We start from the raw sequence: 135,631 nt of genomic DNA on the forward strand, positions 1-135,631 counted from the left end.
GCAAGAAGCGACGCGATGCGTGGCGGCGGCAGCAGCCTAGATCCTGAGCGCCGTACCGTAGACATCATCTAGGTACCACTCCAGTATTTCTGCAGAGCCAGCATCTTAGCCACGTCACTTCAGCCTCGTCGTATGCGTAACTGTGAGTAATGACAATATGACACTCTCTCTTGTTAACGTCCAGTGTCTTACGTCCCAAAAGGGCCCCGTAGTGAAGCAACTGTCAGTGATGTCCATCATTGGCGGTGAAGAAACCAGGACTTATGAATACATCATTAAACCTCCATGCGTCTGGTCGGAATTGGACAGATTCTCTCAACGCGAGAACCGACGTCTGACCTATGAAGTGAACGGACTCTCTTGGAATGAAGGTGATGTGGACTATGGACAAGTGAACTCCGTGCTACGTGATCTCGTCGAGCCGGAAGACGACGTTGTTTACGTCCGTGGTAATGAACAGAAACGTATTGTGAGTAATTTGTGTAGTGTCAAAGTAATTGATCTTCGTAAACAAGGCAACTGTCCTGGCTTCAACACACTGTTAAAGAGGTACGGAAACCAAATTGAAAAGTGTGATAAATTCTATAATGGTTTCCACTGTGCACATTGTAATAGTCAGGTACTGAAGCTGTGGCTCTATGAGCATCCTTATTACTACAGTGATGTTTGAATTTCTATTCTTTTTGCAATTGTAAATATTGTTTCCAATGTCATCTACTGATGAAATTATGTAAATAAAATATATATAAACCAATGTATTTGTCTGTTTTCTTTTCACCTTTATTTCATTGGAGACTGTTTTTTTTGTGTGATGTAAAGTATATTAATTATACTCTTTCGAAAAAAAATTAAAAATATAATAATCATTTTACATTATTTTCAGCAATATAACTCAAAGCATACATTATATAAAAAATTGGCAATTTAAAAAAACAAGGGTATTAGTATTATAGAAATAAAACTCAAAGGTCAAAAATTTTACAGATATATGTATAAATATTCGTTAACATATACAATTGAATATATCCATATTTTATTTGACATGTGTGAGAGTGTAGATGCGCAGGTCTCCTCCTCTCTCTCTCTCCCAGCAGCCCCATGCTCGTCCCGCCATCTCTCCATCTCACCAGCTCTCTCCTGCTCACGTCGAACTCTCTCCATCTCAGCAACTGCTCACCTGCTAAACTACTTAAATAAAATATTAGTCACTCAAACAAAAAGCTTGCATCGCAGCTCTCTGTGTTTGGAACGGGCTGGAGACCGACACCGCTAAACAGGCTGGTCACGCACAAGCCCCTTGCCTCCATATGCAATATACGTCACATATGTAGTCAAGTACTTATGAACAACGTCTCTATTTAGCCGTGGCCCATTACAACGATGCAAGCCTACCAGAAATAACTAGCATATGATACATTGACACAAAGCACGTGCTTAAATTATCATATGTCACATACAAACGCTGAAATTGACCAGTAACAACGAAGTATCAACGCCGAAATCTTGCATGCCAACGACTGTGGAACCCAGCGGCGTAACAGTCCAGCGTTGACACACAACGCCGAAATCCTGCATGTCATCGACTGCGGAACCCAGCGGCGTAACAGTCCAGCGTTGACACCATCGACGTAAGGAGCCCAACGTATTGACTCCATCGATGATAGGAGCCCACCGTAGTGACCCCATCATTATGACACCATCGATGTTAGGAGCCCATCGTCTTGACACCAACGACGTAAGGAGCCCAACGATGCATAAAAAAACGCATAAAAAATCGCATAAAACGCAAAAAAACGCATACATACGTAATATACATACGCATAAAACGCAAAAATAAAAACGCATGAGCGTAAAAAAAATATGTATTGCACCAAAAACTACGTAGGTGCAAAACACCACCACTGCCATCCCAACCAACCAACCAAAAAATGTAGCATCGCAAACAACGAGGATGCAAAACACCACCACTTCCATCCCAACCAACCAACCAAAAAACGTAGCATCGTAAACAACGAGGATGCAAAACACCACCACTTCCATCCCAACCAACCAACCAACCAAAAAACGTAGCACCGCAAACAACGAGGATGCAAAACCACCACTTCCATCCCAACCAACCAACCAAAAAATGTAGCATCGCAAACAACGAGGATGCAAAACACCACCACTTCCATCCCAACCAACCAAAAAATGTAGCATCGCAAACAACGAGGATGCAAAACACCACCACCTCCATCCCAACCAACCAACCAAAAAACGTAGCACCACAAATCAACGTAGGTGCATAAAACCACCACGTCCATCCCAACCAACCAACCAAAAAATGTAGCATCGCAAACAACGAGGATGCAAAACACCACCACGTCCATCCCAACCAACCATCCAAAAAATGTAGCATCGCAAACAACGAGGATGCAAAACACCACCACTTCCATCCCAACCAACCAACCAAAAAAAAGGAGCATCGCAAACAACGAGGATGCAAAACACCACCACTTCCATCCCAACCAACCAACCAAAAAACGTAGCATCACAAACAACGAGGATGCAAAACACCACCACTTCCATCCCAACCATCCAACCAAATAAGCACCACGAATATTGTGGGTGCAAAAAAATTAAGGTAAAATAGCACCAGAAAACCATAAAAATGTAGGAGCAAAAAAAATCAATGAAAAAGATAGCACCACGAAACAGTGTGTGTGGGTGCATGAACAAAACAAGGAAAAATAGCACCAGAAAACCATAAAAATGTAGGAGCAAAAAAAATCAATGAAAGATGGCACCACGAAACAGTGTGTGTGGGTGCATGAACAAAACAAGGAAAAATAGCACCAGAAAACCAAAAAATCTAGGTGCAAAAAAATAAACAAAAAAAAGAGCACCACGAAACAGTGTGGGTGCAATATAATTACAACGAGCGGACTCAGGAAACCAACGATGAAAAATCCAACGGTGAAGGCTATGTACAACATCATCAACAGGTACATGAGTGGCTAGCAAGTGGCAAACACCGGCTCTGTGCTCGCACATTCTGGTTCAGATTCTCGTCAAGGTCTTTTTCTCGGCTACCACAACAGAAGCCTGGAACCCCGACAGAGAATCCTGCGCGAAACGAACGAGCACAGACGCAAGTTTCAACATTTCATTTTATAAGGTTTTTTATGTGAAGAAAAAAACTCATTAAAAACCATTCAGTCTTTATAGCATTCTCTTTCTTTCACGTATGTATATATTTCTATTCAGTCCATATATCCGTACGGTAATGTATGAATTCCATCTTCGCAAATAATTATTTTGTCATCATGCCTTGTTAGTGCTAATTTATTAATACATTCTGTATATAATATCATATTATGTGAACGTATGGACCGGACGTCTGCGCGCTTCTCCGTGTGCTGCTCCAGGACCTCGAGAAAATCTTAAAACGATATTTTATTTTTCACCACGCACTTCTGTATACCTTTTGCTCTTTTTGTTATATTATTATTGTATTTGTAGGTGTAGAACTTTGCCCTTAGGCCGACGAACTCCTCCATTGCCACTCCACTGCACTCGTCTTTGAACTTGCCCACCACCTTTTTATTGGCGGGCGAGTAGCAGGGGTGGTCAATGGGATAGCTGCTGGTGTCGAACTCGTCCAGGAGCGCAGCGTCGTCGGCCAGGTCCTGGTCGAAGTCACGCGTCTTGATCTCGTATATGAAGCTGTCCGTGTCCATGTACGCCAGCGTGATGTCATCCTTATATTTTTCTTTCATTGTGTCATAATGGAACCCATACATTAACGTCTTGGACAAGTCCAGGACCGCGAACCCCGCATATATTGGGCGGTCAAGAAAGATTGTTTCTTGCTGTAGTCTCACCAGCGTCAGAGACTCATCAAGGATGGTTCGGTCCTGGAACGCTGGCTTTGCCACAACTTTACGTAGCCTGCCTTCACTACATACAAGTTCCATACGCTGCCGACGAAATTTGTTCTCACAGAGTTTTCCAAAAGAAGAGTTGTTGGCAAGCTTAAAGAACTCCTTTTCAAAATCATTTGTAGCTGCATGTCGTTTCAACGTATTTTTCGTAATAAATGGCTCCATCCAGGCACGCTGCTCGAATTCCATGACTCTATGAATTTTCTTGATTCTCAGTCCGTGCTGGATGGCCTGTTTCAGGTTTCTATAGTGAACTATATAATTTTCTTTCGATTCCAGTGTTGTGATTAATTTCGACTGACGTCATCCGGGTGGGCACTGGCTGACAGGCAGGAACGGCAGATCTTTGTGGTCCTCGTGGAGGGCAGACGGATACTCCACATCGACTTCAAGGATGTAGCCCGTCTGCCCCTCGTCAGGTATCGTCATCACGTCGATATCAGCGCCCACCCACTTGAAGCCGCTGACTGGAAGAGGCAACGACATGGCCCACCCATACAGATTGTTGGCGTCCAGGTACGCAACATGAGTTGATGGTTGGCTGGGATCGTAGGTTTGGGGCAGGCAGATGTTGTTCGCCTTGCAGTGCTTCTTTATCACTTGCGCGACCCCACCCCTGATCCCAGCTTCGACGAACATGTACATATCGTAATCGCTCATCAACTCAAGTCGTACCCCCGTCTGCCTCAACATTGCGTCGAACGCGAACCCTGGTGCGCTGACGTAATGGCTGCAGTCAAGGCCGTACGTCTGCAGGCACAGCTGACGAAAGCTCTCAAACACGTCAGTCAGAAGCAGCACGTCCGTCTTGAGGTAGACGTCGCTGTAGTCGCCCAGGGTCACGCAGCCGAATGTTTCCCACACTGCCTTTGCATGTTCGTAGTCATTATTTGATATGTGCGAGTCATTCAATATATTATAAAAGTTATCTTGTGGTGGCAGTTGCGGCTCGTCCAGTTTCTCCCAGCTGGAAACATAGTCACACGGAAACACACCCTTCCTCGTGACGAGGGCCATTTCGTCACGAGTAAAAAATTTAATGGTGTCCGTGAATTGGTCGGCCGGCAGGTACGAGACAAGGGACGCCAAACTGTGAGCCATGAACCTGAAACTATCGACAAACTGCACTGAAAACTTGTCGCCCAGCTTCTTCGAGAAAGTAATCATTTTTTTCTGCGTGTGGGGGATGATGAATATTTCTTTATTGTCGTAGCCCAGTTTCTTGATGATGAACTTCTCATCGTAGGCCAGATTGTGGAAGTAAACCACGAGTTTCTTGGGCCGCCTGCGCAGAAGATTTCAGCTGTTACAGGCGGCGCCAAGGTACTTCCCACTGAAGTGGTCGTGGTCTCTGACCTTGTAATTATCCATGGTAAATACCGCATTGCAGTAGCAGCACTGATGGGCTGCGACGAAGCTGACATACTCTTGAGCCGTCAGCGACATCATCGGCAGGCTCGTCTCGTATATATCCATCATCTTTTTACCGATGTCAACAATGGTCTCCACGAATTTTGCCTCAGCATCGGGACCCCTATATAGAATCGGCTCCTTTGGCAGTGAGGAAGTGAGCGTGGCTGGGATCACGCTATTGTCGGCCTTTACATAGATACAATAGCTGTATGCTTCATGTTTTTGGTACGCATGAGTGCTAGATTGCTGGGGGTCTGGCTGGCATGTCTGTACGGGCACGAGCATGGCCTCAAAGTCTGCATATGCAACAATGGGCATCTTGGACATGTGGTGGTGATTTTTGAACTCCATGACAGGTGGCTTGCCGTTCTTGTCAGCTTTAGGCATCTCGACACGCACGGGAGCATAGGTGTTGCAGAATTTCTTGTGCGCGTCGAGATGCTGCTGCCCTGACAGTCCTGAAACTCGGTGCTGGTCATCGTAGTACGTGAAGCACCTCTTGCATACATGTATTTTCTCTTTGTGGGCTGTGATCTGAGGCCGGACGAGTCTTGAAAAGTTTTTTTATATAGCAGAAATGAGAGTTACTATCTTCGGACGTTAGCAACAGGAGGTCGAAATGATGACGTTTTTCTTCCTTCCCCACACGCACCGGCGCGATCTTGTTGTCCTCGTCGATGGAGTAGACGTTGACAGACACTTCTTTGTTGTTTCGCTCAAACACTATGATTTGGTGGAGGGGGGTAGGGAACTCGAGTCCTGAAAAATCAAATTTTCCCTCCAGGTCGTGGTACATCTTGTCAACTCGGTTGACATGTTCCCCCTCCACATATCGCACCAGTATGGCCCACTTGAAGCACTCGTTGTCTTCCAGGTTCATGGGGTTTATGCATGCTTTCCTGTTCTTGATGGCGGCAGGCAGGTCAATGTAGGAGGAGACTCGAAGAGGGACAAGCTTGTTGAAGCGGAGCTGGATTCGCTTCACGACAGACAAGGTCCACCCGGATCCCTTGTTGACGTAGTCCTCCTCCTCCTTGCATATTTTCAGGATACTGTCATCAATGGCTTCCTCGATTTCGCTCACCTCATATACGGGAATATTGTTTGTTTTGAACGCTCTTTTGTCAATCCCTTCATCAAAGGGAGCAGGCTTTGCATAGTCGCACTCGAGCCAGATATTGAATTTTACCGGTCCGTTTTCTTGAACTTCATTGGTTATCTGATTTATTAGGTTATTTTTCATTTGGGCCATGTAAGTACAAATATATTTTGTTGTACCATTGTTTTCTGCGACATACGTCTTCAGGTTGCGACGGAACGCAGTCTCCGCCTCAACAAACCCGGAACCGCCTGCCTCCAAGTCTACTTGTGCCTGGTCAGGCGCCTGCGCCCCCAAGACTGCCTGAGCCTGGTCGGGCACACTCGCCACGTATTGCGGACGAGTGCTGGGGCCGGGCTGTTGCAGGCCAGAGGTCGCGTCTATGCACCGTCTCTTGAGAGCCAGGCCGTTACAAGTCTTGCCGTGTGTCATCAGCATGTCTTTGCGGGTAAACTCGCCCTGGCATGTAGTGCATGTAAATGTAATGCGGACGGGATTGAACAGGCACTGGCTCTTCTCGTGGCGTCTGGCATGGTGACTTTGTTCAAATTGCTGCCCGCAGTGAATGCACCTCGAGCCTGAGCTGTGCTCGACGGTGCCCTCACAAGTTCGCATATGGCGGGTCAAACTGTCTTTACGACTAACTATCTTGCCGCAAGTATGACATTGGTTGGTAAATTTGCGAGCAGGATTAGATTCACAGATGCGCTCGTGCCGTCTGGCATTACGAGTAGCAGTAAAAACTTTGCCACAGAAAGCACACCCAAGCCCTGGTGGTGTTGGTGCACATACCTGTGGCGCAGCTGCAGGGCTGCTGGTCCCCGATGTCGAGGGCTCGGCCACGGGAACACCAGACGATGTCCTCTTCATGATGAAGTCTGTAACACGAGCGAAAACAATAAAGTACCACAATAACAACATAATTATCACACACACACACACCAACACACACACATACACATACAAACACACACCAACGCGCACACACAATTTCAAGCATAAATGCACACACACACACACGCACGCACACACACGCAAACACATGCGCGCACAAAAACACATGCGCACAAACATGTACGAGCATACACACGAACATGTTCACAAGCACACATACATGTATACAAGCAAAAGTTGAAATTAAATAAAACTTACCAGACGAAAACTGAGTGCACTGCACGCACACACGAGGACCACCTGGCTTAGCACTCGAAATTTTTTTTTTTCAAGACAGCGCAAAGACACTGATGTCAATATTTATGTTTTATGTACTGACCGGAAATGTGGCAGAACCGCACGGAACTCCAGAGGGCAGACAGGCGTTCTCCAAGCGGATCACACTGGAGAGTAGCTCGACGCAAGGAGAAGCACTGAATACCTGCAACACATACAATATTTTTACGTAAATGTACTACAATAGTAATTTACTCTTTTTTTTTTGTATATTTTTTTAGTAATTTTTTTTAATAAAGTTTTAATTTTTTTCTATTTTTTTTATGAAACAAAATATTTTTTTTTCTATTTGATTATTAACAGCAAGTTCGCGTGCACCTGTTATTTATTTATTTGGGCCAAGCAAGGGGGCAGGCGGGCGACTTGGGCGCCCCATGCGGCGGTGCGCGGTAACTAGCCAGACGTAAGCTGCACGGCGCGGCGGAAACATCGCTCCGTGCACGGGTCGGTCAGGAAGCGCGGGGGTCGGTAGGGTCCGCACGCGTCGTTGATGAGGGGTGGCAGTCCATCCTGGTAGAGGGAGGGGAGCGCTCCGCGCACCACGGGTGGAGTGGGGAAGCAGGGAGGGGGGAGGGCACGCTCTGCGCGCTGCCCCGTCGGTAGGACACGGGTGTGCACGGCATCCATCTTGTTGCAAGCTAAGTCGTTCATGCATGAATAATATCTAACATGTATGCCAGGGAAAAATATTATTTCAAGATGAAATATACTGCAACTGATGACTCTAATAATTTCGACTAGAAAAAAAATTGTAATAATCACTACTGTAAAATATTAATACTGAACCTAACGCAGACGTAACATCTAAAACAGCTCCACTCGCACACATCATCTAGGCAGTACCAATCTTAGACGTGAAAAAAGAATAAACACACTCAAAATTTACGAGACGGAAATTGTAATAATTTCTGAAAAATTTTTGGAAAACAGACGGTTACTACTCCTCGTGCGTACGCCTTGCTTCTTTTTTTATTATTATTATTATTTCTACTCTCACTCTCTGCCGGCCGGCTGGCCGGGGAGCCGGCGGGCGTCGTGTCAGCCGTGCGCGCTCGCTCGGGTGTTATCACCACGTCACGTACTAGCTGGCTCAGCAGCGGCCTTCACCCAGTGGCCAGCTGTTAGGCTTGCAAACTGAGTGAAGGACGCAGCGGAGGCATACACACACGCGAGACCGTAATGTTAAAATAAAAAAAATTATAGTTCAAAAAAACATTTCAGAGTTGAAAACGTTCGGAAAATTTTCAAAGTTGAAAACGTTCGGAAAAATTTCAAAGTTGAAAACGTCCGGAAAAATTTCAAAGTTAAAATTTACGAAAAAATTCCAAAGTTAAAATTTACGAAAAAATTTCAAAGTTGAAAATTTACGGAAATAGTTAAAGTTGTACAGTAAATTTTATGTACTTACCAGACAGCTGGAGTTGTAGAGGCGGAAAGAGACGCAACGAAACTCAAACAGGAACATGCGGTGACGGCGGCAAGACCAAAAGTGAAGCCCCCGACGTCTCACACGGTATTTTATAGGCAAATCCCCCCCCCCCTTGTCAAAGGCCCCAGCCAATCAGGGTGCGTGGGAGCCGCTGCTATGTCAGGGCGATTTTTTTGCAATCAGGGGAAGGGACGAGGGGGGAGAATCGAGGGGAAAAGTGGGAAGGGATTTGCGTGCAATGATTAGTGCGATTTGAAATTTACGGGAGGGGGACAGAAGGGAAAAATTGGGTGGGATGTAGGGGAAATCGGGAGGGAGGCTGACAATCCCCGCCTAGGGCCGACGGCACGGTGGGGATATTCACTAGCCAATCAGATTCACTCAGCTCCTGGCAGCTGTAAGATTCACCATGATACTCACTTTGCTCCAAAGGAATAAATTATTAATTTATTGAAAAATATATAAATTACGTTAATTTATACGAATTTTTTTTTCAACACTTTCATATTTAAATAACCGGCCGTAAAATATAAATTGTTTTTAGTTTTATGATTACCTTTTCAATCCCACATTAGTATTTTTTAAACGGAAGGGGAAATAAATAAAAAGTCATTACAATAGTTTTACATTTTTTTTTTATTACTTCAAAACATCTAACAAGGCAGAGAGTACAGAACACAGGGCGCTACGAATGGGTTTTACAGAATCAAATTCGTAAGAGTCCGTAGCATTATCACTGTAGATCTGCGGCGTATCGACGCTCAATCCACGTTTCTTGATGCTGCGGCGACGGGTTGCCGGTTCGAGTCTGGGAGAGGGTCGACGTCGAGTCCTAGTCTTGAGTTCAGGTCTGGACAGGTCGCTGCGCTTCGAAACCTCGAGTTTGGACTGCTCACTGCAGCCCAGGGTGCCGGGGTCGATACCGCTACAGTCTTCTGGCGTGCGGTCGGATGCGTGTAGAGTTGTACCGAGAATTTCTTCCTTGGTGCATGGAAACACGGTTGTTGGTCTGAGGTTAAACACGACGCACTTTTCCGCCCCGCAACAGTTTATTTGTTGTTGGAATGGCTCATAACTGCGTGGCGAATGAGCCTTTAGGAAATGTAATACTCTGCCGTAACATATTTCCGTATAAGTGCGTAAATTTTCTTCTTCGTCCAGAAAACTGTATTAAATACAGCTGTAGTCTGGTTTAGCACTCAGGTACTCGGTTTCCGGCTGGAATGGCGTCATCGTGTCCGAACGTCAACTGATTGATAGAGCTCAATTTTCGAACTATTTATACCAAAAAAAAAAAAATAAAATTCAGGTGGGCCACTATTAGACAAATAAAAAAAATTGGGTTTGCCAATATTTAAAAAACAAATTATTCCTGCTGTGCGTGCCATTTCTGCATTAGCTGCGAGTTTGTGCAGGCACAGACACGTTCAAACTTGTCGTTTGGATGCTTAGCTTCGTACATTGAACAGAGTTTGCGCAGGAAGGACAGCCGTAGTCGGTCTGTATATCTACGATTTCAGCTGCTCCGTCGTCACACAGTTCTCGTAGCCATTTCTTCTGTTCAGGTCCGGCAACGTATATTATACCACGTGGATTTTGCAGTAGTAAATCTTGAAGTGTGTTTTTCACTTGGTGGTACGGAATTTTTCCTTCGTCCCACTCTAGGCCATGGTAGTATTTACATAACCATTTGTTCGACCGTTTGCTTTTTTCGTCAAGTAGTTTCCACGGATACGGGGGTCGGAAGCTGCGGGTTCGAGTCCAGCCGTCATGAGTGATGGCAATTTCCTTGAGCACGAATCCATTTTGGCTCTGGAACCCCTGCAGGTTGCAGTACATCCTGAGACCAACTGATGATGTAATGATACATGCAGTCGTATTTATATGTTTTTTTATCTAGTTCAATATTTTCACGAGGCCTGAAAACGCATCGTAATTAATTACTCTGTCGTGTAGGATTAGACAGAACGCCGTTGTGAGTGGCGGTACGTCATCTTTCGTGGAAATTTCCAATCGACAATCAATCATAGAACTGCGAATCGATTCGTCTTGTTTGCTCACGTCAAATACGATTAGCGGAGCCACTGATTTGTATGTGTCTGGACTCAGGATCGGGTGCGATTCTCGTCCGTGGTACGAAGATTGGAACTGCGTGTACATGTGATACGGCAAGGAAATACCGCCATTTTCAAAATCAATGTTCATGTCCACGTACGGGCAACTTTCACTGTTTAAAAATAATTTTACATTTTCCATAAAACAGTGGTCAAAAACCTATCTGTCAGTCTTGATGTTCATTTGTCTGTCTGTCTGCAAAGCTAATATTATATATATAGGTTTTTCTGTACTGCTCGACGTCTTGACGACCCAGTGATTGCGTCTATTCTGGGTCAGTAAGGGGCGCGTTATGAGATTCCAGCTCCTGAACGCAATTTCGACCGTCTTGTCCTTTTTGACGTAACTTAAAAGTCTGACTCCTTCCTTCGTGCTGACGGTTATGTGCGGAACAATCCAATCGGTGCTCGTGACGGTGACTGCGACCGGCTGGGGGACGTTTCTGGGTGCTCCCACGACAGCATTCAGGTGCGTTGTCGCTAGAATTAACACGAGTTCTTGGCGGGCTTGAATTAATATTTTCTTGTAATCCTCCTCGAAGCCAAGAAGCATCGAAAGCGGTATGCTAACTTCGAATTTTCCAGATTCGTAGATGGGAATTTTGAAATCGGGTTCCATTCCAAAACCCGCGATTTTGGTCGCGCTCAGTTCGTTCGGTGTTAGAGACAGGTAATTTTTCATCGTGGCGGTAATGCCCAAGTCCCACGATTCATCGATCGCAATATTATTCAATTCGAAAATAACTCGTTCGAATAAATGCAATATTCCGTTTCGTCCGAAATACGCAGTTGTGGGATGTGTTCCGTCCGCCTTTGTCAGCGTGCCTCTTATATGAATAAACGACTGGCAGGGTAGAGTATAAACGTCTTGTTTCTGTACCGGGATGCGTATTTCCCTACCGGGCATATACAGCCCTTGGAGGTAGGGTGCGTAGCAGTGATATTCAAATTTATTTACATCGTCGCTAAACTGAGCTTTTTCTGACACGCTTAAATAATCTTCCATGCTTGTGAACTTTGTAGCCTAAACTGCGGAGATACTTAACGTTAAGAGGTGTTAACGCGCCGTGACCTCGCAACAGACTGGTCCTGGGTTCGTGTCGCTTATTTGATTTATAGGTCTTGAAAATCAGTCCCATCGCTTCAAGTGTAAACGTAGTGTAATTTCTTCATTTCTAAAATTTACTAGTTTATCGTTTTGATCGACAATGTCGACTACCGCTTCGTGTACTGTTTTGGCGAGCACAGGGGCGTAAATGATACTTTGCGGTACTTCGACCAGTTTATATCCGGGCGGAACCGTTGGCGAAAACTCGTGTAGCATGTTGTTTAGTCTTCCGTTGAGGTACGTTCCACTTGCCAAATTACAGTTTATGCGTATTACATTTGTCGACATGATATTTACAGGTCGCGTGGAGACGTGCAAGGTCTTGGCTGCATATATTTTCGGTTCGAATCCGAGCATGGTACCTATGGTGCCAGGTTTCGTAAAGTCGACATTTTCACTGCAGTAAAGTTCGCACTGTAGCGTGTTTGGATTATCTCGCAATTCGAAAATTGTGTTTGGAGTCAACGCTTGCTTGATGTAATTTGTAATATCGCTCAACTCGTATGCGCCGGTAGGTATGGCAACTTCCCGAGCTGATGTTCCATCACTTTTCAAGAGGCACATTTTGCAGTTTTCTTCGTCAATGTTTGGTATGGCATTATAAGTTTGAAAATCTACGAGTCCGATGATCCATTCTCCGTTCAAGTCCAGCGGCGGGTAGAATGTGGCTCGTAGCTTCGAGCTACGACCTGTCAATATGAGTGTTACGGACATGACTGATTGATTTTCGCTACTGTACGTTTATTTTATATAAGAAAAAATATACTTGTTTTTCATACTTCATATTTGGTCAGAAATCTCAGGCACAAGTGTCCGCAAATTGTTTGATTAGGCCTCTGTTCCGTTTCGTAATTGTAAAAAAATTAATTGTGGTCCGACCCAGGTACTGTCGCAGTTCAGGCGGAGGTCTCAAATTACCGAAACTGTCGTAGTAAGTAGCTTTTTTCCCGTCTTTAATAGGCCACCCAGTGCGTGCCGCGACCCGCCGACGTGTCTAAATTATTTATGGCGCGTTCGTGCGTTTTTGGCTTGCTGGGCAAAGTGTCTCGCATAAACACGCCACGAAAGTTTGGTATTTTAAGTTTGCGTGCGTACTTTATTAAATCTACGTTGGTGAGCGGTCGTTTCGGTAGGGAACTTAGGATTTTCTCTTTACACGTTTCTTTTTCATGCCTCGGCCTGCCTTGTGAGGCCGTAGGTACAGTCCTGCGCCGTTTATTTTTACCGATGGCAATGGCTTCCATGCTTGAATTATGTCTACGTGCTTCCTCCAACTGCTTTCGCTGGTTCTTGCTAGTGTTGACTGCTCTAGCAATATTTGCCGCGGCTGCTGCGATCCCGCCTAGTGCACCTATAGCAGGCACCAGCAGCGGTAAAAATCCGCCCTTTTTCTTATTGGATCTTTGTATCTTGCGCTTCTTGGTCTTGCGAGACCTGGTCCGCCGACGAGCACCTATTCCTAATTTCGTCTTTGCCTTCATGATTTTAGATACGCCCCACGCTGCGATTTTCTCTCCTAGTCCCGCGTCCGGCGATTTGCTTATATCTTCGGCTTCCTGTGCCAATATCTGATCTGCTCTGTGCCTAGATTCCAGATCCTTGCTTAACGAATATGCGATATCGTGCTGCTTGGACTTTTCGTCGAGAGAATTAATGCCCACGTCACCGCGAGCTAACCTTTTCGCTAGTTTTGTGCCGGGGCCGCAAAATCTGTAGCCGGGAATGTGTAGCTCGAATGGTAGATTGTTTATCAGAGAGTTTACGAGTCCCGCGCCGATGTGTTGTTTGTTCCTGCCTCTTCGAGACATTACATGCAACTGACCTAAAATCAATAAATACGATTGCTCTTATAAAATTTTCGTTAGTACGATGGAGGTAGTCAAGCAGGATGTTTGTTTACCAGTGTGCATTACGCAGGACGATGAAACTATCGGTCGTGAATCACGATATAGTATATTATTACCGTCCACCGTATGTTGCATCATAGCAGGACCGTCAAACTGCGGTAAAACGTGTGTTTTACTGAGTTTACTGGAGGAGCCAAACGGTCTTCGGTTCAAGAACGTTTACTTGTATTCCAAGTCGTTGCAACAGCCAAAGTACCAGCGCTTGGCCGCTGTTCTACGCTCGGTGGATGGTCTGGAGTATTTTCCGTCTAGAAATAATACCGATGTGGTGTCTACCGACGAAGCAAAGCCTAATTCCGTGTTTGTGTTCGATGATGTGGCTTGTGAGAAGCAAGGCATAATACAAGAGTACTTTTCCATGGGCAGACACGCCAAGGTAGACTGCGTATACCTGTGTCAGACGTACGGTAGAATACCCAAACATTTGCTGCGAGATAATGTGAATGTCATAGTTTTGTTTCGCATGGACGAACTTAATTTACGCCACGCTTACGACGATCACGTAAACACCGACATGTCGTTTCAGGAATTCAAAGAAATGTGTTCCTTGTGTTGGAAAGACGAACACGGATTCCTAGTCATCGTAAAGGACTGGCCGCTATATAAGGGCAGGTACAGACAGGGTTTCGATCAGTTTATCGTCAAACATGAATCATAGCATTTCTAAATTTGGACGTAGCAGTCGAGCTCCGCGTACCGAACTATGCACCGTGAAACACGGTGCTGAAATACGTAAATACATTTCGCTACTCGGCCAGGAAATAAAACGAGCAAAAGACGAAATAATAGTGTATCTCGTAGCCATAGACCAGCGCGTGGAAGCTTCGGATTCTCGAATTCGTGACATGATCGAAGTTTCGAATGCACAAAGACGCGACGACCTAAAGTCTCTTCTGTCAAAACTTAATTCACGTCTGGTGTCTAAAGGTGCTTCGAGATAAGAAAAAAATTATGGATGTTAACACCGATTTGGCTAAGAAACTGCACGATGTCATCGAGGCCATACGAACAAAGTACTTGGTTGCCAAGCAACACAGATTAAGCGACGAGGTTCGCAGAGAGGAAAAATTGAAGCCCTTGAGTGCCCGTCTCGATAGCTTCATAGCCAGGCTAGGGGGCGTCGAAAACGAGAAACCGACTAAAATCGAAGTAAAAGAAGAGCCGTCAACTACGTCCACGGGCAAACGAAAGCGAAGTCCACAATTAACAGACGATACCAACGTATCTACTAGCGAAGACGAAGTTCGTGTCGGTCGAACTCTTAGGAAGAAACCTCGAAATAAAAAAGGTTTCGAAGTCGGTCCTCTCGCTAGCGAGTACCTGGCCACCTCTGTGCCTCGAAACAGCGACGTGACGTATGGCGTGCATAAACGAGGTAGTAAATGGGTCCTTGGTTTGAAGGAGGTTCATTTCGTGTCCGGCGATAATATTGAATGTGGAAAAGAGGTGATAAAACTTACTCGTGGTTTATGCGAACTTTTGTTTCGTAAAAAACCGCGGCGCTATTCAGAGGTGGATTTGCGTGAATATAAAAAATTGCTAGATGCTTCCAACGCCGTTTAAGCGAAAAATGACCCGAAAACGGGTCGATTCAAAGATTATGAACATGAGAAGTATCCTTTGATAGCTAGTCTTTTTTTAGACATCGAAGGGGCCGGACTTTATAAACTCGACACTGGTAGAAAATTGGACTATGTATATTGGGACGTCCCCAATGAATTAGTTGATCGTCTTAGACTGCTGCAGGCATCACAGAGCGTGGTAAATAATTCGCACACCAACGAAATCCCTTCCATACTTGAGGAATAACGGGAAGCAGGATATATTGAATAGTGATCATGTCAAAGTTTGCCATTGCGGGCGAGTTGCATAAACCCGCAATACGTAACTATCCATGTCGAAAAATCAAAATCAACGGATTGGACGACAATTGGCAGTCTGATCTGCTCGAAATGTGCGAAATTCGCGTGTGAACAAGGGCTACAGGTACATTCTCATAGTCATAGACACCTATTCAAAGTTCCTGTGGGCTAGACCCTTAAAAAGGAAAACCGCTGTGGAAGTTACGAGTGCCATGGCGAATATTTTGAAACATAAACGAAGACCTTCGTTACTGCAGACGGACGACGGGAAAGAATTCTACAATTCATCATTCAAGGCATTGATGAAAAAGTTTGACATTACGCATTATTCTACGTTTAGCTGTGTCAAAGCATCAATGGCGGAACGTGTGATTCGTACGATGAAGAATAAACTGTATAGGAATTTTACAGCGAACGGTAATTACAAGTGGCTGAGTTTACTTCCTAAACTAGTACGAGAATACAATTCTACTGTGCATTCTACAACGAAACTCAAGCCGAAGGACGTAAAGGAAAATCGACTGCTTCGAACTGTGTACTCCAAGACGAATATACTAGATTCGCGAAAGAAAAAAGCGAATATCGACGACATTGTGCGGATTTCGAAAAATCGCGGAATTTTTCACAGACCTTACAAGGGAAATTGGACTGGAGAATTATTTCGTGTATGTAGAATAAAAAATACGTAGCCACGTACTTATTTTCTCGAGGATCTGAAAGGAAAACGTATAACAGGTGCGTTTTATGGAGAAGAGATTATGAAAACTAAATTTCCAGATACTTTTCTCGTTGAAAAAGTGTTACGGCGTAAGAAGGGTAAGGCCTTAATACAATGGTTGCATCATGGACCAGAGTTTGACTCGTGGATTGATGAAAAGGATATTTTAAAACAATGAGTTTGTGTAAAAAAAATTTAAAAGCTTGTGTGTGTAATGCTTATTTTGTATAAATAAATCTTTGTATGTAATAAATTGTATTTTTTTTATTTCTGTACGTGTATATATATGCATCATGCGGGGAGCGTGCAAGAAGCACGGCCGCTCCGTTACGCGGTCGACGGGACAATGAGGCTGCTTTTACCCCCTCCACAGCGCCCTTGGCGGTGGTGAGGGCCTGGCCAAGACTGGTAGAGAAGACTGGTAGAGAAGGAGGTTGGCCCGAGAGGGCCGGTTTGAGTAACGGTACTTCCAAGGGCTGCTCGTGACGTCACTGCGGCGCAGGAACCGGCCAGCTGAGCTCTCAGCTAAGGGCAAAACCTACATCTTTCACTCGTTTTCACGCCGATACAGCTACTGTGTTGGAACATATATCAAACAGTTTCTTTATATCTCACACAGTTATGTGGCTGTCACAATTTGGAGAGGAAAAATAAATAACTTTGTTACGAGTATATATACATAATAACAGTTTCATGCGCATCGTGTTTCATGCTCGTGCAAGCGATTCGTCGGACAAATTCTAATAATACCTACTCGTATTTGTTTTTTTGTTTGCAAGGTAATTATATTATATTATAATTATACTATGTATGTTTGAAACTTATTTTAAGGATACTCCTAAAGTGACTAAGTGAGCATTTCTGAAGACGGTCATACAAATACCAATAATCTAATAATTTACTATATTGTAGACTAAGACGTTCATTTTTAAGTAGTGTAGAAACTACACGCTGTGTTTATTACCAATTCGGCCTTACTGATATGAACACGAGACGGGAGTGCATAAATTGACTAGAAAAAGAAATAAACCATGGCTCGAAAAATGCGCATACCATTGTATATTGCTCATATGCATGCAGTTATAACATTTTGTCACTCAAACAAGCACATTGACGAATATTAATATATCAGTTACCTTAATTTCTGGTTTTCTGAACAAGCTGTGCAAGCTTCTTCTGCATTTTCTTTTCCGTGCTTGCAATTTTTGCTTGACGATTTAAATGCCGAAGTCTAATAAAAGTTCTGGTTCTTGCAAACTTCATTAAAACTTTTTTGTTAACATCTGGAAAATGTTCTACTAGTTTCACGAAAAAGTTTCGCACAACACCTTTTCCGTTCTGTAATCCTAACCCGTGATGTGTTTTAAATATTTCTTCAGCATGCTGTACAGTTTTCACAAATTTTGATGACGGGACAGTCAATTTTCCGCGACTCAGTATTTCTATCCATCCATCTATAAAAATCAAAACACACAATCCTACAGTAAACAGAGAATAAAATAAAATAAATCATAGCAACAAATAAAATTATGATAATTACCTTTGTTTTCTGTTTCTTCAATACTTTTTAGATTAGCGTCCTCGCTTGCATGAATCAAATATCCAGCTACATATCTTAATGCTTCATTCTCTTCCCATGACGTAGTCAAGGGCGTGAACAAATCATCTTGAACCGCCTCGTTTTCTTCGTTCTTGTTTTCTGGAATGTTTAAATTCAATTCGGTGAACATCTGGCTGGTCAGATATGGTTTTTGCTTCAAACTATCGTCTTCAACACATGCGCCTTGTGGCAGAGGAAGTTCAGATCCTAGTAACATTTGTCTGAACCTGTACTTGAAATCTGTTGGTGTAGTGTTATCGTAAGTACCGCCGATGCTTCTGAGGCGCGAAAAAAAACTTTCAAGTAAGTCCTGGTTTAAGCGACAAGTTATGATGTATTTCAGTGAGTTATTTTTCTGAAGATAATTGTGTAGACCAATTACAGATCGCACAGAAATTAATAAACCTTTCTGAAATGGCATCAATGTTTTGTGACCTACGATTCTCATGTTAAGAACCATCGCCTCCATTTCTGTAATTATTGACAATTGTTCTTCAATTCGAAAACCAAAAGCACTGTGCCACGGCTTACATTTATCGTGAATAAATCTTGAATTCATAACATCAAAAAACTTGTCAACTAATTCAAAGAAGTTACAGATTTCTGGATGTTCAGGATATTTCAAGGAAAGCCGTGTCGCTGTGTGATGCGAAAACAGCTGAACAGCAAATTTTACTTTCTGGCGAGTGTTCCCTTTTAGCTGAATATGAAGAGGAGTAAGTTTTGGAGACAATTTCAATTCTGTGTTTTCAATTATGGCTTGCACATGATCTTTCCTAATAACTGTTCCACAAGGGAGCTGTATTCCATAATCCAAAAAATTATTTCTCAACAACTTAATGGCATGTGGCATGTCTGCAAAAACCCACACAGGGTGGCTACTATGGGGATTTTCAAACGTTGTACTAGCTGGTGTTATATTTAGTTCTTTCCACAAGCCTATATTACTTCCGCCCATGTCACTGACCATCGCAACGACACAAAATGACCGTTCCTCGAGCGCTCTTATAACATGGAAAGGAGGTTTTTTTGTTATCTTTCTATCGAAGTCGTAAAATATTGGCTGTTTCCACTTTGAAGCTAGTCCTCGAGCCATTATTACTTGTGCGTTTATATTTGGCCCAAGTATTCTATCGTCACTTTGGTCGTAACATAATCTTGAATCTACGCTCATCTCGTCAAATGACAGAATTGTTATGCGCTCTGTTTCAGTCATGATTTTAGTCGTAGCTTCAAGGACTGCTAACACTTCAGTTTGAATTCCTGGCATACATTTTAAATTCCTTGTCCATTTTCGAAGAGTTGACAATCCCGGAAGTGGCAAGCCTACTTTATTTTTCATGTAAAGATAGGCTTTCCGAGAAATTGATCTTAGAGTAATTGCTGCTGCTATGTCTTCTTTTCCCCAGCAGCATTTCTTTTTGGTTATGAATCTTTCAATTTGTTTTGGCGTGAAAACATTTTTCAAAATATTCCGCAATTCAGTTTTAACTAATTTTGGACATCGCTTATGCAGAATTTTAATTTTCAATAACTGTTGTTTCAACATTTTGTTTTCCATTTCCAAGCGCTTTTCAGATTCTCGCCTCCGTATTATTTCATTTTCCAGGTCAGATACTTTCATTTTTAATATCAATATTTCATTTTCCATGGCTTGCATTTTCGCTGACAAATAAGCCTCTGAGTTCACATCGTCTTCTGCAACTAACTGACAATTCGGAGTTTTTTGTTCATCATGTACAGTGTTACAATGCACCGAATCGTCCGATTTTCGTGCCTTTACAGATTTGTGTAATTCTTCCACAAGCTTCCTCTTCACGCTTCGCGAACGAAGACGTTTTCCTCTATAGTCTGAAGTGCATTCAGTTTTATTAGGTATGTTTGCATGTGGCACAGAACATTTTTTCAAGACTTTTCTTCTCTTCTGACCGGTCAGTTCCGCTTGTAGGTCTCTTTCAAAGTCCTCGGAAACGAAGTGATCCGAACAAATGCTAACATTCCTCGGATTGAACTTGTCTTTTCTCTTGCAAGCTAACACCCACTTTATTGAAATGTCTGGATCTTCAGGAAATCTATAAAAACATAACGCACTGTCACCACGACCTGAAACGTTTCTGCAGGTCGCAACTGCACAAGCGGGCATTTTTATTACACAGTCACATCCACGACGAAGCACGAAAAAAATCCACTACGGCGTGCGACTACTGATCGCAGCAACAAAAAACTCGCAGCTCTCCCGTTTGTGCGGTTGTAATACCATTAAACTCCGAAACATAAGTAGGATAAGGAAACTACTATAAATAAATATAATTTTAAACCACTCCGATCTAACTACGAACTCATGCCGAAGTAAGGCGGGTAAAAATCGCGGTCTGGAACTGGCAATGCGTGGCAGTCAGCCCTAGACTCGGAGAGGGATGCGCCGCGGTGAAGTCACGCGCGACCCTCCGGGGTACCGTTACTCAAAACAGGCGAGACGGCCCAACCTTCTTCTCTACCAGTCTTGGGGCCTGGCGTCCCCTGGCCGCAGCGGTGGTGGCAGGGTGGAGGTGGTGAAGATCTTACTTTGCAAAAATATACCCTTCTCTCCCCTGCTCCATGCAGGTGCATCTTCCCCCTCCATGCCGCTCGCCGAACCGTGGGACACGGCGCTGGGGCACAGACCTGATGTCCCTTCAAGGACACGTGTGCTGTTCGCCACGTGCTAACAATATATTACAAAATTATTTTATAAAGAATAACTTTTAATATTTATTCCAAGTATAAAGTTATAAAGAATTAATTTTCTTTACAAGTATAGTCATAAAGAATGAATTTTTTTACAAGTATAAAGATGTATAATGTTTTTACAAGTATAAAGATGTACTGTTATAAATTTTTTTTCCAAGTATAAAGGTGAACTGCTATGTTTTTTCAAGTAAAATGATGAAATGATATTTTTTTTCCAAGTATAGACATGAAGAGATATTTTTTTAAATTTTTTTTTTTAAATGTTGTGTGTGTATAGTGACTTGGGGGATTTATTATTATGATAAAACACAAACATTAAATTATTTTTATTTTTTTTTCTCTGCGTTTTCATACATACATATATATACATTAGTTTTTTGCCCCAGTTCCCCCTCCCCCCCTTCCGAGTACCTTCTTCGTGCCGAGTAGACGTAGATTTTTTTTTATATTCATTTGTTTAACAAATTTTTTTAAATACATACTTTAACAACGAAAACATTATAAGATTTGTTTAAAATCTAGTTTTGTAGATATATATTTATAAAAAAAATTCTTGATTACAAATTTTTTTACAAAAATACAAAAAACAAAATAATAATAATAATTATAAAGAACATTACTATTTTTTTTTTCGTTCACGTTTTGATTAAAAATATACACTGCATCAACTATACAACATCAAAATAATATTTATAAAGTATATGATGGTTGATTTTTGCATTGCCTATGAATATGCATTGCCGCGTTAAAGTTAGCGTCACACAATAGTTTTGATCTGGCCACGGGGCACAGTTCACGACAGCAAGGTGTCTCAAACTTTGAACAATAACCTAAATCATCGTGGTACATGTACCTACAATGTTTTAGTCCAACGCACTGTTCACTGTAGCGATATTTACGATTACCGATTTTCGATGTCTTTAGTTCATCAATCGAACACGGAAAATACGCTTGCGGATGGCATAGTTTGATTACACAATTTGGGTTCGTACAGTCATATGCAATTATAGGTTTCACGGTACCGAAGGGATCCTTGAAATCCCATTTAAGCCTAAAGTGCGTGTTTTCACGGCACGATTCAAAATACGTAATGTCCGTGGCGAACACGTCGGTAGTGTAACCGTAATAAAACACTTGATATTGAACACACTGCTGTCCTGATCGTACGAAAGAATAGTTTTCTTGACCGATGTCGCACAGGGCACACTTTTCAGTCTCGTGAGGGCGTGGGTCCGGACAGAGGTCCCAGCACCACGTGGTGTCATCTTCGTCATCGTATTCGTCGTCGACGTCGACGTCGCCGACGTGGTCGACAAAGTCTGGGTACCTGATAGAAGATGTCCTCTGGGCGAACCACGTTGACGATCTCCGAGGCAGCTGTCGCGACACGACGGCTGAGACGTCCTCGTTTGGGACGTGCGGCTGCCACGGCCCCTCTGCGAAAAATGTCCAAAACGTGTCGGACGATGGCGACATCGATGGGCTCCGACGACGACCCTCGTCGACGCGGTCACCCACCGCCGCCTCCGTCGTCGACATGTTGATGTTGCTGGATTTGTTACGAGGATGCCGCGACGATGGTGCCTCACTCTTCGATGCCGGAGTCTTGTGCATCTTGCTGCTGCTGCTGCTGCTGGAGCTCTATAGCCGCCTCCACCGTACGTAGGATGCGGTGGTGTAGGTACAGAATGAATTCCTCGCTTCCGGGAAATGCTTCAAGAGTACTTAAGATGGTTGCAGTTAGCGATTGACGAATTTGATCGAACGACATCCCTTCATATCCTGTGATTATTTCAGCAATGAATTCATGCATTTCGGCAAGCGAAACCATGATTATATTTATTACATGAAAAAACAAAAATCCGTCTCCGCGGCACGAAGTAAGTAGGTACTCGGCGTCGACGGAGGAGGAACTGAGGCAAAAAATGACGGCTCCTGGGTCCTGCGGCCGGTATTTATACTTTAAAACAAATTAGGGGTGAGAGGGGTAGGGGTGGGAATGTCGGTAAAGTGAGGGAGGGAAGGGAAAAAAACTAGAGTAGTAGTGGAGGGGTGGTTATTCCGATAAAAATTAAAATAAGGGGGTGGGGCAGGGGTGGATCGTCATGTGCGAAAAAAATAATTTTTTTCTGGAGAGGGGGGGAGGGGGGTGTAAGTTCGTATTGGTACAAGTGGTGGGGGTCAGTCTGCCAGCACCCACCACGGGGGAAGGATCGGTCGCCATTTTTATTTTTTGCCCTCACCGGGTTCGAAACGAGGACTCCGAACTCCGTGTCGTAAATGTTTGTTTTTTAAATATTTTTTATTAAATTTTTATCATTTGAATTTTTTTATAAATTTTTAAAAAAAATTCGTTAAAATCAGATAATAAATAAAAAAGTTAAAGATGGCGGCCGTAACGAAAATTGCAACGTTGACGTCATCATCCAATATGGCGGAAAACACATCACCAGAATTTTCAAGAAAACACAATTACGTCATCCAAAATGGCGTATCCAAGATGGCGGATCCAAAATGGCCGTCGGGGTCAAGGTCAAGGTCAAAGGTCAAGGTCACAACCATCCAAGATGGCCGCCGTGATGTTATAACCCAATATGGCGGTCGGCTCCTCAGGCTCCACACCCAGAACCCTGGCGCAGGAGCCCTTTTTCTATACTACTTGTAGGCCCTGGACTTCCCGTAATTCTTCTCAAATTCAATAACAGACGAAGAACAATAGCACATACTGTAGCCAAATTATAATTATAAAATTTATTTACGAGTACTAAATTATTAACTGAAATGCAAACTGATTTTTTACAACATTGTACAAAAAAACGTTTATGTAACTTTAGTTACAACAGTTTATTACCAATGGTCTTCAAATGCTCTATAAAATATATAGAGATTATATTTTAATACAAATAAACAAATTTGTTTTTTTTAAATATCTGATAATAACTAAACATTTTAATCATTTAATCAGAACAAATAACTTTCTAGATTACCTTTCAATCACTACATGAATATAGTTATTGCAAACAATGAACTTTTTTTTGTATTTAATTGTAAGCATTTTACAAAAAAGGAAAACAATTAATGTTTTATTTTTTGAAGTTGATTCACGTGTCTCTAATTTATTCTCATTTTCACTTTTTATTTCTATAATTAGTTCTTGATAGATTATTCTTGAGTCATTTAAAATTATTTACTCAGTGAGTGGAAGGGAGCTGGTGATAAAGGTAGGAGGTTCGACCATGAGTACATGGGGAGTTAAGGCGAACAGAAAGGACACATTAGTTCCTGGTGATGACAGAGTTGGAGTGGAATGGACTTGAGGTGAAGATATTGGAAGTGAGGGGTGTGAGATTCCTACGTAGAAAGGTTAAGGCTGTGAAAGAAGGAAATAAGGAGGGAGAACTCCTGGTCATCGGGTAGAAGCCCAAAGTCAGGTGTAAATCTAAGCTAAAAATACTCTAAATCAACGTAAGTGCTCTTATTTGAGAGTATTGTTTCTAATACAAGAGTTTTTATTCAAATACACGTGGAAAGATTTTAATTATTTTCTAAACATGTTGAATACGAAAATAATTTTTGATATTTTCTAAATCGTGTCTTGTTAAAGGATAAATGGTTGTGTTGTTCATATTTTATTCTCTAATATTTTAATTTATGTCGTTACTAGGTCGCTACGGTTCATTTTCTGGCAATAATGCAAAACAATAACTGACGTGTATTCAAGTGAAGTGTTACATACGAGAGTGGAAATGGGTGAGAATCTATAGATAAGTACAGGGTGGCCTAGTCAGATTATCGTAATAAAGTGTGCCAACACTTCCTAAGCGCATTTCTGTATTTTATATATGTATCGTTTACTATTGGACATTTAGCTTCTATATTGTAATAATATTGTTGAACATGAAAACACCATTTTTTTTTTCGCGCTAGTTGATTTTAGTATCTTGGTTCATAATCTTAACGTGTACAGATATATTCATCTTGCAGACTGGGTTCTGATGGCTGATGTGAATGCAGACTGAGTATTGGAGTCATCTTGAACGAATTCTCGCTCTTTTTTTTTGTCTCAATGAGTATGTTCGTTGCGTTTTCAACTCAGACATATGGCCTCATTTCAGAAACGAAATCTTTCCTCGGTAGCCGTGAACGCTAAGACTCCGCGCTCATGTGGCGAGGGTCGTGGGTTCGATCCCTGCACTCCGGAATGACAGGAAATGAATGAGCTCTGAATCGGTTCTCAGGTCGTTTGTAGCCGACTACAGTGCCGGAACTCCTGTCACCCGAAGCTTGTGCATGACCATACGACGTTAACATAATAGAAAAAGATACTTTAGAGCAAAAATAAACTCAATAAATACAAAAAGACTAATACTTCAAAATTAATAACGATTTTAAACGTAGTTGTGTTTAGGAGATTTAGATACTATTATTTAAAGGTTTTTGTGAAATAGAAATTAGTTATTTTATTAATAAAAAGAGTTACAAATGTTCTTACATTCTGTAAGATAAGATGCGCCATTTGGTATGAAAAATCATAGGTCATGTACTTATTTACACATGTTATAAGTCATAATTTGTTTTTAATGTATCTTAGGACAATAAAATTTAGTAAAAAAATTAAAGTTAGCGCAGTGTTCGAAAAGCCATAGAGAACACCAAAATGTTAATTTTATTTGACGCCATATTTGTTGCAACAAATTAATAAATTATAGGTATTTGTTTTCAGTTGCAGTGATGTCTTTGTCTTGTAATTTATATTCAAGTAAACAAAGTTTATTTCAGGATTGTTTAATTTGACTCACTTATACTAAAAGTACATCCCCCGGTGTTCACGAAAACGAATAAATATGGGTGCATGCTTCCATATGTGAGTCCACCATTTTGACGACTTCGGTTCATGGCTATAGCAGACACGCGCATGCGCATTAGAATTTTAACCTGTTAAATTTCCGTTGTGTGGTGCGCGCGTATTTTTGTCGAATTTCCATTGCATACTAAAATTTCACCCTCAACGTAACTTAAAAAGTATAACTTCAAAAAGGAGCAATCCATTATGATTCCTGGACACAGACTATATTCAAAAGAAGTCTACACAAGCCTTATTAGGTCATTCAGTGCATTTCTTATGGTACTAGCCATCGTGGACTCATGCGCTGTTAGAAAGTTTCACCTAAATTTACGAAGAACAATAGTTACAAATTATTCAGGTATCTTCATCAATTTACAGCTATCTTCGTAAGTTTACGGTTTAAAATTCACTTAATTTGAACATGATCCCACACTAATAATCTGATATGTAATAGTAATAAAATATTGAAAACTTTTGACGTTCAAGCAAACAACTATTTTTCTCTCCCGTGTGTGTGTTTACCTTGTTTACACCGTAACATGTAACTCGGAAGTCAGGAGTCAGCGTAGTTATACGAAGATCCAATTATTTGATATTATGAAGAATACTTAGTTTATTTCGAGTTAGTTCTTCGTTAAAAATTACTTTAAATGTACTGAAATTTCTAAAATTGTGCCCTTTTCTAAGACCATAGATTCAATCGTCTTAATGGTGTGTCCTAGCTGGTGCAGTTTCACTGACATGTGGTGAGAGGAATTTTGTCTAACAGTGGGTGTTCTTCTTTACCTTTAGAGAGCACCGTGCGGGAAGAGGACGATGACAACAGTGAGTTAACATCTGAACTCCTCCCGGAACAGCCTCCAGAGACACCAGAAGAGCCTCCAGAGACACCGGAAGAGCCTCCAGAGGACTCTCTGCAGCCACCTAGTGAGCGAACCCTCTCAGTTATGTTGTTTTTTCTCTAATAACTATGAGTGGTATACATTGGGGGCTCTTTAGGCAGGTTCCAGGCTGAAGTGTGACGTGGGGTCAACTTGACCATTACCTTTGACCTTGGACTTTGATCTTGTCTTATGACTTTGATCTTGACCTACACTTTGACCTTGATATTTGACCTCTGTCGCAATCTTGAATTTCGCCAACTTGAAATCGGTCATCCCACTCCCCGAACGTTGTACTTTTCGATACGCACACCATATTGGAAATGTATGAGGCCATCTTTGCACTTTTCGTTATGATCGTAACCTTGGATTTTATAACGTTGCAATTTTAGTTACGGCTGCCATCTTGTATTCTATAACTTGGAGTTTTTGTTACGGCCGCCATCTTGTATCTTAGTCAAATTCACTTTCTAGATATAATGTCATGTCCACCATATTTTTGTCGTCTGCTGGAGGCCGCCCTCTTCGATAAATTCACGACCACCAACTTGTTTTTATGTTTCGCTGGAGACCGCTATCTTGGATACCGTCATCTTAGATTCTGCTGTTTGTTCCTTGACAGCTAAACATTGCTCTATCTCAGTCACGTAGGGTCGATGTTACATTACCTGCCAATAATATTGTGGTCCTTATTGACCTTTTTAAATTTAATATTTTTGTACAAAATATATTGGAACTGCGGTGATTCGAACCATGACAGCTCGGATCTCTGGGTTGTATAACAAATGCCTTTGACCTCGTAGCTATCGACGCATTTACCGAACCGAGAATTAATTAAGGTAAATAAAAAGTAACACACACATTCGGACTTGTAAATTTGTTTTTTTATTATTATTATTTGAAGGAATAATAATATCACCCGCTAGAGGGTATTGCCTCCATCTTTATTTTCAATACTCTATACCAGGTGCGCAAGTACACATAACTTACTAGAGGGTACCGCGCCTTTTTGTTTTCAGTAATCGATGACATTAGAATTCAAGATGTTGGCTGTATCGAAAAATACAAAGTTCTAGTATCGAATATGGTGACCGTAACAATAAATGCATCTTTAGAGCCATACATGTCCAATATGTTGGGTGTAACGAAAAGTGCAACGATCGAGGAGTGGGATGTTAGATTTCATTATGGCGAAATTCAATATGGCGACTGAGTCAATGGTCCAGGGAAAGTTCAAGGTCAAATTCAAAGGTCAATGTCAAGGTCAAGATCAAGATAATATGTCAAGGTCAAGGTCATTCAAGATGGCCACCGTGATGTCATGATGGTGGGTCATTGACCCCACCTCACACCTCAGTCTGTAACCTACCGCAGGAGCCCCCAATATATACTACCAATATGCTTCTTTAATTTTGTGTAATTACCCGTTATTTGAATGCAATTTATTACATAACTGTGCTTTGATGTTCGTAAGTAATTTTATCAAGTTAACTAGCTGCCCGACCCGGCTTCGCACGGCTATATTAATGGAAAAAAATTAAGCCACATCTCCCATTTACATTAATGGTAAATTTAAAAAAATCAGTGAAAATTTATTACAATGCTGTATAATGTACCGGAGAGAAAATGAATAGCACCGATGGTTTCCCGACTCGTGCACGCAACGTACAACTGATGTACCCGTACTTCGCTACGGCAGTCTACAGGCAGATCACTCTTGCACCACTCATTATACATGCCCCTCCTTGTGGGTCCGCCACTGCCGCACGATGCCCGTTGCCATGGAGACGCAGAAGGCATGAACAATTCTAAATCCTGTTCTCATGAAGACAAAGTACCTACTGTTGCCTGGTTTTAACCACCCATGGGATCTAATTTTCGGAAAATGTCATCCTGTGTAACATTGGAACATTACTGTGAAGTTTCAAGTCTGTAAAATATATATACTTGGAAAAAAAGACAATTTTTGATATTTAAAGTACCCGCAAAATTTCAACGGTGATGAGGAATGCACTAACAATAAAATAGTCGTTGCCGTAGAGACAAATGAAGCATCAACAAAGCAACAGCCGTTGCCATGGTGATTTCCTACCAAAAACTGGAAATTTTGATATATTACGCCCCCGAAACTCCTCTTGGGATCGGATTTCCGCAGAATCCGTTCTTAGTGAGCGTCTACATCACAAACAGAGTAACTATGCTAAATATCAAGTCAATCGGGTGTATAGTATTAGAGATCTCGTGATGAGTGAGTCAGTGAGTGGTATTTCGCTTATATATATATATATATATATATATATATATATATATATACACACACACATACAAGTCCTTGTCAGAATTGTAACGGGAGAGGAAATTTATTGATGGTCCGAAAAATGAAAACTAATCAAAAATAATAAAAACATTTCTAGTAAAAGAAAAAAAACAAACTAAACACAGAGAGAGGAAAAAATTGTTTAGGTTTGCGATTTAAAGTGATAAAAAGTATTTAAATACGAATTGAACTCTTATGAGGGTACTGATTGCTTCGTTGTTAATATTACACGGGTGTTTTTTACTTGTATGGGAAAATTAAGAATGATAAGGCATCTAGTGCGTGGCAACAATGTTAATAGGCAATAGGAAATAAACTTCTAGCAAACCTGCGGCATTGTCAACACACACTTCGTACGTGTACTGCATGTTGTATCTTACCCCCTCCAATGCATTTGATTCTAAATTGGACTTTTAGTAAGGATCCCTAATGTTATTGATAATATAATATAGCAAATAGCCTTCCTCGATAAATGTACTATCCAACACTGAAAGAAATTTTCAAATCGGACCCATGGTTCCTGAGATTAGCGCGTTCAAACAAACAAACAAACAAACAAACTCTTCAGCTTTATAGTATTAGTATAGATAAGTGTTTATTTAACTTCTTTTAAAAATTTAAAATAAATTTATTTTTCAACCCTACCACGAAGTCAGAGCAGGTACGAGCTATGTGGTTTATATTTTTTGATTAATCTTTGTCCTGAAACTCTTTACTTTCAAATTACCTTCCATAAAATTCTGAAAATAATTCGAAAAATCTGAGTGTTTAGTTATCAAGAAAACCAAATTTTTAGAGAGTTTAGAGGGGTATTCTAAAGTAGAGTTTTATAAAAATATATACATACAGAAGGTTTATTTGAAACTTCAACTCACATAATTGCAGGCTCTCATATATACTAGTATTAAAATACCATTTGGACGGAAAGATACTTAATACCATTAAATAAACACTTATTGGCTTGATAATACTATGCGTTTAAACTACTATCTCTAAATATATTATTGTTTCAATATTAATTTTGACACGGAATCACACAAATCAGATCTACACAAGCTCAATAGATAAGGTGGATCATATCACGGCATGGAGCCTATTATTTTTTGTGGCATGTAAAAAAACACATAAATTAATTTCAAAATTGCAAGAATTATGTCAAAAGAGACTAAAGCTGAATATTTTTTAGGAAGAAAAATGACCATATTATCTTTACCTCGTTAAAAAAAAAAGATTACAAAATAAGCTTATTGAGAAATTTTTATACATATAAGATAGGGGAGTTGGTTCTAAAATACTAAGGAAAAGTTTGTAAATTTTGCAACATATTTCTCTGTTTTGATCACCTTAAAGTGATCTGCAGAAAATTTACACAATTTAACTTGTAATTTTACAAAAAAAAAAATATTTTTAGGCAACTAGTTTCCAAAGCTTAAGTACAACACTTTTGTTGTATCAGAATGACTCGGTTAAGTCCTAAGAGTACATTGCTATCTTCTTTAGCATACCTTTCGCCCGAGTGCACAGGTACCTATATTTTCAGCTACAATCGTGACAAACCAATTTTAAAATCAGGTTTATTAATTTTATGCATCGATAAAGGTAAGATTACATCGTAAATAAAGATATAACTGAAATATCACTAAAATCGAAGTAAATAAACTACGTAACAGATGAGCCAGGGAAAAAAATTAACTTCAAAGTAATTTAATTAATAATTTATTATTACATTAATTTTAAAATTCAGTTAAATAATCTTTACTTTAGGCTTTTATTAAAATCTACACTAATATTATAAAGAGGAAAGATTTGTATTTTTGTGTGTATGTTTGTAATGAATAAACTCAAAAATTACCGTGCTGATTTCTAAATTTTTTTTACCATTATAAAGCTACATTCACCCTGAGTAACATAGGCTATATTTATTGCTAGAAAAGATAAGGAATCCTTTATAAACTTTAGTAACGTAACCCGAGGTGTAAAAATAATGCCATAAAACATCTTACATCGCATGCGCTGCGGAAACTATTGATGATTGAACAAAAGTATTTCCTACAATATTAAAGAACATATCAATAACTACAACAAACTTTGCGATACTGTATGACCAACTATTATCATTATGCCACAATAACCTCTTTTTAAATTTTAAAAGTTGATAGACCATGTTATTCATACTTCTGTTTAAAACGCTTTAATTGTTTTGCCATGGAGGTCGGAATGTCGCCTGGCACAGCCATGCTCGCGACGCGCGCTATGGTTATCTTTGGATGATAGGTTTGTTTACGTTTGACATGGCACGAGGATCTTTCCTCTTTATAATGTACCTACACTACTAGCGGCCCGTCCCGGCTTCGCATGGGTGGACATGATTATTTTTATATTTATACCTTTTATTTATATTTTTTGTTGTTTCATTTCTATATTTTTTAAACACAGTATCACATTATCTATGTATACTTACAATCCGAATTTGTTCATATTTTTTTTATTAAGGTACACATATTCCTTAGTATTTTTTTTATTTACATTTTTACAACATTTTACATTTTTATCTAATCCTACCTAATTAAATTTCCTAGGTTTTTTATTAATATTATTTGTTGTTTTTTAATTATTATTTTTTTGTTGTTTTAGGTGTGTGTATTTATTTTAAAGAGTTTTTCTAAGTCATTGTAATTTTTACATTTTTAATTTAAAGCTTTATTTAATTCTATTGGTTCTTACTTTTATTTCACAAAACTTTAACCTTAAAGCTTCACTGTACACTATGTTGGCAGTGGTATTTGTAGGTGATAACAAAACATATTGATTTTCAGGAGATCCTACTCGAGAAAGGACATCATATAATTGCCCATGAGATAAGCACTCTTTTCTTAGGTCGATGCCAACATTCGAAAAGGTTTGTCCCTGTGATTTATTTATCGTAAGGGCAAACGATATCTTCACATGAAACTGTAACCTTTTAAAGGATATAGGCAAATCTGTCGGAATCATCGGGATTCGCGGAATGTGAGCGAGCTGTCCGGCCGTGGGCCCAGTGATGATTGTTGCTACAATCACATTGTCTCGTAATTCCTTTATCAAAAGTCTTGTGCCATTACACATACTAGGAGGGCTTAAATTTCTCAATAGCATAATGGGAGTACCTCCTTTTAATTTTAGTTCGTGGGGTGGCAAGCCGGCAGAATTAAGGGAATTTAAAAATTCTTGTGGGTAGTGTTGTACACGGTGTTAATAGATTTGTAACATTTAAAATCACCCGGTACTTTTTCCATAATCATTCTATTTATCTCATTTACTGAGTAGTTTCTCGGTGAAACTATCGCCCTCGAACAGAGCCAATTGAAATATCTTTCAGTGAGATTTTCGATGTCGGGATAGATTGTGTCTATCAGAATTTATAGACTGTTAACAGTTTGAGCTAATCCATTGTCCAACAATACTTGGGGCTATGTAAAATATTGAAAAAATGTAAATAAAAAATACTAAGTAATATGTCTCCCTTAAGATTAAATAAGTTACTTTAATAAAAAAAGGTGAACAAATTCGGATTGTTAGTATACATAGATAATGTGATACTGTGTTAAAAAATATAGAAATGAAACAACAACAAAAATATAAATAAAAGGTAAAAATATAAAACAAATCATGTCCACCCGTGCGAAGCCGGGACGGGCCGCTAGTCATAAATATTTCGTAATATATACCAAATTTACTTTTGGTTAAGAATTAAATTAAGTTGATCTATTAAAATTGCAAGGTAATAAAATAGTGTTTTTTTATATTTGTAATTCAGTTAATATCTAACTTCATATAAAAAAACATACAATACAAGAAAATATATAAAAAAAAATGAGTCTATCACCAGTGCATGTTGATTTTTATTTCTTATCAATACTACTGTAGAAATAATACAGTAACAAATATTAAAATTTAAATTTGAAACTAGGACATTACAGAAATAAATTTGAAAAATGCAATCAATCAGATAAATTTTACACTATTAAGTAGGTTAATTAGTTAAATATTGTTATTTCTTTTATCGATACAAATTATATTTGCCACAATGTGAGTAATTACATGTACATATATTTAATGCACGAAACTAGTGACATTTGTGCGACATTCATTAAAATAAAACTATGACTACGAATTATTAAACATTTCACAACTGCTGATGAGTCGTTTCAGCTCATAACTGGGTGTCGTGGGCACAGGTAACACCACGATGATGACTGCCGTGACATCTCCTATAGGCCTACTTTCCAAGGCAGGGTGATTCTACGATGTCTCACCACTGCCTTCCACGGTTTCATATTTAAATTTATCAAAATATAAAACGATAAAATCTTGGTTACATGTATTAATCTTTAAAGATAAACCTCTAACAAAACACATCGAAGTGTTTGCGTCTGTTTGAAAAATGATTGTGGAAGAATGGGTTCAGGTTAAATGGCATAAATATAAAAATTGATGAAAGAGAGTAAAATTGTTGTTAAAATATTAAGTTAAAAGATAAAAACTTAAAATTTGAACAGAAAATCTGTATATTAATTGAAACCGTTACACTCAGTAATTTTCCTAAAATAACTTTTACTCCGACATGTCATATTTTATCTACGTAAAACAAGAATTTTAATACAGTTTAAACACACACTAACGATAAGCTTGAGGCACATATTGACTTTGCCTCAGTACTTCCATAGATGGGATGTAGCTATAACAACGTTTGGCTCAATGCTTTCTTCTTAAATAAATTTCCTGAAATTTTCTTGGATTTTTGTGAAAGTAGTAGCAAATCAGTAGTTAATATTAATTGTGTAAAATTAAGTCTTCAGTTCCCTCCTCTTCCACATGCGATCAGCTCACCCATGCACGACTATCTCGGTTACCTTGTGCCTTGTGTCTTTATGCTTTAGCACCCAACATATTTAGACATTTTGGTCACCCCCAGATGTGACAGCGTGCTAGTCGTATAACCCTGGGGTCGAGGGCTTTATTTACATCAGTAGGATCAGATAGTTTTTAAGCCGTCTGCCTCTAGTTTTGGCACTAAGCAAGGATGTACGTGTATACTAAAATATTAAAATTGTCACGTTCTTTAAATGATTCATGCAATGGTGAATTTAGATTTAAAGCAGTTGCAATGGCGTATATCCAAAAAAATTGTATTAAATCAAAAAAATTATCGGTACTTCATTGAACATGTTTAGACTAAAGCTTCCATAAAGCGAGTCATAAGCAACTGTATATTTTTCACCCATTAAATCCGTGAAATACCATGCATCTAAAAGCAACCTAATTAGTTAGTGTGGTTAGATATAAAATATTTAATTTTGCTGAATTTTTCCTAAATCGGAAAAAGAAACACAACTCTACAATGCAAAAACACTTGAGGAATAGGGAAGTAATCTTTATGTATAAAATACATATTATTAAAGATAATTTAATAATCAATTATTACTTTTAAATATTATATTTTCAATGATTTGACGTTGATAAGCTTAAAATGCAGACTTAATGAGTTTGGAAAACTTTTGCCTCAGTGAAGAAAAGAACATATCACATGATTAGCAAATGAGCAGATAAGCCTGTTTAAATACATAATAACGAAAATGTGACTTCAACCAACTATATTTCTTGTGTCTTAATATATATAAAATATATCAAAAATGTTTTTGACCACCATACGCCCACGCTTGTGCACTCAAAATAACAGTGATATAGTCACTGCAAAATAGCCTTGAACCTTCGTTGCTCTCACTCGCCCATGCACTGTAATTTTTTTTTTGTAAATTGAACTTAAATAATTATGGAAAATTGGAGATATTGTACATTTTCACATTTACACGAAAGCAACTGTAACACTACAAAAAATAATGTTCGCAATAATACCATATTAAGATTCTTACCGGTGCTTTGTGTTGTCCCAGTACTAACATTAGTTAAAATTAATTGAAAAGTTTTCCAGTATATATTGCAAACATTAATAAGAACAATAAAACCAAATAAAGTCCAATAATTTTCAAATATTCAATTATTTTTTCCGCTGTGCTGTTACTATTTTCATAATGCACAGAAAGTTATGACTTATTTTAATGATACTATTATTTATAAAGTCTTATTATTTTGATTGTTATTATTATTATTATGAAATTTTATTATTTAATTTGTATATTGTTCGCCCGCAAAAGTTATTTAAATATATTTTTATTAATTATGTATATCTACGAGAGCTATGCTCTATGACCTGAAATGGACTTATATGGACAGCCAATTGAGTATACCCCTCTAAGGACTAATGAACTTAACGAATAAACGATGATTTTATTCGGGGTATTACTTAAAGAAATTTTCATTGTTGGAAATTTTCGTTTTAAATTTACCGCATTTTTGTGTTTTCAATTGTATTAATAAGTGTTATTTACGGTATTTATATTGTAAATTACGCTAACCGATTTTGGTTTCGGCCAATGAGAGGCCGTGTTTTAGATGTGAGGCGTCTAGAACGTATTAATTAAGAGGTTGGTTGTATGAAGGCGTCTGATGCCGACGCAAAGGCGCGAGGCCTATTTTAAATTTGAAATATAGCTAGCTAGATTATGCCATCCGACACTCAGGATGAGCTTAAACGACGTATAAATAAATAATGTGTAAGATTATAAGGGCATATTCTGACGGATATGTTATTAGGAGTGAAAATCTGTAAGTAAAGATCTTGCATTTTGTATCGCCCATAGACATACCCAGCTGTATGTAATTTCGTCGTAAATAACTCCGATTTGACTACAAACTGATTAGTTTTCACGTAAAAGGTGTCAATTATCCTGAACTACGTCATGAATTATTAGTTCCAAGATTTAAATTATTATTTTATTTTGTGATACCCAGAGGTGAAATGGGAGTACAAGTTTCGTGTCTCTACCATATAAACTGAGTTAAGCCAAGGCAAATACGAACCCAAATATAAACATAAACAGTAATCATACTAATTATTAATTGTGCTATGATTTCAAACATTTTCTGGTATGTAAGAATGCGTCCGTAAAAACATCATTTGATTTATTTTCTGAACATACACTAACGAACTTTTGTGAACGATTCATGTGTGCTACGTATTTTCCTGATGTTTTAATTTACACAAGCGCATATCCACGAGTCATGTTCAGTATCGTTAGGATTGTTTTTCTGTGATTTTTTTTATCTAATTATATTAATATTGATTTTTATCTCTACACATATGTTAGTTGTCCCTGATGAATAGCAATTTTTATTATTAATAAAAACCTGAATTCTATCCCTATGTGTTGATATATGTTACCTAGCTACCTGTGTCCAAGAGTGTGTGTTTTATGATAAATAACATTTTTTTTTGCATGTTTCTAAGGGTCAGAGTACAAGAGCATAACAGTACCATTGACACATATATATATGTCTATATATATATTTTGAAAAATAGTGACAGCCAGTGTATATCGTCCCGACAACACACACACAACAAAAGGGTCTATATATAAATAAACGAGTACTATTAATGGTACTGGCACCAGCAGTAAGAACACACCGAAGAAGTTTAGCAGCAGTATAGTATACCGCTCTAAAAATGAATGCTTGTATCAAATTTTAAATTATAAACCAATTTTCGTAAGCGTGACAAGAAATATTCAGTATTGTATCCAAAATCGTCTTTAATGTCTACAAAAATAATAATAGCAATGAGTTGTACAAATTTATAATGTTTCTTGTAGAATTACAGACTATTTATTGTCAACTTCAAAGGAATCTCTTTTAAAAATAAACCCATCCATTCAGCCGTCAGGCAAGCGGTACTAATGGGTCCGTGTGTTTTCAGATGGAGGGGCGAAATCCAACGCAGACCTGGAAGTTGTGAGGGAGATCGAAACCACCGAGAGTAAGATCGACGATGTGCAAGCACAAATCTCAGATGCGAAGGACTTCATCAAAGAGAAGCGTCAGGTAAGTTGCGCGTTTCTTACATAAATACAAAACATATGTACAAAAGAATACTTCATTCTAGATAAGCATAACAACCATTATAAAACAAACTGTTATTACTGAAGAGAAGTTGAGCAAAACAACTTCCTCTTCAATAAAACACTTGTGATGAACAGTAGACAAAGCAATAGTATTTATCTTAAAAGAACTTCTCACCCCAGTCAACTGCTTATAATAGAGCAGTGGTTTTTGCTTGGAGATAGTAGTAGTATAGGATAGCCGGTCCTGCGGCAGGATGCAGGATGTGGTTGTGGTAGCGGTGTCAGCCATATTTGATTGTGACGTCATGACGGCCATCTTGGATGAGCATAACGGGACACAGCGTAACGGGACAAAACGCAACGGGACACAGCGTAACGGGACACAGCGTAACGGGACATAACGTAACGGGACAAGTAGATCACGGCGGCCATTTTGAATCCACCATCTTGGATCCGCCATTTTGGATGACGTCATTTTGTTTTCTAGAAAATTCCGGCATTGTGTTGTCCGCCATCTTGGATGATGACATCACCGTTGCAATTTCCGTTATGGCCGCCATCTTTAACTTTTATATTTATTATCCGATTTTAATGAAATTTTTTAAATTTATAAAAAAAAATTAATAAAATTTTAATATATTTTTTTTAAAAAACGTACTTTTTAGACACGGAGTTCGGAGTCCTCGGTTCGAACCCGACGAGTACAAAAAAAATTAAAATGACGTCCGATCCTTCCCTCACAGTGGACGCAGGCAGACTGACCCCCACCACTTATGTCAAAGTATACATATCTTCACCTAGTATGACGTCATGTCCGCCATCTTGAAATTTGGACGCCATCTTGAAAATCTTTATTTATTATCCGATTTTAATGAAAAAAATTCCAAAATTCATCAAAAAATTAATGTATTTGAATTCTGTTTGATTATATCTATGTACGTCCTTGGTTCGATTCCCGGCGAGAGTAAACGGTCGATCCTTCCTCAATGAAAGCTACCTAGACTGATCTACCACAAACAATACCAAGGTATATATCATCAACTGGTATGACATCATGTCCGCCATCTTGTCTTCATCCGCTGGAGACCACCATCTTGTTTTCTTCTGCTAGAGTGTGCCGATAACATGTAGTATAATTATCTGGTCACCATACTTTTGTCCTCATCTGTTGACATTGATCATTGACCTTGGCCTTTGACCTTGGCCTTTGACCTTGACCTTGAACTTTGACCTTGGCCTTTGAACTTGACCTTGAACTTTGTCCTTGACCTTGAAATTTGAACTTGACCTTGAAATTTGACCTTGACCTTGAAATTTGACTTTGTCCTTGTCAACCATCATGGATCCGACATTTTATGTTCAGTACATGCTACCAGGAGCGACCACCTACCGGAGTACACCATCTTGTGTGTGTACTTATATTATGGAGTACATTTCCATCTGGTTAATTTTATTCTAACCCACTACAGTGCAGTAATCATTTATTACTGTGACACACGCCATCTTGAAATTTGGACGTCATCTTGAAAATCCGTAATTTTAATGCTAGAGATTCGGGAAAAAGTTCAAAATTCATTAAATAAAACACTCATTAAAGTAATGATTGATTAGATCGATTCCCGTCCTTGGTTCGACCCCTGACCGATACCAAACAACTTTAATTTTAAAAAATACCACAAAAGCGACAGGTTTGAGATAATAAAAACACAGCAAGTTCTTTTAAAAAATACTTTTATTACATACATACTACACTACTACAAGTACATAATAAACACAGACAAAGTACTAAAGTCTTGTGGATTCCTCGATTCAAACAGTCTTCTTATTGTGCGGACTAAGCCTTTTACATGACTTTAAATGTCTATCCGATCCGTTCATCACCGCAGCCAGAGACGAACTGAAGTTCATATCACCAGGGTCCCACTTATATATTCTCATTTGCTGGTACAACACACGAGTCAAAACAATAACCATGTTCATTATACTTCTCGGAACATTTTTTATAATGAAGATGTAAGCTATCAAGACGAAATTAGTTTTTTGCACTTATTGCACTGAAATTGTATTCTTTTAACATTATTAGAACAACTGCTTCTTTCATGTCTGCGAGCATTTGAGGTAATACTAAATGATGCGTCACAGTATTTGCACCGACGCAATGTACGCTTTTCATTAGTGGAAGAATCCATTGCTGACGATGAAACTTCGGATGATGGTGGTATCACATCTGTTGAAATCTCCTCCAATGTTGACGTCGTCGTTGCCAACGGGATCTGCACCTTCTCCATCGTAGCTGTCGTCAAGGTTCCCGTAGACGATGGTACAACCTCAGAGTTCGACGTTAAAGACGGTAAAGATGCCATCGAGGTCTCAAGAACAGCTAATTGACACGACTTATGCACCAGAAGAAACAAACTAGGTGATCCTTACACCGCCGACGTCAGTAACAAACTGAGCGTCCTGCTGTCTAGGACTCGCTTATATACATGCACCGTATGGTATAATACGCTAGTCAAATCAAGAACCATTTACAATAATACTAGAGTCAAATCTACAAATTAAAAAAGAGGATCATTTGATCGAAAAAAAAATTCGATCTCTCCAATATACGCCAGGCTCCAAGAGCTACAATTCACGTCATCAGATCCATCTACATTTTGCTCCTATGCTTCAATTAACCATTAGCTGCAAGTGCTCCAACAGCTCCATCAGCTCCAACACGTAATGTACGCAATGTACGCACAATACATGCAATTTACATGCAATAAATGTAATGATCACTCAGTACACACAGGAAACGGAACGTACACACAGTACACACAGGAAACGAAACGTACACACAGTACACACAGGAAACGAAACGTACACACAGTACACACAGGAAAAGAAACGTACACACAGTACACACAGGAAACGAAACGTACACACAGTACACACAGGAATCGAAACGTACACACAGTACACACAGGAAACGGAACGTATACACACAGTACACACAGGAAACGGAACGTACACACAGTACACACAGGAAAAGGAACGTACACACAGTACACACAGGAAACGGAACGTACACACACAGGAAACGGAACGTATACACACAGTACACACAGGAAACGGAACGTACACACAGGAAACGGAACGTACACACAGTACACACAGGAAACAGAATAAAAACAAAAAAAATTCAAAGATTCTGCTAGCTTGTGAACTTCTCATTGTTGAGCAAAGATAGAGTTCTAGTACAAGCCAGAATGTTTCAATTTTTTTTTTGTTTTTATTTTTAATTTTTTATTCATTATTTTTTTTAGTATTTTTATGATATCAAAGAAAACTTGTGGCGGTTTTCTCCGTGTGCTCCTGATTATTCTTGCCAATATTATGATGGTTTTCTCCGTGTGCTCCTGATTATTCTTATCAATATTTTGATGGTTAATCCGTGTGTTTGCGATCATTCCTGCGGTTTCGGTCAAAGGTCAAGGTCACACCCATCCAAGATGGCCGCAGTGACGTCACAATCCAAGATGGCGGACCGTGAGAAATCTGAGAAGCACTAGCAGGAAGGATGAACTTTTTTTCTCTATGGATACTATCGAAGCCAACCTCCCTTTTGCGATCGATAGTGAGCGTTCCGCATCCCACATTAATGAAATAGATATTATTTACCTGCAAGTAACACGTGGTGACATCTGTTGACGACAGCCAGAACTACTTGCATCAATTTGCTTTGCATTAGATAACTTAACTCTCGCTGATGAAATATTTCAAAAACTCTATTTAAGAAATGGTTCCAATTGGAGAAAACTGACAGTTTGTATCTAATATTAGTCACAGAAGCTACCATGGATCGTGGTTTGTTATCTGCAGCTGAATCGGAAGGAAGCCGCTGTATTTACTGTGGCAAGGATTTTGCCATGAGAAGGAATGCTAGACGTCATGAGAAGAATGATTGTGCTAGAAACCCACTACGCAACATGTTAAGCTGTAATCGTTGTAGCAGGTTGTTAACACGAATTGACAGCTTAAAAAGACATGGTAGAACATGTAAAGTCAAGACTACTTACGGCATAGAGGACACCGATGGATCCACTAGACTAAAGAAGAGTGATCTGCATTACGACAATAATTTTCCTTGTCCTGAGCGTGATAGTATTGGCTCACCCGATCGTGAGGAAGAACATAAATTGAAGGATGCTAATGGCTTCGGGAAGACTGAAACTAATGGAAGTATCAACACCGTGAAAAGTGAGAATACATTCAAGCCTATATTCAGTAGATCCTCCATTCTTTGTAAAAATGATGGACTCCTAAAAAGGAAGCATGAAGACGATGAAGACACTTCGACATCATCGATAGCGAATTCATACGGTAATCTGGGTGAAGAGGATGTCTTCTACAGTGATTGTTACAGTGACTCTGAGGCTGTTGACAAAGGCATAGACTGTGATGAAGCACCTAGAGCTGACAAGATCGAAGAATGTGGCGATGTTCTGAGACCGAAACGATGGAAACGTCGTGTTATAATAAATAAATCTGATAATGCTTATTATGATCACTGGGACGATTGTGATATTAACAGTATTTATAATAAACAAGCAAGTAAGATGTTGGTAGAAGAGATTGATTACACATCATGGAAAGATCCAAACATATTGGTTGATCGGCTAAGACTTCTACATGACTCGCTTTGTGCAGGAAACTATTCGTGCATCAAAGAAATATCCTTCATACTCAAAGAACTGAGGAAAGCTGGCTACATACAATAATGGCTTCTTTTACTTGTATTTGTGTAATGTTGAGAAGTAATTAAATATTGAAAGTAAAAATTTAATGTTTTTATTTCTTGTATTCTGATTTCCAACTAAGCCTGTGTGTTTCCGCTAATGTATGTGTGATCATTCCGTTTTCTGTGTGTACTGTGTGTATACGTTTCGTTTCCTGTGTGTACTGTGTGTACGTATCGTTTCCTGTGTGTACTGTGTGTACGTTCCGTTTCCTGTGTGTACTGTGTGTACGTTTCGTTTCCTGTGTGTACGTTCTGTTTCCTGTGTGTACTGTGTGTACGTTCCGTTTCCTGTGTGTACGTTCCGTTTCCTGTGTGTACTGTGTGTATACTTTCCGTTTTCTGTGTGTGTACGTTCCGTTTCCTGTGTGTTCTGTGTGTACGTTCCTTTTCCTGTGTGTACTGTGTGTACGTTCCGTTTCCTGTGTGTACTGTGTGTATACGTTCCGTTTCCTGTGTGTACTGTGTGTACGTTTCGATTCCTGTGTGTACTGTGTGTACGTTTCGTTTCCTGTGTGTACTGTGTGTACGTTTCTTTTCCTGTGTGTACTGTGTGTACGTTTCGTTTCCTGTGTGTACTGTGTGTACGTTTCGTTTCCTGTGTGTACTGTGTGTACGTTCCGTTTCCTGTGTGTACTGAGTGATCATTACATTTATTGCATGTAAATTGCATGTATTGTGCGTACATTGCGTACATTACGTGTTGGAGCTGATGGAGCTGTTGGAGCACTTGTAGCTAATGGTTAATTGAAGCATAGGAGCAAAATGTAGATGGATCTGATGACGTGAATTGTAGCTCTTGGAGCCTGGCGTATATTGGAGAGATCGAATTTTTTTTTCGATCAAATGATCCTCTTTTTGTAGATTTGACTCTAGTATTATTGTAAATGGTTCTTGATTTGACTAGCGTATTATACCATACGGTGCATGTATATAAGCGAGTCCTAGACAGCAGGACGCTCAGTTTGTTACTGACGTCGGCGGTGTAAGGATCACCTAGTTTGTTTCTTCTGGTGCATAAGTCGTGTCAATTAGCTGTTCTTGAGACCTCGATGGCATCTTTACCGTCTTTAACGTCGAACTCTGAGGTTGTACCATCGTCTACGGGAACCTTGACGACAGCTACGATGGAGAAGGTGCAGATCCCGTTGGCAACGACGACGTCAACATTGGAGGAGATTTCAACAGATGTGATACCACCATCATCCGAAGTTTCATCGTCAGCAATGGATTCTTCCACTAATGAAAAGCGTACATTGCGTCGGTGCAAATACTGTGACGCATCATTTAGTATTACCTCAAATGCTCGCAGACATGAAAGAAGCAGTTGATCTAATAATGTTAAAAGAATACAATTTCAGTGCAATAAGTGCAAAAAACTAATTTCGTCTTGATAGCTTACATCTTCATTATAAAAAATGTTCCGAGAAGTATAATGAACATGGTTATTGTTTTGACTCGTGTGTTGTACCAGCAAATGAGAATATATAAGTGGGACCCTGTTGATATGAACTTCAGTTCGTCTCTGGCTGCGGTGATGAACGGATCGGATAGACATTTAAAGTCATGTAAAAGGCTTAGTCCGTACAATAAGAAGACTGTTTGAATCGAGGAATCCACAAGACTTTAGTACTTTGTCTGTGTTTATTATGTACTTGTAGTAGTGTAGTATGTATGTAATAAAAGTATTTTTTAAAAGAACTTGCTGTGTTTTTATTATCTCAAACCTGTCGCTTTTGTGGTATTTTTTAAAATTAAAGTTGTTTGGTATCGGTCAGGGGTCGAACCAAGGACGGGAATCGATCTAATCAATCATTACTTTAATGAGTGAATTATTTAATGAATTTTGAACTTTTTCCCGAATATCTAGCATTAAAATTACGGATTTTCAAGATGACGTCCAAATTTCAAGATGGCGTGTGTCACAGTAATAAATGATTACTGCACTGTAGTGGGTTAGAATAAAATTAACCAGATGGAAATGTACTCCATAATACAAGTACACACACAAGATGGTGTACTCCGGTAGGTGGTCGCTCCTGGTAGCATGTACTGAACATAAAATGTCGGATCCATGATGGTTGACAAGGACAAAGTCAAATTTCAAGGTCAAGGTCAAATTTCAAGGTCAAGTTCAAATTTCAAGGTCAAGGACAAAGTTCAAGGTCAAGGTCAAAGGCCAAGGTCAAAGGCCAAGGTCAATGATCAATGTCAACAGATGAGGCCAAAAGTATGGTGACCAGATAATTATACTACATGTTATCGGCACACTCTAGCAGAAGAAAACAAGATGGTGGTCTCCAGTGGATGAAGACAAGATGGCGGACATTATGTCATACCAGTTGATGATATATACCTTGGTATTGTTTGTGGTAGATCAGTCTAGGTAGCTTTCATTGAGGAAGGATCGACCGTTTACTCTCGCCGGGAATCGAACCAAGGACGTACATAGATATAATCAAACAGAATTCAAATACATTAATTTTTTGATGAATTTTGGAATTTTTTTCATTAAAATCGGATAATAAATATTTTCAAGATGGCGTCCAAATTTCAAGATGGCGGACATGACGTTATACTAGGTGAAGATATGTATTTTTTGACATAAGTGGTGGGGGTCAGTCTGCCTGCGTCCACTGTGAGGGAAGGATCGGACGTCATTTTAATTTTTTTTGCACTCGTCGTGTTCGAACCGAGGACTCCGAACTCCTTGTCTAAAAAGTACGTTTTTTAAAAAAAATATATTAAAATTTTATTAATTTTTTTTTTATAAATTTAAAAAATTTCATTAAAATCGGATAATAAATATAAAAGTTAAAGATGGCGGCCATAACGGAAATTGCAACGGTGACGTCATCATCCAAGATGGCGGACAACACAATGCCGGAATTTTCTAGAAAACAAAATGACGTCATCCAAAATGGCGGATCCAAGATGGTGGATTCAAAATGGCCGCCGTGATCTACTTGTCCCGTTACGTTATGTCCCGTTACGCTGTGTCCCGTTACGCTGTGTCCCGTTGCGTTTTGTCCCGTTACGCTCATCCAAGATGGCCGTCATGACGTCACAATCAAATATGGCTGACACCGCTACCACAACCACATCCTGCATCCTGCCGCAGGACCGGCTATCCTATACTACTGATAGTATTTGTAATTTTACTGTCAAAGTAATTATTTTAAAAAAATTAATGACTGCGGGCATAGCATACAAATATAGCAGCTCTTTAAATACAAGAATTTTTTAATGAAATATAAATGTAGAAATTGCATGGTCTCTCACATTTATTTATTTTTAGTCACAACTGTTCTAAAATACTCATAACTTTCTTTAGTCCAGCACACGTCTGGCTTACTGATGCTGTGCGTTAAATGCTTCGTGAACTCAAATACGCAGTGTTATTATTTTGAATACATTCTCTTATCTCGCACTCTACAGTATGTCTCACGTTTTTATTGCAATACATTAAAATTGGCTACCTGTTTTTGCCAAAATAATACTATCCAGCTTGTCAATATTCAAAATTTTATTTTGTACATCATCGTTAGCTAAAATTAGTTATAATATAGGTAAATTTTTTATTTTAATATATGTTCATTTTCCTAAGGCACTTGATTATTTTCTATTGTCAGTAACATTATAGAAGTAGAAATTCTGGCAAAAAATAATCCAACGCTAAACACCAATTATTATTTCACATTAGAAAATATTTGTAGCATTCGGTCACTACTGATGATATGATATTCCATAAAATGATGTGCTATGCCAAAAAGAGCAAACTTATTTAATATTAAATAATATACATAAATTGTTGACAAAACCAGTTGAAACCAAGATGCCTTCATTAGTAATAATCAGCTTCTTAGGTAATAAAAACCTGAATATTGTCAGATGATGTTCTTGATAAAATACTAAAAGGAAAAGTATATTTAAAATTATCATTCCAAATTTGATGTTTCAGGCATATTAAAAAAAAAAATGTTCTCTGGATTACACAGTTGTATCTAAGAAATTTGTGCTCTGTAGTGTATATCTGGCAACAGAGCACACCGAAACAAGGAAAGCGCTAATGGCAGAAACCGTGCATTGGAAAGAGGGAGTAAATGCACATTGCAAACTAACGATGAGACACGCTATTGCATCATGCAAGAGTATGTGAATGGGCTGTCACCTTGAAATTAGGACACAAATTGTTGTCAATTTTACACTGAAACATTCCAAAGAAGCTTTGATCATGCTGTGTCACACTATGTAACGTTTATGGTGAAGGAAAAACTAAATAAATATGGCTTCCTGTAAATTGTTATCTCCAAACCACTTGCCACCAAAATATTGTTATATTGTGGCAGGGTATGATATAGCACTATAATATTTAAGTTTACACAAATGTAGGTGTTAAGGTAGAAGCCATATATCTATATATATAAAAGAAAGTCGTGTGTCGTTTTGCGGGAAGCGGGGAAAAGTAAATGAGAGGGGAAGCAGCTGCGCGCGCACATCAGCAGCTATGCGTTTCATAGCAAAAACATCAGGCGCCACGCTCTCAGTCTGAAGTGAATAATGGAGCCCGACGCAGGACATTCAGGATACAATAAAGTAATACATAGTGGGGAGAGGGGAATTATAAGTAGTGTAATCCAGTGTTGTGATGAAGAAGCTGCCAACAAATGTCTGCTAGTACCTCTTGCAAAAGCAACAGAAAGAGCTGCGCGATACACAGGTATAAGCCAAAGATCAGTTTCGCGCATCCGAAAACACAACAGAGAGACGCCAAATAAAAAACAAACAACAACATTATAAGTTTTTCAACGCATTCCCCGTAATTTCACCCGCGGTTTGTTTGTTTTGCATTTGGCAATTTTCCAAACTTTCTGCACCGCTTGTTAGAATATTTGTTTGCTACAAGTGTAGCCGATATTGCTACACATTATATTGCATTATATTACATGATATATTACATTGTATGATATTACATGGTACATTATACATACATATACATTATATATTGCAATATATATTTTATTATATATATATGATTTTATCATATATTAATGTATATTATATTAATACATTATTTATTTACAATTTATATGTTTATATTTACATATATATAACACTCCTTTATTTGACCGTGAAACAGCCTCTCATGTTTAATGATTAATTTCAAGCCAAAAAAAACTGGGAAACATTTGTTGTCAGTTGATGACTTTGATAGAAGAGTGATCAGAGACACTAGCTACGAATTTTATGCAGTAAAAAAGTGGTTTTCACAACAAGGAAACTACTGCCAGTTTTGAAAGAAAAAAATCGGATGGAGTTGGGGAAAGACATCGCTGCGTAAAATACTCAAAGAAATGGGTTTTGTGTGGAGAAGAAGCCAAAATAAGCGAATGCTTCTTCTTGAAAGATCTGACGTGGTTGCTTGGCGATCACGGTACCTAACTCAGATGAAACAGTGCAGGGAGGCTGGGAAGAAGATATTTGACATGGATGAATCCTGGGTTGACACTAATTTAACCTTTCAGAAATGTTGGCAAAAGAAATGTGACGTTGAATGTGTAATGGCAACAGGAAATACAGCGCACAGACTGATAGTTGTAAGCGTTGGTTCTAGGCAGAGCTTCCTTCCCGGAGCCTCTCTTGTTTATAAAGCAAGCACAACAACAGGAGACTATAAAATACGCGAGGATGGTTTGTTATAAATATGGTTTTTGGCCCCCTCGAAATGACTAAAATGGTTCTTTCAGAGTGCTTTTATGGAAAAATTACCAACCCGTGTGTATAAAAGTGGTAAGGTTCTTGAAGTGCGTGAAAGTGTCATGTCGATCGTCTTCACATTTCAGCCAAACCAAATGGAAAAGAAAGCATCAGCGAGGGAGTTACATGCAAGTCTTAATTAATTGTGTTTCCTACAGCATCTCACAATTACAAATTTAGTTCTTAACTTTAAAGAATTGTATAGCTATGTTTAACTATGTTTAACTAAGCTGCCCTGTCGAGCAAATGGTGCACTACCTTTACATAATAAATTACCGTAAAGCATTATCGCACCTTTGTGTCATTAAGATCTGCGCTGTGTTGCACCATATGTGAGATTGTTCTCGACCAATGTTTTCGGAACGGCATGAAGACTTCCAGGCCATTGCTAACTGCGGAGCAGGCAAGGCGGGACGTGTCGATTACAAGGTCGCTGAGCTCTAGGGAGTCGATCCGCCAAGACGTTGCGGCCCTACTATAGTTACACTATTTATAACTCAAGAACGGCTGAACCGATTTGGCTGAAAATGTGTAGGGAGGTAGCTTAGAACCAGGAGACGGACATAGGATACTTTTTATCCTGTTCCCGGGGGGGAAAAATAAAAGTTTAAAAAACTAAAAAACACGCTTTATAAAGAAAACCAAACTAAAAAATAGAAAATCAAGAAAGTATATTGTTCACAATAATCATAACCTACTTTCACTTGTCAATTAATTAAATGCCACTTTTAATTTAATTAAATGTCACAATATTTAGTAGACTTTGTTTATATCGCGCCAAAGACAAACTGAAAGAAAAGAGTTCGCACTTGAGCGAAATGGTTTTATTTACAATGTGCGAACTCATTTCTTTCAGTTTGTCTTTGGTGCGATGTAAACAAAGCCTACTAAATATTGTGAATTTATATAAATTGACGAAAATCTTATTTTGTAAATTTAATAATGGAATAATCTTATCAATGTAGTGTATTGTCATCGGTCCTCGATAAATCTACAAAGTTTTAATGAAATCTGGCCGTTTAAAGTGGGTCAAAATCGCACCCAAAGGAGTCGGTTACAAACATACAAACATACAGGTGAAGCTAATTTAAAGCGTGTAAAAAAAGTGGTATAACAAAACGCAACTGAAAGCAAAACAAAAAATTTATCAGTCAAAACATCAGTAAACATTTGTTAAAAATGGTATGGCAAAATGCAACTGACATGGAATAACAAAACACAACTGACAGCTAAACGTAATGTTATCTATGGTTAAGTATGGTTGAAAATGTGACAATTAACAAAACACAACTGACAGCTGAACGTAATGTTGTCTATGGTTAAGTATGGTTGAAAATTTGACAGTGTACAATTTTAAAGATGACCGGTTGATGTGTTTTTTTCGAGTTTCTATTGGCTTATCGTGCCGATATTATCATTAACAATACCATGCCGCGACCAAGACGATCAAATCTTTCCCGACAAGGCCGTAATGCAACTAGGATTCGAAACATTGCGAATGAAAGGACTGAGGAAGAACAAGAAATTGCACGTGGAGAGCGCCGCGTTAGTATGGCTCGACTTCGTGCTTCTCAATCACAAGAGAAAAGCGATGCAGCCCGTGTAACGGCTCGGTTGGCAATACGAAATCGTCGAGCAAACCTCAGAGATCAACAACGAGATAATTTTCGACGCACAAGAAATTTATCCATAAACCAACCAAAACTGTGCAACGGAACGCGTTACCAAAACTGTGCAACGGAACGCGTTTTGTGGTAAGTAAATTGATGAACAATGTGATTTACGCGACGATACTCAAAGGAAAATTCGAAGGTGAGGAAGTTCTCATACCGAGGATTCCGATGATCCCAACCGATATGCCGTTTAAGTTTAAACGACTTCAATTTCCGATCCGTCTTGCATTCGCCATGACCATTAACAAATCACAAGGCCAATCCTTGAAAGTTTGTGGTCTGAATCTAGAAAATCCATTTTTTTCCCATGGTCAATTATATGTGGCATGTTCACGGGTCGGAAGACCATCTGCGTCATTTGTTCTTGCGCCTGATAATAAACAAAAAATGTCGTATATCACGAGGTGCTTCAATGAAGAGTGCAACCCATACACCAAAATACATGGCCAATAAAGAATCATTAAAATACTTGAATTTTTTTATTTGTATTTATTATCTTAATAAAAAATTGTATTTAATAAAATCCAAAATCTGCTGATTTATTGCCTCTAAGGCGGGACAAAGTTCGCCGGGTCAGCTAGTATATATATAATTTGTGTCTTGGTAAATAATATGCCTCTTTATTTCATTCTTTATCGAAATTCTTATTAATATAAAACACTTGTAAGTATCATTTATACATTTCCGTAGTTTTGTATATTGAGACTATGCTTATATCCTTCTTATTATGTTCATGTATTTTTATTCTGATTTTCATTTTTTTTCTATTATGTCACCACAAAAATGACCAATTACTTTCAATTTTTATATTTGCATCTTTCATGATTAAGTTCTTTGCTGGTGAAATAGTTTATGTTTGCTATGGCTCTAAGGAAACTAAATCATTTTACTTTAGTCAATTTTGCGCGGAATACACTTCGTTAAAATTCTTCGTCTGGGGGCAACATTATAATACATTTTATATTACTCCATCTATATACCTATTACGATATCGCTGCACAATATATCTCGGCATATTTAGATAAAAGTAGCATATTAATTTTCATTTCAATAAACATTATTATAGTGGTTGCGTAATCCAAATGGAAATTAGGAATGTAACACGTATTTTCCTTCAGTAAATAAAAGTAATTTAAGAGATGTCAGCATTAATTTCAAAAGAAAAAGTATGGAATTCACCTATAAATGAAATATGCTTATAAACCACTTAAATCTTGCAAATTGAAAATACAATTTTCGCAAGTATAGTCAGGTGAATAGAACTATAGTTTGAAGTCTCGTTGATATCAGAGGATTAACCCGACGAAATACATTTAACGGAGTTCTGAAACACTTAAAACAAAACCTCACAGTCTCACAGCAGAGTTCTTTGTGCAAACTATGAGCTTTACTCCACCGGGAGTAGATGCCGGCTCGTCTTCTTGGGAGCGAGTGAACTGACTGTATGCTTATATATTTGGCTGTCACAATAAGTTATTGATACGTGTATTCTCTTTCAATGTGCTGAGGCTTCAAGGTATACATCACTCTAACTTCTTTGGTTGTAATCGCTAAGCATATTGGTTCGATCACGATTTCAGTTTGTAAGCACCACGTCGGTTACAGAAAAGTTACCAGAGATGTTCATAGATTCATTCTCGTCGACTTATATTAATTAAATTTATGTTAAATTGTGCAGTAAAAGTTATTTCTAGCACTTTATGACTTTAAAAACTATAGGACATATCTTTGAATACATCTGCTTAAAGTCAGCATACGTGGCCCACTATAACTATTACAGTATATCCAGTTTCCAAAATTAAATATATTATATATTCCATCTCAGAGATTGATTTAACCGTACTCAAGATTATGACTACAAGCAAAAAGCTTTGCAAGATGTTATTTATGATTTGGCATTTGAATAATTGAAAAAAAAATATATCGAAATCAAAATGATCGCAAAATTATTCATAGTAATTATCACATATTCGTTAAAAAAATTATTTACACATTTTTCTATTTGGCTACTTATTTAAAATGATTTTCATGATATTTAGAAACATATATTGAAGCATGTTCTTTTTTTATTAAATAGTGGTCAAGGTTATATTTTTATCATGTTAAGGCCCTAACTAATGGAATATAGCATTAAAATTTTCTAGATTCATCGTATCTAGTAATTTAATTAATAAGAAAAAAAACATATTTGAAAACTCTTATGATTATTTAATGAAGTAGCTAGTAGCAGTGATTTTTAAACTGAAATATTTCAGCTCTATATTACATTTACTCTGTTATACCTTATATTTCTCATAATGTCAATGAATGTAACTTTAACAACTAAATATGAGCAAAATGTGCAATAAACATGTAAATATAGTTATATAGTAAGCCAAAAAGTGGCACCATAAATCACATAACTATTAAGGAACAGGCTGAAAGGTGGAGCTCGTGTGCGTGCGAGCGTGACGTGAACCCCTGGAGGTTTGCGGGGCGCGGGTGTGGGCGCAGGCGCAGGTGATGACGGAGGAGGAGCAGGCCGCGCTGGACGCCAAGTGCACGCTGCTGATGGACCACATGGCGGAGCTGGAGGCGGCCACGGTGCAGCTGGAAGGCCTGGTGGGGCTGGAGGCGGCCCCGGAGGAGCCGCCCTCGCACGAGCTGCTCGCGGCCAGTCCGGGGCCGGCCACGGCGCGGCTCGAGGACCGCCTCCCGCGCGTCATCGTGACGGGACTGAACGACGGGGTGCTGCCCGGCCTCGTGGTGCTGCCGCGCCCCGTCAAGGAGCTGGGCACCACCGTCTCGCCGCAGCCACAGGTGCGTCCCGTACCTAACTACGGAGTGTGATGTGTTTACTACGAAAACAGACGTCTCAAAATCAGCGTTTCGTGCGATAGTTAATTACGTCCATGTATATCATGTAATGTCCGCCCATTGGGTCCAGTGGCTAGCCTGTCTGCCTAGTCGGCCAAAGGCCGAGTTTGATTCCCGACCGAGGAAGGAAGTTATCAAACCTTCTTCTTGGGTTCAGGATTGCGTGTTTGTGATGTTCCTTTTACCTTCATCCCGTGGAAGGCAATGATAAACCTCTGCGGAATCACCCTGACTTGACATGCCTATGGAAGTCACAGATGTCAACACCATGGCGTTGTCTTTGTTCACGACACCCATAAATGGGTTAAAAGCCTTGTTATTATAATCTCTTGCAATAATAAGTTAAATATTTTGTACAGTACTTAACATAAATAGGAACCTTGTACATTAAACGAATATTTTTTAACAAAACTATTAATTGTTTTGCGAATCTTTATTATTTTTAAAATTAGCTACTTGATGGATAGAAGATCTCGTTACTGTACATAAGTGGTCTTAATTATTTTTTAAGGTCGATTATCAGGCGTAAACTTCTCAGCGCTTGTTTAACGCGTGTTGAATTGAATGCATAAATGTTGTTACTGGTGGGAGTGCCTGAAAGTTGGTAGCACTGACGACTACACGCCAGGGATATTGGGGAAGCAATCGTCCATTGCCCGCTGTAAGGCTCCGTCCCAGGTTGGGCAGACTGGGACTCGAGCCCGCATCCTCTGCGGCGTCCCTCTGCACCGCCTCACATCATAATGAATAATTCCTGGTACGGAATTGCGCTGTAGTGAGTTTGACACGAATATTTCCACAGGAACGTGCGGTACATGTATTCATAGTTAGTTCTCACCTAAGCCTTCATTTTCTTTCCATGACTTAGCCTCGTTTCTTCTATACTTTTGAAGTGATTTTTCGTCAAACAATTTTCGCTTAGATTCTTTTTGGTGGCACTAGACCGAAAGTGATTTAACTGACAGGCACTATACCGACATTTCGATCAAAAACTTTCAGTACTCTGGCTGCTAATATTCTTATTATTATTGAAAAAAATTTGAAGCCTAAAAATTATAAATGTTATAAATATCGATTATTTAGATGTTTTTGATACATTATTTTACTATATTCATATTATAGTAAATCGTTCAAATACTTGGAAGTTAGATAGGTTATTAAATACAGATCAAATTAAATATATTTTATTTCGGTTTTCTTGGTGGTATGAATGATTCTATTTATTTTATTTTAAATATTCCCTAGGCAAATTTTAATTCTTTATCACGCAACTTTCATAAAAAAATTATATTGAGAGCATTTTTAGAAACAATAAAATGTGTTACAATTGCATAGTGATCGATCAACTGGAAGGGGTAAAAATATAATAATCTGTTTTATGAAAATAGGAAAGCATAGCATTTTCTTTATGAAATTCATGTTGTACGAGTCACTGTGATGAATGGGCTGCAAACCAGTGACGGAATGAACGAGTGAGCGTGCGGACTGGCGCAGGCGCTGGTGGACCGACTCTCGAGCGAGCTGAGCCTCAGCTACTCCCTCCAGGAGAAGCTCGCCTGCGACAACGAGCACCTGGAGAACGTGAGGTGCGTGACGCACGTGGACCCGCGGTCAGGTAGACGGCGCGCGCGAGCTGCGTGGTTGAACAGTTCGCGGCCCCCCACTATTTGGCACGGTCTTGCGTGGCAGACAGAACTGCCGCATGTGGCTGTTGAGGTTATGGAATCCTCTAACAATACATTCTATATATATATATATATTGCCCCGAAACAACCTACTATGGCATGATATGCAAGTACCCTACATGCCAGATGAAGCTCTGCCACTTTTCTCATTTGTTTGCTTTGGGCTACGAATCCAAAGTTCTGGCACGACAGGACATAAATAATGTATTCCTAAGCTTCTAACTGCTGGAAGAAAATAAGACAAGTGATTATTTCAGAGGGCGAATACAACTGAATGGGTTGTTGTAAACATGTACCTGAGCACAATTCAGGAGGTTGTGATGATAAAATGAGATATGCTGATTTACCAGAAAACAGTTTGGATGAATGTGGGGTATTTAATATCTCACGGTTAAATGGAAAGTCCAAAATTTTGGGAAAAAAAAAAAAAATAAATAAATAAAGCTGATTTAACACATCTATGACATGAATAAAATGAATCATCAAAGCAATGGATTAGATTATTTGTTGTGATCTCTAATGTTATTTAGTTGTAGGGTGTTATGAGGTCCTATCTTATCGTTCTGGAAACCATTCCGAGGGGGAGGGTGTGGTCTGGTGGGGTGGGAGGGTGACCACGCGAGTGACGGGTGACGTCCCGCCCGCAGGTCCGAGCTCGTCGACACCATCGTGCAGAAGGACGCTGAGGTGGAACAGCTGGAGAAGAAGATGCACTGCCTGCAGAGGGACATGTGGATTGTCAGCAACGAGAACGCCAAGCTCAACGAGCAGTTGGCAAACCTGCGGTCGCGGGTGAGTGCGTAACACTTTGACGGGTTCATTCGTGCCGAATCCATGTCTATCCTCTTCAGGTTGGCCAATAGAACTGTCAAAATCAGCTGGCATAAAGACTGACAATTAATTTGGTTAAAATATATAATCTTTGATTAAGGTGTGCCTAAAGTTTTGGCACGACCACTGCATGCCATTTATAATTTAGAGATGGATTTAAATCATTATTTTGGAAATACGCTATTACTATTTTGTAATGTTTGTCATAGAGAAAACAGAAGAATGGGCAAATAAATATGAATACAGAAACACTTCAGAAAACAAGCAATGACGAATGTGACATCTGATGTGATGTGATCGACTGATTTTGGCTTTTTCCATTATTCGGGTTTTCTCTGTGACATATTGTGCAAACTAGCAATGGCATATGTCCACAATAATGAATTTAATCAATATTCCCTATTGCAAGAAATATTCAAAGAACGAACTAGATGATGGTTGCAACAAAACACGCCAAAAAGTCAGGCACACCATCATTATTAAATGGACGTCGCCTTAACACCGAAGCTAAGAAGTTAGTAATGATTTAATGTTGGTTTTTAATATATCAAAGAACATATTCAAATACATTAATAAAGCAACATTGTATACTATTGCTACACTTGAATTCGGATTTAAAAGTGAAAAAAAAGTGAAAAGTGAAAAACCACACCCGAGATACCCCGGACATGGCACTTCTTTCGACAGTTCATTTGGCAAACAAGCTGATTAGTTTTGGGCACAACATATTCTACAGCGCATCTTGCGGGTGCCATCTACATACACAATCTCAATTCTACCCTAGAATTCAGTTAGTAGGAGAGTAAGTATTTACAAACTCATATTAATTTTAATAAGAAAAAGGCCATGATTGTAGGCTGTCAAAGTAAATGAATAGTCATTGAAAATGTCAACTGACTCTAGCAGCAGTCTCACAGCATGCCGAGCGATCATGAATAGAAATTACAAGCAACGAAAAAATTTAAATTTCTCGTTCGCCACGTTTAAATGTGGAGGTATGTTTTGAAAACCACCCCATTGGTCATTCGAAAGCTGTTGAAAACCTACATATTGGCCAATAGTGCCGCGCCAGTCAGGTTCTAGCACTAAATGATTTAAGAAATAATCTGCATAGACGATTATAAGAGGTGGAAGGGGTGGATAATGCATGGACTTACTATCATTTGTAAAGTTATTGTCTTTGTAGATACTGTTTACAAGTTTGGATAGCAAAATGTATAATTTTGGTTCGGCCTGTTTGTTTGGCCAATCGGAGCTGGGCTTCTGTGATTGGCTGGGACTAAGGGCTAATCAGTGGCCTCTTCTCTTCTGGTTTGCTGGGCTGTTTGGCAATCAGATGCGATCTGTCTGTTGTTGGATGCAGAGCTAGGTTTTGAGAATTTCTGAAGAGTGGGTCCCATATTTTGCTTAATTTTTATCCATCCTCTACTTCTCTCTTCAGGCTCAAAGAAAAAATGTGTAAAATGATAATTTGATTCTCAAAATAAGTATATTTATGGTAGAGCAGCCACGTAACATTGTTGACATTTAAAATACTTATAAGCTTAAATATATTAATTTTTAATTAAGAAACTTTAAGCAGCTTATATTTATTCAATTCTGACATACTTTTTCATGAATACATCCATAGATATCAGACCAGTGGTTCCAAAACATTTCTAATGCAAACATTAATAAAGTTGGTACAGGAAATTGCATTGCCTATTAGGCTATAAACACCCCTGCGAGCGTTAGAGACATTGTGGTTGATTTGCCAATATATGAAGCACAGTCGGGCGGAAACCGGTTTTCGGTGGGAGGAGTTCTGGGTCCGAGTCCCGGGTAAAGGCATGGGTGTGAATATCTGTTAATTTGATTAAGTCACAATTCTCGTCACAGTCAGTAATTTTAGAAAAAATAAAGTTTGTCAATTAAGGCGGGATGGTTGGTTTGTTATTAATGGAAAATTATCCAATATTAATTACTTTTAATAAAGATTTATTAAAAAAATTCAGGTATATTGCTTTAAACCCGGATTCCATTCCTGACTGGTCCAGCTCCCCCAATTTTTAAAAGAATGAGCCTGTGAGTTTTCTTCGGGTGCTCCTGTTTTCCGCAACAATTCATTCCGTTAATGGTACACTCTAATCTCATGACACTGAACCCTGCGAAAAGGACTGCAATATCAGTACGGCAGAAAGTCTACACGATGGGCGCCGAACTAAATCTCGGATCCCTCCTGGCCACTGCTGCCATACGACAATCGTTTGACTTTATGGGCCACAAGTTGTTTAACATGCCGGGTTGTGGGCTAGAATGCCACCCACACGAGCTCCCAGGAGCTATAGGGAAATGGTACGCCACTTCATCATGGCTTGGAGGTGTTTGAGGAGGAGCTACAACGAGAGACAGAGGCTACTCATCCTAGCATCATTGTCACCCGCTCCCCCTTTGCCTGATTCGGCTAACCTGTAGTTGACTTAGAGGAACCCCATCCTTAGAGTGTCATATTGTGCCTAACCAAGACTGCCACATCTATGGGACCCCTCAGACAACCCAGAGAGACTGTGATCAGGCTGAAGTGCATCCATGCTGCCAGTAGAAACTGTCAGCAAACCTGCTTGAGGGACCTCGGGAAGTGCACAGTGCACGCCGAGCCCCTCTGCCCTCGAAGGGTCGCGAGCCGGAGCGTCGGGCAAGTGTGTCGTTGTGCCCCGCAGCTGGGGGTGTCGCCGGCGGGGGAGATCCCGGAGCGAGACGGCCCCGCGCGGAGCGACAAGGCGACTCAAGAGATGGCGGCCATGATCAGCCACCACGCCAACCAGACGGCCGCGCTGGTGAGTCCTGCACTGCTCGTGGTAGTGGTGGTGGTGGTGATGAAGAGGCTGAGGATGATTATGTTAGTGATCTATAAGTGCTGATAGATTGTAATTGGAATCATATTGATGAGTGATGGGTGGAATTATCATTCAGACTTATGAAAAAGATAAAAAAAATTAAGTATGATCTGATATTTGGTAATGATTTTATATTGTATATTATGATAATTATTTAGGGGTGGTGATTGACTGTAAGTATGGTAATTGCGTTTAGTGATTGATTTATTTATGCTTTTAGTAATTATTATGTCGATGATGAATATAATGAATTTTGGATGCAGGTTGATAGTGATGATGATGCTGTATGTATTAATGCATTCAGTGGTGATAATTATTTCGGTTGATGAATAAGATTTATGGATGATGGTTGGTGGTAATTATTCTGATGAGGGTGATGAAGATAATTATGATGGATTGATTCATCAATTCAGTGATGATTTATTCATTTGTTGCGGACAACTAATAATAGTTGGGCAATGGTTGAAGAAATTAGAGGCAGGGGTATGCAACAACAGTTTATTAGGGATAAGTACAACATAACAATAAAAATCAATGGGTAGTGCTTCGATAGTTCAGTTTGCGAAATGGCTCCCCAAGGCTTCTGGGTAAGCTTGCACTGCGCACAAACATAACAAGAATTACTGCCACTGCAAATAACATTTTCTGACTTTCTACAAATATACCCTGAACTGTGATTCGTTCTTTTTGTTATGTAAACAACTATAGTTTTCAGTTTGTGAGATTAGAAACAAAATGGAGGTACAAAACATTAAGGTAATAATGAATGATCAACCTTCTCTTAAAAGTCCTTAACCCGCATATGAATATAACAGAAATATGCTTAACTGTAAACAACAGGGGAAACACTAAACAAGAAGAAAATTACAGAGTTTATATATTTAATTACAACTAAGTGTCTCGCTCGGGGTTCACATCGTCTGTATAGCGTTAACCCTCGTATACTGCGCGTTAATCCCGCCCTGTCTCTAGGGCGTAGGGGGTCGAGTCGTCACTCGCTGCTTTTGATAGTCCTGACGTCTTCTACGTCCCAGCGGGAGACCGACGATGAACACCTGGTGGGGCCCCGTCCGCGAACAGCCTCACGGGGTCCTCAGCTGCATGGTGGCGGAACTCGGGCTTCTCCGGGTCGCCGACCATGAAACGTCAGCCATGTCTTCGCGGCTGGAGTCACCGGTTCGGGACCTGGCGCTACTCGTCTGGTGCAACCTCTTCAAGGGGTTGATTCCTCGCTCATCGTAACAAGAGCCAGCCTCGGGACAGCACTCCTTCGTGAAGCCAAGTCCTCTCTCGCGCCGTTTGGGCTGCGGATCCGTGTTAATCCGCCACGGCGTGGACCGGGTCTCCGTTGTGTCATCACACCCCCACGGCTAGAAATCTCGAACTATTTTTACTCGGCTCGCCTAGAACAGGGGTTTCGCAGCCAAGTATGTGCTTCTTCCATTAGGGGCACCAGAATCCATCCTGGTTGCCCTTCCTCGGGGTTGTCCTGCGGGGTGACCAGATGACGAAGTCCTCCGCTACCGACGCGACGGCGTGGCTGGAATTGACTATGTTCGGGTTGTGAAGTCAGCGGGCAGCATGACTGTCCACATCAGCCAATGTTGTCGTAGCCGGGTATGCACTCTCCTGGTACCTCCAACGATGTCCGACGTCTGCCTTGGGGGCTCCATACTGCCCCCTTATAAATGCGTCTCGGGAGTGATTCACTAACTGACGGTCCGTCTGGGCGTTACGACAACCTTCTGGCAAGGAACTGCGCTCTGATTCACTGAGTCTCACGCAAGGTAGCTGTTTTCTTTATTTTTTTATTTTTTAGTTTTTCTTCAACAGAAAAAGTTCTTAGCAATGGTGTATGTCCAAAAACTTACATCAAGTAAAAAAAGTTACCTAGTAGTGACACCAGTAATATATTTATGTTCATTAACAATGTCGATGATGAATATCATGATTTATGAATTATGATTGATGATGATGTTGAATATTCCGATGATATATTGATTCATTAATTAAAATGATAATGTTTTAATTTATCATGATTTATGATTGATGCTGATCAATATGATGATGGTGAATACTTGATAATCGTGTCCAAGCACGATAACACACCTGTAGTTTCATGGTAGTGTGATACTGCGATAATTTCCCATCGCCTTCCGCTGTATCAATGTGAAGGGACAACACGAAACCAGTCATGGATCCAGAAGGAAACTTTTTACAAGCGATGATGTGTGAGGAGATGTGTGTTGCAGTCGAATGATTGTGTGAAGCCAAGTCGGCAATTGAATTTTCCATCTAGTCACACGTTGATGCGGCGTGTTTGGCGTTTGGTAGTGAGCTACAATCTACTTGTACCCGGGCGTGAGCCGACTCCAGGACCCTTGGCTCCCTAGACGGACTATCAGGTTTTTTGAACTACAGGTTAGGTACCTACAATACTCCTGTATTTTGTGCAAGCAAAACCACATGTTCTTTTATATTATTATGCTAACAATAATGTTTTGTATCATTACTTGTTTAATCATAATTTAACTTTAAGTTACACTTTGCGACCATCGAAAGCGAGGTCTTTAAAGACAGTGGCCTTCAACGTCGCCACTCAAAGATATTTGTAAAGGAATCAGCCATGTATTGTGATTAGAAACAATATCAGTATTTGCTTTCCTATAATAATCCAATATGAAGCACATACACACAGTGATCGGAAATTTCCGGGCATAAATTTGTGGCCATGTGCCACTTTTGTTTAAGGTATTTCCATTTTCTTTTATGGTTAGGTTCGTTTAAGTAATTTATGGTAATTTTTGTTAGTTAGGTTTAATTATTTGTTCTTTTAAAGTTTGTATTATTTTTAATTTATTTTAAAAGTTTAGGGAATTTATTGTTGTTCATGGCCAGGTTCGGGATTGCCGAAGGCCTTTCGTTATCCAGAACAATCCAATACATGTGAGATATTTTAATTATTAAGGTTATTTTATGTTAAGATGTTTAATAAGTAATGTATATTTCAAAGGGCAGAGAGACTAATATATTTGTGGGCGAGCCTACGAGTGGGGTTGTTCAAATAAACTTTTGAAGTGACGAACTACTTTCTATGACATCACATTGGCGGTGCCGTACAGCGCCGCACCGTGCGCACAGTTTATCGGCGCGGAAGAAAAAAGGGAGTCGTGAACCGGCCCCGGGGCTGAGAGGTTGTGTTGTGTTTTCCCGTGGGACAAGTATACTAGATGGTGGAACGTAATGTGGAGTGGCCGGGGATCTTTTTTTTAGTTCGATTTAGCCTGAATGTGAGGCTGGTTTTCGAACGGTAAGCGACAAACTGGTGAAGGTTTACCAAGAAGCCTACATCGCTGAAGAATTTACACACCCGTGTTACAAGTGTTGGCTGCTTCGCTGATTTATTCCGCTACAGCTAGTGCTACCATAACGTCAAATTTAAGCAGCGGCCAAAGTCAATGTCCGCTCGCCTGTATGAGGTATTGCGCCTATTGGCTTTAAGGGCGGTCGAGAAGTGCGGCAGGCATCGCGACTAGTAAAATTGTGATGTCGCAATTTTTACCCTCAATCCCCGCCGCAAATCAAGACACCGCAACGTAAGTACTGAATCACCTGATATTCATCGTACCAACTGACTTGTGATTAAGTGGGAAGCTTTTTTGTACAAAAAAACTGTGTTTACGATACTTTTTTTTTACGTTAACGGCGCGGCGAACTCGGTGATAGCACATGCAGTATATCTTTCGTGGGCTGGTGGTGACAATTTATTAAATTCTGAGATTCTAAAAGGAGTTAAACCAGCAAGAGTTAGAATTTTAATTCCTAGTGGGCTGCCCAGATAAACAATACCCGAACTTGAACAACGATACCCCCAGAGACTGTTGGTTGTAATATTTAAAGTATTGTTTTAATTATAGCTTAAGATTATTTGTGTGTTAATTACTATTTTAGACAAAATTTTTGTAAACTCTATTTTTTTTTTAGCTCGGCCGGGTGACGCGCGTATGCTAAAGGAATTGTAATATTATTGGAATGTTGTTTTACCGTTTTATAAATTTATAAATGTATTTACCATTTTAATTGAACTAGTGTACCTACATCATGCTTGTTTCCTTAACTGGTAAAAATATGTACCAAACTGCCAAAATAGTTTTGTTTATTAGTCACCTTTTTTTATCAATGCTGGGTTTTTCCGTTATTGTTTATATTAATTTTTACTATATTATTTGGCTCCACATCTTAAAGATTTTAGGATCGGTTAGATGTGCCTCGAGGAGACCTTGGTTTTGGAGAATGTTTATTTAAACAGTAATGTGGTTTCCGTCTCCGAGGGGCCTGACTGTTCCTGGTGGATGTGGGGGATTGTGGTTGGACTTGGGTGCAAAAACACAGAATGTCACAACTCACAAATTTAATGGGTGGTTGAGAATTCTGAAAAAATAAACTTTTCTTAATGAGTATTTCTAGGAACGCAAATCTGCAAAGTTACAGATACGAACAGTATCAAGAAAATTGTAATTTCGCACGCATCAGGGCCTCACTCGACTGGCTGAGGAAACTCGCGAGCCACCATAGACTAACTATCTGCCAACAGATCTGTCACGTGCAGCTGATTTAAACAAGGCCACGAGGGGTAGTTTGCAAACGATGTCTTGAAATGAGATTCCCATAGCTAATTATAGAACATAATATTGGACTGTAGACAAGAGATATGCTGGTAAGATCTGAGCAATAAGTATAAAGTTTAAGAGGAGTATATTGGCAGTTACGAGGCAAGACAGGATCAGGAATGAGATGGTGCAAGCAAGAGTGTGCATACTGATTTTGAATGAGATCAAGATAAACGTAAGAATGGGATGGTCTAGCCATTTCCATAGTTTAGGAAAAGAAAGGCTTCTTAGTAACATGATGGAGTTGAAGTACACAAGGAATACCAAGGAGGAGGTGGGTAGAGCAGATAGTTAAAAGAGTTACGGATGGCAGAAGAATGGAACAAAGTAAAGGAGGTTAAATAGTGGAGTGACAGAGAAATACGAAGGCATTTTAATTTGCTGCCCCAGCCGCATGATGGAAACAGTTCATGATGATGATGATGATTTTGATGACGATGATGATATTTATGAAGTCTTCAAAACACACACATTTTAGTTTAAAATATATTCAAAGTAGAATTTTAATTTGATAAGGGACATGTTTAAATTCACTAATAAAGAAATGCTGAACACTTACTGCAATAAATATTCGGACAAAAAATTTCAATGAAATTTGTATAACCTCAACAACTCGCCGGCTGTATGCACCTGATAAACGTGTGCAGCAGAGCTGTCAAATAACCCGTTCAATGTTAGGATCATAAAGGCTTTTACTGCGCAGCATGGAGCGCCGTCTACAGCAACCACCAGCAGGGTGTCTTGGAGGTGGTTGGTGTGCAGGAGAGGCAGCTGATTGAAGCTGCAGGTTGACTTGGAGGTGGTTGCTGTGCAGGAGAGGCAGCTGAATGAAGCTGCAGGGTGACTTGGAGGTGGTTGCTGTGCAGGAGAGGCAGCTGAATGAAGCTGCAGGGTGACTTGTAGGTGGTTGCTGTGCAGGAGAGGCAGCTGAACGAGGTGACTGCCGAGCTGAACGTGTTGAAGAAGGAGCTGCAGCAGGTGCAGAAGGAGCGCGAGCAACTGAGTGAAATGCGCAAGCTACTTCAGTGCGCCTCTCCTTCCATCTGCACGCCCGCCACTTGCCCGGCTGTCGTACAGGTACAGCTCGGTTATCTATAAACTTTTGAATAGCTCTCAAACAGTTTTCGTGCTACTTTTGGTTTCTGATCGTGTCATTTTGATGTAAGTTTCGTAAAGATTCATTTGTCTATTGTTGATTTATGAATATGTAAAGTCTTTTAAGCAATTTAATATGTCTTTTGAGAAATTAAATGTTTAGATTTATTTCATACTTAGCCTACGCCTGGATGAGCTATTTCCTAACAGCTTCGGGGTTTTTGTCAAATTGTAATTATTTTAACTGTGTTAAAATCGACGAAATATTACTCTTCAGTACTACTATAGCGAGCATAGTAAAATTACTGTAGAATGTTTCAATGTATGGAATTATGTATCTCATCTCATTTTGTATGCCAATATTTACCGTATTTATGTATTCACTCTTGGTGATATATAATGTAATTATTTAAGTTAGATTTAAATAAATGTTACCTATTGTAGATGTTACCATGGTGAGACTTTCGAAAGTTTATATAGTTTCTCGTTTCATGGTCCATAGACCCCAAAACCATTGTCAACTCAATATTTTAAATATATTTATCACAATTTTGTAGAAATGGTTACCGCCACCATTTTTCACAAATCACTTCCAAACTGATACGTAAAATCTCAGTCGAGTTCGTTAATGTTAATGCCCAAACAAAGGGGTAGAAATGGGAAAGGCTTTTTGAAATACAGAAAAATTTCTGTAACTTCCATAATATGGAAAGCATCACATCCGTTTGAACGTATTATAACTAGTAGGAGTAATACCTAAACATTTTGTCGTAATAAGTTTTTAATACGACTAACCATAATTGCAAGGGGTTAAAAAAACAAGGATTGGACAAAAATATTCATAACTCTTTTCGTAGTCAAAACATCGAATTCGTACAAATTTGTTGTTAATCTTATAATATTTATTTAAAACTTTTGTCTGAATCAATTTGTTATTAGACGAACAATATTTGCAATTAAAACTCTATTTGTAGAAAAATTATTCAATCCGTTCACATTGTTCGTAAATCTCATAATTAACATCATAAACATTTTTCTGAAACCATTTTTAATAACACGAACGATTGTTGCAGAGGGTTGAAAAAATAAAAAAGTATAATTGAAAAAAAATCGTATTTTCCGTACAATGTACACTATAAAATCCATTCTGTTTAATTGTAAAATTTTAAATTATTATCTACAACATTTTTTACAAAATAATTTTTATAAGGCCAACCATTACTGCAACGGGTAGAATAAATAAGGGTTGGAGGACAAAAAAATTATAACGCCCTTCGTATGCACAACATCGAATTCATTCGAATATTTTGTAAATTTTATAATATTTATCGAAAACGTTTTTCTAGATGAACCATTTTTGATTGGACGAACCATTCCTTCAAGGGGTTAAAAAATTAGGGGTTAGAATTTTAAAAAATCCATTACTTCCTTATTAGGTACGCTAACAAATCCGTTCAAATTGTTCGAAAATCTTATAATTTTCTACAAATATTTTGTTTAAAACTATTTTTGATAAAACCTGGGCTTGAAATAATAAAATAAATAAAACTCCCTACCATGTACTTTCTCGAATTAATGTTTAATTGTGTTTAACTTTTTAAATATTGTTGAAAAATTTTATCTGAAGTAGATTTTAAGTAAAAAAAAAAAACATTACTGCAAGAGGTGTACAAAACAAGGGCAGAAATACAAAAAAGTCATTACTTTTTTATTAGTTATACTATCAAATCCATTATAATTTATTGTAAAACTCTTAAAATTTATCTGAATCTTTTGGCTCAAACAATTTTTTATGAAACGAACTATTACCGTAAAAACAAGGGTTTAGTTTTAAAAAAGAAATCACTTAGTATAAAGTCCGTCATAATTTATTATTAACTATCATAATATTACCTTAAGCCTTTGTCAAAAAAAAATTTATAGACCATGTATTTAGTGCAAGGGATGAAAAATAGTGTTTGAATGACAAAAATGATTGCTTAACTACGTTAGCAGGTATAACATTAAATTCGTTAAGACATTCAATGCTGGATGCATTAAGATAAAAACCCTCAAAATATTTTTGCTGAATGGAATATGAGAAAATGTTAAATCGATCTCTTTTAATATTGGAAAATATGTAGGTTATTACGTACATTAAGCTATTAAAATTTTCAGGAGTTAATGGAAGTTTCCAAAACATTTCCAGAAGAAAAATAGGTACTTCGAACTTTACCTACACCTGTAGGCTGGGCCGAAAAGGATTATTTATTTTAGTTTGGTTTTTTCACATTCATGCATCATGGCAAGTATAATCTTCCAAGTCAAGCTAGCTAAAATATTTTCGTTTTGAAGCTTTGAGTCCTTCTAATAATACATTTATTTAGAAATAAAATGATTTTTTTTTATCTTTTTAAAATATGATTTTACTGTCAAAGAACTGTTTTAAGTGTAATAGCATATTTTAAAAGTTGGATATATAAAAAATTTTACTGGTCTAGAGTGTTAATTAATCTTTAACCAACGGACTAAATGATCCTAAAATTATTTTTAAAATAAATTACAAGAAAGTTACTGTGAATTCCATTTAAAATTAATATTAATATCAAAATGTTTATATTTCAATTACTACCACAAACTCTATCCTTCTTATTGATATAAATAAACCTTATAAACAACTAACACTGCAATATCCTATTGTAAAGATCAATAATATTTTGTATACTTATATAAGTTTTATAACAGTGACTGTTTTGTTCTACCAAATGTGTTTTGTTTGAGGGTTTGAGTGAGAGTATATGTAATCACTTAGTAACCTAATATATAAAATATTCTATGACATTTTATCCTTGGTATACAAATCGTTTAATAAAATTTAATGTTTCCAACCCAAAACATCCTAACGAAATCTTATGTAAGTTCTATGGACAGTTACATCCTGGGTGGATGTATAGTAGTAAGAGTAAAAGTAAAAATTAAGCTGCAGGCTCTAACGAATCTTGCATGGATGTGAATCATATACCATAAAACCAATAGAACACATTTAGCTGGTTGAGTACACGCCCGGTTTTTCTAATTTTCTGTTGGAAACTTTTATCGGAGCATGTACTTAAATTTACTACCATTATGGCATACACTGTTTGGAAATGGAATTATTTAATAAGTAACCTGTTCCAATAAGTCTCAAATGCCCATTTCTCCTGAATTCAAAATTAAATAATATATTTTTTTCACTTAAAATTGGGGCTAATATATAATCAACCTTTGTAAAACGTTGTAACTGAGACAATAGCTACTTTATGTATTATTTTATATCACTGAAACTCAGGGATGGTTTTTATCCTTGAGGAAGGAGGGGGGAACATGAAGCGGAATTATTGTCGGCTGTGTGGGGTGGAGTCAAGAGTTCATATGTGGCGTCAAATAGAAAAATCCCATTAGTAGTATATAATAGGGGCTACTGGCGCAGGCTTCAGGCTGTGGTGGTGGTGTCGGTGTCCGCCATATTGGATTGTGACGTCACGGCGGCCATCTTGGATTGTGACGTCACGGCGGCCATCTTGGAGGAGTGTAACGGGACACATCGTAACGGGACAAGTTTGACCTGGAATTTGATCCTCAAAAATCGCCAAAAATGACCAAAATTGGGCAAAAATTGCCCAAAATTCCTCAAAAATCGTCCAAATTTCAATTTTTTTGAAAAAAATTTCCACCAAAAAATCTCAAATAATTCCACAATTCAAAAATTCGGATTTCGAAAATCCTCAAAAGTCGTTTTGTCTTAGAAAGAACCCAAATTCCTAAAAGCGGCTTAAAACTCGTAAGAGCTAGCCGCTCTAAGCCGTCGAGGACATGACCTTGAAAATTAGGATGCCATGGCAGCCATATTGGATGATGACGTCACCGTCGCAATTTCAGTTACGGCGCCATCTTTAACTTTTTTATTTATTATCCGAATTTAATGAAATTTTTTTTTAAATTATAAAAAAATTTAAATAATAAAATTTTAATAAAAAAAATTAAAAAATCATACATTAACGACACGGAGCTCGGAGTCCTCGGTTCGAACCCGTCGAGTACAAAAAAAATTAAAAATGGCGACCGATCCTTCCCCCTAGGTGGGTGCTAGCAGACTGACTCCCACCACTTTTCTTAAAGCATATATATCGTCACCTAGTATGACGTCATGTCCGCCATCTTGTCTTCGTTGCTGGAGACCACCATCTTGTTTTCGTCGACGAGAGTGCGCTGACACCATGTTAGTTTAGTTCTTATCCGCTAGAGTGCAGTAATCATTTAGTACTGTGACACCCACCATCTTGAAATTTGGCCGCCATCTTGAAAATCCGTAATTATTTAGCTAGAAATTCGGGAAAAGTTCCAAATTCATTAAATAAATCACTCATTAACTTACATATTGATTCGATCGATTCCTGTCCTCGGTTCGATACCCGATCGATGCAATAATGTTTAATTTTATGTAAAAAATAATAATTTCAATAAACCATGTTCAACATTCGTAAAGAGACTTTAAATCATCTACTACCATCATCCTATCAGACAACAAGAACACCATATTGGAAATTCGTAATTGTAATGCTAGAGATTCGGGAAAAAGTTCAAAATTCATTAAATAAATTTGTAATCCATATAATGATTGATTGGATCGACTAAGGTCCTTGGTTCGATCCCTGGCCGATACAAAACAACTTTAATTTAAAAAAATACTAAAAAAGTGTTAGGTTTGAGAAAATAAAAACACCACAAGTTCTTTTAAAAAAATTTTATTACATAAATTCAATACACTACTACAAGTACAAAAAAAAAACACTGACAAATTACTAAAGCCTTTTGGATTCCTCGATTCAAACAGTCTTCTTATTGTACGGACTAAGCCTTTTACATGACTTTAAATGACTATCCGATCCGGTCATCACCGCAGCCAGAGACGGACTGAAGTTCATATCACTTATATAGTCTCATTAGCCGGTACAACACATGAGTCAAATCAATAACCATGTTCATTATACGTCTCGGAGCATTTTTTATAATGACGATGTAAGCTATCGAGACGTGAAATTAGTTTATTGCACTTATTGCACTGAAATTGTATTCTTTGAACATTATAAGAACAACCGCTTCTTTCATGTCTGCGAGCATTTGAGGTGATAGTAAATGATACACCACAGTATTTGCACTGATGCGAAGTACGCTCTTCATTAATTGAAGTATTCAATGCTGATGAAACTTCAGCTAATGGTGGAACAGCACATATCGAAGTCTCCTCCAGTGTTGTCAGAGACGTTGCCAACGGGATCTGCTCCAACATCGTCGGCGCCGACGTCATGGTTCCCGTAGTCGATGGTACATCCTCCATCGAGTACGACGTTAAAGTCGGCAAAGATGCCATCGAAGTCTCAAGAACAAGCAATTACACGTCTTATGCACCAGAAGAAACAAACTAGGTGATCCGTACACCGTCGACGTCAGTAACAAAACTGAGCGTCCTGCTGTCTAGGACTCGCTTATATACATGCACCGTATGGAATAATACGCTAGTCAAACCAAGAACATTTTACTAAAATACTAGAGTCAAAACAACATTAAAAAAATAGAAGCACCATCAAAAAAAAGGAAGCACACTTGGAAGCACCTTCAAAAAAGGAAAAAAAAAATTGGAAGCACCATCAAAAAAAGGAAGCACACTTGGAAGCACCTTCAAAAAAGGAAAAAAAAAAAAATTGGAAGCACCGACTACGAAAAGGCAGCACATTTGGAAGCACCGACTACTTAAAGGCAGCACATTTGGCAGCACCGACAACGAAAAGGCAGCACATTTGGCAGCACCGACAACGAAAAGGCAGCACATTTGGAAGCACCGACAACGCAAAGGCAGCACATTTGGAAGCACCGCCTACGAAAAGGAAGCACATTTGGAAGCACCGACAACGAAAAGGCAGCACATTAGGAAGCACCGACAACGAAAAGGCAGCACATTTGGAAGCACCGACTACGAAAAGGCAGCACATTTGGAAGCACCGACAACGAAAAGGCAGCACATTTGGCAGCACCGACAACGAAAAGGCAGCACATTTGGCAGCACCGACAACGAAAAGGCAGCACATTTGGAAGCACCGACAACGCAAAGGCAGCACATTTGGAAGCACCGACTACGAAAAGGCAGCACATTTGGAAGCACCGCCTACGAAAAGGCAGCACATTTGGAAGCACCGACAACGAAAAGGCAGCACATTTGGAAGCACCGACAACGAAAAGGCAGCACATTTGGAAGCACCGACTACGAAAAAGCAGCACATTTGGAAGCACCGACAACGAAAAGGCAGCACATTTGGAAGCACCGACAACGAAAAGGCAGCACATTTGGAAGCACCATCATCGAAAAGGCAGCACATTTGGAAGCACCGACTACGAAAAGGCAGCACATTTGGAAGCACCGACTACGAAAAGACAGCACATTTGGAAGCACCGACAACGAAAAGGCAGCACATTTGGAAGCACCGACAACGAAAAGGCAGCACATTTGGAAGCACCATCATCGAAAAGGCAGCACATTTGGAAGCTCCATCAACAAAAAAAAAAAAGGCAACAAGGAAGCACAAGTTACGAGATCTAAGTCTTAGAAATCAGAATACAAGAAATAAAAACATTAAATTCTTATAATTTAAATTGTTTATTTTATTGCTTTACATTATACAAATGCAAGTAAAACAAGCCATTATTGTATGTAGCCAGCATTCCTCAGTTCCTTGAGTATGAAGGATATTTCTTTGATGCACGAATAGTTTCCTGCACAAAGCGAACCATGTAGAAGTCTTAGCCGGTCAACCAATATGTTTGGATCTTTCCATGATGTGTAATCAATCTCTTCTACCGCCATCTTCCTTGCACCTTTATAAATATTATGATCTCTGGTGTCTTCCGTTTTACCACCAACCTCAGGCAAGGGCGCCCATACCCGGGGGCAGGGGGGGGCCGTGGCCCCCCCCTAGCTTTCAGGGAAGGAAAAAATATATAGTGTAGTCAGGTGTTTTACTTTAAAGAAAATTATTTAAATTCGGTATTATGTAGAAGTGGTTCAACACGAATCTATTATTTTATATCGTTTTTTACATGTCTACTTCATTTTTTGTTAGTTCAAGCATTAGTTTCTGCTGCTGCGATATAAGGTGTTGTGTACAGGGAGAAAACGCTGTTCAAGCGCAACGCCCGTGGCGAGTCATTCCCCTTCGTAATCCTGCCCAAGCTCACTCGATAACACAACACAACAGATTTAGACCAGTCAGAGTTAGACGACGCGACAATTGACATGTGCTTGCAGACGGCGAAATGTTTTGCTACTTTTTCGTCATAATAATGTGTATGTTCACAAATAACATCTCAAAACAGAGATTTTTCAATAGTCTTTAGATCTACAGTTTTATGCATCTGGTCTAGATTTAGTTTAGTGTATTCAGTCAGTATAAATAACTTAATTGTAAATAAATAAGTGAAAAGTGTAAAGATAAAAACCATTGTTATTATGTAGTGCTTCTTAGTTTTCCTCATTCATCACATCCGCTCAGAAAATACACAATAATTTTTAAGGTAAGCTTACACCATTAAAGTTACTCAAATAAGAATTATTGTTCAGAAAAGTTTACAACGTAAAATTTATGTTGGAATTTTGAACTTAGAGGAAAACTTTATTTTTTCCTTCAAAAGTGTTTAAAAGGATAAGGATTCCGCTACCTTCAGTAGACTCGGAAGCAATTCACACTGGAATCCCGATTTTACGTACGCTCACGGTCGCTTGGATTGCATTCGTAAAAACGTTATCTTCATAAAATTTTAAACACCCCACCCCCTGAAGATACATGTTATAATTTATTGAACGGAATATATATAATATTAAATAGTAAAAACAATGACTGCCGTCCGCCCTCTGCCCTCCCCTGCGTTCCCCTTATTTATTATTTTTTTAACATTCCATAACTTGCCTCATTGCACGAGTGATATAAAGTGACCTCACAGCCACTAACCACAGCTGCACCACGCACTGCATCATGTTAACTTTTGTGTGGTGACAGATACATCAATACTGACCTGCTAGAAAAATTTCAAAAGCAGAGAGAAAGCAATGACGAATTCAAAACCATTTTCGAGGCAGTAAAAGAAGACTGTAATGAGCTTGACATAGATATAAAAATCCCAATATTGGCTGGAAGACAGACCCACAGATGTAACGTGAATGTCCAGTGCTCATCACCTGAAGACTATTTCAAAGTTGCAATTTACAATCCGTACATGGATTCTATAATTATGTCTCTTACTACAAGATTTGAAAGAGATAAAGGCATACCTCTCAAAGGTGGAATTCTTCAACTACATTTGATGAAAAAGGAGACGAAAGATTTCATGAGAAACATAAAAAGTTTGCAAAAGTTTTATCAAATCGACAACTTGGAAGCAGAAGCCAGAGTATGGTATGACGTCTGGACGAATACGGAATGTTTGGAAAAAACAAAGCTCCATGATATACTTTCAGAAACAATGTTTTACCCATCAGTACCTAAGGAGACTGCTTATATTCTACCAAACCATACCCCCACAACTTGCACAATAGAGCGTTCTTTCAGCACACTGCGTAAAGTGAAGACGTGGCTGAGAAGTACTACTGGCGAGGACCGTCTGTCCAGCTTGTGCCTTCTAAGTGTCCACAGGAAAAGAGTGAAAAACCCTGGTTTCGAGGACAAAGTGCTTGACTTGTTCGGCAAAAAGAAAATAAATTTACAGTTTGCTTTTTCAGATAAATATTATAGTCAAATCCGTAATCAAACTTATGCATATTAATTTATCTTAAAATTTGCTTTTTATGTCAATACTAGTGAAAAATTGTGTGATGTGTGCATTTTTAATTTGTTTTCTGTATTAAATTATGAAGGTAGAGAAGCATAAGATACTGAAATTTAAATTCTTATACTTTATTCATACTTAACAATTCTGTTAACTTAAATTAGGTTAATCCTCTATGATTGTGTTTAGACACTGATATGAAATTCCTCTTTTTTATCTTTGCTTGTTTCATAAAATGTTCATATTTTATAAATAACCCATTGACATTCATGTGTTGAACAATAAATTTAATTATTATAAGAAGATGAACTTGTAAGAAAGTTAATGATTGGCTAGCATATCCAGCGAATAGCGATAGCTAGGACATTCAGCTTATGTTTTGTGTTTTGACATCTGAAAGTCGTTTAAATAGCAAAGGAAAAGTACATTCTTTAGAAAAAAGGAGTATTCGTTCTACCACGGTTTTGAAGAGACATCGTTATTACCTACTTTTGATTATCCACGACATAACAATTTTGCACGATTTTATTATAGTTTCGACTGACATTCAAGTTTTTACTAATAAAGCTATGTGGCAGAAGTAGTATTAATGAATTAAATTATTGTGACATCAAATTTTAATCATCGTAGGCGATAAACTGCAACCACGATAGGGTTACTTCACGATCTATTGCTTGCTTTGAAACGAACTATCAAATTTTCACGACGGAAACGAATGAAACCAGTCAACTAAGTTTACAGCCTGCAAGACTGATTCCTGACGCTGTTCAACGTGCTGTAATGCCAGCGATCAACATTTTTGGCTAAAGAGAATCGAGCTGAGGAGAATAATTTCTGCAAGTTCATATCAAAACCGCTCCAGCCGGAAGGAAGGAAGGCCAACGATTGACCGACAGTGGCGATATAGAAGCAGTTGAGGGCGCTGTGTTTCACACAGAACTTCGAAATCGACCATTGGTGCGTACCGAACAAGACCTTTCCCACTGCGAGGAAGGAAGCAGCGGCAGTGAGCAGCCATATTTCCCGGACCACGCACAGCTCTGTTTCAGAGCCAGGGGTCATCTGTGTCGTCATACTTTCGCATGTACAGTACTGACGGAGGTTGGTTGCCGTCGTATTGAATAGCATTTGAACAATTTTCGGGAGTCCCTTGAACTATCGATTATCAAGTACCTAAATCAATTTATTTTCATATAATCTGAGATCACACTAATTTTCCAGAAGTTCATCTTCAATTTAATTTTATTGTGAATAATTTTTGGTATGAACTAAATTTTAATTTGTTCTAACTATAATGTTGATTTTGTGTCTGATCAGATGGAATTAGAAGTTGCTGTTTGATTAATAACTTAACTTTGCAATTTACTTTTGAGAATTTACCTTGTCCCTTAAGTGTAGTTCATATCCAGTGGTCCAATTTGCTGACACCATTGAGCAAAAATAGCCGTAAGCACTGTTTAAAGGCACTCATTGATAACATGATCTGAGCTGATAATATTAAATTGAGTTTGAAGTTACATGATTTGAAACAATTCCTTTTTTAGTAACTTATATCTTATTTGAATATTGTAAACAGATTTCACATTTGTAATTTGAAGCTTTACTATCACTAAATAAACTTATAGTCCTCGACTACTGAATCCATCTGTGCTAATTCTAAATGATAAGCAATTATGATTTATATCAAAACATACTAATATTCATTTAACTGTGAACGAGGGAATATTTTGTGTGATACAATATCGCCGTGGTAAAGGTAAACAACAGTTGAAAAAAAATTGACTATAATTATAAGCATAGTTCAGGCGTTACATTTAAAAACAACTATTTTCCTACTGTGATAACATATTTAAATCGTTTCTCTCCCAAAGTTAAATCTTTTGACCAACACGTTTAATCTTTATAATTATTTTAATTTAATTTGTACGCGACATTTATTTAGGGGTAAAGAGAGCAATGAGTTGAAGGACTGTATTCTTGATATTCGTGTTCCCGAGACGCTGCAAAAATATAAGGACTGTATTCCTGCATTTGTGTTGCTAAAAATTCACTTGTTACAATAAAATAGTTATTATTTAATTAATAAAGTAGCCAATAAAGCTTTTTTTATGGCGAATGAGTACTGTGGTCTATTATTTTAGTAACAGGACAAAAAATTTTAACAGGGTCAGAACTGGAACTATTTTATGGCTAGTAACAGGCCGCAGTTAGTCTTCCAAAATATTAAAAATACTTCATACCCCTAAGTCTGGCCCCCCCCTACAAATTATCATATGGGCGCCCTTGACTTCAGGGTAACTTTCATGTTTGAGACGGTGATCATCACAAGCTTGATCAGATTTATTTAATATATCACGTCGTTTCCACCGTTTCGGTCTCAGGACACCGCCACATTCTTCGATCTTGTCAGCTTTAGGTGCTTCATCATAGTCTATGTCTTTGTCAACAGCCTCAGAGTCACTGTAACAATCACCGTAGAAGGAATCGTCTTCACCCAATTTTCCGTAATATTTCGATGTTGATGATGTTGAAGCGTCTTCATCGTCTTCATGCTTCCTTTTTAGGAGTCCATCATTTTTACAAAGTAGGAAAAATCTACTTGAATTCGGCTGGAATATATTCTCACTTTTCACGTTAAGGATTCTTCCATTGTCTTCATTCTTCCGTAAATCATCAACCTCCTTCAATTTAAGTTCTTTGTCGAGATCGGAAGAGCCAAGAAAATTATTGTGGTAATGCAGATCACTCTTCCTTAGGATGGTAGATTCATCGTTGTCCTCTAGCTTGTACGCAGGCTTGGCGCTACAAGTTCTTCCATGTCTTTTTAGGCTCTCTCTCCGCGTAAACGACTTGCTACATCGAACACAACTTATCATATTGCGCAGTGGATTTTTAACACAGTCATTCTTCTCGTGTTGTCTTTTATTCTTTCTCAAGATAAAATCTTTACTGCAAAACTTACACCTATGTTCTTTCGATACAGCGTCAGATCCCAAATCAGAATTCATATTAGTTACTGAGACTAATGCCAGATACCAATTGAGTGTTTTAAATTAGATTCAATACTTAAATAGAAATTTTTTTATATTTCATCAGCGAGAATTAATATATCTCCTGCAAAAGTACTTTATGCATGTAGTTCTGCTTTTCAACAACAGATGTCGCCACATGTTGCTTGCAGGTAAATAATATTTAGTTATTTTATGCGGGATGCGGGATGCTCACTAACGATCGCAAAAGAAGGATGGCTTCGCTAGACTCCAAGGAAAAGGAAGTTCGTCTTGCATGTTGGTGCTCCACAGATGTCTCATGGCATAATATTAATTTGACTGAGTAATGATATGTGTTAATTCCACCTTATAAAAATATTGCAAGTTTTGATTTAGTAGCAGAAATTATCGAATTAAATGTAACTCCAAATAAAATGACATGTCTCATTAGACAAAAAAAATCCATGCAGAGAGCGGTTTCTCAGAATAGTCAGAAACACTTGAAGAAACCACAGGAATGATTGCAAGAACACGAGAAAACCATCAAAATATTGACAAGAATATTCAGGAGCACACGGAGAAAACCACCATAATATTGACAAGAATAATCGGAAGCACACGGAGAAAACCGCCACAAGTTTTCTTTGTTATCATAAAATTACAGAAAAAAATCAAAAATAAAAAAACACAACAAATTCAAAAACTGATTCTGGCTTGGACTAGAACTCTATCTTTGCTCAACAATGAGAAGTTCACAAGCTAGCATAATCAGTTTTTGAATTTGTTGTGTTTTTTTATTTTTGATTTTTTTCTGTAATTTTATGATAACAAAGAAAACTTGTGGCGGTTTTCTCCGTGTGCTTCCGATTATTCTTGTCAATATTATGGTGGTTTTCTCCGTGTGCTCCTGAATATTCTTGTCAATATTTTGATGGTTTTCTCGTGTTCTTGCAATCATTCCTGTGGTTTCTTCAAGTGTTTCTGACTATTCTGAGAAACCGCTCTCTGCATGGATTTTTTTTGTCTAATGAGACATGTCATTTTATTTGGAGTTACATTTAATTCGATAATTTCTGCTACTAAATCAAAACTTGCAATATTTTTATAAGGTGGAATTAACACATATCATTACTCAGTCAAATTAATATTATGCCATGAGACATCTGTGGAGCACCAACATGCAAGACGAACTTCCTTTTCCTTGGAGTCTAGCGAAGCCATCCTTCTTTTGCGATCGTTAGTGAGCATCCCGCATCCCGCATAAAATAACTAAATATTATTTACCTGCAAGCAACATGTGGCGACATCTGATGTTGAAAAGCAGAACTACATGCATAAAGTACTTTTGCAGGAGATATATTAATTCTCGCTGATGAAATATGAAAAAATTTCTATTTAAGTATTGAATCTAATTTAAAACACTCAATTGGTATCTGGCATTAGTCTCAGTAACTAATATGAATTCTGATTTGGGATCTGACGCTGTATCGAAAGAACATAGGTGTAAGTTTTGCAGTAAAGATTTTATCTTGAGAAAGAATAAAAGACAACACGAGAAGAATGACTGTGTTAAAAATCCACTGCGCAATATGATAAGTTGTGTTCGATGTAGCAAGTCGTTTACGCGGAGAGAGAGCCTAAAAAGACATGGAAGAACTTGTAGCGCCAAGCCTGCGTACAAGCTAGAGGACAACGATGAATCTACCATCCTAAGGAAGAGTGATCTGCATTACCACAATAATTTTCTTGGCTCTTCCGATCTCGACAAAGAACTTAAATTGAAGGAGGTTGATGATTTACGGAAGAATGAAGACAATGGAAGAATCCTTAATGTGAAAAGTGAGAATATATTCCAGCCGAATTCAAGTAGATCTTTCCTACTTTGTAAAAATGATGGACTCCTAAAAAGGAAGCATGAAGACGATGAAGACGCTTCAACATCATCAACATCGAAATATTACGGAAAATTGGGTGAAGACGATTCCTTCTACGGTGATTGTTACAGTGACTCTGAGGCTGTTGACAAAGACATAGACTATGATGAAGCACCTAAAGCTGACAAGATCGAAGAATGTGGCGGTGTCCTGAGACCGAAACGGTGGAAACGACGTGATATATTAAATAAATCTGATCAAGCTTGTGATGATCACCGTCTCAAACATGAAAGTTACCCTGAGGTTGGTGGTAAAACGGAAGACACCAGAGATCATAATATTTATAAAGGTGCAAGGAAGATGGCGGTAGAAGAGATTGATTACACATCATGGAAAGATCCAAACATATTGGTTGACCGGCTAAGACTTCTACATGGTTCGCTTTGTGCAGGAAACTATTCGTGCATCAAAGAAATATCCTTCATACTCAAGGAACTGAGGAATGCTGGCTACATACAATAATGGCTTGTTTTACTTGCATTTGTATAATGTAAAGCAATAAAATAAACAATTTAAATTATAAGAATTTAATGTTTTTATTTCTTGTATTCTGATTTCTAAGACTTAGATCTCGTAACTTGTGCTTCCTTGTTGCCTTTTTTTTTTTTTGTTGATGGAGCTTCCAAATGTGCTGCCTTTTCGATGATGGTGCTTCCAAATGTGCTGCCTTTTCGTTGTCGGTGCTTCCAAATGTGCTGCCTTTTCGTTGTCGGTGCTTCCAAATGTGCTGTCTTTTCGTAGTCGGTGCTTCCAAATGTGCTGCCTTTTCGTAGTCGGTGCTTCCAAATGTGCTGCCTTTTCGATGATGGTGCTTCCAAATGTGCTGCCTTTTCGTTGTCGATGCTTCCAAATGTGCTGCCTTTTCGTTGTCGGTGCTTCCAAATGTGCTGCCTTTTCGTAGTCGGTGCTTCCAAATGTGCTGCCTTTTCGTTGTCGGTGCTTCCAAATGTGCTGCCTTTTCGTTGTCGGTGCTTCCAAATGTGCTGCCTTTTCGTAGGCGGTGCTTCCAAATGTGCTGCCTTTTCGTAGTCGGTGCTTCCAAATGTGCTGCCTTTGCGTTGTCGGTGCTTCCAAATGTGCTGCCTTTTCGTTGTCGGTGCTGCCAAATGTGCTGCCTTTTCGTTGTCGGTGCTGCCAAATGTGCTGCCTTTTCGTTGTCGGTGCTTCCAAATGTGCTGCCTTTTCGTAGTCGGTGCTGCCAAATGTGCTGCCTTTTCGTTGTCGGTGCTTCCTAATGTGCTGCCTTTTCGTTGTCGGTGCTTCCAAATGTGCTGCCTTTTCGTAGGCGGTGCTTCCAAATGTGCTGCCTTTGCGTTGTCGGTGCTTCCAAATGTGCTGCCTTTTCGTTGTCGGTGCTGCCAAATGTGCTGCCTTTTCGTTGTCGGTGCTGCCAAATGTGCTGCCTTTAAGTAGTCGGTGCTTCCAAATGTGCTGCCTTTTCGTAGTCGGTGCTTCCAATTTTTTTTTTTTCCTTTTTTGAAGGTGCTTCCAAGTGTGCTTCCTTTTTTTGATGGTGCTTCCAAGTGTGCTTCCTTTTTTTTGATGGTGCTTCTATTTTTTTAATGTTGTTTTGACTCTAGTATTTTAGTAAAATGTTCTTGGTTTGACTAGCGTATTATTCCATACGGTGCATGTATATAAGCGAGTCCTAGACAGCAGGACGCTCAGTTTTGTTACTGACGTCGACGGTGTACGGATCACCTAGTTTGTTTCTTCTGGTGCATAAGACGTGTAATTGCTTGTTCTTGAGACTTCGATGGCATCTTTGCCGACTTTAACGTCGTACTCGATGGAGGATGTACCATCGACTACGGGAACCATGACGTCGGCGCCGACGATGTTGGAGCAGATCCCGTTGGCAACGTCTCTGACAACACTGGAGGAGACTTCGATATGTGCTGTTCCACCATTAGCTGAAGTTTCATCAGCATTGAATACTTCAATTAATGAAGAGCGTACTTCGCATCAGTGCAAATACTGTGGTGTATCATTTACTATCACCTCAAATGCTCGCAGACATGAAAGAAGCGGTTGTTCTTATAATGTTCAAAGAATACAATTTCAGTGCAATAAGTGCAATAAACTAATTTCACGTCTCGATAGCTTACATCGTCATTATAAAAAATGCTCCGAGACGTATAATGAACATGGTTATTGATTTGACTCATGTGTTGTACCGGCTAATGAGACTATATAAGTGATATGAACTTCAGTCCGTCTCTGGCTGCGGTGATGACCGGATCGGATAGTCATTTAAAGTCATGTAAAAGGCTTAGTCCGTACAATAAGAAGACTGTTTGAATCGAGGAATCCAAAAGGCTTTAGTAATTTGTCAGTGTTTTTTTTTTGTACTTGTAGTAGTGTATTGAATTTATGTAATAAAATTTTTTTAAAAGAACTTGTGGTGTTTTTATTTTCTCAAACCTAACACTTTTTTAGTATTTTTTTAAATTAAAGTTGTTTTGTATCGGCCAGGGATCGAACCAAGGACCTAAGTCGATCCAATCAATCATTATATGGATTACAAATTTATTTAATGAATTTTGAACTTTTTCCCGAATCTCTAGCATTACAATTACGAATTTCCAATATGGTGTTCTTGTTGTCTGATAGGATGATGGTAGTAGATGATTTAAAGTCTCTTTACGAATGTTGAACATGGTTTATTGAAATTATTATTTTTTACATAAAATTAAACATTATTGCATCGATCGGGTATCGAACCGAGGACAGGAATCGATCGAATCAATATGTAAGTTAATGAGTGATTTATTTAATGAATTTGGAACTTTTCCCGAATTTCTAGCTAAATAATTACGGATTTTCAAGATGGCGGCCAAATTTCAAGATGGTGGGTGTCACAGTACTAAATGATTACTGCACTCTAGCGGATAAGAACTAAACTAACATGGTGTCAGCGCACTCTCGTCGACGAAAACAAGATGGTGGTCTCCAGCAACGAAGACAAGATGGCGGACATGACGTCATACTAGGTGACGATATATATGCTTTAAGAAAAGTGGTGGGAGTCAGTCTGCTAGCACCCACCTAGGGGGAAGGATCGGTCGCCATTTTTAATTTTTTTTGTACTCGACGGGTTCGAACCGAGGACTCCGAGCTCCGTGTCGTTAATGTATGATTTTTTAATTTTTTTTATTAAAATTTTATTATTAAAATTTTTTTATAATTTAAAAAAAAATTTCATTAAATTCGGATAATAAATAAAAAAGTTAAAGATGGCGGCCGTAACGGAAATTGCGACGGTGACGTCATCATCCAATATGGCTGCCATGGCATCCTAATTTTCAAGGTCATGTCCTCGACGGCTTAGAGCGGCTAGCTCTTACGAGTTTTAAGCCGCTTTTAGGAATTTGGGTTCTTTCTAAGACAAAACGACTTTTGAGGATTTTCGAAATCCGAATTTTTGAATTGTGGAATTATTTGAGATTTTTTGGCGGAAATTTTTTTCAAAAAAATTGAAATTTGGACGATTTTTGAGGAATTTTGGGCAATTTTTGCCCAATTTTGGTCATTTTTGGCGATTTTTGAGGATCAAATTCCAGGTCAAACTTGTCCCGTTACGATGTGTCCCGTTACACTCCTCCAAGATGGCCGCCGTGACGTCACAATCCAAGATGGCCGCCGTGACGTCACAATCCAATATGGCGGACACCGACACCACCACCACAGCCTGAAGCCTGCGCCAGTAGCCCCTATTATATACTACTCCCATTTTATGTCCCTAAAGCCGGAATTACAATATTAAGTCTCCACCATTTGTTACGTGACCTGCAGCCAATGAGATGGCCCAAAAAATTCCATCCATCCGTACGTCAAATTCGTGGTAACTTAATACTGTTGACAGATGGATGAAATTATAACCTCCAAGTGTCTACAAGGGATTTTCATGTCAAATTTTACTATATTATAAGGTTTTTTAAGGAGGTTTATTTTTGTGCTTATGTAACTACTTTTTAAAATATATTTTAAAACATTTAAAAATTCGTCCGAGTCACAGCAGTGTAGGTAATTGTATATCTTAAATTTAGAGATAAATACCAGAGAGATAAATTGAGTTTAATGAGTTAAAAGTGTATAGCTTACACGTTTGTAACCACTCCCTTATCGCTGATGACAGGGGTGAAGCACAAAGGGCGGAAACCTGGCAGAGAATGTGAATGAAATAGTAATTGACTATAAACACAAGTTTTATTAAATTCCTTATAAACATGAAACGTTCGAAAAAACAATATGCAATCAACAAGAAAGATAGTACTGGGGTCAGGAGCACTCTGTGAACATAACATTTATTAATTAGCAAGAGCCTTAAAATATATGCAAACAATATCCTTAAGGACAGGGCTGTGCGACTGCCTAGCAGTTGTGTCTTTCTTACTCTCACTTATACAAGAAAAACTCGTTGCACCTCACAAAGTGCCAGGTACACTGCAATAAATAGACATTTTACCAAAAAAAATGCTATTCTTTCGTACATCAAAGTGTTTCAATCTCCAGTTACTTAGCACTGAAATTATTAAATACAATAAGTCAATTCTTGCTTGATTATTAATTTTAACTGGATTCTCGAAAATATTAACTGCTCACAACAAAAATATCACAACAAACGGATTAAATAAGCGTATTGCTGATTGCACTAAAATTAACCTCAATAAAAGTCATATTGCTGGCGAGGCCTTACAACAGTGAAATATTTTAAAACCTACTTGTTATTTACAAATATGATTTAACAAAATATTATTTAAAGTCTGTTTCCAAATTTACAACACTGCGTAAATATGCAGCATGAAATGTTCGTTAGAACTCAGCACCAAAATGCAGCATAAAATGCCTGTTGTGGTGAAGCCAGACTTCATCCTCCGCGACTATGGTGGTTCTTACTGGAGACTTTACTCGCCTTAGTATTTATTTGTGGATGGACATTTCACGATGGCGACGACCTCTAGTTGTTTTGCCACGTGGTCCGGGGACCCGTGACGAACAAGCGACTGCTGTACTCGGTAGCGGAACACTCTTCTCTCCTCTACTCGCTCGCCTCCGGCGCCACAAAACCTGGATGCTTTTGGACCGCATCCCAACTTGTCAATTGTGACGGTCTCATTCAAGTTCTTAAATACTGTAACTAGTAGACTGAAGCGCAGACACTTGCCTGTGTCTGTAGTGGGATTACTCGCCATCTCGTTAGCTCTCGAGCGAAGTAGGAATATTCAAAGTCTTAATATAAATGTAGCCTAACCCAGCAAAGACTCGTAATACATTCTCAAATTGCAAATCACATTACTCCACCTTTTCTTCGCGAATACTGGGAGGCTAATTATTAAACTTCATTACTCGTGATGGAATGTCAAAGGTAAAGTTGGTGTTATTGGACACTATTGATAACGTCAAGTAGTCATCTCCCGAGCCACACTGCCACTGCATAGCAACCTTTTTCAGCCTTCACTTATTTGCCTTATTTTTACTAAGTTCGAAACCAGTATAAATATCACAGTTTCCTCGGCTATATTAGTTCACAAATTATTACAAGTCGTAGCTATGGCTCGTACGACAAGTCTAGAATTCTGTTAAGACGTAATTTAAGCAAGGTATACGGCTTACCAATTTCCGAATTCTAAGTCCAAGAGTCGGGATCGTAATGGTGGTAGCGGACGAGCTTCTTGACGGCGTAGCGTAGAGATGTGACGTAACCTTCGGTGATCAATAGTTAATTCCGCTCCTACCTCTCTCCCTTCAACAAGTTGCGAGAACAGTCCATGTGAAGCAAGTGACACCAAGAGAACATGGAAGCTCTTCTGTTTCCGCTTACGCGCCACTCCGATGCCGGCTGATGCCAGCCGATGCCAGCCGAACCCCACCGAGCTCTGCGGGTGGCGTCTTCGCATCGCTAGGCGCAAGTATTGCAACCACTATTGTACAGTGACGCTAGTCAAATTAATGCGATTGCCAAACTAATCTACTTATATGAAAGAAATTTATTCAAATTTTAAGTATTCTCAACATGTGGCAGCGTTGAAATGGAAAAATATAATGGTACGGACGAGCGAGTGTGGTGAATCGCCTGCTGACTGACGGGCGGGCGTGCGCGACGGCTCTTGCAGTTCTGGCCGGGGAATGGACAAGTCCACGACTGGACAGATCGTCGACCACTTCCCCTGCACTGCTTTGACCTCCCTCCACGAGACCGCCTGTTGAGGTCGTAGAGATGTCACAGACCCTTCTGGCCTTTGAAAGCATTGCGTGGATCAGGGAGTGGCCAGGTCTGCATGATTACACGGTAAATAGTCGAAGCCTTTTGTTATTTTCCTTTAGCTAATTGTTGGTTTTATAATGGTTAGACGCCCAAAACATTGGCTCAAGTGTAGTGTTTGCATTGTAGAAACAGATTTAAATGATTTTTTGTTGTTTAAAAGTGATTGTTTTTAGCGATGGAGTTAACTAAACCAAATTAGCCTTATGTTATCCCACATAGGGATGAAATTTCGGAATTATATGAATCCTGTGTGTTAATCAGAGACATGGGCAAGTTCTTGTTTCAAATATTTTCTAAATCAGTTCAGTATTGTTTATGTGACACAAATCTAAACTTTTACTATTAGTATGAGATAGGATAAGAAATAAGATATGACATGATTCTGTTGACAGAAGCCTAAGAGTCAAAAACGATTTCCGGAGAGTAAATAAAATGTACAATAATTTATATATATATATATATTTGTATATATATATATATATATTTGTATATATATATATATTTATTTATATATATATATTTATATTTATATTTGTATATATATATATATATCAGCCAACGACTCATTTGTATGAGCTCGGCCAAAGTGAACGAACTTTTTGTCATAAGACCTAGATATTATAAACAATTATGAATTATAGCTTTAACGAAGTTATTAGTTAAGCATGTTTTGGGATGAACAATATGGTGATAACGAGGTAAAAAAGTGACAACATAGAATTTTTTATATATTAGTTAACCTAAGTGATCGCATACATGTTATCTCACACAAACCCTAGAACGAAACACATTGGATAGAGCAAAACAGTCAGTCACAAAATATACATAACTATGCAAAAATTAATTATTAATCGTCACACTGGGCAACTGCGAATGTTATCTGTTTATTTATATAAATCAGGAAGAGAGACTTGATGGTACTTCATATGTATTTTCATATAAATTGTAATGTTATTTGTAAATGACAGAATAGGGGCGTGTAATTGACGTGCTGACAATGGCTGGGACTTCGGGTATGCCAGGGACGCGCGATGGGGCTGGTGCCGGCGGCGGCAGCTGCGCCGGCCGGCGAGCCCGGCGACGACCGCTGCGCGCGCCTGCAGCAGCAGCTGGCCGAGCGCGAGCGCGAGCTGACGGCGCTGCGCGTCGAGACGGAGCGCCTCAAGGACGAGCTGGTTCGCGCGCGCGCCGACAGAGAGCAGGGCGAGGCGGCGCTGGCCGCGGCGCAGGACCGGCTGCGGCGCGCCGAGGCGCAGCTGCAAGAGGTCAGCTCTCCAACACGCACTACAGTACTACAGTGCTACTCTAACTACCGAGACTGCGGCCTAGTTTTTGATGTAGTTTTGGGCCCACCCGCTAGATAGCAGCTTTCGTAAAATATAATTAATGTAGCCACATCGACTGTTAGACGTTATACTTCAGCTATTATTAGGCAAACAAACCATTGGTAGCCAATTATTTTGTGGTGTAATATACCATAATTACTGTATCTTCTACTCATCAAATAGAACATCAGTTTTTATTATAAACACTATTAAGTGTTGCTTTCACAGTTTAAAATTCTGTTACAAAGCAATGTCCCACTCTTCTTCCGAAAACATCCCTCTGTTCCCTTAATTAACCTGCTTGATTTTAATGCATGATTTTTTTGCATTCCGAATGTAAGAGCTCAGGGTTTTCCCTAGGCTACACATCCTACATTGTTTTACAATCGGTTGAAGTCTCCGAATACTACAGATGAAACAAAATGTATATAAAAAAGTGTATAAACTGTATTACTTTTATTTGATTTGATAAAAAATATATCACTTAAATAAAATAAAAATTGCTTGGCCAGCACTCGCCCCAGAAATGAAGCTTCATACTTAGATAGGAAATGTGTAGGATACCTACACAAACATTTGAAACACGTTTACAAAACAATAAAGGTGACTTTTGAGGTATGCGAGTGCATAAGAATATGTGCAAGTATGCCTGTAAGCAAGTATGCGATTGCGCAAGTATGCGAATGTGCAAGTACGCAATTCCGCAAGAATGCTTGTATCATTTAGTACAAACAAGCCATCGAGTGTCTGCTGCTATTTGTATTTTGGAAAGTAATTTAATAGCTAAAGTATTATACCTAAACGAGCCTTCAATAAAGTACAAAATAGAGGCTCACAATTACAATCAACATGGCATTGGTAAACCCACAAACAGTTATATTTATTTCGTTATCTCCCTAACCGAATGTCCCCCTCAGCATTTTAGATTTTCGTTAACCACTGATGGGTCATTGCTTTGACTTACGAGGCTGCTGTAAAGAAGGTTCTCCTCAACATTTATATAGATAAATTTTTGAAAAAGAGATACATTATATCACGAAAAACGTTTCTTTATAGCATCAAGCTATGTTTCCTTGCCCTGAATAACCGACACTCGTTGGCAACACGCTTACCTTCCAAATGACTTTTCCCATCGACATGTAACAAGTTAGCTCGTGTGTTTCATTTTATTCATGGCTATACGCGTCGTCAGTACTACCCTAAGAGATCTTGCAAGTTGCATCAGCTCTGCCTACTGGGCAATGTCCTGGCGTGATGTGAAGCCTAAAGCGGCGACCGAAACCTTTTGTAGCAGGCCGAACTACAAAGGTTTGCGCTACATACTTGTGGTAATTTGATGTGCCATAATCAAAAATATCGTAACCAAAAACCATTTATAAAATACCAATTTCAGCCTTTTTGACACTCGCATCAATACTTTTTATCGAGCTTTAAATAAACTGGCATAAACATAGTTACATATCATTATTTTTAGTGTTATTCTGAGCCTTTCAGCTTATTGTTCAGTATGGGATTTTTTTCTACCATTTGCTGCCACCCATGAACATTCACCCCTTACGATCAGCAACCCGCATCTCCCTACCACCCCGTAGGCATTAAAATTAAAATTAAGAGTTTAAAACAGCTTATTTGAGTACATACATGTATGTTTGGTTCAGTAAGTAAATTTGTAATATGTGAATTGCGAGTTTACATTCACGATCAATCCATGATTCTCTTGTTTTCGATCGTGAGAACATAAACCATTAAAATCTTACGATACCCTTAGACAGTATAGTGAACGTTATAGCAAAATTAGATTCCCTACCCTCTAATTAAAACCCAATTTATTCTAAGTACCACATGAAATTGTCATTATTTTCGTCGGGCACCAAAACTCTGTGGAACCGTGGTGGGGGGGGGGGGGGGGGTGAAGTGGAGTGTTGGAAACGACCCTCCCAATGTTTGTTATTTCACTTCACACCCCCCCCCCCCCAATCATCACCCAATATATTTTATTATTTAACTACGTAATAGTAAATGACCGAAATGTGTGGTGTAAGTGATGATGCACATTAAAATTGATTAAGAGGCTGTGCTTTTTTTTAAACCTTCAGCCCAATGAGGAAGAGGCGAGGTCTCTAGGTAGAAATCAAGCCATGCCACGGTAAACAAAGGAGGGAGATGTATGGGTGAGGCGTATGTTAGTCTACGCACGTCAGCACCGAAACAGCGGTCGACCGCAGGGCACTAACAACTGCTTAAGTATGTACTTATCATGCTTTATTGAAAAGAATGATGTTTTAGGTAGCACAGTTACAGGCGGTTTATCCGTGATCATTGTGGGTTGCGAACCATGTCTGATACCGAATCAGTGTTCAAAAGCTCAGTCATACTGTACATGGTCAATCCTAGAGCATACTATATGGCAAAGGTACGCAGCGCACCTTGCAAAATACCTAGTGTGTGTGTGTGTGTATATATATATATATATATATTATTTTGTAGAAGGCGAATGACCAGTCAGATCATATGACTACCACTAACATGATCCCGGTTCTATTCGCAATGGGGCCAGGCCAGAAATGTTCGCGAGAGGAAAACTTGATGGACATTGCCGTGAGCTGCAGGATACTCACGTTCCACCCATCAAGGCCTCCCACTTCTGCTCCGTCCCTAATGCACTTGGCACTATCGTGACTCTTAACTAGTAATCACTCATTCACTCGACAAGTGTTTATTTAGTATGTATTTTTGTATTTGTAAATTTGTGTGGGCGTGTATTTTTAGAAGTATATTTCAGGTTAAAGGTAGGGGTCAACTGCCTAATCTTTATATATATATATATATATATATACATTTACATACATCCTATACTCCTCAAATCAAATTGACGGGAATCCAGTAAGAATGATTCTTAATAATTAATTGATACTCAAATGTTTTGTCGCGACTCAAAGGAAACAACCCTACTACACCTGGTTGATAGACGGGAATGTGCTGTTTCTATTTAAGTTCAAAAATTCGTCTTTCTTTTTTACCTTGTGAGTACATACGTCACCCAATCAATCATGCATGACAAAGTATATCTTTGATCGCAGTTGAACCACTTATCATGGTTGATAGAATTATTACACATATATTAGGCCCTTAGTATAAGTTCTCACACATCTCTTAGAAAACAAAAAAGTCTCAAATATATATTTTGTAACATTTCAGAAAATTTTTGATCTTTATGTTAGTAAACATTATATTTCTGAATATCCGTGTGCTTTATGACTAATAAACCGACCTTCATAAGAATCCCACCTGAGACGAGTACTTGGATCCGCCCGCCTATGCTTCACCAAGAAATGCCATTTTTGACTTACTGCACTAAAATATTTGTTCTATGTTAAATAGATGGTGATGCAAATACTTGACAATCTACTTAATAAAACTGAAACACAGACTGGCAGTTAAAAGTTAAACCAGTGTGTGTATAGGGGAGGAGGGTTGTGCGGGCGCAGCAACAGGGAGCTCGCGGGGCGCTGCGCGAGACGGAGGCGGCGCTGTGCCGCGCGCGCCAGGAGCTGCAGCAGGCGCACCTCGACGGCCAGGACCTGCGCTCCGAGCTGCAGGAGCAGACCGCGCTGTGCGCCAAGTACCGCGGCCGCTACCTGGCCAACGAGCAGCTCATCGCGGACCTGCAGCAGCAGCAGCAGGCGGCGCGCGACGACCTCATGCGCTCCACCGCCATGCTCAACGACGAGATACAGCGTATCAGGGTCAGCTACAGGCGTACATTTGCACTGCACTTTTCTCTGATCAGCCTTGCTGTACAATCCTTCATGTTCCCTCTCTGTAGACCCCCACCCCTCTCACATCGAGAGATTTTTGGCATGTTAATATGAAATGCAGAAACGTTTCAATGAGCTTCGGTGTAATGTTCAGTTGGGTAAGCTGTAAAAACCTGTTCTCTAATCGATCTTTCCCATCGAAGCAAAGAAATTTAAAAAAAATGTGATTGTGAAAAAATGTTTTTATACTAAATTTCTGAAATATATCTGAAACATTGTGCACTGTGTTAAAGTCATTGCTGACCACAGGGTTGAAGTAATGCCACAATGCTCAGCCTATATCCTTTCATGAATTTTTTACGCAGTATTATCATCTTGAAATTTTATTTTGTTAGAAATAACTCATTGCCACCTCTTAAGTTGATGCCAAACCATCCCCGAGATATGGGTGTGTTAGTTTGGTCATACCTTATTTTCAAACAGTGGGACGCACTATCAATAGAACCTTAGTCACGTTTAGGTTTTATTGTGGTACAGTGTTATGCTACCTTGATAGTTTTCTTGTTGATTTTTCTGAATAAGCTTTAATAGAAGAAACAATGTATGAGTTAACCAGTTAACTGATGATAAATATATATTATTATATTAAATAAATTTTGCTTCAAAGTGTGTTATGTTAAACAATTATTCCATAACTCTCTACAGTAATGGCTATAATGGTTTATAAATATTTAAGGGAATGAAAATATGGGTTGGTTAATTAAAAGAAAATTACTTAATATTAAAATACTTTATTTAAGTTAGGTAATAATTTATCAATTATGTAATTTAAAATTTTTAATATAACTTAGGCTATATCAAAGTTCAAATAAGAGAAAAATTTTAAAATGAATCCGTCCTAAATACCGTCATGTCCATGATAGGACTCGAATCCATGATCCAATGGAATTGTTTAAGCTATACTAACTACTACATCACTGAGCCAGCTGAAAGTTATTTCACGCCAATGAGATATAATTTATTAGGCATCGGCAACAATTATTGTGTGAGTGGCTCTACCTACAAGATATTCAACGAACCCAGCATTATAGGCTAATATAATATACTACTGAATCTATAAGCAAATATTTTTAACCAAGTGACCAACATAACTAATCTTACAGTGGATGCTTTTGTGGCCAAAGTCATTTTCCACTTCTTGGATTCTGTGTTGAGTCCATTATGTCACATGTCCTAGAAATTATTTCTCTATATTCATACGCTCCACTACAGTAACAGTTTGTAGTTTTCTCTTGCATTTATACTCATATTTTATATATATATGTCTGAGGAAGTGATTGGGGGAGATATAGGGGCAATAGGTGTCAGGTGGACCAATAAAAACCACCACAGTTGACCAAAACTATTAGCTGACTCTCTCCGAGAGCAGTAACAAGCTTTAGAGTTCTAGACTCAGTCTAAACTAATGAATTGCTGCAGCACAGCGTGACGAAATTTCTGAAGTAGTATAGGATAGTCGGTCCGGTGGCATGGTCCAGGGTCTGGTACCGGTGGTGCCGACTGCCCTGACGTCACGACAGCCATCTTAAATGACCTTGACCTTAACTTCTGACCTTGACATTGGAATTTGGCCCTTGACCTTTGACCTTGAAATTTTACCCTGAAATTGACATTGACCTTGACCTTCGACCTCATTCGCTATTTTGAATTCTGATATCTTGTCATCGAACACCCCAATTCCCGAACATATCAATTTTCGTAGCAGCTGCAATCTTAAAAATCCGTAATTATTATCCGATTTTAATGGGAAATATTTAAATTTAGTAAAAATTTTAATAATAATAACTTCACCTATTTTGAAATTCATCTGCCATATTAAAATTCCATAATTTTTAAGCTAGAAAATCGGGGAAAATTTTTAAATTTATAAAAATATTATTTTAAAAAATTTTTAATAAAACATACTTGCATCATAGAGTCCTCGGATCGAATTCGGCATTTGATTAAAAATGGCGACATATTCTTCCTCCACGGAAGTCACCGGCAGACAGACTTCCCACCCCTTATCCCAATGCAGATATTGTGCCAGCCAGTATGACGTCATTGCAGTCTTCTTCGGTCCGCCATCTTGTTGTAATCTGGTGGAGGTCGCCGTCTCATTTTCTTCTACTGGAGGGTGCTGCCACAATATCATTTTAATTTTTCCCCCAATAGAGTGTAGTAGTATTTATTACCGCGGCGTCCATCATCTTGTTAACTGTCCTGGCTGCCATCTTGAAATTGTGTATTTATTAAGCTATAAATTCGGGAAAAATTCTAAATATCATTAAAAAAAATCACTTCTTAAAATAATGATTAATTCAATTGATATCCTTTCTTTGTTAGAGCCTTGTTGGATGCAATAAAATAACATTTCATTTTAATTAATAAAAAATTACCGGTTCGAGAATGAAAACAAAAACGTAAATAAAAAATTTAATTGAGATATTCTACAATTACAAAAAGACCAGCAAATGACAAACGTTTATCGATATCTACAGTCTTCTTAGAAGTCGAAGTGAGTCCTTTACATGACTTAACATGTGTTTTCAGAACATCTCCACATGACTGTCGATTAACCAGTCACGTCTAGTCGGTGACCAGGCACACACGTCCAGTCAAGGGCGCCCATACCCGGGGGCAGGGGGGGGCCGTGGCCCCCCCTAGCTTTCAGGGAAGGAAAAAATATATAGTGTAGTCAGGTGTTTTACTTTAAAGAAAATTATTTAAATTCGGTATTATGTAGAAGTGGTTCAACACGAATCTATTATTTTATATCGTTTTTTACATGTCTACTTCATTTTTTATGTTAGTTCAAGCATTAGTTCTGCTGCTGCGATATAAGGTGTTGTGTACAGGGAGAAAATGTGGGCAAGCTCAACGCCCGTGGCGAGTCATTCCCCTTCGTAATCCTGCCCAAGCTCATGTGATAACACAACACAACAGATTTAGACCAGTCAGAGTTAGACGACGCGACAATTGACATGTGCTTGCAGACGGCGAAATGTTTTGCTACTTTTTCGTCATAATAATGTGTATGTTCACAAATAACATCTCAAAACAGAGATTTTCCAATAGTCTTTAGATCTACAGTTTTATGCATCTGGTCTAGATTTAGTTTAATGTATTCAGTCAGTATAAATAACTTAAGTGTAAATAAATCAGTGAAAAGTGTAAAGATAAAAACCATTGTTATTATGTAGTGCTTCTTAGTTTTCCTCATTCATCACATCCGCTCAGAATATTCACAATAATTTTTAAGGTAAGCTTACACCATTAAAGTTACTCAAATAAGAATTATTGTTCAGAAAAGTCTACAACGTAAAATTTATGTTGGAATTTTGAACTTAGAGGAAAACTTTATTTTTTCCTTCAAAAGTGTTTAAAAGGATTCCGCTACTTTCAGTAGACTCGGAAGCAATTCACACTGGAATCCCGATTTTACGTACGCTCACGGTCGCTTGGATTGCATTCGTAAAAACGTTATCTTCATAAAATTTTAAACACCCCACCCCCTGAAGATACATGTTATAATTTATTGAATGGAATATATATAATATTAAATAGTAAAAACAATGACTGCCGTCTGCCCTCTGCCCTCCCCTGCGTTCCCCTTATTTATTATTTTTTTAACATTCCATAACTTGCCTCATTGCACGAGTGATATAAAGTGACCTCACAGCGACTAACCACAGCTGCACCACGCACTGCATCATGTTAACTTTTGTGTGGTGACAGATACACCAATACTGACCTGCTAGAAAAATTTCAAAAGCAGAGAGAAAGCAATGACGAATTCAAAACCATTTTCGAGGCAGTAAAAGAAGACTGTAATGAGCTTGACATAGATATAAAAATCCCAATATTGGCTGGAAGGCAGACCCACAGATGTAACGTGAATGTCCAGTGCTCATCACCTGAAGACTATTTCAAAGTTGCAATTTACAATACGTACATGGATTCTATAATTATGTCACTTACTACAAGATTTGAAAGAGATAAAGGCATACCTTTCAAAGGTGGAATTCTTCAACCACATTAGATGAAAAAGGAGACGAAAGATTTCATGAGAGACATAAAAAGTTTGCAAAAGTTGTATCAAATCGACAACTTGGAAGCAGAAGCCAGAGTATGGTATGACGTCTGGACGAATACGGAATGTTTGGAAAAAACCAAGCTCCATGATATACTTTCAGAAACAATGTTTTACCCATTAGTACCTAAGGAGACTGCTTATATTCTACCAAACCATACCCCCACAACTTGCACAATAGAGCGTTCTTTCAGCACACTGTGTAAAGTGAAGACGTGGCTGAGAAGTACTACTGGCGAGGACCGTCTGTCCAGCTTATGCCTTCTAAGTGTCCACAGGAAAAGAGTGAAAAACCCTGGTTTCGAGGACAAAGTGCTTGACTTGTTCGGCAAGAAGAAAATAAATTTACAGTTTGCTTTTTCAGATAAATATTATAGTCAAATCCGTAATCAAACTTATGCATATTAATTTATCTTAAAATTTGCTTTTTATGTCAATACTAGTGAAAAATTGTGTGATGTGTGCATTTTTAATTTGTTTTCTGTATTAAATTATGAAGGTAGAGAAGCATAAGATTGTTGTGTCCTATATTTGTCCTCGGCCTCTCCCTGCAACCAACATGGCCGCTGCGCCAAGAAAGCCGTATCCCAACAGGCTTCTCTACACCAGCCGTGGGATATAGGCTACGAGTGGTGCCGCGAACATATCATAGATGGCAGCACGCATCTTTTGAACGGTTATAGCAGTGCATATAGATTTATTAATGACTGTATAATATAAAATGTGTGTCAGTGCTATATATGTTATAAGTAAATAATATCCTAGTGTGTGAATTACTGGGGAGGGCACAGGATGGCCTGTTTTTCTGTATTGGGGAAAGATTGTCGCTTTGTCAGTGACTTATGTCTGAAGGAGCTGTATTTAAGCTAGGTCGAAATGTGCCTAGCCAGAGATCCCTACCCCAGAGAAATCTGGGGGAAATAAAGCAGATAGTTGATTATTGGGTCATTGCTTTCTGCTCACCTCTCCCCTTCCTTCCTCTGGAGCGGCCCTTGGGTGCTCGCTCTAGATCCCCTCCCCTGGAGCGGCCCTTGGGTGCTCGCTCTAGGAGTCCAACTTCCCCGCCCCTTGGAGCGGCCTTCGGGTGCTCGCTCTAAGGCACCAACTACCGCCCCTTCCTCGCACTGTACCTGACCACACCCCTTCTCTACCCCTGGCCCAGCAAAAGGGCAGGATAGTGCCAATATCTGTGAGTCAAGGAGCAGCTGCCAGCCTACCAGAGGGCCTTTCGCCCCACCTCAAGTCACTCCATCACCCGACGCTGTTGCCGGGACACGTCAATTTGGCGCCCAACGTGGGGCCAGCAACAGTCTGGATAGGCTGAGGACCACGACCTATCGCTGCTAGAGCTTCGCATCACTGCCGGACCAACACCCACTTCCAGGAGTGCAGAAAACACCTGGTGGCGCCCATCCCAACTTAAGGATGTCTTCTGGATCCTGTGCAGCACCCCGCTGCAGTGTACCGGATGGACCCAGCGTTTCCTGTGTATGCTGCAATGCCCAGTTTCACCTACAATGCCTTGGTATCGTGGAACAAGTCATTGAACAGGCGTATATCCACATATGCCAGCCCTGCAGACAACTTCTGGTAGAGAAGAAGCCAACAGTTCCAGCTCCCCGGCGCTGCTTTGCGCCGAACTGCCCTGGGACAGCCCTAGTTCTCGTCACCTGCCAGGCCTGCCAGCGCGACTACCATCTCGCCTGTATAGGCTGGGAAGATACACCACTGGACCTTGCTGGGATGTCGTTTACCTGCGCCCAGTGTAGAGTGAATCCCACTTTACCTTCAAGTACAAGATCTGCAAGTGTACCTCGGCCCTTTAGGGGTCAGGATCATGAGGACCCTGTGCAAGCTGTACACCAATGGGAGCAAGCCCTACGGGCACATGCAATCCACCCCACCGAATGGGTGGACCAGATAGGTCCATTACTACTTGGGGAAGCCTCTAGATGGTGGAATAACCATGAAGGGCTGTATGACACCTGGGAAGAGTTCACAGGGAGCTTCCTGAACCAGTTTGGAAACCAATCAAGATTGGCAAATCTTACTGCCCAATTATATGGTACCAAACAAAAGGAAGGAGAGGATTTCGAAAGTTTCTTACTACAGAAAAGAAAACTTTATAAGAGGCTACACCCAGGGAGAGACCCAAATGAATTTCTTCCTACCTTGTTGGAGCTGGTGCAGCCCAACCTTCGGGCATTTCTGCGGCATCCACCTCCCGAGAATTTATCCGAACTTATGGTTCGAGCCCCTACCGTGCAGCGAGACTGTCTCGAAACTAGGGGCACTGTAACCCGCAAACCGTGGTCACCACCAACCCCGGTACAGGAATATGCTACCCCCAACAAAAGATTGCCTAAGTGTTGGCACTGTCCTGAACAGCACTTTCATCAAGACTGCCCGGTGCTCCGCTGCCAACAGTCTGAAAGGAACAGCCTCAACACAGTAGACCCCTGGAGGGAAAGAGTGGTGCCAACGAGCCCTACCCCTACACCGAAGGTAGAAAACCTCAACTCCCAAGCTCGGCTCGAAAGCAGACCGACCCCGAGCCTTATGTGCGTACAGCACCACCCACAACAAGAACTGCCAAGAGTCAAGGTGCAAGTGGACTCACAGCCCATTCAGGCTCTTATCGACTCAGCCGCCACTGCTAATTTTGTGCACAAGAGTATTGTGCAGAGAACAGGGACCCCTATTAAGTCCCAACCCCAAATGGCCCAGCTTGCCACCCAGGGATCCACCATGACCTTACTGGGCAATGCTGTGGTACAATGCTGCATAGCCTATGTGGAGATGGAGATCCCATGTCTGGTCGCGAAGGACCTTCGAGAAGAACTCGTGTTGGGCCAAGATTGGCTCACCCAGCAGCAGGCGACATTGGACTTCGAAGATAAAACTATACACTTCGGACGAACGTCCCGCCGAACTCTTAACTGGGGCACCAAAGGAATGGGTGATCCGAACGCCCCTAATCAAAGTGGTGTTAACCCTAATCCTGGAATCTGCACTGAACAACACAGAGACCAATCTATGGTTGTGTTGACGCAAGGAGACCAGCGACCCCAAGAAACTCCTTCCCCACGCTCGGCCACAACCAAGCTGAGCCAAAATAACTCAGGCAGTGGTTTTCAATGGCATCAGAAAGGAGGAACCCCAAAGGGGAAATCAACCATGCAGTCGTGGAGACAGCCGTTGAGCGATGCCTCCTTAAAAGCAGGGTGCAACTGGAATAGGGAGTCCTTACAAGACCGAGGATTATGGATTCCCCAGAACAAGATTCACCTGCTGCCATGGAGACAGAAAACAGATCTGTCAACAATACCCCGCAACCCCAGGAACCTGCTAGTCCCTCCTCACCGGGACAAGATTGTGCCTCCAGAATCCTCAGACCACGGGACCGGCTGGTCAGACTGGCCGGCTACCGACTAACCTCCGCATAGTGCAGTGGCCAGTGTAGAGAGGTCAGCCCTGGGACTGAAGCCCAGGGTACTGACCTCTGGCAGGTGCAACGATCCAGGCCGAGGCCACAGAGGGAGGGGGCGAATTGTTGTGTCCTATATTTGTCCTCGGCCTCTCTCTGCAACCAACATGGCCGCTGCGCCAAGAAAGCCGTATCCCAACAGACTTCTCTACACCAGCCGTGGGATATAGGCTACGAGTGGTGCCGCGAACATATCATAGATGGCAGCACGCATCTTTTGAACGGTTATAGCAGTGCATATAGATTTATTAATGACTGTATAATATAAAATGTGTGTCAGTGCTATATATGTTATAAGTAAATAATATCCTAGTGTGTGAATTACTGGGGAGGGCACAGGATGGCCTGTTTTTCTGTATTGGGGAAAGATTGTCGCTTTGTCAGTGACCAATGTCTGAAGGAGCTGTATTTAAGCTAGGTCGAAATGTGCCTAGCCAGAGATCCCTACCCCAGAGAAATCTGGGGGAAATAAAGCAGATAGTTGGAAATTGGGTTATTGCTTTCTGCTCACCTCTCCCCTTCCTTCCTCTGGAGCGGCCCTTGGGTGCTCGCTCTAGATCCCCTCCCCTGGAGCGGCCCTTGGGTGCTCGCTCTAGGAGTCCAACTTCCCCGCCCCTTGGAGCGGCCTTCGGGTGCTCGCTCTAAGGCACCAACTACCGCCCCTTCCTCGCACTGTACCTGACCACACCCCTTCTCTACCCCTGGCCCAGCAAAAGGGCAGGATAGTGCCAATATCTGTGAGTCAAGGAGCAGCTGCCAGCCTACCAGAGGGCCTTTCGCCCCACCTCAAGTCACTCCATCACCCGACGCTGTTGCCGGGACACGTCAAGATACTGAAATTTAAATTCTTATACTTTATTCGTACTTAACAATTCTGTTAACTTAAATTAGGTTAATCCTCTATGATTGTGTTTAGACACTGATATGAAATTTCTCTTTTTTTTTATCTTTGCTTGTTTCATAAAATGTTCATATTTTATAAATAACCCATTGAAATTCATGTGTTGAACAATAAATTTAATTATTATAAGAAGATGAACTTGTAAGAAAGTTAATGATTGGCTAGCATATCCAGCGAATAGCGATAGCTAGGACATTCAGCTTATGTTTTGTGTTTTGACATCTGAAAGTCGTTTAAATAGCAAAGGAAAAGTACATTCTTTAGAACAAAGGAGTATTCGTTCTACCACGGTTTTGAAGAGACATCGTTATTACCTACTTTTGATTATCCACGAGATATCAATTTTGCACGATTTTATTATAGTTTCGACTGACATTCAAGTTTTTACTAATAAAGCTATGTGGCAGAAGTAGTATTAATGAATTAGATTATTGTGACATCAAATTTGAATCATCGTAGGCGATAAACTGCATCCACGATAGGGTTACTTCACGATCTATTGCTTGCTTTGAAACGAACTATCAAATTTTCACGACGGAAACGAATGAAACCAGTCAACTAAGTTTACAGCCTGCAAGACTGATTCCTGACGCTGTTCAACGTGCTGTAATGCCAGCGATCAACATTTTTGGCTGAAGAGAATCGAGCTGAGGAGAATAATTTCTGCAAGTTCATATCAAAACCGCTCCAGCCGGAAGGAAGGAAGGCCAACGATTGACCGGCAGTGGCGATATAGAAGCAGTTGACGGCGCTGTGTTTCACACAGAACTTCGAAATCGACCATTGGTGCGTACCGAACAAGACCTTTCCCACTGCGAGGAAGGAAGCAGCGGCAGTGAGCAGCCATATTTCCCGGACCACGCACAGCTCTGTTTCAGAGCCAGGGGTCATCTGTGTCGTCATACTTTCGCATGTACTGACGGAGGTTGGTTGCCGTCTCGGATTGAATAGAATTTGAACAATTTTCGGGAGTCCCTTGAACTATCGATTATCAAGTACCTAAATCAATTTATTTTCATATAATCTGAGATCACACTAATTTTCCAGAAGTTCATCTTCAATTTAATTTTATTGTGAATAATTTTTTGTATGAACTAAATTTTAATTTGTTCTAACCATAATGTTGATTTTGTGTCTGATCAGATGGAATTAGAAGTTGCTGTTTGATTAATAACTTAACTTTGCAATTTACTTTTGAGAATTTACCTTGTCCCTTAAGTGTAGTTCATATCCAGTGGTCCAATTTGCTGACACCATTGAGCAAAAATAGCCGTAAGCACTGTTTAAAGGCACTCATTGATAACATGATCTGAGCTGATAATATTAAATTGAGTTTGAAGTTACATGATTTGAAACAATTCCTTTTTTAGTAACTTATATCTTATTTGAATATTGTAAACAGATTTCACATTTGTAATTTGAAGCTTTACTATCACTAAATAAACTTATAGTCCTCGACTACTGAATACATCTGTGCTAATTCTAAATGATAAGCAATTATGATTTATATCGAAACATACTAATATTCATTTAACTGTGAACGAGGGAATATTTTGTGTGATACAATATCGCCATGGTAAAGGTAAACAACAGTTGAAAAAAAATTGACTATAATTATAAGCATAGTTCAGGCGTTACATTTAAAAACAACTATTTTCTTACTGTGATAACATATTTAAATCGTTTCTCTCCCAAAGTTAAATCTTTTGACCAACACGTTTAATCTTTATAATTATTTTAATTTAATTTGTACGCGACATTTATTTAGGGGTAAAGAGAGCAATGAGTTGAAGGACTGTATTCTTGATATTCGTGTTCCCGAGACGCTGCAAAAATATAAGGACTGTATTCCTGCATTTGTGTTGCTAAAAATTCACTTGTTACAATAAAATAGTTATTATTTAATTAATAAAGTAGCCAATAAAGTTTTTTTATGGCGAATGAGTACTGTGGTCTAGTATTTTAGTAACAGGACAAAAAAATTTAACAGGGTCAGAACTGGAACTATTTTATGGCTAGTAACAGGCCGCAGTTAGTCTTCCAAAATATTAAAAATACTTCTTACCCCTAAGTCTGGCCCCCCCCTACAAATTATCATATGGGCGCCCTTGCGTCCAGTCGATTGGTAAAAAAAATACGTCCAGTGGGTGGCTAGGCACGTCAGATAGATTGGCCAGACAAGCACGCCCAGTCGGTTGGCTAACACATCATGTTAATGGCAAGGTACAACCAGTAGGTAACCAGGCACGTCTATTCGCATGTCCAGTAGGTGGAAAGCCACATCCAGTTGGTAGCCAGACGTATCCAGTTGGTGGGCAAACACATCCAGTCAGTAGTCTAGAGGTATTTTTCGTCGATACTCGGCGAACATTTTAAACGGTTCATATACAAAATTATGTGCATAGGCCAAGCATCTCCGAACCACCAGGCCAGGCCATGTACAATGTTAGGTGTATAGGCCAAGCATCTCCAAAAAAAAAAGAGATATTATTCGTCGATACGTGACCAAAATTTTAATATGGTCATGTTCAATATCAGATGGATAAATTCGTCTCCTAACCACCAGGCCAATCATGTCCTGAGTACAGACATCGATAAACATTTAAAAAAGGAAGCAAATTCAAAAAATAAAGAGCATTCGTCAGTAAGGAAACATATAAAAAAAATAGGAAACATATTTAGAAACACAGTCAATAAAAGGGAGCACATTAAGAAGTACATTCAAAAAAAGAAAGCACATTTTGAAGCACATTCGACTAAAAGGAAACACATTTTGAAGCACTTTTTACAAAATGTAAGCCACATTAGAAAACACAATAAGATAAAGGAAGCACATTTGGAAGCACATTCGACTAAAAGGAAACACATTTGGAAGCACTTTCTACAAAATGGAAGCCACATTAGAAAACACAATAAGATAAAGGAAGCACATTCAAACAAAGGAAGCACATTTGGAAGCACTTTTGACAAAAAGGAAGAACATTTCGAAGGACATTCAAAATGAAGCACATTTAAAAGTACACACAATTGTACGAAAAATCAACTTGGTAGGAAACGATCTCATCAGAGGGATACGATAAGATTGCAGGGATACGATAAGATTGCAGGGATACGATCATGTCAATGGGGTGCGATCTAGTCAGTGGGATACGAATTCATCAGGAGGATACGATATCACATGCGTGACTACGTACATTTAACGAAACATAGGAATCGATCGTTAATATATGGTAAGCTAAAATACCTTCGACTGTCTTTGCCTCCAAAAAAATTGGCTCCAAAAGTCTTTTGCACCAACAGTCATTGGCTAAAAAAAAAGGTCATTGGCTCCAACAGTCTTTGGCTACAAAATTCATTGTATCCAAATTTAATCTGCTCCAAAAGTCTTTGGCTCCAACAGTCTTTGGCTCCAAAAGTTATCGGCTCCAAAGGCTTTGGCTCCACAGTCTTTGCCTCCAACAGTCTTTGGTTCTAACATATTTTGGCTCCACAGTCTTTGGCTCCAAAAATTATCGGCTCAAGCTGTCTTAGGCCTAATTGCTTAAGAAACATTTGGCTACAAGGTAAATTGGCTGCGAAGCTACAGGAGTGAATGATTATGAGGCTGCGAGACTACGAAACTAAAAGGCTTTATGACTACAAGACTACGACGCAAGAGGACTATGAGACTACGAGTCTTAAGTGTCTCTAACTAGCTACGAAGCTACGCAACTACGAGGCTACAAAGTTAGGAGACTATGTGGCTGCACGGCAAAAGGATATGAGACTACAGGGCTACAGACCTCTTGGCTACGAAGCTACAACTCTATAAGACTACAAGGCTGCAATGCCTTAAGACTACGAGTATACAGAGCAGAAATCTACAAGTCTACGTGTCTATAAGGCTCCAAGTATACGAGACTACGAGGCTACAGAACTACAAGACCACAAGACTAAGAGGCTACGAGGATACGTATCTGATTGACTGCAAATGGCTACAATAGCTCTATTCAGCAGCGAGAGTTGATTCATCTCATGCAAATAGTTGTTGTAAGTAGTCCCGATTATTGCAACTGTTGACGCCACATGATGTGTTGTACAGGCAGTCGCTCTTTCATGTGGGATGCGGAATGCGGAATGCATAATCACGATCGCAAGAGAAGGAGGGTTCTTGAGACACCAAGGGGAAGGAAGTTCGTCCTTCATTAAGTGATTCTCAGCCATTTTAAGGCATATTTTTTGACTGAATAATGAGTTTGGTTTGAATTCCACCTGATAAAATTATTTTAAGTGTTGATTTAACCCTTATCCGGAGACGTGGGGTCTCCGTGACCCCAGCAAAACTTTAACTTGCTGCCATCTATGTGCAGTTCAAGGCACTTGCTTGTGGTACCATCTACCTTTCGCTTGGATATCACATAGTCTCCTCCTGCAGTGTCAGATTTGTTTACGCTGTCTGGCGCTAGATATCAGGTCGCAAAGATAACTTGGGGTCGTAGTGGCACCACGTCACCAGTTATGTTTCTATCTCAGAAGTGATAAAAAGGCTTCTAAACGAACATGTTTATGTGTGGGCGATCCAGATTATGACGAAACTATTTCTAAGTGGTTGAAAGATATTTTTAGTGACTTAAGTGATCAAAGTGTGTGTGGAAAAGCAATGTGTGATGATTGCAGAGCAAACAAATACTCTACTACAGAGTGACTTTTCGTACAAATTTATTTTTTTCAAACAATGTTCGGCTAATATATTTTATGTAAAAATGCCATTTGCAAAATATATAAGTATGCATGTGCTTTCTAGTTAGCTAGATTATATATTTTGTTGTGGTTTAAGCATTGGTTATGCAAGGAAAATATTTGGAGGGGAAAAAAGTAATTTATTTATTTGGGAAAATTTATCTGTTGTAGATTTTATGAAAAAGTCTTATTATTCATAGAAGTTTTCTAGATTTTGTTTTGTCACTATGTCTATATTGAATAGCAAATAAAATTTTTAGGCTACCATCTGCTTATTTTTTTTTAAAAAGGTAATTATTACAAATAGGCATTTTTAGATTTATTTGAGCAAGCACCAATGGAAAAAATTGTATTTTATAATTGGTAAATAATTATTTACTAATTTATTTTTAAATTTAATTAGTATGTATAAAAAATGCATTAAATAATTTTACATGGAACAAAAATAATTTCTAATCAGTTAACTTCTACAAAACATTTAGGGGTCTGAGGGGCACCACGTCACCAGATATGTCAAATATTTTCACGTCTCCGGCTAAGGGTTAATAACATAAATCCGGTGATTAAATGTAACTCGGAATAAAATTGCATGTATCATTGATTTAAAAAAATTTTCATGCAGAGATTTATTCATCAGAAATAACCATAATCACTTGGAAAACAGCAACAGAAGTCTCGACAGGAATAACCAGTAGCAAACGGATAAAACCAACAGAAGTGTCGCCATATGTGACCAGAAGAACTTGGAGAAACAAACAAAAAATATATTGGGAGGTATAAATATGAGCACATGCAGAAAACCAATAAAATGCTGAGATTAATAAACAAAAGTACACGGAAAAACCCATAAAAATATTGGCAGGAATAATTAGGAGCACACGGAGAAACCTAACTCAAGTTTTCTTAAGTCAAGATTAGTGAAACACAAAAAATTAAAAAATTATAAATTACAAAAATATAAAACTAAATTTTAAAAAATGCATAAACATCTCCTGCCAGCTTGTAGCTTCTCTTTTTTTCTGCAAGGATAGATTTCTAGCAGAAACCACAATTGATTGTAATTTTGTTTTTGTCATTGTTATGTATGAGAGATGTCGGGTGTGTGCAGGCGGATTGCCAAGAGAAGCTGCAGGCGATGGCGCACCTGCCCGACCTGATCGGCACGCTGCAGCGCAAGGAGCGCGAGGCGGACCAGGCGCGCGTGCTCGCCGAGGCCCGCTGCAAGGAGCTGCTGCGCGAGCTGCAAGACGTGTCTGCGCGCAGCGACGCTCTGGCGCGCCAGCTGCAGGAGACCTCGTCCGGCTCGCAGCTGGGCCAGGACCACCGCTCCGCTCTGCAGGCTCGCGCCGAGACGCTCGACGTGCGCTGCGAGGGACTCTCCCGCGAGAACACTTCGCTCAGGTACACGCCACCCCGCGCAGATACCTCAAACCGCACCACTTCGGTTCGGGATCAATATCTCAAGTGTTTCCAACTCGGACTTTTCATTAATGAAAAACATTGTGTACACTCCCATTCTCGACCCCTAAAATTCATTCAATTTTCCTATGCTCTTAGGGGCCCATGACCAGGAGTGTATGCACAATTAGCCACAATAAAGAAATTTGCAGAACCACTGGGACTCACAACCAAGCCATAATCGGCTGTAAACAAAGTGGACTGCGGTATATCGGTGAAATATCCTAGGCATGCCGAGGTGCTCCATGATACTTTGGGCGGGTGCAGGGGACTGCAGGGTAATTGCTTCATTGTCATCTCATCAAGAAACAATGGTCTTATTCATCCGTTCATTCATTCCTACCCACAAAACCTCAAATATTTAGAAATTTTTCTGTTACATTGCAGAAAGTTGATAATTTTTCATGCTTCTGAAATGTGTCAGAGGTAGTGTGTGCCAAGTGGCATTTCATTACAGAATTTAATCCTTTGTAAACATCAAAATTTATCCCATGTTCAAAACAGTAACACGAGTGGATAACAAGTAGTTAATTAATTTCCAAACTCCTCCAAAAATAATTTGACTATAAAGATTACACATGTAGGATAGCTTAGAGTTTTTATGCCAAAACCTGCTCCTTGTATAACCCACTTTTTAAAGATAAAATGTGTATAATTCCATATTTAAAGTATTAAGTATTGATAAAGATTTATGCTTCCCTTCAATTTCTAAAGTTTTTTTAAGTATCAAAAAAATATGTGAGAATTATCTGGGAGGGCTCTCAAAGCCTTTCTACATTGCTGTATAAACAAATTGTTCTTTTTCTAGTAGATAGTATTCCATTTACAAAGATCACTTTCTTCTATATGAGCTTTATGTAAACATAGGAAATATATGTGGGTTGACAATATGTGGGTGTTTAATTGAAACAAACTAAATGAAAATAATTTAAAAATATAAAATTGATATTTATCAAATGAAATTACAAAATTAAACGAAACTAAATGAACTGAATAAATTGAAAACAAATTAAATCAACAAAAGTAAATGATACGAAATAAAACAAAATTAAATAAATCAAACACAATGTAGGAAAGGTAAACAGAAAACATGCAAAAGGCTGCAAAATTATCTTGGTAAATTTGAGAAAACTACCTGCAAGAATGTAGCAATGAAGAATAAACCATGAAATAGAGAGATATTGGGATTTCACGTGCAACCCTGGCCACATGAGTGCGATACATCAGTGAACATGGCCTCAGAAAAATCTTACATGACATGACTTGGGCAGACAAGGTGAGATGATTCTGCAGTTGCTCGCCATTTCATTTTGTAGCACAGATGTGAAGGAACAGCATAAATCTTACCTTGTTAATCGTCAATTCAATGCGAATTTATTTATTGTGCCTAATTGTGCATTTACTCCCAGTCGTGGGCTCCCACGAGCCGTAGGGAAATGGATATCTCATTGCGATTTGGAAGCGGTTAAGGATCAAGCTACACCGAGAGGCTAAGGATACCCATACCTGCATCAGAACCATCCATCTCCATCTCCCTTAACTATTCAGCTAACCACCAGTTGGGAGAAGTGGATTCCCCCTAGAAGCTACTGAGTGGCGCCTATCCACATCTATCACTCTCAACCTGGGACCCCTCAATCACTCAGACTACCCATAATCTTGTCGAGAACACACTCAACCCTACTAACTTTCCAGAGCTGTTACGCCACTTAGTGCGTCCAACGTTTACTGGAGTGGGTTATCCCTAAGGCAATTTTCACAGTGGGAGTACCATTGCCAGTACCATTCCAACCTCATTGACCTTTAGCATCAAGGAAAATCTCAGCAGGACAGGAGTCAGTCCATGTGACTTCCTATTTTCTAGGCTCCTCTAGGCATTTAAAACCATTAGTTCTTAACTAGCTGTTCCCTGCAACCGCCCGGTGTATCATGAAACACCTCAGCATGCCTTGTATGTTCTGTCGATTCCAAGAACAGCAGCCCAGGTATTTACAGCCGATTATGGCCTGGTTGTAAGTCCCGAATGATATTAACAGAGTTTCCGCCCGGTCATCGCTATTACCATGGAGACTAGAACTTTGAGACCTAACGGCGATGAGCCTCAGTAGTCTAACCCCTGGAAATGTGCCAACCGCAACTGCAGTTGCCCACAGATTCAGTGCATTCACAATTTCCAATACCCCTTCTGGCAATTGATAATGCCTGAGGCAAGGGTAATATTAGCAGAGCCTGCTTTTGTAAACACCCCTGGTGCCACAAGGAGGCAGAAGATCGATGTGGGTGTCGATAGGCTATGTATTCGCATCGTACACCTTTTCCATGATCTGTTGGATTCTCTTTCTTTGGTACTAGAGCTGGTCACAACTCAGACACCACTAACAACAGGCACCGTCTCCCGCAGGAGTCATGACCATTACTAGGAATTTAAAGTCAAGTCATAAACCTGAGAAGGCAATTTTACAGAGGAGAGAAGTCCTAGACACAGTTGGGGTTCAAACTAGGATTTGGCTTCCATGGCTACAAGTAAACAGATCCATCCAAGAAATACCTTTCGCCATGGAACAAACAAAGCAGATGGACCTAAACCTTAATTTTCAATCACAATCAAAACTTTAAAACATATTTACGCAGATAAATTTCATTTATACTTATTAGGAAAGTCGTCTCACTTGTCGCCGAAGATTCTAAATGGTTCTTAGAGTCAAAATCATTAATGCATTTAGAACTTTTCCTTACTGTTGCTGTAATGAAAACAAGAACAGTTTGCAAACAGTTGAACCAAACAAATATTTTCTGGCAATCTGAAAATATGTTTCAAACCTGCTGCACACGAACAAAAGTCCTTACGACGTCGTAAGAGTGTACCTTTGCTGTATTTATACACCCATGCGATTCATGTTAAGTTTTGTTCGTGGGGCACCCAGAGTAAAGTGTAACAACAATATTTCTCTCAAAGAGTTTGAGACAACACAAAGCATAAACTCCCAGGTAAGAATTCGAACAGTATTTCTCTGAACACTATTTGGCAGTGATAAAGTTGTTTTAAATTAAATTTAAAAAATAACTGTAATTTTACATGAAGAATTATATTCTATTTACAAAAAATGACAGTGTGCAAATCAAGTCTGGATGTGGCGGATGCAAATCTCAGTGGACTCCACGTGAACAAAAATGTATTTCGTTCATAGGCTGCTGCCATATTATGCCTTCTATCCGTATTGCAAGTATGATTGGGTGACTGGATTTCCAAGATTTTCTTATAAGCTTCCTGTATTTCAGGGCGCGTAAACGATTTATACCACAGTTTTTTTTTCGGAACTGGGTATGAGTATGTATTGTGCAAGTGAAATGTGTGAAGTTTGACCAAAGAGCGGCGGTGTCACAGGGAGAAGGTGCAGTCGCAGCAGATGGAGCTGGACAAGCTGTGCAAGGCGGTGGAGGAGCGCGACATGCACGCACTGCAGTTGCGCGAACAGCTGCAGCTGGCGCAGGAGGGCTGCGCGCGCAGCCTGAGCCGCGCCAAGGACAACGCCGAGCGCCAGCGCGCCACCCTGCTGGAGCAGATGCACGATCTGGAGCGCCAGCTGGCGCACACCCGAGCAGCCGTCTGCATGGCGCATAAGGAACGAGATGACGTAAGCCCGCGCCGCCTCATACACTTTCTAGGGTTGTAATACGTCATAGCTCCCAGACTAAACGTTCCACAGGATGTGTAATCTGACAGGAATCTGTCTTGACATACGTCACAAACATAATGTACCTATGAAACATTGCAATTATTCTGAAATTTCTTGATATATGTCTGAAATTCTGGTCCTTACACGAAAAAATATTCGTCGATTACAGGGGTGAAATAATATAAAACTGTAACGTTTTAGGTTTATAGCCAATTTTTTACTGGCTGATATGTGATATGGTTTATTTTCTTTCAGAAAAAATCATTAATTTTCCCTGGCCTTTTTAAATCGTTAAATTTGTATTATTTTTAAATGCAAAATATAATGACATTTCTGATAAAAAAATTTAAACCATACCACTTAGTAGCTACCAGAATTGTTTTGTAACCCAAAAACAGCACAAAAAGGTTAAACATTCAACTTTTCCAGCTAATTATGCAAAATTTATGCTCTATGTATATTTCATTCTGTTGAAGTTCAGCCACTCAAAAAGTCTACAAGTTTAACCCTTCAGGACGTTGCCAGAGGTCGCTTCTCAAATTCTGGAAACGATCCATTCCTTGGGGTGTATGGGGAGACTAATGTGCCACTGGCCTCCCACAGACCATACCTGGGCCAGATGATTGCAAGTGATACCAGCCAACATACCAACTTCACTGGTGTGTGTTTATTTGTCTGTGGCCTTCACACGGTCTGATGGCCTTGCATGTCTTACTTCTCTCACCATTACCCAATATTGTAATAGGGACAATATGGGAAACCGGCAGGAGCCCTAGTCATTCCGTATGTTCAAGGGCTTTCAGAAAAAATAAGACGCCTGGGAAACAAATATGGACTTAAAAAACAGCATTCCGTTCTAAATCTACTATTAAAAGTATTGTTACCAAGGTGAAACCTGCCATAGAAAAATTACAAACCTACGACTGTGTGTATTAGATCCCCTGTGAATGTGGCCACATGTACGTAGGTGAAACGGGCAGAGCTCTATCCACCCGAATCAAAGAACACAAAAACAACTGCAAGAAGGGTGAAACTCTAAAATCCAGACTTGCTGAACATACATGGTACAATAGTCAAAAAAATTCTCTGGGAAGACTCCACACCACTCATACAGGAACCCGATAAAATAAAAAGGAAAATCAAAGAATCAGCCTTCATTATTAGCAATAAAAATATTTTCAGCCAGCAGAGCATTGAATTAAAAAATATGTGGATCCCTTTGATTAAGATAGAAACATCCCAGCAGCAAAAAAACAGTAGCCAATACTCAACCTACCATAACCAATCCGCTTTAACTCCATGGTGCACAGCCAATGGGGAGACAGCTTGTCTGCCATTGGTTGAGCAAGATGTAGTCCATTCTCTGATAAATACCCTAATTAGTCAAAAAAAACTGTGTTTTCGTACCATGTGCGTCTCTGCCTGAGGACGGGAGCAGATAGCAGTTCCCGAAACGTCGCTGGTTTCTTTTTTGGAAAACTATTGTGTTTGTTTCGTATTTTTCGTTTTGTCGTGTTTATGTATCGTTTCAACTGTTGTGCTGATTTTTTTTTTGGTTCAATATTTTTGTGCTGTCATCATTTGTGGGTTTTTTTTTCGCTCTCTTGTCCATTTTCTTTGTTTTTCTTTGTTTGTTGACCATATTCCTGTTAAGCAATTTTTTGCTTAATTTGTGTTTTTGTCTTTTGGGTTTTTGTAGTTTTCTTCTACAGACATACATGTGCTTAGCAATGGCGTATGTCCGAAAGCTTACATCAAGTCATGGGAAACTAGTCAGACATACGTGAGAAAAGTGACAGCGAAACTGGCGGTGTGGAGTGTACCTGTGTTTTTAAGTGCTTGAAACTAGTGCAAAATAACTTGAAAGCAATGCAATAAAGAGTCTCGAGCTTTGTCAATGCTAATTGGCCATAGTTTTCCATCCTGTCCTTTTATGGTATTTGCCATTACGCAATGTTGGACTTGATCTGTGTGCAAAACACCACGGATCAAATTGCATTGTCAGGCCCGCCAGCCACTTATGCTACCAGACTCACCACTAAACCACTCACACACATTGCTACAACCCCGAAGAAACCAGAACGCATGTGCAAAACAAGCCAGCCCTTTACGAATAAGGATGATGCTGCAACACTAGGGGCAAGTTCAGGGCCGGGCAAATACCCAGAGCCCTGCGGCTATGGGCCCCCACTCCAGCATTTCCACTACCAACACAACTGTAGTATTAAAATTTATTAAAATAAACTAAGAAAACCATTATTTGCAGGTGGCTTCAGAAAGGGTTTCTCAGAATGGTTTTTGAAATTTCCAGGAGATGGTCCCCCTAAACTTCCCTTTCTCGCGGGGCCATTCTGCGCCTCCAGCCCCCGGTAACACTTTTTTTCAAATATTACGGCCAAACAAAAGTATTTGGTCCAGGGTCCCGAAAAATCTAGTCATCCTTAGGTCATAACATAAGAACTCATTAGTTGTAAACTTTTTAATAAATGCAGTGTAAGTATTTGGTTACATAATTTCTTAACTGTAGTGCCTATGCACCCTCTACAGCCTGTGCATAAGTCGTTTCTCGGGTCCCACTGTTGCTGAGTATCCGATACAGCCTACCTTTTTTTTATTATATCATACAGGATGGTTCTTGGCATTGACTTCATTGTTTCGATTTATTTATTTATTTATTTATTTATTTATTTATTTTGGTATTTGGATCTCGTCGTCAACACGGACTTTAGAGAGAAGCAAAAGAGAACCCGCTCGCAGGGTATATATAATAAGAGTATTCGGACATCAGCATTTTCTCTTGCGTAATTTGAGAAAAAAAAGGAAAATCATACATCAGGAGAGGCCATAATTTTAACCTAGGTCCTCCAATATGAGTCCAGCGTTTTACTTTTGCTCTCCCTCGGTCGGTTCTTGTTTCAGTGGATCTGTGACAGTATTGTAATCTGCTCACGAGGTGCTGTTCTGCCGGCAGATGCGAGCGCAGATGAACAACCAGGTGCGAGAGCTGACGGACAGCTTCCAGCAAGCCCAGACGAGAATCCATTCACTACAATCCCAGGTCAACATGATGAAGAGCTACTACGACGGTGGTGGGTTGATGGCCAACGAGTCGGGTATCTGTTACAGCGAAAAGCCAATTTAATTCTGCGATAGGCCATCTATAAATAATGTGTGTTTATTTTACAACCTAAGAATTTACATTTTTCTTATTATTCTAAATTTTGTAATGTATAAGTATAGTGTCAAATGTGTATGAATTTATTTTGAATTCTAATAAAATATGTCATTAAATAATATATATTCATTGCTTAGCAGTGTGACATAATTGTAACCATTAAAACTTACTATACGTTTCCAACGAGTATTTTAGTTTAAATAATTTTTCTAAATAAATTCTTAAAAAACCAGTTGTTTAATAGAATCGCAATATTAAAAATAGTTTATATTGGGGGCTCCAGCTACAGGGTTCAGGGTTAAGAGCCTGTGGAGCCGATCCCCGTCTTGGATTATGACGTCACTGCGGCCATTTTGGTGTCAAATTTCCTCCAAAATCCTAGAAATGTCCTATTTTGAGGAAAAAAAAAATCACTTTTTGAAGGAAAATTTCCCATTTTATTCCACAAAAATACCAGAGGCTTGAATTTCTCCATTGAGGCTTAAATTCCCCATTTACATGCCTCCAATACGACTTTGAAAGGGAGCTTTGACCTTGACTTCAACCACCATTGTTGAAATTTTCGTTATGGCCGCCATCTTGAAAATCCGTAAAAATTAGGCTAGAAATTCAGGAGTAATTTTAATAATTATAAAAAATTCACTAATCATATTTTAATAACAATTCATTCCACCATTATGAAATTTTCCCGCAATAATAAAAATCCTTTTTAAAGCCAGAAATTTTAAAATTTTAAATAAATATATAATAAAATTTAAAAAAAAAACTCAGGCAATGGTGTCCTAGGTGAGAACCGGCAAAGTATTCGATTAATAATGGCGACGGATACTTCCTCCACTGAAGTCACCGGCAAACTGACCTCCCACCACTAATGCCAAGGCAGATATATCATCTGCTAATATGACATCATGGCGACAGTCTTGTTTTCGTCTGCTGGAGGCCGCCATATTGGATCTGACACATTGCACCGCTGCCGTATTAGTTTAATTTTTACATGCCAGAATTCAGTAGTATTTACTACCTTAACCTCCGCCTTTGTGTCTACCATATTAGCCGTTATCTTGAAAATCTTTCATTATTGGCCTAGAAACGGAAAAAACTCCAAAAATCATAAAAAAAATCACTTTTAAAAATAATATTTTATTAAATAGATTCCATCCTCGGTTTCATCCTTTCTCGATGCAAAGCATATTTAAATTGAAGTTACTTAAAAAAAGTGCCAGGTTCAAAAAATAAAACAAAAAATTACAATTAAAACATTAATACATAATATATACTCTACTACAGGAATACTACCGAAAGTTATCAATCTAATAAACATTTAATTCTGCATTGGCTTAAGACAGAGACCAGCCAGCCAGATCCTTCACAGACATAGTCTTCCTCTTCCCGACAGAGTTTCTCGATACTGTGTTTAACCGCATGCTTTACATCGTCAGAACTTTAAATGAGAGTATTCATAGTCTTGAAAGCGCACCTCTTCTCTTGGTCCTCAAACAAGAGGACCAATCCAGCTACAAGTTCTATTTTAAAGGTCCGTTGGTTACTACTTCATCAGTAACCTGATTGATAATGGTCTGCTTGATATCGCCAAGAATAGTACAAATGTATTTTGACTTACTAAATGGAATTAGATAATAGTAGTTTTAAAATTCCATGAAATGCAGATTTACCTATTATGCACAGAGCACAGAGCACAGTATTGTGTTTAGTTTCATGTTCAGGTTACATCGCAATCGGTTGCTGCACATCTGCTTGAATGCTTGTACACACCGAAGAGTTGAAATGTATGTGGGTAGTTCCAAAGTGACACACGGACTTCACCTTTACAGTTTTTTGCGTGTCGTCTCAAATTGTCAATACGAGTAAACAACGCTTGACACTCATCACAGCGAAACTTCATACCAGAAATATTATTCATACATTTACTCATCTCGTGTCTTCGCGTGTCATGGACCAATGCAAATGGCATATCACAGTATTTGCAAGGTTATCTAGTCGATGAAGACGAACATTTCCGGCTCGTACCACATTCTGATGTAACTGCCATAGTACCAATTCCCGGTGTATTCTTAAGTGCGTCGATGCATCGCTGTTGCAGCGAAACCTTTACTTTCTGTCGCACAGTGGGGCCTTTGCCCATCTTTATGTGTCTTTTCAACTTATAATTTCTTTGAAATTGCTTGCGACCCTTTTTACAGCTAAACATTTTGTGAGAAAAATTATTAGCACATTCTCTCTTCTCATGTTGAAGAGCATGACTGATTTTCGAGAAAATCTTGTCACAGTAACGTCACCGATGCTGAGAAGATGCCATTGCATCTTCAGTGGACATCATTGAAGCTAGTAGTACTGTAGTCATTGAAGTCTTCTTCGCTGGCGAAAAATCATCCATCGAGGTTTACTCTGTAGCCAGCATTGCAGATATTAAAGTATCTTCTGCTGATAGAACCATGCCTGTTGAAGACTCCTTTAGTGTTGTCGGTGACGATGATACATATTCCATTCGGATCTGCGTCATCGCTGACGAGATCTACGCTGTTGATGGTAGACCGTCCATCAGGGTCTTCGTGGTTGTCGTTGACGATGCTAACGTAATCTGAATTGCCGTCGGGGTCACTGCCATCGAGATCTATGCTGCTGATAGTAAACTTTCCATCAAGGTCTGCATAGTTGTCGTCGACGATGCCAATGGGATCTTCGTTGCCGTCGACATCACTTGCATCCAGGTCTTTGATGCTGATCGTAAACTGCCCATCAAGGTCTGTGTAGTTGTCGTCGACGATGCCAATAGGATCTACATTGCTTTCGACGTCGTCGTCAGGGTCCCCGACGTTGATGCTACAACTTTCATCGACTTCGACGTTAATGATGCCATCAAGTTCTCAAGAATAGTATCGGACGAGTAAAACTAGATGATCTTTACACTGTCGTAGCCAGTAACAAACTGAGAGTCATATCGACCAGTCCCCACTTATATACTCATGGTCGCTGGAATAATATGTGAGTCAAAACAAGAACCATTTAAATTAATACACACGTAAAAAAACATTTAATAAAAGAAGCACATTTGGAAGCACATTCGACAACAAAGCACATACTGAACACACTCAACACACACTGGACACACATTCATCAAAAATGACACACATTCGACAAATAGGACACACTGGACAGTAAATTGACACACTCGTCACACACTGGATACACTGGACACACATTTGACAAAGAGGACACACAGTCCAGAGAAATCATTCTTGGTTATAAATCAGATTTCGAGAAATCAAGCAATCATTTATAAAAAAGTATATATATATTTTTTTTAACTTTATACACATGCAGGTAAAACATGTTATTATTGTATAAAACCTGCATTTCTTAGTTCACGGAGTATGGTGGCTACTTCGTTGAGGTGCAAATAGTTTCATTCACTAAACGATGCCAGTAGCAGTCTCAGACAATCGACCAAAATGTTAGAATCTTCCCATGATATGTAATAAATCTCTTATATTACCATCATCTTCCTGGAATGTTTATTATTGATATTTTTAATATCTCTGAAGTCTTCTGTTTGTTCGTCAGTCTCAAAGTCACTGTCACCATCATCACTGAAGTCAGTAACTTACCTGAATTATAAAAGAATTCGAATTTGTTGATGTTGAAGCTTCCTAATCGTCTTCTAGCTTCTTTTTTTAAGAGTCCATCATTTTACAAATTACATAGAATCTATTTAATTCGGCTTGAATGTATTCTCACTTTTCACAGTGATGATACTTCCATTAGTTTCAGTCTTCCTTAAACCGTCAGCATCCTCCAATTTAAGTTATTTGTCGTGATCAGTAGACTATGAACATAATTACATTTAAGACAATGAAAATTATTTACATTATGCAGCACTCTCTTCCTTAGTGTAGTAGCTTTGTTGATGTCATCTATCTCATAAGTAGGCTTGGCTTTACAATTTCTGTCGTGTCTTTTTAAGCTATCAATTAGCGAAATCAACCTGCGACACCGATCACAAATTAATATATTGTGTAGAGAATTTTAACACAGTAATTTTTCTCTTGAAGTCAAGCATTTATTCCCAGGACAAATTTATTGTTGCAGTATCTACAGCAGTGTATTTCCGTTCAGCTGCAGGTAACTAACCGGGATCCACATTAGCTTCTATGATTAATGCCAGATACTTACTTAGTGAAAATGTTTACTTGGATCAATTCCTTAAATATAATTTTTAATTTTTCATCAGCGAGACGCACGAGTGTTTGCGACCCTTGACTTACGTTTGGACTACTGGCAAGTGCAAATTCACCCAGGTGACAAAGAAAATACCACATTCACTGTGTCCAATGGTAAATGCTTTCAGTTCTGTGCCAATCCCTTCGGTCTCAAATACGCGCCAACCACATTTCGAACAATGATGGCCCGTGTACTAGAAGGGTACATCGGTCAGTTCATGAAAGTCCACCTTGATGACGTGATTGTGTACTCCGACACTTGGGAGGACCATGTGCGACACTTGACCCTGATCCTGGAGCGGCGCGAGAAGTACCACCTGACCTGCGCCACACCAAAGTGTCACATTTGACAGAGAGAGGTGTTCTTGTGACATGTGGTGGACGCCAAGGGTAATCATCCGCACCCAACACACCTGGAGAAAATTTCAAGCAGAAATCCCTATAAACCGCAAGCAATTGCAGAAGTTCTTGGGCCTCGCTAACTGGCTACGGAACTATATCCCACAGTTCTCCACGCTAACTGCCCCCCTGACAGATATTTTATCACCGCGACAGCGCTATCACTAAATCCCAGCCACACAGGAGGCGCTGGATTGCTTGAAGGCAGCTTTTTTTCCTCTATGCCACACTCGGTCGTGGATAAACCCCGATAAACCGGGTTGTACGTCCGGACGGACGCGAGCGCTGAGGGCGCGGTGTTATAATAACGGGACGAAAGTGGAGACACATGCATAACTGACTATGCCAGCGCCTAGTTAGTCCGCGCCGAATGGAACTACTACAGCAACGAACAGGAGTGCCTGGCAGTGGTATGGACACTGAGGAAGTACCGTCCACACCTGGAGGTTAGGCCACTTGTGCTGCGCACGAACAAACAATGCCTCACGTGGTTGCAGACCCTCCAGGGGTGGAAGGGCAAACTCGTGAGGTGGGTGCTGTTTCTACAATCGTTCGATTTCGTTGTGTAACACGTCCCAGGAGTGTCAAAAGAGCTCCCAAATACTTTGTCACGGGACCCCGATGAGAGATCGTGCCTGGAGGACGATGTATCATGGGACATGACCACAACTTAAGGGACCCGACCTGCCGCCTGCTTGCGCTAGGTATGAGGCTTGTCTAGTAGTTCCAAAGTCATGTTTATTTTATTAGTTTCTTTTGAAGTGTAATTTTGTTTTTAATATATTAATCTTAATAATGAGTGATTGTTATAAATTTGAGGCAAAATCTTAGAGTATCATAAGTAAATTTATTAATCTTTTATGTAAATTTCTACGGCAATATTTTTCAGAGTTTCCTCTTTAAAATCCCATAGCTGCCCTACGCACTACGGAAAAATTTCGCACTAGTTCAGAGCCTTGATCCTAGAGGTGATAACAGATCAGATGCACCAGTGAGCGTTCACTTAATCATTCCGCCTCAAAAAAAACATATTTAAATGCGTATGTTGTGTGTACATATGCAGTTTTACGGTATACTATATACAATTAAACAAAAAAAAATGTATTTTAACTTTATGTTACTATCAATATATAGCATGTGGTAAATGTGTGGTATTTACCGCACAGAACAATATTGTTACCAAACGTTTAAAACCAACAGATGATTTCTTCTTTTCTCCATTTTAACTTACTGATTTACTGATTTAAGGTCTTCACTACAAAGAATTCAACAATATTGTATATACTCTACATAGTATAAACGTTTAAAATTATTGAATTGTTATTTGTTTTTAAATAAAAGCTTTAAACACAGAGAAGTAAAAAAGCACACCCTCAGCTTCACTCGTCGTAAACTAGTAAAATTTAACATTAACAAATACAATTATTTCTCTCTCCTTTACTAGATTTTACACAATCATCTCTAATTTATGCTGCTATTGGGTTCAGGTAATAGTAAGCTGAATGACTTAGCCGTTGAAAACCTTCAACAAAAGAAGTATCAAAACAAGAACATTCTAGTTAATAGGTCTTACACGACAGTGACCAATGATCAGGTGGCATTTACCAGAGTATTTTTGTACTTTATGTAGTCTTTACTAGAGGTCACTGAACACGCGAATATTTCCAGTCCCTACCCAGATTTTTTTAAGGCGCGGAATATCTCGCAAAGTTATTCAATGACATCAGTAGTATATAATATTTCCTGGGACTGGTTCGGGTGCGAGGTGATAGTTTCAGGGTCCGCCATCTTGGCTTGTGATGACATGGCGACCATCTAGGATTATCTTGAACTTAACTTTTCACTTTGACCTTGAGCTCGGTGGCCATATTGGATGATGTCACAGCGGCCGTATTGAATCCCATCATGGAATCGAGTGCCACCATCTTGTTTTCGTCGCTTTCTTAGATTATGACATCAAAACCACCATCTTGTTTCCTTTTGCTGGAGATTGCCATCTTGGATTATGACATCGCACCATCATTATTTCCGTCCGCTGGAGGCCTCCATCTTGAATTATGTCCAAGCCGCCATCTTGTTTTATATTCTGCTGGAGATCTTGGATTTCATAATGTTCACCAATTTTGGTTCTGCTGTTTGTTCCTAGAGCGCGCCAACATCGCTCAGTCTCAGTTCCATTACCTCATCGAGTTGTTATGACCCTTACCGTCATATTAAATTTAATATTTTAACACAAAATACATTAGAAGCAAAGTGATTCGAACCATGATAGCTCGGATCTCTGGTTTAGAAAACATACACGTTTGCCCACTGTGCCATCGAGATATTTACCAGACTTAGAATTAAATAAGGTACAGGCCGATACAAAAATAACACATATTCGGACTTGTATTTTTAATATGAATTAATAATAAAAAAACCTTTTGGAAGTCGAGCAGTCATCTCCTTTTTCAGAACTTGCTTCTTACTTGGAGAGCTCTTGTCTCGTAGTTTTCACGTCGTATGCTAAAGGCGCTGCTGCCACATTGGTTTTCAGTACTTGCTACTGGTAGAGCTAGAGTCACTTATTGCACACGTCATTTTCTAAAGAGATGCTGCCACCATATTGGTTAATTTTTACCCTCTAAAGTGCAGTAGTATTTATTACCATAATATACATCTTTTAGGCCATATTAGTCACCCTATTAAAATCCGCAATTAATTACCTAGAAACACAGGAAAAAATAAAAAGTGATTGATTAGAACATTTTCAGTGCTTGGTTCATACCTTGGCCGAAAGAAAAAAAAATATTATTATAGACCAAAATACTTATTTAAATAAACATATGGATATATCCTAAAATATTCTTAATTTCTTAATCTACTAACCTCCGGTAGGCCCCGATGTCATATTGGCAACCATCTTAAAAATCTGTAATTAGTTTTTACTAGACATTGAAAAAAAATTTCTATTAACATATAAGAAAATTTATTTTTAATATCATGATTGACCGATGGATTTTCGACCTTGGTTTCATCCTTGGTCATTGCTAAGAGTAATTAAAGTTCTCAATAATTATTTTAATTTTTTTCACATTACCTTTCGTTGAGTTTATTAATCACGCATTATGAAAAATTATTCAATACAAGACAACTGCCCAGGTAATAAATATTTTCTCGATATCACTACGCCTACCATGGAGGCTGTATTCAGCACACATTATGATTACTAGAGAGCCAACTACAAACATATATACCAAGTGTCTTCGAACCATGGGGTCTTCTTTGTTAATACTAATTAAGCAATATGCCCATCTATAAGCCAACGACAAGCATATAGAACGATTATCTCTGAATAACGAGGCCTCATTTTACGATACTTGGAATACCTTTCGACCATGTCCAATGTCAGGCACATAAGCCGAGCTAAGAGGCATTTTTTTTCTATACTTGTCAATCCTTTCAAACAAGATCGACCCATTTAAACCCAACAGTTTGAACACCTAAGTTTTTCACCAGCTCACTGGTTTTTTACAACTTCATTAGAAACGCAGGCAAGATAAGAGTCTCCGAACTGTCAGACCTACAGTATGTCTATAATCTATTAGAAGCAAATAAACCAACTAACTAGACATGTTTTACACTACATACCTATAATTCCAAGCAAAAATGGTTTATGCTTAATACAAGATCAAGAGATTTTGAAACCTTAAATATTCAGTCTTGATTACAGAATTGACTACGCACATTTAACAAAAAATTCACATATTCGTCATTTGTTAACACAGACAACCAAAAAACACACATTTAGACACACATTCGTCATCTAGGACACGCAGTTGGACACTATTTCGTCATCTCGGACACACAGTTGGACACCTCGTTATCTAGGACACATATTGAACACACTCTCATCATCTACGAGACACAGTTGGGCACTCTCTTGTCTTCTAGGACACACATTGAATACACATCAATGGAAAGGATGCACTTGACTTGATAGAATACAATCGCTAGGATATGTTCGCTAGAATATGATAAGGTCCATCTGCAATAGCTCCAATTTCTCCAACATAAATGTGGCTAAAATTTCTACAACTGGCTCCAACTTCATTTGGCATCTAATAATTTAAATTGCATTTTGCTCAAGCTGGTCCTCATTGCCGGAATATATTTATTATCAACACCCATTTTGTTAGTGATTAATGGCGATTTTAAAATCTTTATGTTAGAAGTTCCATTACGAGAACATTGTCTTGATTCTAAATTAGATTGTTATAAATACCGTAAAACAATATTTTTTTTTAATACAAGGAATTTGTTATTCCCTTTATACACATGCAGGTAAAACAAGTCATTATAATATGTAGCCTGCGCTTCTTAGTTCACGAAGTATATAGTCCACGTTCCTTTTGTGAGGGATAAATTTTCTCCATTTGGCGAAGCAAGTAGAAGTCTTAACCAATTGACCAATATGTTAGGATTTTCCCATGATGTATAATAAACCTCTTCTGCTGCTGTTATCTTCTTTAAATAATTATTTTTAATATTTTTAAATGTCTACAGTCTACTGTTTTATCACCAAACTCAAAGTCACTAATGTCATCATTGTAGCTATCAGTATCTCCATAGACAAAGGAATATATTACCTCATCCAGTATGACATCTTGGTGGCCATCTTGGAATCGCCATGTTGCTTTCGTCTGCTAAAGTGTGCAGCCGCCATATATTAGTTTAATTTTTTCCAACCAGATTGCATTAGTATTTATCACCATGACATCTGCCACCATGTCGGCCATCTTGGGCATCATCTTGAAAATCTGTCATTATTAAGCTAGAAATTTTTTAAAATTTCCAAATACCTTTTAAAAAATTACTCAATTATTTACTGATTGATTCGATCGATTGCTGTCCTTGGTTCTTTATTTTACCAATGCAAAAAGTTAGTTGAAATAAATATAAATTACATTTTATCATTAAAGTGATATGTGCAAGAAATTTAAAACAAAATTACAAATAAAAATGTATTATGTAAATAAAACTTTACAACAGGAACACTTGAGAAAGTTAGCAATCTAATGAACATTTATTTCTGCATTGGCTTGATCTGACTAATTCTTAGCTCCAATTGGTGTACTGAAAACAAGGTCCAACCATATCTTTTGCTGACAAAGTATTCCTCTTCCCGACAGAGATTCTCGATACTGTTTTTAACAGACTCTTCTACATCATACGATAAGTAAAGAGTAGCAGGGGCGTAGGAACCGGGGGGGACAGGGGGGACGTGTCCCCCTGAACTTTTTGGGTGGAGGGGACTGTCCCTCCCAACTTTCTAGACCGTGATATTTTTATTTTATAATATTATTCTGCCCAACTTTATTTGTAATTTCTTCACTCATCAAATTTTATCTTAAGGAAACAATAATAATTTAAACATCAATGTATCCAATGGTTAGATACAAAAACTGCTTAAAAAGCGCTATTTTGCACTTTTAAAATAAAAATGTTCCGGTGGAGGACCCCTGGACCCCCCGTCTTAGTAAGAGGGGAATGGGTTTACATGACATCAAAATCATTATTTGTCCCCCCCCCCTCCAACTTTATGAACACATCCACATAGCATGAAAGCTTGCAGCAAGCCTGTCAGTTAGCTTGAATCTGGCTTGCTATGCAAGCTTGAAGCATCAAGCTTGATTCAAGCTTGATTCAAGCTTGATTCAAGTGCTCTGTCATCCATTGCGACCTACACTTGTTTTCGGCAAGCTTGCCGAAGGCATGAATTAAACTTTCCATGCAAGCTTGACGCATCAAGGTTGATTCAAGCTTGATTTAAGTCATCTGTGAGCTATATCGATCTTTTTTTTTTTCGGTATGCTTGCCGAAGGCTTGAATTTGACTTGCCGTGTTGCAGCCCTGTTGCATCCTGGGAGTTTAGTATTTTCGTTTCCGTTTCCATGTTCCGTTATTTTTTTCTGGCCAGAGCTTAAATACTCCATATTGCCGAAGTGGAATAAGGCTATCAAGGTAAGTTACTGTGTAAATTTATTACTTTCTTAGGCAAATATATTGTTATTTTTAATAAGTAATTTTTTTATAGATGTGTTGTGTTAATGCTTATTATGATCTACCATTCGTTAATCTAATTGAATACAATTCTTGTTGTACTTAACATGTGTTTATTCGAAAATAGGTCTGTTTTATAAATATAGTTTTTTAGATTGGATGGTCGTTTTGTTTGAATACTTTCATTTTTTTTATTAATAATGAAATAATCTTTTAACTCGTTTACACTAAAAATGAGCAAACCATACGTTTCAGGCCTTCAATTTTTTCCTCTTTTAGAAACCTTTATGAATATATTTATTTCGTGAAACTAATTATTGATAGTTGTGTTTAAAAATAATGCAGGTTAAGGCAATAGAAGTTTTGTTAAAAATAATTTTGGGTACGGTTATAGATGTTATGTTTAAAAATAATGCAGGTTACGGCTTTTTTTTTTGTGTTGAATGGCCCGGCTATGGGCATCTTAATTCGACACATGATAGTTAAATTAATATGATTTAGATTTATCCTTCCTTATGATAGTTATACCGATAAACCGTTACTTATCAAGGCACTAACACGTCGGCCTAGCCAAAGGTGTTACAAACTTAACCCCCATGAAAGGGTACCTATTACAATAGGCCTGCTTCAATTCGTTAACAATTAGTTTACTGTTTTAACATAAGTTTTTGTACATTAGTACTAGCATTAAATTATGAGATTGGTTAGAACTTCATTAAATACTGAAATCATTAAAACTTTTTGTTAGGGAATCAAATGAAGTGATTTTATTAATAAAATGTTTTATATAGGTAGATATGTATGTGGTTAATGAGTGGGTTATTGCAGATTTTTAAAATTTATCTAAGCATGAAGGCCTTCTTAAATGATACTATGTAAAAAAAAGTTACTTGCATTTTCTTACTTCTTACATGTTTAATGATAATTTTGTGAAAGTTCATTGCCATTTATATTAAGTATGTTTATACGTAGTTGTTTACCCTTGTAATAGTTGTTAGTTACATTCATAGCATTAAATTGTTTAAAAGTTGGCGAGGTTAGGAAAGCTATGGAAAAAAATTCTCAAAAGTAGTGTTGAAGGTTATGTTAGGTGTATTCATTTAAAATAGGTAATGCTTAACTTAAGTTCTCTAATAATTTAACAGTATTTCTATTAATGTATTTAACCTAACATCAGTTAGGCTAGGTTTATAAACTACACAGTGATTGATGCAACTCCAACAAAAGCCCGCTGCACACGACACAATTTTTCTTATAATATTGTACAAGAGATGTTATCCTGGCTTGCTATAAGTTTTGTCACTTAAAAACTGGCTGGCTACGAGCAGCCCTGAGAGATCGGCTACTGGTTTAGCCTAATCTCAGTGTCCTATTTTTCATACGAGTTTCACTACAATATTTAAGTAGCGGCCAATCAGAATTAATCAAAACAACATTAGAATTTGGCGCGCAAGATTGAGAAACATAAATATGGAAGGAAAGAAGTGGACGAAAGACCAATTAACAACAATAATAAATTTTTACATGGAAGTTCTTTGTTTGTATGTGGTGAAAAGTAGTAATTACAATAAAAAATTTCATATTGCAGCTTTGAAAATAATCGTTTTGATAACTTATTGTTTTGAAAATGCTCAGACCACAACCATCAAAGTAGCCAGTATCATGTGCAGCGAAAACTTGTAGCATAGAAAGTACGTCAGCTTAGAAACTTGAAAATTGTAAACTATCCAATACTAAAGCTTGTAAAAAACATTTTGTCTTGTGCAGCAGCCTTAATGCAACAAAATTACGGTTGTTTATAATAGTCAAAATCCAAGGTGTTAGGCCTATGAATTTTACGATATGAAATTATATTAAAAGAACTCTCTATCGCTCGTTGGGGCCTAAATACATGCTCGATTTCAGTAGCAACTTAAACATCATAGAAACATTTATGTTAGATTTGGTAGCAAAAAAAAAATACATTGATCAATGAAGCGAGCAAAACTTGCCCAGTATTTGCGTGTTATTTTGTCTATGGCCATGGCTTGCAAATTCTATATAATTCCAATCCTGTCTCCCTAAGTTTCCTTACGAGGCAAAGATACCATTATAATTATTAAATGAGGGCTAAGAGACATAACTTTAGAATTTCTTGGTCTTTTTGAATAATAAATTTATTAATGCATCTTTTGGACGTTAGAAAAGAGGCATTGAAGTAATTAGCTTTACAACTTATAATTGACCAAAATTGTTGTGCACAGCTTAATTAAAAGTGCAGTATACTTGGATCTGCTCTTACTAGATATAATTTAAAATGTTGGGGATAAAGTGTCTGAATTCATCTTTATTGTGAATATGGCTGATATGTTATTTATTTATTGGTTTTTGCAGCTGATGTCCTGAAACTTCATAAAGTTACCCATATTGAGGTGAACGAAACAATCTGCCTGTGGCTGCAACAGAGAAAAACAAGAGTAATGAGGAGGTAAAACTTTTCTTATTCTAACAACTTTATTTTAACAACTTTTTTATTGTAACATTGAAAGTTGTCCATGATTGTATTTTTGGCTAGTTGCCTTTTATATACAAAAAAAATTAATTTTGAATTTTATTTTACAATTTTCAATTCTGGTAGTGGAATTTGGATTCCCAGATTTTTGTCTTGTAAAAAATTAAGAACTACAGACTTTCATTACATGATATTTCTCATCTGTGTATTTCTGCAACAAAAATTAAAATAAAATATGTTTGGTTTTCGATTCAGTACTGCTTGATTTAACATTTGTTGAATTTTATTTGGAGCACAGTTTGAATGGAATCTTTAACTATGTAGTTTCTTTTTCTGCAATGTGATGATAAATTTACGTATGTGTTAATACTAGACTAGGATACAGTGAAACCCCTTATTTGCACTGTTCGTGGGCACAAAGTAAAAAAGTGTAAAATAAGGGAAATGCATGGAAAATCATTTTTTGTCAGATAACTGTCATATTATACAACCTAAACATATTGCACTATCATATAAACATAACTATTCATTATTATGAGTGTCTGAAGCATATATAAAAATAATAATTGACTTTTAATCTTTAATCTCTTATTTACATTCTGTAAAGTGTAGGTAAGCATCTATAAAATACATACGTACCTACTTTCATACTGTAGTTGGCAATTCATATCAGATGTTTGTAGATTAAGAATATTGAAAAAAATGTCAATACATAAGGATAGTTTACTAAAGCAAAAGTTACATTAAAAAAACATACAGCAAGTTTTACAAAAACCTTATTTCAGTATTTAAAAAATAAATCAGCAAATATGTAGTGCATGGATTAGCGTCAAATTTTTTTTAAAAAATCTGAAATAACTTTCATTATATGCTCTTTTACGTCCTCTTTTCATTACAGCCTGTGGAGATAAGAAATTCCAATTACTTTTGGAGATATCACCGTTCTTATTTGCAATACAAGACCTACGTAATAATTCAACCGGCACCATTTTATATTTTGCCGTGTCTGCGTGAATGCCTAAATAAAATAAATTTTCCATTAGGTAAGGTTTGTTACATTATAAATACTTCAAAATAAATGGAAATTAAAAATAATATCAATTAATTTTACTTGTTGTATAGTTTTAAGTATTTATAATGTAACTGACCTGTCCTAACAAAAAGGGACAAAGGTTGAACAGTAGGAACTCACGTAATTTTCTGTTTACATTATGTAGTCGTTCACCTACGTCGCGGAAAAAAAAACGTACTTGTAAACAAGCAACAATGATTAACCCCGCATGAGTGCATAGGATGAAAATTAAAAAATTCGATATCTCCTAAAGTATTTGAAATTTCTTATCTCCGCCGGGTTTAATGAAAAGAGGAAGTTAAATAGCACAGAATAAAAGTATTTTTGGAATTATAAAAAATTTTTAAACAAATATTGCCCAAATATGAAAATTAAAAAATTCGATATCTCCTAAAGTATTTGTAATTTCTTATCCCTTCAGGCTGTAATGAAAAGAGGAGTATAATGAAAGTTATTTCAGATTTAAAAAAAAAAAAAAAATTTGACGCTAATCCGTAAACTACATATTTACCAAAAATTCCAATGGTCATTTGGTCATTTGAAATTGTCAATCCAACCAATGAATATATGAAACTCATAAATTCCGAGCCATGTAGCTGAAATTGCGCCTTTTGTCTAATCAAAACACAGTTTATGGGTCATTCCTGGGCCCTTGCACCCACCAACCATTCCTTCTAAAGTACTTTAATTACATTATATTTCGATTCACGAATGTATTTTATATGTATTAGAAACACCACAACTGGGATGCAGTTTCTTTTATCATTTTGTGATTTTTTACAATTTTGTTCAGAGTGGAAATCGGCACGCCTAACCTTTCAGTGAGATAAACACAGGTTTCTGTGTCATCGTTCATGCACTTAGTTGAGTTTTTCATCAATCTAAAATGTTATCCTTGTTTTTTACATGCTACCATCTTGTAAAAAATGTACAGATAAAAGTAATTTTTTTTTCCTTATTTACAATATTTATTTATTGCTGAAAAAGTTAGACGTTGACTAAGATTAACACCAGAAATAAATAATGTACATAATTCTGTATGTATAAGTACTAACAAACATAAAGAATTTCTATAAATTGTAGCTCTAGCATCATGTGCTAATGTTTTCTCGAAGCCTGCCTTTACTAGGCCAGTGTTGGCAACTTGTAAATGCCGTTTTTAGTTTCACGTGTTTATTCGCCGTTTTTAGTTTCACGTTTCACGTTTCACGTGTTTATTCTCGGACAATTCTTTTACAGTTTCATCATGTATGGCGATTGCACCAAGTTGCTTGTGTGTTACGTGTTACATGATTTAACTAGCAAGATGGGTGCAATTTTTGAGATGTAATTCACGTGAAAGTATTGTATTGTACTAAATGGGAACCAAACGGGACCTGAAGAATATTGTGCAAAAAATGGGAATTGTAAATAACGGTAACGTAAATAAGGGGTTTCACTGTAGTAAAATTCATAACAAGCTAAATGAGTGTGCACAATTTAAAGATGTGCTAAGTGAGAGATTGGTTTAACTACATGTGTATTAATCACTTTGGCAATTATGTAACTAAATAAAAATATGTCTTTGCATCACCCATTTATTGTGTACTCATCTCATTGTACACAGAATTTTAGCATGATCTCATTATTTTAGGTTGGCTCTTGTGGACATTGAGACTGTGTTTAGCAGTTCATATGTGTTGGAGAAATCTTAGAAAGAATATGGGGTATAATTGGTAGCAAAATATGCCAAATCTAATTTGTGGTTCCAGTATATATCTACATGTCAACATAGAACTGGTTAAAACAGTGTCATAAAAATACCGTTGACTATTGGTCTGTATATAGGGCGACCATTTTTAATTAAATGAGAGATGTGAAAATTGAAAGTCTCCTTATTTTCGCATGCTAGACGAGGCAAGTGGTACTTCAGAGGAAGGAAGTAGCTCTGAAAATGACCACAACTTTATTATGGAAAGTACGTTTCATTGAAAATAAAGTACACCAAAGCACACAAATCCATTTGAATTAATAAGTCGTGAAACTAAAACATATTATGATCAACTTAAAATAGAAAAACAAAAAACCTAGGTATTTCAAACTAGAGGCAGAATTTAATGCATAATTATTGTCGTAAGTCTTAGTACACACTAAGAAATAGTGTGACAATGCGGGCTATGAAATGTAGTTTACTCGGAACGAGATCGCGCACACTGCAACAATCGGCGAGCTATCGATAGTGGTCGGCGACGAAGATGGGACGTGTAAAAAGTTATAACTTTTGAAAACATATTTTAAAATATTGACACATTAAATTAGTAAGCAGTGATATTTAAACTAATAATAAGTTTTGGGTTTAAAATACATTGTTTCTTACGGGACCGACTAGAAACTTAAAGTTAACAGCTTTTAAAAAAAATAGTTTGTCGTACTAAGAAAATGGTGGGACCAAATCATTCAACCATTTTGAACGGGAAATCGTAGGCATTGTGCAATTTAAATCTTAAATGAGATTCACTATAATTTTAATTAGGTACTGTACTTTCTGATTATAACTACTAAACTGCCTGACAACAACTTGAAAACCGATTCTGTTTCTCGTTGTTTTATCCTGTCATGTTTACTATTTACTACCTACACAAAGCACCGGGAACTGAACAACTTGGCCAAAAACATCATGCAACGTTTATGTGAAATAAATTTTTCCAAATTTTAACGCCCTAGCCCTAAAATAACAGTGCGACAATTACACATGCGCGACGATTATATGATAAAACACAGTAAATATTTTGTAATTGTTTTCTTTTGACTTTTGGGGTAGGTCATTCAAACTTTTTTCAAAAAAGTAATGAGATAAATAGACATAATAAATTGTTATAGATCAGTCAACACAAATAGGATATGTCACACAAAAGTAGTGACTAATGAATTTTTACATTTGTTTGGCCTCCTGAAACTGCAGGTTGCCTGATATTAGGGGGTCGCCTTACATTCGGGCCAATACGCACATATTTTGTTTTAGAGTATGTAATAGCATATGTATTGTCTGCCCTATTTTTATGCTAGCCATGTTGTTGATTGTTAGTATGTAATTTGTGCAGTAAAATGTTAAAACCTTATGACTTAATCTGAAAACAACAGATATTTATTGAAATGCCAATAATAAGTAGAATCATGTGTCATTGTTTAAAAAAAAAATTTTGCAACAGGTATTTGCAAATGTGTTGGTTAATGTGATGCATCAATTTCAGTGTTTTTTTTGTCCCAGAGGAAACAGAAACCAGCAACAAGGACCAGCTGAAAATGATCCAGGCCACTAAAATTATATAATATATTATGATACTATAGTAGATTGCTTATTGTATAAATTATATTATTAATAAATTTTTAGTAACTGTAATATGCTTTGACTTATTTCTCCTTTTGTTTGTCATCTCTGTGCTTACGTTTTTTTTTATTTTGTAATACAGTAGACTCCTGGTTATCCGGTGTAATGACTGGCAAGGGGTCAATGGATGATTGAAAAACACTGTTAAAGTGATGTTTGGGGAAATATTTTATCCCGACCTCAAGACAAACTCTGTAACACCCGTCCCTCATAGTTACACCACAATTTGTTTTAGGAAAACAGTTTACTAATAAAAAACTGATTAAACAACCTCAATTTAAATTCTAAATAAAAATATTACTGTCACGCAAAATCTCAGAATGTAAAAGTTGGCTAAACACTCAATTTTTTTTTAATTAGACAATAAAGGAAGCGAATAGGTATTAACGTAAGAGCAGAATACTTTTTGTTGACATTGTCACATTTACTTCCGACATTAACTCATACTTATAACTACGTACTTTGAGAAATTCCTTGTGAAAAGTTGTATAAGATTTAGGCTTAAGTTCAATACATTACCAAATTACATAATACTATTAAGTTAAGTTATTGAATTCTTACAAGCTGTTTTGCTATATTTGTGTTGCACACATTTCAATACATCTCATAATGTCCAGAACTTTATGTAACTTAAAAGGTAGAGAGTTAATTAATGATGTGGTTTCTATATTCACATGTCTGTAATTAAATTATTAGTAGTAAAGATCATAACAATGAAGCAAGTGTATGTCTAGCATACACTACTTTTAACAATGTGTATTCTGAACCAGCAACTGAGTGGTAATCTTTCTTTTGAAGTATTATACCAATGACAGCAATTTTATAGTGTTATGCAAGAAAACTTTGTAACTAGGAAATATGGAGTACGTTTTAAAGTGATAAAATGGCACTGAATCTGAATTGTTTGCATTATTGATATGCTACATTAAAACTCAATTATTATTTTTTTATTAAATTTTTTTCAAAATCTTAATATGTGCAATTATCTGGTATCCATATATAATTTACTATGGTTTTAATAAAAAAAAATTACAGTGTGTGTTGTTTTCTGAAACACCAAAATACAACAGAACGTTTTGTAAATTATTATCTTTTGCATACACCTTTTGGGTCTCAAGCCTAAATCTTTTTTATTTCATCAACATACCTAGCAATTGTTTAAGCTAGTATTACCACACAAATTGTAGTTGAATTCATTGCAGCTGACTCTGGGTAGTATTCCTTTTGGATATTGTTGACTGAACAATATATAAGCGAGATTTTAGGTTGTATTCTTTTACCCTTGCATACTCTTGCCTTAAGAATAACATTGCAAGACTGGCACAAGTTTGTCGCGACAAGCCTAAGATTGTCGCGACAAACTTAGGCTTGTCGCGACAAGCCTGGCACAAGCTAGTCACAGCAAGCATTATGCAAGCTTGTCGTGGCAAGCCTGCCACAAGCTTGTCGCAGCAACATTATGCAAGCTTGTCACGGCAGGCCTGCCGCAAGCTTGTCGCGGCAAGCCTGCATCAAGCTTGTCGCGGCAAGCCTGCCTCAAGCTTGTCGCGGCAAGCCTGCTGCAACCTTGTCGCGGCAAGCATTATGCAAGCTTAATGCGGCTAGCTTGCTGCAAGCTTGAATCAAGCTTGCCATGACAAGCTTGCAGCAAGATTGTAGGCTTGTCGCGGCAAGCTTGTTGCAAGCTTGATATGGCAAGCTTGCTGCAAGCTTGTCATGTGTAAACTAGCTTAGCTTGAATCAAGCTTGATTCAAGCTAACACACTTGTCGTGGCAAGCTTGATTCAAGCTTGAATCAAGCTTATTTTGCTATCTGGGCAGCTACGCCAATGAACAGTAGTGTTCATAGTCTTGAAAGCACACTTCTTCACTTGATCCTCGAACGGATATGGTTTACCATATACACAGTCTAACCAAAGGTTATGTTTTAAAGTTCCATGCATTATTACTTCATCAGTAAACTGATTATTTTCTGCTTGATATCAAGAAAATTACAAATGTTTTTTGACTCACTAAAGGTATGTAGATAAAAGCAGTCTTTTAACATTTAGCGAAGTGCACTTTTAGATAGATAGAATACATTATCATTTACCTGTAATTCACCAAGCGCATTATTATGTTTCGTTTCCTGTCCAGGGATCCAGTTGCTGAACATCTGTTTGTGTGCTTGTATGCATACGAGTCTCCAATATAAACTGAAGAATCAAAATATCTGCAGGTAGTTCCATAGTAGGTACATGGACTTACCTTTACAGTTATTCGCATGTTGTCTCGAATTATCAATATGAGTAAACCAAACAATTCACTTATCGTGTATTTGTGCATCATGGGAAAATGCGAACGACATTACACAGTAGCTGCAAGGATACCTACTTCATGAAGAACTTTTCAGACCCGAACCAGTTGTTGATGTTACTGCTGTTGTACGGATTCCCGGTGTAATCTTATGCACATCAATGTATCACTGTTGCAGCGGAGAAAGGCCATTACGCTACAGCAGGGTGTGTCAGGTTTTGACACTTGGTTTGCCCTTCTGTGTGGGCATTGCCCCACATAGTCGCCAAGGTGGACTTGAGTACGGTGGATCCGGGCAGAGCGTCTTGGCCCTAAGGGCCGGAGCTCCGCCCCCCCTCAGCCCCACCTCTATGTTTATTGACTGTGCCCTGACAATATCACCTGCCCCATCGACGGGGACGATGGTTGCCCCCTCGGCGCTGGCCTCACAACACTGCCTCCTTGGAGCTTGCTGCGTCCTCACCAGACGCCACTCCTTAGGTGGTTCTGCCTCTGGTTGTTCGGGCTGTTCCACGCTCATTGCCAGTGTTGAGTCAGCTAGACTCACGTCTAATGGCCAGTAGGGCGAGCCCCAGGTTGACGATACTGCATGGGGACCAACCCATGCCTCCTCGGGGAATGTGACTTGCCGGTTAGGGCTTGGCCCTGGTGTGATAGATCTGTCTGTGCCGAGTAACCCCACTTGTGCTCCCTCGGGGTCTAGCCTGTCTACCAGGTTTTCTAGCTCGTCCATTGTCGCACCGCCCGGGTGAGATGCAAAGTGGTTGATGGTGTGCTGGTGGTCAATTGTTGACGTAGGATGAGAGGTGGTGGCTTGTTGGTCGGATGGTGTTGTGGGACGAGGGTGGTGGTCTGGTGGTCAGATGGTGTTATGGGACAAGAGGTGGTGGCTTGGTGGTCAGATTGTGACATGGTGTGACAGGGCGTGTCGTCTGTTTCACCATTGTTCCTCGCTGAGGCAGCCAATACACCAGTGGGGGGGACGATGCGCAGGTCGTCCCCATGAATCTTATTTTATCTGCCATTCGAGAGCCTGATTAGGTATGAGGTGGGTCCCAGGCGCCGAAGAACCTCCCGGGGGGGGGGGGCCCACTTTGGACATAAGCCTGCGCAGTATCGCTTACTACTGGAGGACAGGTGATGGCACTGAGCATAAACCATTTGCCCGGGCTCCAGTGGTGTCGGAGGGTGTGGCGACTGTGGAGTGTGATGGCCAGGAATTTAGACTGGTGTTACCGGGCTTCCTCCCTAAAGTAAATGAAGGGTGGCTGGGTGACGGCCCCTGCCGCCTCAGCTACTCTGTACTCCCCAGGGAGGGTGAGATTCTGGCCATGGAGTAGCTCAGCGGGGGTATGGCCTGTGACCTCGTTGGTTCGCCGCGGCAGGCATTAGAGCAACTTGGGAAGATGGAGATCCCATTTGGAGTGATCCTCCCCCCAAGGTGCAACTGAATTTTCATGTCCTGGTTGCGGCGTTCTGTTGGGTTTTCCCTACGATGGAAGGTCGGGGTTGTGTGGTGCTCCACGTCCCAGCGGCGACACTCTGCTTTCCATCGCCGCCCCATGAACTGCGCCCCATTGTCCGTCAGGAGAGACCTCGAGTACCCATATAGTCCGGCAGAAATTGGCCTTTTTTTGCATGAAGTGAAATTTGGAGTCTATAGTTCTGTTTTAGGTGTCAAATGAAAGATATAAGTGTCTTGTAACAAAAAATGCTGGGTGACATCCGCTATCTGTTGAGCATTTTAAGATATTCAAAATGGTGGCCAATAGGCTGTAATATGTTCAGAACTTGTAATCAAATTATATGAATGTCAAATTTGGTATCAAAATATATGTTTTAGGGGCACTGAATCGAAATACAAGCCTATACACTATGTAAAAATAAAAAAACTAGCAGATAAGCAACATATTTGCGAAAATAAATGTATACAATTTCGTAATTCCTCAATTTATATTTGTGTTGTTAAATTTTTTTTTGTATAAATAAATATGTTTAGTGGCTCCATACTTGAAACTTGGCTGTACATCATATTTCAGGGGAAGAAACTTGAAAAAGTGTGATTCATAAATTCTACAGCTAAAAAAAAAAAACATTAGTGATATACTTAATAATATTCTCACAAACATGTTATGTCTTTCAGATATTACATTAATGAATAGGATATTGAATTATTAAACAAGATTTAAATAACTTAGATATATCATCGGTCATATACCTAAAGGTATTCTCACAACAAAGAAATTAACAAATACATATTATGACTATAAGACCATTAAAACATATATATACTACGCAAGTATATTCTTACAATAACTTAAGACGGGTTATTGCATTCCAAATCTCTGCAGGCACAGAATAATTTGCAAGTAAGTCTTGAAGAATAGCAACTACACTTTGAAGATTTGCAAGGAGTCAGTTTTGTACAGCCACATTTCACCAGCTTCAAAATAGATTCAAGGGCGTAAGCAATCCCGCCTGGAACTGCAACAGGAAAGAGTGATTTGTTCGCCACATCCTTTGACCAGCCATATTCTACTGGATCTAAGGTTTTAAGTTCAGGTTTGTTTGCTGATCGCCAGATACAAGCTTGAAAATGTGCTCGTTTTACATTTTCAAGAAATGATGCAGCAGTTGGGGGAAGTGTACGAAGGTTTGGAGCAGTGACAGAACCTGTACTAGTTTTCCTCGCCCAAACTTTTACACGGGTTTCTGACATTGTTTTACATCCACGTTGACTATGGCACGCCGATATGAAGCTTGTTGCCCGATATGTAACATTATTCATTTCTGCTCTCTCATCTGCAAGCAAGGAGAGCGATAACCCTGATCGAAGTACCTTTACAACTTTGCCTTTACCTATCCCAAAGTAGTACGCCACAGTGTCTCTTCCCGAAAGTGCATGAGCAGCTAAAAGTTCTGAAATAATTGAAGAATGTTTTTTTACTGTTTCTCCAATATCCACAACAGTCCTTTCTTGTACTGGTGATTCCACACTCTAAAAAAAAGTTGTACTTTTACAAGGGAAATTCTTGGAAACCCTGTTGCCAAGGATATTTCTTGCAAAACTACAAGGCAGAGCCTTGCAAAATCGCACATGGTACAAAGCTCTGCCTTGTAGTTTTACAAGTAATATCATTGGCAACAGGGTTTCCAAGGATTTTCCTTGTAAAATATACAAAAATTTCTTTCAGTGAATTAACACGCACTATGCCTAAGGTCATTTGCAGATTAGTTGGGAAGTTTTATTTTTGTACTTGTAACAATATTACCAATGAAAACTGAAAGCAGTGAATTGTCCAGTTTTTCAGAAATACTACATAGCAACTTCATTAGAGTGTTACTGACTTGCTCTAAAGCAATGTCTATATTGATGGTACTTCTGTAATTCGTGCTTTTCTTTGGAAGTGATTGTATTTCTGTTGTTATTGTTTTGCTTACCATTGAAATGGCATTTTCAATATCAACTTCTTCGCTGTCCACAAATTTTAGAACTTGTCTTGCTGTACTTTTAAAAATAATAATGTTGGCAACAACCGGAGAACTGAGGACAACAATATCACTTCCAACTTTCGCTTATATTGCTTTGGTTAGATGTTTTCTTGAGAGTTCACTCCCTGGTATATTGCTGGTATATTTCATACAGTTCTACATATGTCCACATTGTTGATCTGTTACTAGTCACTTCATTGATGACAAGATCTAATGCCGCATCATTTTAACATTCACTGGTTTCTGTCCTTGTAGCCAATTTAATAGATTTTGGTGACAAAGTTTGATCTACTGTTAACATGATATCTTGCATCTGCAGCATGAAGGTCACTCAGTGATCCCAAAACACGTATGCGTACACTATACGCGCATTCATCTTTTCGTATTTCACACACTTGAATAATAGATTCCTTGAATGCCATTTTTAAGCCACCCACATTAGCCTCTTTACAGATATAGTCTGGTCTCCAACGTGATGGATTATTTTCATCCTTCGAGACTTTGCATTCTTCAGCGCAAAAAATGCAATGTTCTTTAAATGATAATAGAGTGTTTTCATTATTCCTTGTTATTTTTGGAGATCTCAAGGATACTTCTTCTTGGCGCTTCCTCTTGCGATGTCGTTCCAGCTGTGTCACTGCACAGTATGTTGATACACAACTCTTGTGGCACTTCACAATCAATTCACTTGTTACAGCTATTTTTTTCTTCTAGCACATTGTAGAGTTTATCGTTGTATACTTTACTGCATTTTATAATAGTCTTTATTCTTTTATCACCACTTTCAATAAGTCTTTCATTGTAGTTTTCACAATTAAATTTCCAGTCAAACAGGAATTTTTCTGCCATTTTCTTCTCTAATTTACTTCACATTACACTTGCAACAATAAAAACGTATTAGCCAATTCCTTCCATCATCCATGATCCACAAAAAAACAATGTTCATGCCACAGCAACTGGAAGAGTTACCTTTTATACTAATATTCACATGTCATTAGGTATAAATGTAAAAAAATCCGGCATACATATTTAAAATGTAATTAAATAAAATTTTACACGATATCTAAACACATATTTTGATTCAGCACCCTTGAAAACATGTATTTTGTTTCCAAAAATTACCATAATATGTTTGTATTGCAATTTTTGAAAATATAACACCATATTGGCCGCCATCTTGAATATCTTAAAATGCTCAACATATAGCCGATGTCACCCGGCATTTCCTGTTACTAGACATAATAATCTTTCATTTAAGACCAAAAACAGAACTATAGACCACTTTTCCAACCCATACCTCAGTTCTGCCGGACTAATACCGAGGGAAAACCTCGCTGTCGAGGAGACTGGCAACTGTACCTGCTTGCACATTGGAGACTACGAATACCTCTGACCATCTAGTAAAAACATCAGTGATCACTATGAGGAATCGCTTCCCTCGTTACGTGCGGGGGTAGGGGCTCATGACATCTAAGGCCACTGTGTGGAACGGTTCCTCTGGCCACCTGGGGCACTGTTGTTCGACCCAATCTGCTCGGCGAACCTTGGGCTGTTGGCAGGGTTGGCAATCGCGCACGTAGTCGCGAACATCACATTCCACCCCCAGCCAGTGAAACAGCCGCCTGACGTCCCTCTGTGTCTGATCTACCCCTGGGTGGCCTGCCAGGGCGTGGTCGTGAAAGTATTGCAGCAACATCCATCGTGCAGTAGGAGGAATGTGGATTTGCCATGTGCCCATGTCACCAGGGGCCCTACTCTGTAGCACTCCAGCCAGGCTGCGTAGATGTGGTAGGGCACGCTCACCACACACGGTCAGGTCACGCTGTGTACCAGGATCACTTCGCTGGGCTAGCTTCACGTGAGTGACCAGGGTGGCCAACTGGAGTGTGAACTCTACCGGGGCAACGGGGCCTCCCTGCTGGGTGGCGTACATTGCGGCTGGAGGTGGTGTGCTGGGGCCACTGGTTGGTTGAGGGGATGGGGGCAGGAGATTCTCCCATCATTGAGGGTCTTGAAAGGTAACAGCTGGGTTGGGATGACGGGACAGCTCGTCCGCCAGCTTATTCTCCCACCCAGGGACATGTTCGATGCTGATGGTAAAACTCTGAAGCATTAGCGCCCACCAGGTGAATTTGGACTTTCGTCCCTGGGCAGAGTACAGCCACCGCAGACACTGGCTATC

At 38.9% G+C, this 135,631-nt stretch overlaps 1 protein-coding gene across 1 annotated transcript; it reads left to right on the forward strand.

Annotated features, from left to right (window-relative positions):
- The first annotated feature begins 20,820 nt into the window (after window positions 1-20,820).
- Window positions 20,821-110,172, forward strand: LOC134539952 (outer dense fiber protein 2-like). Its single transcript, XM_063382375.1, has 12 exons — window positions 20,821-21,088; window positions 37,030-37,154; window positions 51,878-52,183; window positions 53,735-53,850; window positions 54,573-54,717; window positions 57,456-57,572; window positions 63,221-63,379; window positions 84,444-84,686; window positions 88,235-88,492; window positions 102,852-103,144; window positions 106,587-106,836; window positions 109,850-110,172. Exons 1-12 carry the CDS (start codon window positions 20,821-20,823, stop codon window positions 110,018-110,020), a joined length of 2,451 nt encoding a protein of 816 aa, XP_063238445.1. The 3' UTR covers window positions 110,021-110,172.
- Window positions 110,173-135,631: the final 25,459 nt, after the last annotated feature.

This window comes from Bacillus rossius, chromosome 1 (assembly GCF_032445375.1).
Source record: "Bacillus rossius redtenbacheri isolate Brsri chromosome 1, Brsri_v3, whole genome shotgun sequence".
Lineage (NCBI taxonomy): Eukaryota > Metazoa > Arthropoda > Insecta > Phasmatodea > Bacillidae > Bacillus > Bacillus rossius.

Excerpts from the sequence above, each read along its gene's own strand:
- LOC134539952 (XM_063382375.1), top strand. The coding sequence starts at position 20,821 with ATGCGCCGCGGTGAAGTCACGCGCGACCCTCCGGGGTACCGTTACTCA. Across the intron at positions 37,155-51,877 it reads TCATCAAAGAGAAGCGTCAG|GCGCAGGTGATGACGGAGGA; the intron begins GTAAGTTGCGCG and ends GTGTGGGCGCAG. Across the intron at positions 103,145-106,586 it reads CGCGAGAACACTTCGCTCAG|GGAGAAGGTGCAGTCGCAGC; the intron begins GTACACGCCACC and ends GCGGTGTCACAG.